Source organism: Cornus florida, unplaced genomic scaffold (assembly GCF_030987335.1).
Source record: "Cornus florida cultivar Cherokee Brave unplaced genomic scaffold, ASM3098733v1 CherokeeBrave_3.0.0_Hap2_Chr08, whole genome shotgun sequence".
In the NCBI taxonomy this organism is placed as follows: Eukaryota; Viridiplantae; Streptophyta; class Magnoliopsida; order Cornales; family Cornaceae; genus Cornus; species Cornus florida.
In genome coordinates this window covers 4,858,568-4,975,440 of record NW_026775578.1, presented here as the reverse complement: position 1 = coordinate 4,975,440, position 116,873 = coordinate 4,858,568, and the positions used below count along the sequence as shown (strand labels likewise).

Below are 116,873 nucleotides of genomic sequence, written 5' to 3'. Positions count from 1 at the left end.
CTACTAATCATTACTATAAAAGAAAAATAAAATAAAATAATAAAAGAAAAGAAAATATTTAATTTATAATTAATCAAAATACCATTTAAGCACATAATCTAATTAAATAATTAACACATAGACAAATACAAATAATACATAGACACCTAATCAAATAATCAAGTAATGCCTAATTTAATTAAACACATAAGCAATTAGTTAAATAATCAATTAAATAATTAAAAATACAATTAAAACAAATAAATAAATACTGAGACTATTCTTTTAAAATTAGGGGTATTACAAAACCCTAACTTGTCTCTCTCTGTTCTCTCTTAAACCACCCTATTCTTTCTCTCAGCCTCCACTGTTCGTAAACAGAGTTCTAAAAACCCTTGCAAACCCTAAACTATTATGTTTATAGGCCTCAATGAAAACCCAATCCTAATTCCCCTCTAGCTATAAGTCGGCTAAACTAAATCCCATGATTTCATAAATAAAATAAAACCCTAAATTATAATTAACGCACTTAACTTATTAAAACAGTTACGTCAATGAAAGCAAATAATAACAATACAATGAATGTAATTACAGCAAAATCAAAATACAATTAAATAATTAATTAATTCAAATAAATACCATTAAATCAATTAATTCAAATAATAACAATTAATTCAAACAATTAAACCCATAAAATGTAATTAAGTAATTAATTAAAATACCAAGACTATCCTTTTAAAATTTGGGGTATTATAGAATCCATGGAAAATTATCTAGAAAATCCATGCTCACAGGAAAATATTTTTATTTTTATTATTTATTTTTTTTTATTGTAGCAAAACCTTCATAATCGTTTTGCAGTGAATTCTCAGCTTCACCTTCATGGGGGGCTGAAGTTTCTTCTTGTCCGACTTATAAGAGTTCGATTGAAATGGTTGATCATCTCCTTTGCACTTGCCCATTTGCTTGCTTAGTTTGGAAACTTAGCCCCCTTTGTGTGGATTTTAATGGTTAACAGCTGTCTTTTTGGCCTAAAAGGTGAGGGGACTTATGTGATGGTTGGGCGAAGTCTGAAGCTCCTAGTAATTGTATTTGCTTGGCAGCATTCATTTGTTGGACCATTTGGAAGTGTCGTAATGAACTTGTGTTCAACTACAAAAAGTGAGATCCTTTTGAAACGGCGCAATTAGCTCTTAATGCTTTCCATGAATTTTTGTAGGTGTCTCGGCAGCACCAGCTACTGTCCATTGCCTCTATCCCGCCTTTGCCATCTGTGAGGGGGCGGTCGGCTCCAAAGTCTGGATGCCTGAAGCTTAATTTTGATAAGGCGTTTAATAATTCCCATAAGACTTGTAATGTTTCCATTATTCATCATTTTTTCATTTTTGGAATTTTTCATTGTCGCAAGGGCATTTTTGTCTTTTCACATCTTACGTACCGGACACCGTGGAGTATGCCGGATATATCAGAGAGTTGTTTGGGGCATTTCATTGAGTTCAGGGCTATTTGAAATGCAAAGGTTACCGTTTTGACATTTTTTTCCATTTTTTCAGGCCAGACGGTCCCGTGTAAGACCTGCTACCGGTATTGTTGCGTACGAGGATTTTAGCTTGGTCTATTTGCTTCTCATGCATCATATTTAATATGTTTATGTGGGTTTTATATGGTTGTGTGCATGTATATAATTTTGTGGTGGAAAAATTAGAAGGAAAAAATTATCGGAAGTGGTGGGACCTACCACTAGCTTATTTGGTGGCCAAGAGACCACAATTTGGTCTTATTCACTCTCTCTCTCCCTCATTTTCTTTTCATTTTTGACCTGTCCTTGCCTTTACAACAAGGGTCGCGATACCAAGTCAAGCTTGAAGAGTTGTGAATTTAGGAGGTGGCCAAGTTTTACATTTATAGAAAGCCACTACTACCTTTCTCTATATAAAATATAGATAGGGCGAGTAGGAATCGTCCCAAGGGATTAGATGGTGTATCGAATTGTGAAACTATGATAATTAGGGTTAGTAGGTTGAGTGATCACACAATTGATTGGTTGGTTGATTAAGCTAAATTGAATTCAACTAAATAAAATAATATGAAGTAAACAAGAGAGAGAGAGGTCTTGGGGTGTAGAGATCACCACCAAGCAATACTTTTCTATACTACTAACAAGTGATCAATTGAGGGTAATGGATGTGTTGTAATATGATAAGGGTGTGTGTGCATTAGGTTGATTCAATTGACAAGGATGACAAATCAAGCAAGTATTGTCTAAACATCATGTGAAGAGCACAATATATCTAAACAATAGAGCATATATTGTCTAGACAACATGGGGATAGCACAATAGATCAAAACAAGTTATTAATCCTTCATTAAGCTCACAATCCACATACAACACAATATTAGAGGAATATACCATTTGGACTCACAAGCATGGAACATCAAACATCAAGAGTAGATTGTCCTCCCATCTAACATTACACTACCAATACACTAAATCTACACTGCTAGCATGAAAATAAAGCTATCTAGACTAAGAGAGAGGCACAAACCATCAAGAATAGGCATAAACCATCAAATGAACCAAAATAGCATATCATCTTGATAATCTCTAGATCTATAGCATCAATACACATAGACATACATCAAAAACACTAAATCTAGAGATAAGCACATGAATATCCTACTCTAGCATACATAGACATATGGATAGAATAGAATAGTCAATTGGAAGCATTAAACCATACAAACCATGAAATAATCAAGATTTATATATACATGAATATCAAGATGTATCATATAACACTAATCCCTCAATAATACACAAGATTAGAGTATAGAAAACATGCTTGGGGCTAACTATAGCCCCAAGAGGATGTCTAGCCACTCATGGTAGTGATGATCCAACCCTCAAGGGCTAACTCCATGGCTGCTCCTTGTTGGTGAAGATCTCCTCCAATGGTGCTCTAGCTTCCTCCCTTCTTCCCAAGAATAGCCTCTAAGATGATTTTCAATGTGTGACAAGAGGCTCTAGAGACTCTTTCAAAAAGTGTATCATATTCCTTATATAGGTAGGTCAAATACACCCCATGATGAGCTGTGGTCGTGCAAGGCATATTCTCCAATGATTGGATGAAGGATGGAATAAATGAGCTGGACTTTAACTTTTTCTCGCTAGAGGAAGTTCGATCGATCGAACCTTAACTTGGATCGATCGAAAATGGGTTCGATCGATCGAACTGCATCTTGGATCGATCGAAGTGGTCTGACTCCTCCGGATAAGGACAAGGCTGAGATATTTCGAAGATATTTATGGGAAAAAGGACAAAAGTGGTTGGTAGGCGTACAGCTGTGGATAAGATCAATCATTTGAATAGGACAAAATAGGGATCGATCGATCGAAGGTGATGTTGGATCGATCGAACTTGGAATTTCAGCAAAGGCCAAGGTTGGATCATCGAGAAGTACTGTGATCGATCATAGATGTTCGATCGATCGAACTCTAAGTTGGATCGATCGAACTTTTCAGCTGCACAACTTGATTCCTTTTTGCTCCTTTCTTTCTCCACTTTGCTCCCTTCTTTGGTTTATCTCAGAATTGCATCAATTAAGCTCTTATTTGGCTGAGTTAGCTCAATTTTGGGATTAGTGCCTGAAAATATAAATAACATGTAATAAGTCTAAAACGGCAAAGTAAGATAGATAAAGGTACTAGAATGCTTAAGCTTAACGGGTTTAAATGCTTACTTTTCAGTGCTCATCAATTTTTTTTTTTCTTTTTGCATCAAAACTTCAAGTTTTGATTCCTCCCTCATTTCTTAGAATTTTTGGATGCCGTTTACGGCAAAACGGAGAGCACGGCAAGATCTACACGTTGGTATAAGTAATTTCAGCTTTAGTGCACTCTAGGGATTTCGATTTTGGGACCCATTTTGGGGGGTTTTGCATCTTATGAGGTAGGGGTCTCTAATCCATGAAATCTTGTACCTTTGTGAGTTAATTCTACTTGATTTGTGACCTAACATGCTAAATTGTGTTAATTATACCTTAAAGTGACTTGATTGTGTACATGAAACATGTAACTATGTATATTAGTTGATTTGTATGAAAAGCATGCCTAAGTGTTAATCTTCAACGCCTATTGTGCTGTTAACTTACTAAAAATGCTATATAAAAGCATATATAATTTTCTTGGAATTTCTTGTAAAGCATGCTTATTTGTGTAGTATAAAAAATCCCTAATTGTAATAGCATTGAAAGCATGAGGCATACATGCATATCATGGGGTATAAATAAAGGGAAATGATTTGAGACAAATGAAAAAGGGATTTTGGGAAAAAAATTTTGTAAAGTGGTTTTGAGAAAACCCGGACGCTAGGGAGGTACCAATGGTCCGTGGAGTTAATGTAACTTAGAGGGAACTAGGGGAATCACCCTAGCGTGGTTGAGCTATCTGGGCCCCAAATGACGTCGCAGAGGTACCAAAGGTCAGGGACAGTGGCCAATCCTTCTCTCATGTCGCCGCGGAATCACTAAGGGACGAGTGATATTAACGGTTTAAAAAGTGATGGATTTGGATTTTGAAAATGGGGAGCGACATACATGACATTGCATTTCATGGCATTAATATGTTTTATTATGACTCGAGCTTGTATTATATTTTTTCTCGGCATAGTATGATCCCATTGCTTTATTTCCATTCATTATTTGGATTCACGGGGTTACAAGAGGTGTGTCTTAGACACCACCTATTGAGCAAAATTTGTTCACCCCTTATATTTAACATTTTTCAGGTCACGGGAAAGAGGTAGCGGATGACAATTGTAATACCCCTAATTTTTAAAGGATAGTCCTGGTATTCATTTATTTGTTTAATTGCATTTTATTTTATTTAATTGATTATTTGCTTGCTGGAATGTTTGAATTAATTGTGATTTTATTTTAATTGGTTTTGGTTTTGTTTGAATTGATTAATTGAGTATTTTCATTTTTATGGTAATGGGTTGTTTTAAATTGACTTAATTTAATTTATTTAACTTAATTGGTTTAATTTAAATGTTTAATTTTTCACGGTGTAATTATTTTATTTATCTAAATTTAGGGTTTTAGGATTTATCGTTGGCCGACTTATAGTAAGAGTTGGAATAGGGTTTGGCAAATTGAAGCCTATATATACATGTACATACTGGGGTTTAGGGTTTTAGAAAACATAAAGCTACGTCTGTATCACCAAGGGCTGCTAAGAAACAGAGCGTGAACTTGGGGAATTGGCAGAGCAGTTCAAGGAAGACTACAGAAACTGTGGAAGTAGAGTTTCAAAATCTGAAACTCAAGGCAAGTCTTGTTCTTCTCTATCTGTCTAATCTGTGTTCTGTGCATGGTTAGGAAGACTCCAGGGATTAAACTAAGGCTTAATTATAAATTTTATGCATATTCATTCAATGTTTAACTTCATGGAATTGAACCTGTTCTTCGTTGTTTCAGAAAGATAATAAATAAACTGTAGTTCTGTAATTTTGCTCCGTTGTGTAGTATTATGTTTTCAATTCAAGTTTGATGATATATCATTGTTTTACAATCAATCTGGAACTAAATTAGGCCTTAAAACATGCACTAAAATTTTCTACAAGAACTGGTACTCACAAAAAACAGAGAAGACGACGAAGCGGACGAAGCTGCTAAGGGGAAAAGGGAGCAGGCTCTTATAACCCCTTAGAGCCGGCTCCTAGAAGGTAGAGCCGGCTCTAGGATGTTGTGGAGCCGACTCTAATGAGCCTAGAGCCGGCTCTGAAGAAAAGAAAAGCAGGCTCTTTTAATTTCTAGAGCCTGCTCTCTTTTAAAAGGATCCAGAAACTGATTTTTTGTGGTTCGTTTGGCTGAAATTGAATTTTCTGGAACTGTTTGAAGCTACTGAATGTTGTAAATATATGTTTGAGACTTATAATAATGTTAAGAAGCAAGTTCACATTCAGTTATTGAGGATAGGAATTAGTTTAAGATCAAATAGAGGGCTCGTAGGTGAATGATTAAATATTTACATTACACTGCTTACTGTTTTAGCAATTGGTTTTATTGCATGATTTTAAATTATGAATCATATTATTAGTTGTGTTAAGAGCATATGACTGTTAAAATATATGTGTTCTTAGCTGGAATTAACTGATGTTTACAAACTGACATACAATGCATCAGTTATGGTATTATATGGAGAAATAAATTGCATAATCTTGATTTGTCAATTTAAAGGATTGTAACTGGGATTCTAAAATTGTTATTGGATGCACAATTTAGTTATACACATGTTAAACTATATTTATGCAAATTTTGGAGTATGGTTGATTAATATCTGATACTGTTTTCGTCAACTACGCTAACTGGAGGAGCTAAGTGTACAGTCTTTTTATTTTTATAAAGAACTGGAATGGGATATCTAAATGTTATATTGGAGGCATAAATTGGTTGTATACATGCTAAACTATATTTATGCTTATTCTGGGATGTGGTTAATAAATAGATATACTGTGTTATTACCTATGTAAACTGTAGGATGGTATGCACCGGTATGGGACGGTGTCATACTAGGTACGGATTAGTTCAGACACTAAGCCTACCTAAATTTGGATTAAGGTATGGATTAATCATAAAGGTTAAGTCCATCACCTACATGTGTCATATCAATTGTGAATTGAATGACCTACTATGATTTCAGGATGGATTGGGTATACATATATCAGAAAACTACACAGATGGATGGTATACTGTATTAGAAGGAGTTCGGACTTTATATATATATTATACGGTGCCGTAGAATGAGCTTGAGTCTCATGACCATGGTTAGGGCGCGTATATCGCCTAGGATGGATAACTGGACATAGGTGTTGTTCCCTGGTAGGTCTAGGTACTTATGCCCACCCTAGGGTGCGTATTTGCATGTCGCCTTCTATTCAGGCTGAGACAAACCTACTGGACTAGCGAGCGTCCTATAGTGTGTACTATATACATATATAGACTACTCTAGATATTGTTGAGTCTTCCTAGGATGTATCTGCGTATCGGATTACTGTTTGGATTGTAGTAGATCAGGACTTGCATGTGGGCCTGACCCACTCCTTTATTTTTTTCAGGTGCTCATCAGTTCCAGGGTTAGAGCTTGGACGTGCAGAGCAGATACAGTTATTCATTCCTTCGATTATGTAGGAATCTTCTCTATGTTGCCCTGGGATTTGATATTTATTATTTCAGTATTGGTTTGAGAATTGTTAATAAGGGGTCCAATGGATGGATTCCCGAGTTGTAAACCTATGGAGTTTGGGATTTAACAGTTTTCAATAATTATATTATTTTAAGGATTTTCAATTAGCATTCTTTCAGCTTACTATTATTATTATTTATTTCATATTGTACTCTGTGTTTAATTACATATTAATTCTTTGATATCCCTCGGGTTTGGGCCTGGGCCTGATCAACCTGTGTTCCGGATCCGAGGGGTATCACAGTTGGTATCAGAGCACTCCAGGTTCAAGTGTCTCTAGGATTCTATCGTATAAGACTTCCGCGTAGCGTTCTCTATTATTTAGAGCTTAAGTTTAGGATTCTTTGTAATCTTTACAGTTCAGTTTAATCGTACTGATGTCTGTCTGTCTGTGTTGACAGAATGGCTAACGCAAGAACCAAACAGAACAATCGGCAACGAAGGGAAGCGGCCCGTAGGCAGTGTCAGGAGGATGAAGGTCAGTTCTATGAGGAGCAGGAAGAAGTTCAACAGACTCGGGATCAGGGAGGAGATCCAGAGTTTCCTCCTCACCTCAATGACCTTATTGCTCGAGCTATAGAAGCAGGGGTAACAGCTGCTTTTCGGAATCAGCCTCAGGTATAGTCGGCACCATTACCAACACCGGTTGTTCAGACTGATACTTGGGAGAAGGCAAGGAGTTCTTTCACAAAGGGGAGCCCACCTGAGTTTACAGGCTCCACCGATGCAAGAGCAGCTCACCAGTGGAAACAGAACATTGTGATACCCCTCGGATCCGAGACACGGATTGATCAGGCCCAGGTCCAAACCCAAGGGAATATCAAACAATTAATATTTTATAATGAACACAGAATACAAAATAAATTAAGAAATGAAATTAAAGCTGGAAGGAACTAAAAATAGAATCCGCAAAATATTATAATTATTAAAATCCATCAAACCAAAACTCCAAAACTGCATCAGTTTACAACTTGGGAATCCATCTCTAGTGGACCCCTATTAAACATCCAAACAGAAGATAGAACAACTGTAATAAACATCCAGAAATAAAACTATAAAGAGAGCCCTACATCGTCGGAAGAATGAATAGAGACCTCTGTTCAGCACGAATACGTCTAAGCCTGGAACTGTCGTGTACCTGAAAAATAGAAGTGGGTCAGGCCTACGCGCAAGTTCTATACTACTACAATCCAAACAGAGGCCCGATACACATGTACATCCTAAACAATTCAATAATAGCTAATAGTCCGTAAATATATATATAGTCACACTAAAGGACTCTCACTGGACTACAGGCCGGTCTCAACCTGAATAGAGGTAACATGCTAAAACGCAAACGAAGTGGGCATATGTACCTATACCTAAACAGGGTACACCTCCAACCATCGTAGCCAGCTACACATCCCGATGCATATACGCTCCCTAGCCATCGGTCCTGAGGCTCAAGCTCATACCGAGGCACCATAACAGTACATATATAAAATCCATCCAAAATCCCTGGTATTGCCGCTCAACAAGTAGTTGCCATGACAATACATATCCACAGGACTTAACTTTTAGTTAATCCCATCCTTATTCCAAGTAGGTGGGTAATGGTATTGTTTTAAAAACCAAACCCATCCTTAGTATGCCACCGTCCCATACCGGTGCCTACTTTCCAATCCTCCAGTAGTCAATAATACCAATAAATCAAGTATATATCAACTAAATTCCAACATCCAACATTCAATGTTAGCATTGATAAACAGGGTCACAACAACAACATATACATGCCCAATTTAAGTTGTTCCCTTTAGTCTGATACAAAGACAGAATTAATTAAAACTTCCATTTAACACCTTACAAATGACATACAGATATGTAGGGTATGTATCACAAAATCCTAACCTCCACAGTTGATACTAACAGTGATAATGTAAGCATCAAAACAATATTCACAGTATGTATGTAGACATGCTCAAATTATAGTGTTCCACAAAACCGATCTAGTGTTAAACTCAAATCCTCCTAGTATTTAAGTTCCAACAGTTGTTATTACAGAAGTTAAGATAGCTATCATCTAGACCCATCCTTCCAATAATTTATACTAGCAGTGGTAAGAAAAAACGTGAACCACAGAACCACAATACATCCACAAACATGCTTAGTCTAGGTTGAACAAGCATACAACACTATTGTAACTACCAGTTTCATAGCAAAACAGATATCATTTTAGTTTGGTTTAATCTTCATTAATCCTGGAATCATTTAAAAGTGCAAAGAGTATGAAGCCTAAGGGAAAGAGTAAGGATAGAATCTTGCCTCAGAAACTTTTGTTCAAAGTTTCAATATCGTCTTCTTAAAAAATCCCGGCGAGTTCCAAAACCCGGTTACTGTTCACGGGTATGAAACACTATTCCCGAACTCAAAATCTGATCTCCACCGTTCAGATTGTGCGACACTGAGTCATGAACCTATCTTCCAAATTTCAGCTCGATCGGACCACGGACAAAGCAGAATCGGCTGTTTGATGAAATCTGGGCAGAATGGAAAAAAAACCTGTGCGACCCAGTTACTGTTCACGAGTACGAATCAGTGTTCCTGAGGTCAAACTCTAATCTCCACCATTCAGATTGTGCGTCACTGAGTAGTGAACCTCTCCTCCAAAATTCAGCTCGATCGAACCACGGACGAAGCAGGATCGGATGTTTGATGAAATCTGGGTAGAATGGAAAAAACCTGTGCGACCCAGTTACTGTTCATGAGTACGAATCACTGTTCCCAAGGTCAAACTCTGATCTCCACCGTTCAGATTGTGCGTCATTGGGTCGTGAACCTCTTTTCCAAAATTCAGCTCGATCGGACCACGGACGAAGCGGGATCGGAGCTTTGATCAAACCTTGGCAGAATGTGAAAAACTGCGTTTTTCCTTCTCAACTTCCACAAAACGTGTGCTTTGTTTTAAAAAAAACCCTACACAGACGTTTACCTTATACTTATAGAGTTTTCCTAAACCCTAGGTTCATTTAAGTCCAACTCACAATCTTAACCGGCCCATCCAATTAACGCAGAAACCTACGACGGCTATAATATAAAACCCTAATTTATACTGTAATTAAAACCCTAGTTAGATGTATTTACCTAATTACCCTATTTACCATTAAATACTTAACAAATAATCTAATTGAACAAAATAATAATTAGTAAACCCAATTAAACCAAATAAGACACACATAAAATAAGACACACATAGAATAATTAAACCAATTACACTTAAACCATTAATGCCAATTAAATAATTAAAACACTAACAAGTAATTCCGATCAAATAACTAAACCAATTACACTTAAACCATTAAAGCCAATTAAATAATTAAAACACTAACAAGTAATTCCAATCAAATAACTAAAAATAAATATCATTTAAATAAATTAAATCACCACAAAAGAAAACAATTAAGCACCTAATAAAAAAAATAATGACACATAATCAAATAAAATGCACTTAAATAATAAATTAAATACCATTAAATACCAAGAATATCCTTTTTAAAATTAGTGGTATTACAGACATCGAGCGACATCTTCGCTCGGCTCAGTGTACGGAGGTTCAAAAGCAGATGCTTGCTACCTTCAAGCTAGTTGGGGATGCACTACAGTGGTGGGAGTCAGTTACCACCATAGAGGAGATGATGGCTTTGACTTAGGATAAGTTCAGTGCACGCTTTGAAGAAAAGTATTTTCCTTATGCAGTTAGGGCAGCCATGAAGATTGATTTTCTCAATCTGCAACAGAGAAACATGACAGTGGCAGAGTATGAGCAGCAGTTCACACGTTTGTCTTTCTTTGCACCGGAGGAGGTGGATACAGAGGAGAAGAAACGCAACAGTTTTGTCAAAGGACTGATGTGGTCTATCAAGAGAGCTATTACAGGTAGTTCAGCCTATAGTACCTATGCTCAGGTGGTAGACGCCGCGCTACAGCAGTACCAGTTGACAGTGGACATTAGACAGGCCAAGGGTGAGAAGCGGGGTGACCGAGACTCTGCTAACCAGTCAGCTGAAAAAGGGAATGGGAATGGACACCGACAGAACGACAAAGGCAGATTCCAGGGACAACAGCCTTGGAAGAAGCACAAGGGTGGTTCAGACGCTTACAAGGATGTGGCACATATTCATCATCAATAGAATGGGGGACCACAGGCAGGACAGGGCCAGCCACAGGCTAATCGACAGAGGAGGCCGTTCGGTACTTTCCAGGGTAGTTGCTATACTTGTGGGGAGTATGGTCACACTTCCAAGCAGTGTCCTACAGTCAGACAGGGACAGAGATAGGGACAACATGTGCAGCAGGGACAGAGGGCGCAATTGCCTCTACCAGCTCCACATGTTCCTCGGATTAAGGGACAGACTTTTCCGGCATTACCAGCTCCGCTGCAGCCTCAGGGACAGGCACCGCAGCAGTTACATTATGCCAGGGTGTAGAACCCTAAGCCATAGGATATGCAGGCACCTCAAACTGTTGAGGGTAAGTTTCCTATTCATGGTTTACATGGATGTGTTTTATTTAATACGGGTGCTACACACTCATTTGTAGCCAACACGTTTGTTGCTTTATCTGGGATGAAGACGAGGGTATGCACTAGACCTCAGGGTATTTCTACACCATTGGGAGATACAGCTATTATACATGAGAGGGATGGGCCTGTGACACTAGATATTGGCAGACTCAGATTTCTAGCCAATCTATTGGTCCTGGACATGCACACTTATGATGTGATACTTGGGATGGATTAGTTGTCTTACTACCATGCCCAAGTTGATTGTTTTGATAGATCTATTATTTTTACCATACCTGGTCAGGATATGTATGTAGTAGCTATGCCACGTTCTAAAGGGGGCGGTAGCACCTATTTGTTCCATGTGGAGGAGGAAAAAGAGGAAGGGATTACTGTGTCATTGGATAACATACCGATTGTACAGGATTTCCCGGATGTATTTCAGGAGATTCCAGGGTTGCCATCTAGTCGCGAGATTGATTTTGTGATAGACTTAGCTTCAGGCACTGCGCCTATTGCTAGAGCACCCTATAGGATGGCACCTGTAGAGATGAGAGAGTTGAGGGATCAGATTCAGCAGTTACTCAACCAGGGTTTTATTCGTAGGAGTACATCACCTTCGGGAGCACCGGTTCTGTTTGTGAAGAAGAAGAATGGTTCGCTTTGTCTGTGTATAGATTATAGGGAGTTGAACAAGGTTACGATTCGTAAAAAGTATCCTTTGCCCAGGATTGATGACTTGTTTGATCAGTTAAGGGGAGCCACATACTTCTCCAAGATTGATCTGCGTTCTGGGTATCATCAGCTGAGGGTTAGGGAGCAGGATGTTCCTAAGACAGCATTTCTCACGAGATATAGTTCTTATGAGTTTCGTGTTATGCCGTTTGGGACGACTAATGCATCTGTAGTGTTCATGGACTTAATGAATAGAGTCTTCCGGCCTTATTTGGATCAGTTTGTTATTGTCTTTATTGATGACATCTTGATCTATTCTCGGTCGGAGGACGATCATGCTAAACATCTTCGCATAGTCTTGCAGATGCTTCGTGAGCACCAGTTATATGCCAAGTTCGAGAAGTATGAATTTTGGCAGCGGGAGGTGAAATTTCTGGGTCACGTGGTGTCAGAAAAAGGGACAGCAGTGGATCCGGCCAAGGTTTTAGCGGTGGTTGAGTGGGGACAGCCTACATCACCTACTGAGATTCAGAGTTTTCTCGATCTGGCAGGATATTATAGGAGATTCATCCAGGGGTTCTCCAAGATAGCAGGACCACTCACTCATCTGACCAAGAAGGGTGTACAATTCGTGTGGGATGAACACTGTCAACGAGCTTTTGATGAGCTGAAAAGAAAGCTGACTTCTGCACTGGTTCTGGTTACTCCGCAGAGCGGGATAGAGTATCTTGTTTACACGGATGCTTCGTTGCAGGGTCTTGGATGTATTTTGATGCAGGAGGAGCGACCGATTTCTTATAGATCTCGGAAGCTTAATCCTCATGAGCTTAATTATCCAACGCATGATTTAGGGTTGAAAGCTGTGGTTTTTGCCTTACGTATTTGGAGGCATTATCTGTTGGGTGAGTCTTTCAGGTTATTTAGTGATCACAAGAGTCTACAGTACTTATTCACTCAGCGGGAGCTGAATATGAGACAGCGCAGGTGGTTGGAGTTTGTGAAAGACTATCATTTTTCTATACAGTACCATCCAGGGAAAGCGAATATGGTGGCGGATGCACTCAGTTGCCGACCTGTTGGTAGTCTTTCTGTCTTATTCACCACTAAGTGGAATGCTTTAAAGAATGTAGATGAGTTATCGGATGCTTTTATGGCTTGCATGGTGGTTACACCTTCCATTATTCGCAAGGTTTTACAAGCACAACTCACCGATCAGCAGTGTATCGACAAAGTTGCAGAGATAGCTTCTGGGGAGGTTCCATTTTATTATGTTGGGACTGACGGAGGTTTGAGGTACAAAGGACGGTTGGTGGTACCTTCTGCTGATGATTTGAGAAATGATGTGATGACTGAGACTCACCACTCTGAGTTTTCTGTTCATCCAGGAGGCAACAAGATGTATCAAGATATGAAGAGGCAGTTTTGGTGGGCAGGTATGAAGAGGGACATTGCTCTATTTGTCTCACGATGTAGTACTTGTCAGATGGTCAAGATTGATCATCAGAGGCCACCAGGAGCTCTACAGCCACTACCGATACCGGAGTGGAAATGGGAGAGTATTTCTACGGATTTTGTGGAAGGATTGCCAAATTCTTTCAAGGGGCATAACTCCATATGGGTCATTGTGGATAGATTGACCAAGTCAGTTCATTTCTTGCCTATTTGCACTGACTACACTTCGGAGCAGTTGGCGAGGCTTTACATTTCAGAGATTATGAAGCTACATGGCATTCCATTGTCTATTATATCAGACAGGGATTCGAGCTTTGTATCTGGATTTTGGAAGAGCTTTCAGCAGGCTTTGGGTACGGAGTTACATCTTAGTACTGCTTATCATCCTCAGACTGACGGACAGACTGAGAGGGTTAATCAGATCATGGAAGACATGCTACGGTCGTGTGTTCTTAACTTCAAGGGACACTGGGAGGATTATTTGCCACTTGTGAAGTTTGCTTATAACAATAGCTTCCAGAAGACTATTGGGATGGCTCTATTTGAGGCGTTATACGGCCGACCGTGTCGATCGCCTGTTTGTTGGATGAAGGTTGGTGAGAGCAGATTTTTGGGTCCTGAGTTCATCAAGGATACTTCCGAGAAGATTGCTCTTATTCGAGATCGCATGCGTACTGCCCAAAGTAGGCAGAAGATCTATGCTGATCGTCGCACTCGTGCTTTGGAGTTTCGAGTTGGAGATCAGGTTCTACTCAAAGTGTCACCTATGAAAGGTGTTATGCGCTTTGGGAAGAAAGGGAAGTTGGCACCGCGGTTTGTCGGTCCATTCATGATTACGGATCGAGTTGGAGCTGTTGCTTATCGGTCGGCACTTTCGAATACTTTGAATCGCGTCCACAACATGTTTCAAGTTTCCATGTTGCAGAAATTTCTGCGCAATGAGGATCGGTATCAGCATATCGATGTTGGGGAGATTGAGTTGCAGCCGAATGCAACTTATTTGGAGCCGCCGTGTTATATTGTCGACCAACGAGATCAGATTCTTCGTAACAAGGTTATCCCTTTAGTTCGTGTTCAGTGGAATCATCATAATGAGGCTGAGTCTACGTGGGAACGGGAGGATGTCATTCGCTCGCAGTTTCCTGAAATATTAGAAGAAGGTAAGAGCGAATTCCGAGGACATAATTCCTTTTTGTTAGGGGGGAAGAATGTAATACCCCTAATTTTTAAATGATAGTCCTGGTATTTATTTATTTGTTTAATTGCATTTTATTTTATTTAATTGATTATTTGCTTACTGGAATATTTGAATTAATTGTGATTTTATTTTAATTGGCTTTGGTTTTGTTTGAATTGATTAATTGAGTATTTTCATTTTTATGTTAATGGGTTGTTTTAAATTGACTTAATTTAATTTATTTAACTTAATTGGTTTAATTTAAATGTTTAATTTTTCACAGCGTAATTATTTTATTTATCTAAATTTAGGGTTTTAGGATTTATCGTTGGCCGACTTATAGTCAGAGTTGGAATAGGGTTTGGTAAATTGAAGCCTATATATACATGTACATACTGGGGTTTAGGGTTTTAGAAAACATAAAGCTACGTCTGTATCACCAAGGGCTGCTAAGAAACAGAGCTTAAACTTGGGGAATTGGCAGAGCAGTTCAAGGAAGACTACAGAAACTGTGGAAGTAGAGTTTCAAAGTCTGAAACTCAAGGCAAGTCTTGTTCTTCTCTATCTCTCTAATCTGTGTTCTGTGCATGGTTAGGAAGACTCCAGGGATTAAACTAAGGCTTAATTATAACTTTTATGCATATTCATTCAATGTTTAACTTCATGGAATTGAACCTTTTCTTCGTTGTTTCAGAAAGATAGTAAATAAACTGTAGTTCTGTAATTTTGCTCCGTTGTGTAGTATTATGTTTTCAATTCAAGTTTGATGATATATCATTGTTTTACAATCAATCTGGAACTAAATTAGGCCTTAAAACATGCACTAAAATTTTCTACAAGAACTGGTACTCACAGAAAACAGAGAAGACGACGAAGCAGACGAAACTGCTAAGGGGAAAAGGGAGCAGGCTCTTATAACCCCTTAGAGCCGGCTCCTAGAAGGTAGAGCCGGCTCTAGGATGTTGTGGAACTGGCTCTAATGAGCCTAAAGCTGGCTCTGAAGAAAAGAAGAGCAGGCTCTTTTAATTTCTAGAGCCTACTCTCTCTTAAAAGGATCCAGAAACTGATTTTTTGTGGTTCGTTTGGCTGAAATTGAATTTTCTGGAACTATTTAAAGCTACTGAATGTTGTAAATATGTGTTTGAGACTTATAATAATGTTAAGAAGCAAGTTCACATTCAGTTATTGAGGATAGGAATTAGTTTAAGATCAAATAGAAGGCTCGTAGGTGAATGGTTAAATATTTACATTACACTGCTTACTGTTTTAGCAATTGGTTTTATTGCATGATCTTAAATTATGAATCATATTGTTAGTTGTGTTAAGAGCATATGACTATTAAAATATATGTGTTCTTAGCTGGAATTAACTGATGTTTACAAACTGACATACAACGCATCAGTTATGGTATTATATGGAGAAATAAATTGTATAATCTTGATTTGTCAATTTAAAGGATTGGAACTGGGATTCTAAAATTGCTATTGGATGCACAATTTAGTTATACACATGTTAAACTATATTTATGCAAATTTTGGAGTATGGTTGATTAGTATCTGATACTGTTTTCGTCAACTACGCTAACTGGAGGAACTAAGTGTACAGTCTTTTTATTTTTATAAAGAACTACAATGGGATATCTAAATGTTATATTGGAGGCATAAATTGGTTGTATACATGCTAAACTATATTTATGCTTATTCTGGGATGTGGTTAATAAATAGATATACTGTGTTATTACCTATGTAAACTGGAGGATGGTATGCACCGGTATGGGACGGTGTCATACTAGGTACGGATTAGTTCAGACACCAAGCCTACCTAAATTTGGATTAAGGTATGGATTAATCATAAAGGTTAAGTCCATCACCTACATGTGTCATATCAATTGTGAATTAAATGACCTACTATGGTTTCAGGATGGATTGGTTATACATATATCAGACCACTACACAGATAGATGGTATACTATATTAGAAGGAGTTCGGACTTTATATATATATTATACGGTGCCGTGGAATGAGCTTGAGTCTCATAACCATGGTTAGGGCGCGTATATTACCTAGGATGGATAACTGGACATAGGTGTTGTTCCCTGGTAGGTCTAGGTACTCATGCCCACCCTAGGGTGCGTATTCGCATGTTGCCTTCTATTCAGGCTGAGACAAACATATTGGACTAGCGAGCGTCCTATAGTGTGTACTATATACATATATGGACTACTCTAGATATTGTTGAGTCTTTCTAGGATGTATCTGCGTATCGGATTACTGTTTGGATTGTAGTAGATCAGGACTTGCATGTGGGCCTGACCCACTCCTTTATTTTTTTCAAGTGCTCGTCAGTTCCAGGGTTAGAGCTTGGACGTGCAGAGTAGATACAGCTATTCATTCCTTCGATTATGTAGGGATCTTCTCTATGTTGCCCTGGGATTTGATATTTATTATTTCAGTATTGGTTTGAGAATTGTTAATAAGGGGTCCAATGGATGGATTCCCGAGTTGTAAACCTATGGAGTTTGGGATTTAACAGTTTTCAATAATTATATTATTTTAAGGATTTTCAATTAGCATTCTTTCAGCTTACTATTATTATTATTTATTTCATCTTGTACTCTGTGTTCAATTACATATTAATTCTTTGATATCCCTCGGGTTTGGGCCTGGACCTGATCAACCTGTGTCTCGGATCCGAGCGGTATCACAACAATCCACCATAAGTTTGACGGAGTACTAGAAGTCCATTTTTTGCTATTTTTGTATTTAGCCATTCTTTTATATATTCACTACTTTTGAAATGTATCTAAGTTAGCAATGTAACGACCTGAATCCGGGGATCCGGACCGTTAGCCGGGTCCTTACTCGAACCCGAGGTCATCTACGTCAAACCTAACATTTCAAATGTCACAACATCACCTTTAGTATCATCTCTAGGTTTTTACAAAGTTCAAAACAAGTTCCAAAAGTTCGAGAGGTGGATACATTGACGAGAGGAGCAAGCTGGACCAAACAGACTCACTTCGGTCGGCTGAAGTGGAGCTTCGGTCGGCCGTAGCAGGCCCCCAAAAACCGGTCGATCGATACTCTGCTTCGGTCGACCGAAGCTGAGATACAGAGAGCATGTGAAAGTTTCGTTCGACCGAACCCTATTTTGGTCGACCGAAATGGAGATCCCAATAGTCAAAAAAGGGGTTCGGTCGACCGATGCACCATTTCGGTCGACCGAAATGGCTTCTTCGAGCCCTGCATCCTGAAGCTAACCTACTATGCTCTGAAATGAACTGTAATAATTGTAGAAAGCTTTAGAATGATTAGAACATGAGCTAAACCATCATAATGAAACATTCCAAAGACATGAACACGACTACTACCACACGATCATCATACAAGATCATTTATTACAATTACCTAACGTTAATTATAATACTTACATTAATTCCATTCACATCAAACAAATACTAAATCTCATACTTGAGTTACAAGGCCATGAGTAATAACGTTAGTTACATTTCCAGAATAACGAATTTACATACAAAAGAATAGCCTAAGTACAAAATAGCAAAATGGTCTTCTAATAACTTTCAAGCCTGTGGTGGATTTTCATCCGCCAATTCTTTGCCGTAACCTGAAAAAAATGTAGAATATAATGGGGTGAGCGAATTGCTCAGTAAGTAGCACTTAAGACAAGTTTCTTGTGTCCCCGTGAATCCATATAAAGAATAGAGCAATAGGAGATGGGGTCATAGCATGTCGAGAATACACAATATAATAACAAAACTCAATATAACCAATACAATGCAACGAAATGCAATGCATGCTAATGTCGCTCCCTATTTTCATTCCAAAACCATCCCTTCTAAACGGTTAATATAACCCGCCCTTTGGTGACCCCGCAGCGACACGAGAGAAGGATTGGCTAATATCCCTGACCCTTGGTACCCCCGCGGCGTCATTTTAGGCCCAGCTAACTCAACCACGCTAGGGCAATCTCCGTAGTTCCCTCTAGGCTATATTAACCCTCCGACCCTTTGGTACCCCTGCGGCGACCCGGTTTTCATAAAAACAATTTGTCAAAAACACTTTCCCCAAAATTCCCATTTTTATTTCCAAACACTTCTCCCCGTTTTCATGCCCAATGCTAATGCATAGATGCCTCAATGACATACATATGTTCATTATCCCACATCTAATACAATTTAACTGCAAGGCATAGTTCACAAGAATATCAAGGAAATCACAACATGTTTTCTATACAACAATAATCTAATATGGCGATCATAAATAATCAATTCTTAAACATGCTCTTCACCTAGAACATTTAACACACATAGGTACACAATCAACATATATGGATAAGAATTAACACTTCAATAGATTTTTAAACAAATTACTCAAGTTAAGCAACAATTAAAGAGAATTAACTCACTAAGGAACAAGATCTCATGGATTAAGAACTCCTACCTCTTAAATAAGCAAAACCCTTGAAATGGGTCTCCAAATTCGAAATCCAAAGAGAGCACCAAATATGAAATTATTGCTACCCACGCGTAGAGCTCGTTGTGCTCTCCGTTTTGCCCCAAACGGCACTCCAAAATTCCAAGAAATGAGGATAGGATCAAAGCTTGAAGGTTGCTTATGAAAATGGAAGAAAAATTTACCAAGAAAAGAGAGGAGAGAGAGACTTACGGGAGAGAGGAAAATTAGAGACCAAGTGTGGTCTCTAGACCACCATGTAAGTGGGTGGTGGGTCCCACCACCACTTTTGACTTTTCCTTTTTCTTTTACTTTTAATTCTACACCATAATTTTTATATAATGCACCACCACACAAATACTATATGAATCACACAAATTAAAATGCACAAAATGCAAATGGACCCGACTAAAATCCCATATGCGAAATGTGAAAAGACATAAATACCCTCGCGGCGAAATTCCAGAAAAAAGAAAAATGCAGAAAATTGAAAACATCACAAGCAAATATGGCCTTGTAATCTAATTATGAGCCTTAGCTCTATTTTGATGCAAATGGGATTAATGTAAAGACTACGCATGAATTTTCATTTGAATGTGTTTGAATGATGATGTATCATATTAAAATGTGGATAATCATGACAATACTATGTAGTTTTGCCATTTTAAGAGTTTTTAGAACATGTTAGAACAGATTGCAAAGTTTCCATGTAAGCCTCTATTCATTTTTATGTTTTCAGCATTCCAGTAGCATTTTTTGAGTTCGTAGAGCCATTTCGGTCGACCAAAATGCCTGTTTCGGTCGACCAGTTTGTTCAGAGACCTTAGCCCCTGTTGAAGCCACAACCGACCGACCGAAATGCCTATTTCGGTCGACCGATATAAGTGAAGTTGCTTCGACTGACCGAAGCTCTACTTCGGTCGACCGAAGTGCATCTATCTAGTTCCTTATGTTCTTTTTACCAATGTAATCTATTCTAAGCCTTGGTGATTCGCATTAAGCAACTGTGAAGTATAACCATGACTTGGAAATGATGTTTTGACATTGGAAATGACAAAAAATGACTTAGGTATCCTCAGGTTCGGGTAAGGACCCGGTTAATGGTTCAGACCTACCGATTCGGGTCGTTACAAGACTTGTGGAAGAGGCATCATTTTAAGGAATTTCTTGGGTAAGTCTATTAAAGTGGCATCGGTGTTCCTTGTTAATGTTTGTGATCCTATGCTTGCTGAATGTTTTATCTTGAGAGAAGCTTTGGTGCTTCTAAAGGCTTAAGGTTATCATCAGGTGGTCGTTGAAGGCAACTGCCAATCGGTTATGCAGCTTAAGGCCTCGTGTGCAGTCCAGCTGAGGGTCCTCAACGATATTGTCTTGCTTTGAAGGACTCCGTTAGTTCCTCTCTTACTTGGGCTTGTACAGGAAATGGTGTAGCTCATTTATTGAGCAAAAAGGCTTTAGAAGTCGAAGTTAGTAATATGGAATGGAGCATTTGGCCCCCATGGTTGTTACATGCTCTATTCCCTGAATGTATTTTCCCCTTGAATGAATTTCTATTGTTGGTGTTAAAAAAAAAAAAAAAACCCATAAGATTTGGGGAGAATGTAATTTTCAAGATCATATTGGTACTAGTTCATGAGGTCTTCTTTATAGCTGAAGGTAGATGATACTTATGCCCTAAGAATAATAATAGGCTTATATAAGTATCATTTTTAATATATGTTTTGACATATATTTTGTAATTGGCTAATTCCGTTATCAAAATAAGTCTAATCCAGTTATAAATTTTCAAGATTGAAGATCGGAAGCGGATTTTAAGAAGTTCAAGTGTTCATGATTTAATACACTCCGGGATGATGAGAATAATGTTTTAGAAAGGTATTTGAGTGTGTAAGAACACTTAGAAAGTTTTAGAAGGTTGAAACGCTAGTTTTTTGGAACTTTACATTTTGCCCAACTTGAACTGGTTTAAGAATCTTGGAACATATTCAACATTTAAGGCTTTATGGAGATTTTCAAAACTGGTCATCTTGAACCGGTTCAAGAATCAAAAGGATTCTTCGAATTTTACACTGGCCATCTGTAATACCCCGATATTTTAAAGGATTTATTAATTGAGGTTAATTACTTTTATTTTATTTTTAAATGATTTGTTTGATTTAATTGGTATTAATTACTTTTATATTATTTTTAAATGATTTATTTTATTTAATTGAGTGTTGTTAATTGTCTTATTTTAATTAGATTATTTCGTGATTATATTTGTTGAATTGTTATAATATTTTGCTTAGTGGAATGTTATGATCGAATTTTTATTTGATTTGTGTGTATTTATACTTGTGTGAATAGTTTGTTAATTATTTGTAATTATTAGATTTAATTTAATTATTTTATTTTAATTGGATTGGGCTTAAGAGGAGTGAGACCAATGGATGTGGTCTTGGGCTTGATGGAAGACTTGTTGGGTTAATTATTAAAGGACCATGGTTATGAATAGATTTAAATAATTGTCTTTGCATGATTGTGTGTATATATATACACACATATGTATATAAATATAATTAATTAATAATCATTATGGAGGGGTATATATGTCAATATATATTGATATATATAGGTATATATGATTTATTTAACTAATGATTATTTATAGAAGGTATTTATTTATATAATACAATATATATGTATATAAATATATATATATATATATATTATTTAAAAATTACTATTTTATTTAATAGTCCTAGTTAGAATAGGATTTGGATATTAATATGTATACATATAAGGCTTTAAGGTTAAAAGTTTTTACGTTAGAAAATAAAAGAGAGAGAGAAGAAAAGAAGGCTGACGAAGAGGAGGCCGGATCAGAGAAATAAAATGTTGGGATTGGAAGAAACAATCAAAACTTGAAGCGTCTGTTTCGTTTCGAAACCTTCAGGTGAATTCTTCTCTAACTTTTCTCTTAGAACCCATAAATATTTCACCTTAAATATCAAGGCTTTAAATTAAATTTATTAATTTAAATCATGGTTAGAACGGATTAATAAAAAAATATTAAGTTAATTTTATTTAATTAAATCAGGATTAAATCGGAATTTAAAAGCATAATTTATTTTTATTATTATTTTATTTTTTAGAATTGTTGGATTTTAATATATATAGGTTATATATATTTAAAATCAATTGTTATGCTTGATCAATGACCCAGGGGCTTATTTTGGGTTTATATAATTTCTGGGAATTTTCTGTAATTTTCTAGAATTTTTCTGATATTTTTTTTATATTTTTAGGAATTTACTAGTTTGATTTTCCTATTTACTGGAAAATTACTAGTTTGAGTAATTATATGATTGGTTAATTTGAGTAATTTGGTATAATTGTAATATATATATATATATATATATATATATATATATATATATATTGTAACGACCCAAACCCGGAGGTCCGAATCGCTAACCGGGTCCTACCCCGACCCGGGGCCACCCAAGGGAAAAATAGCCATTTTGCCTCGTGCTACACGATATGAGTTGTAACGGAGTCAAAGTAGTCTTCCTTAGTCGTTTTGAACCATGAGAGTGACATGTCCCGATGTTCGGGTTCATTTCGGAGCTTTTTAGTTAATAATGGAAAAATGGTCCATTCATGTCAAAATTAAAAGGCAAGACCCACACCATGTGAAAGAGGGTTTAAAAACATTCAACTTAGACTCAAGAACGAGTCTATTCGGGTTTTAAACAAGAAAGATATGGTTTAACGAAGTTTAATTTTGAAACTGGAGAGAAAGAAGCAAAATTTGACTAAGTATGGGAGCGACGACCGGTAGCAAGGCATGCGCAAATTGGCTACCGGTCGTCCAACACCCTAGACAACCCCCTCGTGCGCAAATGAGCACCCAGGCATGCAGCATGACAAGCGACGACGGGTAGCCAAGGCTGGCTACTGGTAGCCATATTCGAAATTCTCTGGTGAACAGTGTTTTTGCCCAAAATTAAAATTTTGAAATTTTAATTTTTTCCTCCCATGACTTGGTACTTAATCCCATGCTATAATATGATCAATTAGACCTTAGAACACTTGTCCCAACTCACGGATATGGATATAAAATGATCTAATGCACAAAATCAGTAACACCTGCATGAATGATTCAAGCTTGCTATAAGGTTAGTAGTTTTACCGAGTCAGAGCCTTATGGACTTTTGGGTATTTAATAGTTGTGACAAACTTTTAAAAGTCAATATTTTGATTTCTTCTCTTCTTCTATGAGATTTCAACCTTTAAACATTATAGAAATGTGTGAATTCGGCTAAAAATGGTGAAACTGACTTGTTTCTTCAGTTATATTAATAGAAAACATTGAAACAAACAATCTTCAGATGTGTATATGTGACAATATGGTGAGTGGCACCCAGATGTTGAAGTGCTTAAACATATGTACAAAGATGTGTATATGTGACAATATATAATATAGTTTATTTTATGCTTTTATTCTTTGAATAAATGTTGTAGGTCTTCTGCTCATCTGAGTAAATTTTGTCTTGAAGTGGAAGCTGAAAGATAAAATCTCACAGTGAGAGAATGATGGGAGCAAAAGTTTCAAACCCAAAAGAGTTATAATATTTCTCGCAATTCTTCATTTCAATGTCTTTGAATGAGTTTTCTTTTGGATGACATCTATATTTCGGACTTCTGCAATAATGTGCTAAATTATATTTTCTTTTGTTCTCCAGTGTCACACTATTTCTTTATTGATTCTACACAATTCGATTTATTCCTCTTTTTTCTTTATTTGTGTTGCACATTTTTCTTGCAGCCATGCCCGCACTGTTTCGAACTATTCATTATCACACCTCCTACACTTTCACTGTTTACACTATTTTCACATTTATGTTGCAGGCTTCGCATGTGACGCCTCAATTATCACATCTATTATGATATATAATGGAAAAGTATCAATACATTAATTAGTTCCACTAATTTATGATATATTGTCACAATTTCACATATACACATTTTTTCTGTTTACTCCGTATCATCAACTGTTATTTAGGCTTCTTGTTCCTGGATATTATTTATTTATTTTGTTTTTATTTCTGTAGTTTCCATTATTATTTCTCTCTGAGTCACAATGGCTGTTTCCTTTTCCTTGATTTTTGGTTGTTGTCATTGCTTGGTGTTTTGGCCAATTATTTTTACTAGTCCAGTGTTGGTCCCAGTTAATGGAGAATTTCTGTCAAGAAGTATGTATAAGATTAGTTGTATCTACTAAAGCTTATGAACATTTTCTTCCCTGCTACACTAATTGCAAAATGAAATCTTAATCCAATCACTGCACTCAATTACATATATATATATATATATATATATATAGATATATATGAATGTGTGAGTGTTTGGATGTAATCTTAAGTTTCAGGAGTTTTTTTTTTTATAATTAAGATCTAATAGGTACGTATGAAAGTGATTTTAAATGTTCAACACACACAAAAGTGGGATTTTTTTATTTCTTTATTTGGGTTCAATATATAACGCCGTGGGAATTATGTGTTGGGCTATAAAATGGTGTCCTATTGGGTGTGTGTGTGTGTGTGTTTTTCCTTGCATTAACAATTGATCAGATCTTGTTTGTGACTCAACAATGTCTGATTCATCCCACAATTGCTATGAAACCAAAAAGTAGCACTCATGGTAGAAGTTATGAAACAATTTCATTGCACATGTAACATTGATAAAAGCTAGTACATAACTAAATGAACAAAATTAATTGCAACAAGCATTGAAGTAATTTGCATACAGATTTATTAAATTAAGCAGCACCAACATTATAAGTTGTTGGGTTTGTGGTTTGATGGATATATCATAGCTTATAGTGAGGAAGAGCAGAGCTAACATTTGTTCCTTTCATCTTGTAATATTGATAATATTCACCGCAGAGGAATTCTCTATATATAGCTGGACTCTCCTCAGTTATAAGCTCCTTTATTGGTCCAAAAGCCTTAGATCCAGCCCTACCGCTTGGAGTGAAGAAACATGCAACTGATACTCTCGGTCCGATGGGTTGAGCCAAAACTCTGTGCTCCACACTTTTGAACTTGTCATTGCTAATAATCTGAACAAATAAATAAATTTTGTAAGAGATATATATTAATTAGTGTATATATGAACAACTCAACAAGTATTGAATATATATATATATATATATATATATATATATATATTGAAAACTATATATATGTGTACCTGCATAAGATCTCCTATGTTTGCTATTAGAGCACCAGGAACAGGAGGGACATCAAACCATTGATTTTGATGAACAATTTGGAGACCACCTGTAGTGTCTTGGAGGAGTAGAGTTAAAAAGGTGGTGTCAGAATGCTTGACTGTGCCCAAGGTCAACTCTGGCTGAGGGCATATTGGGTAGTAAAGGCAAGCCAATGCTTCACTCTTCATGCATTCTAAGCGGGAGAGGTGGTCACTGCTTAGCCCCAATGCCTCTGATAGTAACTCACACATAGTCTCCCTCAGTTGTATCATGCATTTCACATACTCTTGCACTTCTTTTCTGCAAAATATTGTAATTACATACAAAATTAATTAAATTAATTATAGGAGTATATATATAAAAGATATACATTAGACAGAGGAAGTTACGTTTCATGCATCAAGTTTGACCAGATGCACTGGGAAGATATTAGGTTGGTTATTTGAGAATATTGGCTTCTTATGTCAAGCCTAACTAACAAGAAACATCATACAATCATCAATTGAAATTTGCTAGCTGCCTTATTGGATTATGACATATTCTGGGTCCAGCATTGAACTGCTTGGCTATCTGTGAAAGTGATATTTATGCATCACCTTTTCCCTTATATTTTTCAAAACTAAGTTTAGTTGATTTTTTAACATCGTTATATTTGTTTTTATCACATTGACGTCTACGTGTCTACGTATTTAATGTGTTGAAAAACAGAGTATTAAAAATTTTAGATATCAGTGCAGCAGCAGCAGGGGCGAGTTGCAAGTTAAGAAAAAGAAGATTATATAAAAGTACCTGCAAACAAGAGGAATGGCTTCAGGGTCGAGTGTATCATCATGGAAGACACAAGTTAACAAATCCCTCCAACATGCAGCATCAAGTTCACGTTGAGCAACATTGCTGTTGAACCTCACTCTACGCCTACTATCCGCGGAATACAGCTCCAACTTGTCCTCTCTTGGCTGCTCATGGAACCTGCGAACGGCATCCAACATGGCATCCAGTGTGGTCATGGGGACGCCATGATTCACCAGGCGGAAGAAGCCCCATTCTGAGGCCGCCGTACGAATGCCATCCACTATCTCCCTTCTTCGATCACTGTTGCTGTCCATGCCTTGAAGGTCGATGGTGGGGAACACAAGTGCATCGTTGCTAGGGTTTTTAGCCGGTGGCAGACTCTCCAAACTCTCCTTTGGGTGGACAAAGAATTTGGGGATCTTTGTCACGCCTGCATCCACAAGTCCTTTCACTCCGGCTTTGGTTTCGTCGAATTCCTTCACCTCTTTGGCCCAATCATAGTGTCCATTGGAGGAGATAGCTTCCATAGTAGTGACAATGGAGTGTGTTTACAGTACAGATTATAAAGCTCTGCTACAGAGAAAGATAGAAAGAGATATAGAAGCTGTACGTGTATATATATATTTCTACAATGAATGAAGGTGTGGTGTAATGGTCGTGAGTGAATGTAACAATGTCTTAGGAGTATTTATATAGTGTTGGGAACTTGGGAGGAGGAAAAACCTGAACCAAACTCTTCTTGGTATTGAAAAGTTTCAGTGTATTGGACTTTTTTACTCAACAAATCAGAATCTGATGTTAGGACACAAACTCTGAATTCAACACGGGGATAATATTAAAAAAACCTTGTGCTTGACTTTTCAACCATGCATGTTAAAATTTATTGTTTAAAATTTAAAAAGCTAAATTAATGTACGTGTTATTCAAGAAAAGGCTCGTTACAATGCCAGTTCATTGTTCATTTGGCAGGTGGTCCTTGAAATTTAGGACAACCCAGTATAGAAAAGTATTTCAAGGTGTTCTTCTAGAATAACACGTACGTACTACAGTGGTATCTAGTCATAATCTAAATTATGCTACACATCCCAAACAAGTAACTAGTCAGAATGAAATACGATCAATTTTACTTTCGTTTTTTTGTTCTCTCTCTCTCTCAATCTTTTTTCTTTATATTCTTGTTTTTTGTTACTTATTTTTACTCTTTGACACTTGAGGCTAATACTTATATTTTTTACTTCCCGGCTTAAATTCTTGTCCTCTTTTTTTTAAGTATAACTCGCCCCAAATTTGAATTCTTGTCCTCTTATTTTATAAGTTGAAAAAGTAGCATTGGAGTATAACCATGCAATTGGTAGTGATAATTTAAGTGCTGTATAAGTATTTATAAAACTCGGCTTTTCGAAAATTTTCCTCAATTATTTGCGTTAAACATTTTATTATATAAACCATAAATGAGAAGGGAGATTGTTAAAATAAATATCTACTTCTTATATTTGAGATTTTGATAAATCAAATATTTAGATGCATATTCACACACACCATATACACATGCACGAGAGTCCATGCATGCTAATTCTAATATGTATCTTGGATCAGATTCTAAATGTCTCATTCAATCTCTTCTTGTGGAATTAATATTTCTGTGCAGAGACATTGTTAATAGCATCATAAGGATTTCAAACGTGAATTTTGGTTACAGTAATATTTCTTATTCGTTAACTTTTTTGTTTTCAGTAAGTCCTATTGTCGGTTCTTTTTGTTTATTTTTTAAAACTAGTAAAAGAATAATCTTCTAGATCACTATTAAAAATAAAAATAAAAGAAATAGTAATAAATTCATCCGCGAATATTCCTTCCCTTAGTTCCCTAGAATAGTACGTACTTCAAAGTCTTCACCACAAGATTTGGTGAGAATAATAATATGCTTATGTATAAGTATCATTTTTAATATACAGTAATACGTAGTATATAGTAAATTGCACTGTAATTATGCCATTCATCCTGTTGTAGATGGTGTGGAAATGTTAATATAGTATAGGGTAAAGTGCAAAAAATCTTCCTGAACCATGTTTTGTACAAAAAAAAATTTAAACTATCACATTTAGTTGCAAAATGCTATATTGTCTTACATATTTTTTATTAAATGACCATAATACTCTTTCTTATTGAATTACACTTGATATATTTTTCGTGTTAAAATAAATTATGAAATAAATTCATACTAATTTGATGAAATATTCTTCATTAAATTTGCATAAATTTGCCTTTAATTTTTTAATTAATTATTTAAATAAAAATCTTAAATAGAAAATTTTGAAACAATTTAAGTAATTTCTTAATTTTCATGAATATATTACATTAAAAAGAAGATATTTCTTATTTACGTAATTTATTACTTTTTCATGATTATTGTTTGAAAAAGAAGATATTTTTTTATATTAATTTTTTTTAAAGGGAGTATAATAATTTTTATTATATTAAGTTAATCATTTTAGAAAATGATAGCTACAAATTTATTTTTATTTTTTCATTTTTATAATCAGTTGATACTAATTATAAAATTAAGGTAAATGGTATAATTAATATTTAAATAAGAGAAAATATAATAAAAAATAATTTAATAAGAAATGACAAATTTAATAACAAATGGTAAAATAATCTTTTGTAATGGGATTGTCCTTAATTGCAACAAATCAATAATAAAGTGAACAATCTTTAGCTCAGGTGGGTTAGTTACAAAAAAAATCAATAATTCAGGAATTTTTTTTGCACGTCACCCTATAGTATATTGCACTCTAAGTATGCCATTTAGCATCTTTCTTCTTCTTACTAATAACTGTAAAAGAAAGATTTTTTAAACTTTTTTCTTCTGACCAGATTGTAATCGGACTCGACAAATTTAAATGACTTAAGTTATATTTAATTGCATAAAATTAATATTTTGAAATTAAATTATATATGTATATATATTTTTTAATTTTAATTTTAAGATTGTAATTCTAAATTGAATTTAACAGAAGTGGATGGACAGGACACAGTGTGAGCAGGATCCACCAAATTTTCAATTGGAATGGTTTTAGTAGAAGTTTGTATCACTAAGTCTTGAAATATTTGTCTTATTTTTTTTGGGTAAGAACACTTAAAATATATTCTTTATGTTAGGTGGGTGTTATATTCATTGTTTCAATAATTTGGCGGAAAGTATTGGTTGGTCAAATTATCCCAAAAAGAAAAGAAAAGGAGTCAAAATGTGCAGCTATACCGGTGTGAATGGAAAACATGGGTTTTGGTTTTGTCGTTTTGTGTATGTATAGCAGGACAAAAATAATAATAATAATAATAATAATAATAATAATAATAATACATAATTCAACATGGGTTTATTGAAGTAGATATTTTTGTTTGAAATTTTAACACGTACGGATGTTTACTTTTCATGGTTGGTGTGCGCGTCCAAACAGATAACACCAGCACCACCAAAGTTCATCCATCATTCTATGTTGTGCCGACTGCAAAAAGTCCATTTTTAAGTCTATGTAATTTTTTAATTTTATTTACCCACTTCCAACTTTATAGTTTATACAACTACTATTTGTATATATGTTTCCTTCTATACCACCTTTAATTCTTGGAATTATTACCTATAAATTATGCTGATCTTCCATATTTGTCGTTTGATGGAGTCAAAATTTCAAAATTTTAGAAAAAAAATGAAAACATGAAAAAATACTATTTAGTGATACCTGATGTACAAAAAGTAGTACTTATGTGAATAAAAGTAGTACCTCTATATTCAAAAGTCAAAACAAAAGTGATATCTAATGCACAAAAAGTGATATATGCATGCACAAAAAATAATACCTTTGTGTCTAAAAATAGTATTTCTGTGAGAGTGAATAATATTTTTTCCGGTCTATATCAACATTTTAATTAACTTTATTTTTTGAAAATGATAAGACTTTTGACTCCATTAAATAATAAATATAAGTAATTAACATCATTTATACACATAAAAATTCCTTAAGTCTTCCACCTCACCAATACTCACTTTTTCTCTCTTCATTTTTTTTCTTTTTTTTTTTGACACTTTCTCTAGAACATGTAGACGCGTACGGGAAATTCCAGCCTCAAAGCAGGAAAAAAGAGGATGGAGAAAATTTTGGTTATATTAGTTGGGTGTGAGTTTTTTTTTTTTTTTTTTTTTTTCCATATATATTTTGTAGTGTGATCTTCTAGATGACAGAAGGAAGAATATTATGGAATATATATATATATATATATATATATATATATATATATATATAATATATCATAAATTTTTTTTTTTTTTAATAATGGAAAGCATAAACTATGTAAACTGAAAGGAGCCCAAAAATATGTTTTATATAATTTTCAAATATATTGACAAAAGGGTCTCACCTTATGAAATCAAATGAACTTTAATGAAATTATATAGTATATATTTTTTCTTTCTACAATGCAAGAGAACAAGGATAGTATTAAACCAATTAAGAATTACAATCCGAAAATACCTCCAACCTCATATCCCATGTTGTCCTCGTCAATAAAATTATAAATAATTCAACATATATATGAAGTGTCTTATTTGCTTCCCGAAAAGAGAAAATTAAAATAAAGACTATATCATTCACTATATTGGCCACCAACATGAAATCATAATTTAGTGAATCAAATTCAGATTGATATAATAAAACTAAATAACCCATTGCATGTGTTGAGTATTATTGTAATACGTAGTATATGAAACTTTGATGACTGGAAGATAGGCGTAAAAGATATTTTTCAAATTGTGTAAGATATTTTTCACAAATTTTGATGACTGGAAGATAGGAGTATTATTGTAGTATACTAATAAAACACCGTACCCACCTAACTAAAAGTAATCTAAGGGATTAACCAGCACTTTTTCTCTTATTCAATCACTCTTTGAAATAGAAATGCATTTCTAAATAATACGCCTAGCTGTTTGTGCCTACGCATGCAGTGATGAACATATATAATAATTCTCTCTGCGACTACCAATTATATATATATATATATATATAGATATATACATGTTACATATATTGACTCCACTTCCTAGACAATAAGTCTTCCTCATTTATTACCTCTTGCGACTTCCTATGGCAAAGACATATGATGGAATGGATTGAGTGTGATATGGAACAAATTATATGATGAAGACACTTTTCAAAAATTATTATAACTCACATTATAAATATTTGATCTGTTTTCCGACCATCCCAAAAAATGTGCTTGTGGTGAGATGGGATGAAATAATGAAAGTAACAAAAAGTTCAAGAATTTAGATATAATAAGATAAATATAATATATATGAACAATAGAGGATTACCATATTGGACCAATGGTAGCAGTCGTATCAATTAATATGAAAAACAACAACAATACTAATAACGGTAGGAATTACAAAATTCACATAACACAAACAAGCTGTCCAAAACGATCGGATTAATGATGCTGAATGAGGCGAAATGTGTTTGTGCTATTATTATCTATATCTAAGTATAACACTGGCAGGAGTAATTTAAAGGGTCAAATAGTCATTTTAGTTAGATAATGGTAGTATTAAAAAAAAATAAGAATAAAATTATCTTTTCACATAATTTTAAGGTGTCAGTGACTGAAAAATAAAATTAAAGTAATTTCCAAAACATATTCGTTTAATATTTGTTTAAATTTCAAAAGGTGTCACTAAAATTAATCCTTCATTTAAATGAATTAATGGTTGGTGTGCCAAGAAAATAAATGTATGCAAGTCCACGTGCTATATTTTCAGTCACTGTGCAGTCAAAGTGTGCGTGTGTGTGTGTGTGTATATATATTAATATGATAACACGCCGTGTCCAAAATTAATTAAAGAGGTTTCAAAGATGAAGATGGTTGAAATAAAACAATGGGTTGTGTATGGGCGTGCGGGCATGGAGTATGGTACTAAGAAAAACAAGTACTAGAAGTCAAGGACTTGGAAGTTAAAAGGATGCGTGACAAGAAAAAAACACATGGTTTTAAGAGAAAAATCGGCATATTATATATATATATATATATATACACACACACATATATAATCAAGACTATATTCCAAAATGAACGGACTGGAGATAGCACCCCATACCAAACTGGAAATTGGCAGGCCTAAAATCTTGAAATATAGTACAAGAAGACTTGAGAATGTAGACTCCATCATTGAATAGCGCTATTAACCTAATTTTATATTATCACCTCATTATACCATTAAAATTGACCCAGAAAACCAATGCCTTCTCCACCCATAAATATACACAGAACACGTACATCAATATATATATATATCTTTGCATCTTTCCACCCACACTTTTTTTTTTTTTTTTTGGGTTAATATATTTCCACCCACATTTTTGCATTCCAAAATAATCCGGAATAGCAAAAGAAAATGATTTTTATTAGAACCATGTTTAGATATATAAAGAAGCTACATATTTGTACTGGACCGTTCAATAGATCCCTCTGGATTTTTATTTTTATATTTTACCTTTCAAAGCAAATTAGAAAAATACTCCGAATATAAAAAAGTTGATCCAATGTTTCGACATGGATCAAAATGACAACAAAAGTTTTTTCATTGTCGCTCATATTCCATGCCTCTCTCAAAATACAAAATTATTATATGATTACGCACTATTCCCCGATCAATCACAAATTGTCTCCAAATTACAAATTATAAATTATTATATGATTCTAGAATCATTTCCCAACAAAATACAAGCAAAGCAAAAAAATCTGAAGCAAAATAAATACATTTTAGTTTTGATCCAACACCATATAATAATTTCTCTCTCAAAATTTATTAATAAAGTTAGTCACGTAATCCATGTCATATACCACTATGATGGGTCAAACACATTATAGTCAAAAATAAACTGAGGGTTTGAAATTGACAGATTAATTTTTTGCGAATATCTGTTTATGTAGTGGACAATATTTAGGTTTTTACTAATAAGAATATATACCATCTTGACTCCTAATATAAATTTTTTTTTAATTATCAAATCATGTGGGATACATACTAACTCATCAAATCATAAACGAGTATGTATCCCACCATCTCTGATTTGGTAATTTAAATAGATTTATTGATTTATTATTAGTATTATATATATATATATATTTCCTTTCCAAAAACAATGTATAATTACAATTAATAAAAATGTCAAGTGTCACCAACTTTGATAGATATAGTGACCTCTCAACTTACAACGACACCTTTTCCATATTTATTCAACATAGTGAAAACAAAGCCTAAGGATACACAAACACATACATATATGAATAATTGTGTGTACACTGTAACACACATTATATATATGGAGAGATAACCCAAGAGGTTGATTAGATCAAGTGGATATAAGTCACTTGGCTTGGTGTCTCCAGAAGCATAGGATTGGACTCCTCTCAGGAGATTACCTACCGTAGGGCAAAGCTTAGGACGTTTATCTGCTATAAAAAGGTGACAGGTTTTGCCTGCAGGAAGTATTCCCAAGACAAATACAATCATCAACAAAAGGTGGTGCAAAAAAAAAAAAAAAAAATCAACAAAATGTGAATAAACCCAACAATAGCCAAGCATACCACCAAAAAGCCTACTCATCGCCCTGAAAGCCTGGTATCGACAATAAATGAATCCAATGGGCCTCCATTTCAAAGATGATAGGAAATCACTGTGAAAGGCTTCAGAAAAATTGGAACCTTAAATAGTTTTAAAAACGGCATCGTAACCCCTCAAAGTGGGGGAAATGCATTGTACAAGAAAGACTGACACTAAGTAAGTCATGGTCGATAGTATAACAAGTTTTGTACAGAAGAACATCACATAATGAACCCCAAAAACCTCTCCTTTCTGAGACGTCCCAACCAACTGATACCCACCCATTCTTAAAATGTTTTCATTTTGGAAGCCCTCCTCCGTCGCCTATTTGGCATTGAATTCTTCATCCCTATGAAAAACAGCAATGCCCCAAAAAGTGCCATGTTCTGCAATATAACCATATAGACGAGACATACATCATCAAATATTACAACACCAAGTCTAGGCTCCAGAGCAGAAATTAGGAAAGAATTTCAAACATCGCTAACCTGTATAAATTTGATGAAAAGCTGACTAAATTCTCTCTCCTCAATGCCATAGTTGAAGAAGTCATACAAAATAGGAGTAACAATTATCTGATGCATAAGCTGCACAAAGAGAAGATCTCAGCACTTAAGGAACTAAATCAGTACCGAGAACAGAGTTTATAGTCACCAATGCAAGTAAAATTGTAATCAGTTTATTTTCCGGGAAATAAAATAAAATAAATAAATAAATCAATCGTAACCAGTTTGAATACAAACCAGAAGATAGGCCCCAAGAGAGTTGCCAAAGATGAAAAGGATACCTCCAATGCCCTTTATAATTATAGCTGTGCCAACTAAATGTTTGATCTGTGGCATAACATCACTCAAAATTATATAAACACCACAAAATTACTAACACCAGAGTGACTTCAATTAACTGTATCATTATTTATAGCTTCTGTTGTTCAACAGTCATAAATATATTGTGTAGAAATCTAAAGTTTAAATTCCATTGTGAATGCTTATTTTCAAAGTGATATGTCCGTCAAAAAGAAAGCCCTCCAAAACGGTGCAAGAAAGCATACATTAAGACATTCCATATCTCATTTTGGCACTTCAGTTATTCTGACTGTTGCCTCGTCATATCAGACTGTTCACCTTAGCCCTCTTAAGTGCAAGTTAGCAAAAACTTTTTACATGTTAACCTCCACCACCTACCATCCAAAGCCCCATCACAATTTCACTAGACAGTTTTTCCCAAAAGGAACAGGAATTCCAAAACAAACAGATATTGGTCACAAACACACTACATTTTCCCAATAGACAGATTTTTCTGTCACCTTCACTGCATTTAATTTCAACTCTTACTCATGTTTCTACAAGTTGACAAACTTTCAAATGTGTATGTCGGTGGGTGGGTTAGTTGTTGAGAGACTTACTTCAGTATCTGGCACTTGTATACCAGCTTTAGAACTGACAAGGTGAGTGAAGACATTAAATTTTGGTTTAAGAGCCTCTGCAGCTGGACCCCCATTGAATCCAAATTCGTTAAACCTAAGAAAATAGAGACAGCACAACATTTTAACAAAAAAATTAAAATAAAGACATTACAATATCAAAATCAATGCATGTCAAAGGCAAATCATCCTTCTCAATATTATCAGATGGAAAAGAAGGGGATTGTGCAGAGCACAAGAAACAGTGCTGCTTCAAAACCAAGTACCTCATGCTACTTTACAGAGGACAGGATATCACTAACTTGATACTGCTGCTAAAAAATAAGTCTAGGGAAGTTATTTAGATGGACTCATTCATCATATCTCTTTAGGCACTTGCTTATTGCTTGATAACATAGATCCGGATGGGGAAGGTCTTGGGCATATATGGGCAGGTTCGCAGCACTATCCAACAGCATAAGCTTTTGAGTTAGAAAGCAAGCGTCCATCCCTTTACATGTGGTATCAAAGCGGGCCCAGTCCTTGATCCTGAGTCACACCAAGCGCCCACCCGGATGGAGTCTGAAGTCGGGTCGGGTCCTCTGGTCATTAGGGGGGCATGTAGGCAAGGTGGTCCGACCGCATCGAGGACGTTGCAAGTTTGGGTGGGAGAGAATGTTAAAGGGGCCTTGTCTCATATCGGATCAAGATGGGGAAGGTCTTGGACGTATATGGACGAGTATGCAGCACTACCCAACAACTTAAACTTTTGGCAAGGTTAAGAGTAGATGGCATCTATAACCAAACCCAAACAAACAATGAAAATGACGGGTTCAAACATTTTATTAACAATATGAACTGCAGCCAGCTTTACCAGTTCTCCTAATCTATATCATTGGATAAGAAGACATCATCATCATTCCTATGAATACGCTACCGCAATCACACAAAAATTCCTCTCACTTTACTTCTAGCCGTATTTCTCACTCAAATACAATAAAAAAACATGTAAAATACTTTCTATAAGCACCCGAATGAGCCGAAAAAAAAAAAAGAAGTGATTTTGGCATTAATAGAGTCAAACCCATAAAAGGACAAGGAATTTGAACCATAGTGAGTTATATTTCAAAATAGTTTGGAATTAGAGCAAATAGATTTGCAATGTTTCAAAAAAGGATAGGTTGTTACAGAATTTAAAAAAGGATAGGTTGTCACAGAATTCAAAAAAGTAAAATTCCATATTCGCCTAGTAATTAAATACTCATTCCTGCTATAGTTTGAAGTTTGAACTGCTATAATAGAAGATGAACTATTCTACACTTCTGTCACCATCCAACATCCATTTGGTAGCTGAAAAGAAGGGGAAAAGTTGAAGAAAATTTCAAGTTCTTACCAACCAATTTTTTGTTTCCAAAAAATAAAAATCAAAACTCAACCAAACCATACCAAGCTTAATTAAGTAGAGCTTTATTTTGTATTCCCAAGGCCTGGATAATGATGAATTATAACTAATATTCTTAATTTTTTCCAACCTTTCCTACGCAATCAAATAGGTGAAGCACGAAAAAGAGATATTTCACTAATTATATAACATCAGCATTGAACTTAGTATCATGAACAAGAGACAAGTGGCTGAGCCGGAAATTTTTACACGGTAAGCCTACAGATTGAGCTAAGTCATGCCTAATTTTGTAGTTTGAGCATAAGCTAACACTAGCAGAAATTGTACTTGTTGATATCAATGATATTAAGCATTATTGACATATCAAATCATACAAGCTAAGATTATGGATAGAGAACAAGCTATGGAAAGTAGCAGCCAGCTTTATGACAACAGAAACAAGGAATATTATAAACAGGTTTTCCAAGCTTCAACATCCCAAACCAGTTGTCCAAATCAAAAAGCTATATGTCAGGTTCCAACTTCCAATTCAAATTCTCTATAGAATGTCACAGAGTTAGTATGATTTGATAATACAAAAAGTAGGTTCGGGATGTGCCACACCAGTGACCGATAGCTTCAATGCCATTCTAGAATGATAAAGGACACCGTGTGGAAGCATAATGCAAGGAATTTGCAAGGCAATCTTGAAACAACTTTACCCCATAAAATCTTAACAAAGGAAAATTTATGTTTAAATCAGATTATAATATTAAGTAACAATTTTGATGTTTTAGTCTTTAATATGTCCATTCAGTCGATATGAGGAAAATTAGGTCACAAGAAACTTCTAATAATTTATCCATACGTAGCAACCAGAATAGTAGTGATCACCATTTGAAGTATCTCTAACATTGACAATTTATAAACATGGATACACGATTGAAGATGCTCTCATTATTTCATTTCATGCTTAAAAATACAAATAAAAATAGAAATAAAAATAAAAAAATCATTACATTACAACCAACACAAGCGTGAATTTAATAAACTAAGAACCACTGCAATGGTTCAGCATTAACACCTTTTAAAAGCTAAAGTCATATAACTCCAACAATTAAATAATATATATTTTTTTTTTGGAATAACTTTTTCTTTATAAGGTAATATTTATTTGGAATAAGCCTTTATACACCACTGAAATAAATTCAAAATTTATTTTTCAAATAAACCATCCGAGATCCAAAAATAGTAGAGCCTAACCTGAATCAAATAATCGGAAAATGTTGCAGATCCAAGAAAATCTTTAATAACGATGAAATTGTTATATACTAATAAATATGAGATGATAAATTAGTGGAGCACTACTCACTCCTGATAAGCAGAGAGAATGAAGACAGAGGCGAAGAGAACTCTCCCAAGAAACGACGCAAACGCCATACTCCTTTTGTTTTTGATTGCTGGAAACCTCGCCAACACACACACACACTCTCTCTCTCTCTCTCTCCCTCTATATATATATATATATGTCTCTATATATATATTTACCGAAGACGTGAATTGGACTTCCTGGGCCTTTGGGGCAAACGGCGAAGGTTGGTTTTTGATTCTGAAAAAACCGTGTATTTTTGCTGCCGGTCCTCTTTAAAGACATGGGCGCGTAAAAGAGGGCTGCTTCAACTACGTACCGTGTCTAAAATGCCATTTATCTTTAACAAAAATTACTCTAATGCCCTCTTTATTGTCTTCACCTCAGTATGAAGATCCTTCTAGTGAACTCTATAAAGCCCTGTTGGTTTAAAAAAAAAAAAACTCTATAAATCCCTTCACATAATCGATTAATAAAAAAACATAGTATCATATTGTAACATAAAATTTAATCAATTTAATTTTGAAATTTCATTATCGTTATCAATTTTTTACTGGTAAAATTTTACATAGTAAGATTTTAAATGTAGTGTCAATCTTAAAATACAATAATGCTATGTTTCTTAGTTTCGAATTGGTCGTTTTAATTTGAAATTAGAAGAAATTTATGTTTTGTCATGTAGGAAGGAATGAAGAAGGGTGGAAGAAAAATAGGAAGGAACGAACAAACTTTCGTCGTTCGGTAGAGATGAAATGACGAAAGAAAGAATAATAGAATGGATGATCCTTCGCAAATTTTCATCCTGCCAAATATGGGCCTAAGAGAGGAGAGAAAATAAATGAGCTTATTACAAAAGTTTTAAATTACTGTATAATCCTTCATAAATATTTAATAAATCCCATGAATAAAATAGATGATCGGTTTAATGGTAAAATTAACTTAAAATTTTCTCTTTCCTTTTATCATACTGACCAAAGTAAATTGTCAATTTCTTCTCTTCTCTTCCATCCAACCGAGCAAAAAGATAAAAGATACAAACTAATCCTTTGGGATGTCTCGTTAATCTCTTCTTCTCTCTTTTCCATTCAATTTTCTTCCTTCCTACCTAATGAAGCATTAATGAAAAGTTTAAATTGAATTTTTTCAATCTCAAATCAAATACATTGTTTTGGATCTGACCCAAAAGCTCACCTTATCATGGTATAGATTGGATGTTAGTTCCACCTAACTTAAACTTTTGGGTCGGATAGCGAAACACCCACATAAGCCAGATCCATTCCTTGTGATCCGGTGCCACACATTGTTCAAATTTCACTCAATATTTGATATGCAATTTAAAGTGGCCTAAAATAAAAATCCATTCCACAACTAAACCTATGGAATGACCATTCCATTCCTAAGTAATTTTTTTTAAAAAAATCAACTTCCCAAAAAACTCTCATGTTCCAAGTCCAAAACCTACCACTACCTTCCACCATAACCACCTCTGCCTTCAACCATAACCACCACCACCGCCTTCCACCATAACCACCATCACCGCCACTGATTTTCACCATCGCCTACCGATTTCCACCACCATCACCACGTACAACCACCTCCTTTCACTTTCGCTACTGTTACCACCTTCCACCACTACCACTGCCATTGTCTTTCACTACCGCCACCACTTTCCACCACCATTACTACCTCCTTCCACTACTATTGCCGCCACCACCGTTACCGTCACCGCCACCTTCCATAACTACTACATTTCACCATAGCCACCGCCTTCCGCCACCACTACCACCTTCTACCACCGCCTTTCACCACCACTACCACCGCATTTCACCACCGCCAGTGCCCACCACCGCCATTGCCTTTCACCGCCACCACTACCTTTCACCATCACCGCCGCCGCCATCGCCTTCCACTACCGTCATTTCCTTCTACCGCCACCGCTGCCTTTCACCACCGCCGCCGCCGCCATCGCCTTCCACCACCGCCATTGCCTTCCACTACCTTCTACCAACGCCACTACCTTCTACCACCGCCACCACCACCGCCATCGCCTTCCACCACCGCATTCCACCACCACCGCCACCGCTACCGCCTTCCACCCCCTTCCATCAACACCATTATCACCACCACCCCCACCACAATCACTTCCATTAGTTTCCACCTGTCACCTACACCACTATCTCCTTCCACTACCACCACCAACACCACTGCCGCCTTCCACCAACACCACTGCCGCCTTCCAGCATTGCTACCACCGCCACCTTCCAATACCACCACCGCCACTGTCACCATTTATTTTTATAAAATTATTAGAGAATATCATTTTGTTAATTTTATTTATTTGTTACTAAGAAAGATATTTTGGAGAATTCAATTTAAAAAATATTCCAACCAAATAATAGAATAAGAATGACCATTCCATTCCATTCATATTCTCATTCCATTCCCACTTGCATTTCATACCATTTCATTCTCACTTGCATTACACATCAAACACAGCATGATGACATCAATTCACAAGTGCAATTTACACAATGAGCAATCTTTCTCAAAAAGACCATTGAAACACAAACAACACCAAAGACGACGAAGCAGGGGGATGATCCAAACATCTCTTACTTTTTCGTCACTCTTGTCGAGGTTTTCTTTGTAGAGAGATTGTCTCGTTTCATATAGAGTTGCGTGTTTGTGTTCATCGCGATCTTTTTGAAGGTGCTTAATTAATCGATGGTGCGGCTCTCTTTCTGAGTTGAGCGTGTGAGTTGGAGGAGGTTGTGTCTGTTTTGTTTGGGGATATTTTGGGTTTTTGCTTCGTCTTTGTGTTGGGTGTGTTGATTTTACTTAAGAGATATGGCGTTAGTCTGTAGCTACTTTAGATTTCGCCTTACGCTTACTAAGGTTACCATATTTTTGTGGATTTGGTGGAGTTATTTGCCGTTGTTATGTATTATGTTTTATTTTCCTTTTAGTTTGTTATCTGTCAGTGGTTTTTGTAGTGATCTTAATCATTGGCTAAGTCTTGTTTGGATTTGGATATGGCTCTGTCTTCTTTTGGTCGCCTATGATGAGTTGATTGGGTGTTCACTGTCTTTGTTTACAAGCCGATGGAAAGGGGCGTCATGGACGCGATCTTGATGGCGACTACTTCCATCACTGAGTGTGGGTTAGTTGATAATAGGGTTTTATTGGCCGATGATGAGTTGTTCCAGATAGGAATAAGTGTGGCGGTGGTGGTTTCTGGAACGCTCGGGGTGAAGATCAACTCCGTGGATGGACCTCATTGTTTTACAGATCTTGGGTTGTTGGCAGGGAATCTGTAAGGTTGATCCTTTCTGGAGTTTTCTTATTGGCATTGGTGGGTGAATTTCAGGTCGATGTGTATTCCGTTGGCTTCTGCTATCATTACTTCTTCTGTGGGACTAATCGGTGTGTTTTGGTTGGGTCACCTTTGGTGGTCGGCTTCTGGCTTTTTGGAGGCCAACTTTGTAACGTCAGGCATGACGTGTCCTCAAGATTTTTTTATTGATATTACTTGCTTGCTATGGGGCCCTTCCCTTGACTTTTTTCACCCAATATCTAAGGCGGTGTTGCATATATACTCTCGAGGTATGCGTTTTACTGCGTTGTAACTTTATTTTTTACGAATTGCTATGATGTGTGTGGTTCCGCTGGCTTGGCGTAGTGGATACACTTCTGGCTTAGACAATTTGGATCCTATTTATTTTTCTCATGTTATTGCTGCGTGTGGTCCTTTGTGCTTAGTCTCTCGAGTTCTTCTTCTACTTGTGCTTTCACTTTTCTTTGTGTATTTTTCCTTTGAGTATTTTGTTTCTGATTCTAACTGGCTTGGGAGATATTGGTGGGGGGTAGTAGGGTCCATTGTGTTCTTTTGTTGGGTTATTCTTTGCAGGATGGAGATGGAGTCAACTATTCTGGATCAGTTTTAAGGTTTGATATTGATTCAGAAGGAAAATGAGCCCATCCAGCTGTTAATGGAAGATATTACCCATAGTGACCAAATTTGTCGATCTAGTCTCTTTGGAAAGGTGTGGGCCTCTAAAACTACGACTTTGGCGGGGGCAAAGTTTACCTTTGGTAAGCTTTTTAATAAATTGTGGCTAAAAGATAAGCAGCAGGGACCTCTAGCTAAGAGGTTACAAATTTTTAAGGTGGCGCGCAATTTTTTTCAACTACTTATTCCAGATGCTTCTATTCGTCAACGTATTCTGGATGGTTGTCCATGGATTTTTTATGGATATTTAGTGGTGCTTAAGGAGTGGGAGGAGAGTTTATTAGCGTCTGATCTTCCTTTCCAAGTCACTTCGTTTTGGATCCAACTATTTGATGTGAACGCTAATCTTTTGTCAAAGAAAGTTAGGAAAAAATTGCCACTTCTTTTGGTCGATGTTTGAAAGTTGAGTTGCGAGATAAAGGTTTGAATGAAGGGAAGGAATTGGTGATGGCAGTTAGTCGTGTCCTTCGCATTCGGGTGGAGATGGATATTACACAGCCTTTTCGGTGGCATATTCTTCTTACCAGTCCGAAAGGTGAGGAGTCCAGGGCGCTGGTTCTCTATGAGAAGTTGCTGATTTTTTGTTTTGTGTGTGGTATAATTGGCCATCAGTGGAAATCTTGTCTTAATGGGATCTCTGTGGGTCCTAGGGCTCCTATGGAGTATGGGACTTAATTGGTGTTGATGGTTTTTTAGGCAAAGATCTTTGGAGTTTGGAGCGGGATGGGGTGGATTTAGTTGGTGAATGACATGTTAAGAATTGGATGCATGTGGAAGACGGGGATGTTGATGATGTGGAAGGTATTGCTGGGTCTAAATCTTCTTCTACGTTTCGCCGGATTCCTGGTTTGGAGGTTGATCTTTATGCTTCGTTTGGCATGCCTGTTAGTGGTCAGGGGTTTCCTTTGGGTGAGAAATTGGGTAATAAAGTGATTTCTTTTTCGAGTGTTGGTGGTCCGTCATGCAAGGTGGGGGGTATGGGTTTTGGGGACTTGTCGGGTGGTGATGGGTTTTGTTAGACAGGGGTTGTTTTGCGGGCTCAGGACACACGTCAGGGTGCGATTGTTTGTCCTTCTAGTGTGCCTGTTTTGCCAACAGAAGGCGGCTTACTACCAGGTTTTTCATCACAGAGTCATGTGGCGTCGGCACATAATGATGAACTTATGGTTTCGGAACCTGTTATTTCTCCTATTAATGGTCGGATTATTCCTTTGCAACAAAGGGATGAAATGTCAAAAGGCTGGAAGAAAAGTCAGTCAAAATCAGTGTTTGGGTCTACTTCTGATTCCTCTGCTACTTTTCACAGCTAAGGTTCCTCACCAGCTCGGAAAGGTAGGAAGCGTAGGCAGTCTAACTCGGGTGGTTCTTCAGGCGGCCGTTTGAGAGGGGAGAAAAAGTTTAAGGCTTTGGTTGCCAAAGATGTGGTTCAGACGGTTGCTATGGATGTTGTTGGTGGTATGGTTGGTCGGCGATCTGAATCTTCTGAAAAGTCTGGGGCTCATCTTACGGATTCCTATACTTCGGAATCATCTTAGTCATTTACGACTCAGCTAGCTTTGCTTGTGGGTGCTAGCACTCTCACAATTACTGGCATGTTTTAGACTTAGGTTGTTGTCAAGACTGCGATCTTGACTTGGGTGTTAGTTTGGTTTGGCTAGCTTTTTGTTTTTTTTTGGTGATGTTTGTGGTTCACGTCGGATGGTGCTCTTTGCTTTGTAGATGCCGTTTGGCATTGGCGCTTTTCTTGTCATGATAATTAAAAAAAAAACACCAACAAAGCCGATTATTTACCATTTTCTCAATTATTGTCATTAGACAATAAAACTACGATGAAGACGACGCTGATGAATCGTGTTGAAGGAAATGATTATTTTGGATTTGTTTTTCACTCAGATTTTTTTGGATTGCATACAAGATATTTCTCTGTTACTTTATGAAAAGACCTATACAGGGCTTTTCAAAGGCCGACTCATCGAGAGTAGATTTGTCTAATTATAAAATAATGTATTACAAAAAAGGATATTTACATAATCAATTATTAAATGATTACTCTCTTTTAGTATTTAAGTATTGTTGAACAATTTTGTTTGGGTTAATTTTTTACAAGTCAGGTTATTATTATATACTGTATTTTTTTGTCAGATTATTTTTAAGTAACTCAATATACATATATATATTTTTCAATAATAAAATTGTGGAAGACAGCGTAATTTCAAGTTCAACAAACACATGTATTTTCGGCTTAAATACCTTTTTCACTCGTAAGGATGCTCGAAAACATATTTTCGGCTTAAATACCTTTTTCACTCGCAAGGATGCTCGAAAAAGTATTTTCGGCTTAAAATGGGTCTTTGATTCCACCGGATCAACGAGAAACAATCTTGCTTTGAAATCCTCTTTTTGGCTTGCACCATTTTTCGCCACAGTTTCAGTTTCTTACTTTAGCACCGTATCTAATCAGATCTAGTTGGTCTATGTATGTATAATGAGAGAATGAGTGAAATATACAATAATAATAAAAGTATACATGAGTACAAAAAATTAACTGTGGTAAAAATATCCTAACATCCTCCCGCAATCTAATCGGGACTTTGACAGACGTTTAGATTGGACCGAAGAAGTTGAAATCGAGAAGTAGACAAGCCCTTTGTAAAAATATCAGCAATTTGTTGATGTGTCGGAATATATTGAATCAATAAGTCACCTGAAGCCATTTTCTCACTACCAAAATGGACATCAATTTCAATATGTTTTGTGCGAGCATGGATAATCGGGTTTGTTGTTAGATAAAGTAGCACTGATATGATCGCAAAAAACTTGAACAGGAAGAGGCAAATAAATATGAAGATCTTTCAAAATTTGCCGAAGCCAAATGGTTTCAGCAACACTTGCAACCAATTATTTGTATTGGATTCTACACTTGATATGGAAATGGTAGGTTGCTTTTTAGCAGACAGATAAAAAGTTTTTTACCAAGATAAATACAAAACCTCGTCATAGATATTTACAAAAATGATATTAACTGTGGTAAAAAAATATCCTAACACCGCACAAAGCAAACGGGTCAACGTTGTAATGCATACTTAGGGTGTATTTGGATAGGATTAGTTATGAGAAAAAAAAAAAGAAAAGAAAGGATAGTATTAGTGTAAAAAGAAAAGAAAAGAAAATAAAGGATAGTATTGGTGTGAAAAGAAAAGAAAGGATAGTAATAATTTCTATTTGTGTTTGGATAGACAGGGGAGAAAAGAAAAGAAATGATAGTTATTCTTGTTTGAATAAGATAGAGGAGAAAAGAAAAGAGGATAAACGCAAATTACTTTTTTACCCTTTTATAACCATGGGACTTGAATAGAATAATAAATCTGTGTATTAATTTGTGGAGGCTAATTTTAATATTATCAAAATAACACTAAAATCACTATCATTTCTTTCACTATCTCTTCCTATTTCTCAAAATTGAGAAAAAACTAAATAAGAGATAAAGAGGGATAGCTATCCCTCCTTGTCTCTCTTTATCCCTCCCTGTCCCTCCACTTAAGTTACCCAAATACAAACTTACACCAACCTCTCTTTACTTTTCTCTCCCTGTCCCTCCAAATCAACCCTACCAAACACACCCTTAAAGTTCTTCTCTGCTCTCAGTTTAGTTGCGACAATGATTAAAACTCTAACCAATTTCAGTCGTCCTTCAATTCCAAAATTCCTACAACCACCACCCAACCAACTCACTCAGAAACAGACTATCGTTGAGCAGTTGAAGAAATGTTCGAGTTTGAAAGAGCTGGAGTGTTTACTTGCCTCGATGATCAAGAACAACGCAAACCAAGACTGTTTCTTGATGAACCATTTTGTCACCGCCTGTTCGACCTTTCGTCGAACAGATTACGCTGTTCTAGCCTTCACCCAGATGGAAAATCCCAATGTATTCGTATACAATGCGGTTATCAGGGGCTTTGTTCGTTGTCTTGCCCCAATTCAAGCTCTAGATTTTTACTTTCAGATGCTGAAAGATGGAGTTTGTCTGACAAGTTACACATTTTCATCAATAGTGAAATGTTGCACCTTGACAGCAGCTTTAGGATTTGGAGAATCTGTTCATGGTCAGGTTTGGAAATATGGGTTTGGATCACATGTGTATGTTCAGACTGCTTTAGTTGATTTTTACTCCAATTTGGGTAGAATTACTGAATCAAGACAAGTGTTCGATGATATGCTTGAGAGAGATGTTTTTGCATGGACCACCATAGTTTCAGCTCATAGCCGAACTGGGGATATGAGTTCTGCGAGGAAGTTGTTTGACGAGATGCCTGAGAGGAACAGTGCTTCGTGGAATGCAATGATAGATGGATATGCAAGAAATGGGGATGTGGAGTCTGCTGAGTTATTGTTCAATTGCATGCCCACAAGGGATTTAATTTCATGGACAACAATGATCAATTGCTACTCTCAGAACAAGCAATATAGAGAAGCATTAGCAGTTTTCAATGACATGAAGACCAATGGAGTCAGCCCTGATGAAATAACGATTGCTTCTGTTATTTCAGCTTGCGCCCATCTTGGAGCTCTTGACTTGGGAAAGCAAATCCATCTTTACATAATGCAAAATGGTTTTGATATTGATGTTTATATTGGATCTGCACTAATTGATATGTATGCAAAGTGTGGTAGCTTGGAAAGATCCCTAGTGGTATTCTTCAAATTGTGGGAGAGAAACCTTTTCTGTTGGAATTCAATAATTGAAGGCCTTTCAGTTCACGGATATGCTGATGAAGCATTGGTAATGTTTAGCCGGATGGAGAGGGAGAACATTAAGCCAAATAAAGTTACCTTTATTAGCATTTTAAGCGCCTGCACACATGCAGGGCTGGTTGAAGAAGGACGTAGAAGATTTCTAAGTATGGCTCGTGATTATTCTATCCATCCAGAAATTGAACATTACGGGTGCATGGTTGATCTATTGTGCAAGGCTGGTTTGCTCGAAGATGCATTAGAATTGATAAAAAACATGACAGTTGAACCAAATGCTGTTATTTGGGGGGCCTTGCTGGGAGGTTGTAAGCTCTACAAGAACTTAGAGATTGCTCAAGTTGCGGTTAACAAGTTGATGGTTTTGGAGCCAAAAAATTGTGGGTATTACACTCTTCTACTTAACATGTATGCTGAATCAAATCAATGGATTGAGGTTGCAAATATCAGATTAACCATGAAGGAACAAGGACTTGAAAAGAGTTGTCCTGGATCCAGTTGGATTGAAATGGAAAGGAAGATTCATCAGTTTGCAGCTTCTGATGAATCTCATCCGGCTTCAAGCCAAATTTTCTTACTGCTGGATGAATTAGATGGACAGCTAAAGCTTGCTGACTATATGCCAGAACTTGGGATTATGTCATAGTTGTTTGTTCTGGTCTGAGGAAAAATGAAAATCAAAGACCATGCAATTGTGAAGCAGCTATATTTGTGTACCAGGGATCAAATGGATGCCATTAAGTAATGAAGCTTTAGAAGAGATTGGTGGAAGCTCCATATAGAGTGTTAGTCCATCAGCCGGGATACATAGAAGCACTCCAGATAGAGTCCTGCAAAACACACTGTATTTTGCACGATCAACACACTTGTATGATGATTAATTATCTTTTTATTTTCATATACCAATTTTTTTGCTTCTGGTCCTTACAATTTTAAACCTGTAAAATCTATTTTTCATTTTATTTTGACAGGAAAGTGTACAATGGTCCTTGTTATGCTAAAGGAGGAGAAGGATATGTCTTTTATTCTTGCAAGACTTAATATGGATGACAAATGCAATTTTGGTTTGATGAACACTGAGATCAATCATAAAGGTTAGGAATTGCTTTTCTAACATAAGCTCCTGAATCAGCATGCCAACTGCAAAGGTAATTTCTGACAGCTCCTCAACTGATGTGTTTAACAACTGCAAACTGTTAGTAATTGCTTCTCTAACAGTTTAAGCTCTATAACCAGCATGCCAACTGCAAAGGTAAATTCTGACGACTCCTCAACTGATGTGTTGAACAGTTTAAGTTGCCCTGCTGATACACTGGCATACAGAAAATTGCACATAAATTATGACCACCATATAGATTGTTATATTACAAAGTCATGGTTCTCAATGAACTTATCTGAACTTATGGTGACTTTATCCACCAAGGGTTGTAGCCTAGTGGAATATTTTTTACTTAGGTTGATTGTTCAGGTTGCTTTAAGAACAAAGTGGTTGTGTGGGTTATTTGACTGGCCAAGAGTTTTAACAGTTGGCGCACTTTGCATTCTGACCTAGAATTCCAGTACATCAAGAATGATTTTTTATTAATGGAAAAAAGAATAGAAGTAATTGGACATTAACCTTCTAGTTTACAACCCTACTTGTAAATTGGCATTCTACCTTTTAAGCTATATTATCAAATTTACTTGCATGAACTTGTACGTGAATACATGTTCCATGTGTTTATAGTAATATTTTATAATTTTTTGTCTCATTTAAAGTTGTTCTTTATCTATTTAAAGAATTTTTTAATATCATTTTATTATTTCCCCCTCATTTTTTAGGATCTTATCCAAAATCTCTCGCAATCGGATCCCATAGAACCCAAAGACGTTCCAATGTGGGAACCCTATCTTAACAATCTTGATATTACATATAAAACTAAGATGAATGAGAGCGCAAGTGAAATCTTCCCCTCGATTGCTTTCAAAAATTCTCTAAGAAAAGTTCAAGGATACTAGTTATAGGCAAAGCTGACCCACATCTGTAACATATTTTGCACTCAAATGGCTGAAGATGCATTATGCATTCATTCTCAACTCTTTCAATAACAGAGTTCTTTACAGAATCCATATTAATGCCAAAAAGAAAAAAGGTAGAAAAATTGTACTGTTGAAAAATGAAACGAAAATCAGAAGTTAAAAATTAGAGAGAATGATCAGATAGAGCGAATACACAAGGTCGATGCCATCACACTGGAAATCAAACCAAAATCATCACATCATTCTCTAACTAGTAAATAAAAAATAAAAAATAAATAAAAGGTGATATATGGTAATGAAAATTGCATAACTTATCATTTCTGTTTTTAACTTATTTCTGGTGCATTTGCTACGCAACTCTTTGTCTGTACAGAAAGATTTGTTTTGAATGTCATTTGACACACTGTGTTCGAATTATTATATGAAAGTAATATTTGTGTATTAGGAAATTCAAGGAGCTTGTATCACATCCTCATTGCAATACATATTAAGTTGTGGTTTGCCTTTAGGATTTAACAATACTCCTCAAATATTTTTCCTTCTTTTTTAGTGATTCACAATAGTGTGACATCAGCAAGAAAATTTGTGTTTATTTATAACGTTGTAACTGAAATGATCTTCTTTTCACATCAAACATGATTGTTAGTGAGTAATAACAGCAAATCGGTTCAGAAACAAAGTTCCATTAAGGCTTACAAAAGAGCCATAAGCAACTAGCATCGGTATGATTTACTATATAACGGTAAAATGGAGGATTCGATACTTGATTCACCCAATAATATATCGTAGTATAGTAAAATTTCATTACTTGTTTGTTTTGTTAAAAAAGGGATTGGGATTTTGACTCCCAGCCCCTCCTGTTGTATAGATTTTAAAATACACTTGCTGAAGAAGAAGTTGTCATACCAGATAGTTGTTTATAATGTTCTTAATCAATATCACTCGCAATGGTCAAAGGCAGAAAAGGTGGAAACTGATGCGATGAAGGAGGTAAATGATGCATCTCAAATGCGGCCTAGAGTGGAAATGAATTTAGGCTTCAATTCTAGTTTGAACAAATACAATTCTGGTGATGATGATTTGAGCAATAATAAATGGAATTTAGAACATGCTTGGATCATGAAGGCTCTTGAACCAGCATTACAATTGTGTAGATGGGCTTTAACAACAGGTCTGTTCATTATTCTTTCCAAAATATATTTTGTCATGCACAGTATGGTTATAAAATAATTAGGACAAGACATGGTCAAATTGAGTTTGTTCTCTTGAAAGCTGAGAACAAAGATGTCTAATCTTAAGGACATGATTTATCTATGCTATTGATGAGGATTCAGACAAATATTTTTTTAAGGACTAAATATGATTTCTCTATTTTTGCTAAAATCATAGTATAGTTTGTTGGGTTACAGTAAGCATTGTCTTGTGCAGTTTTCCTTTCTATCTAGCGATCATGGACTTGGGATAACTTTTATTCCTGCAGGAACTGGAATTGGAAGCAGATCCCCACCTGGTAGTCGATCACTTAGTGGGATTGTTGGGCCTTACATAGTGGCCTAGTTGGTAGAGCGCCCAGCTCCCTGAGCCGGTTTGCCTGTGTTCGAGTCCCCCCTCCCCCCTATCAATGGAGTAAGCTTGGACTCCAGGATTGGAGCCTAAGGGTATGTTTGGCAGCACCGTTTTGGAGCTTCGGAATTGGAATTGGAATTGGAATTGGAATTGGATGCTCCGATTCCAAATCCTGTGTTTGGCACGTCAACTGCTGGGAAAACTATTTCAAACCCCCCTCCTTGGCCTTGGTTTGGCTCAGGCGATTGAGAATTTCTGGAAGGTCTCCCTTTAACCCATGGTAAAGCCCTACAGAACAAAGAAAAAAATGCCTTATTTTTAGTTGCTTTGATCAAGAACTGTGCTTTCCACAATTGAATTTCATGATGTTTTTCTTTATTTTTTAGTTTATTTTTAAAATGACTAGTAGATTTGAATCCTAAGGAGTACATAACTGCAAATTAGAAATGGAGTAGACCGTTCACAGCATGAATTGATGTTACAACTAGAAATTGTAGTAATTGATAATGTGGATATCTCTAATGTCTCTTTTTTTTTTCCCCTACACTTTTGTGATTGTCTGTGTTAAAAAGGGGGTGATAATGCCTGCTACTTTTCTATTCTATTGGTGTATCTGATTCACTATTTTTTAGACCTGTTGATTAAGGCTTTATTATCACTTTCCAAATCAATTTATTTAGAGGATCCTTGTCCTTCTATCATTGCCGTTGATGCTTTGTTTTGCACTTATGCTAATTAGAGTACAGAAAGATATAGACTTTCAATTTTCACTACAACTCAAACACACCAATGACAGTTATTCAAGTGGAAATCAGAGTTCTGTCATTTATTTTAAACACACACCTTTTACTGCATGTGCATTTTCAATTTGGGCAGTGTTAACTTCTTTTTGGTTGTGTTTATTGGGCAGTGCTACATGGCAGAAACTTGGTCGAAGAATCTCTGCTTGAAGAGTCATTAAGATTGTTGGGTTATCACCAGTGGGTGAAACTACTTGGACAGCATTAATTTGAATTTTGCCTCAGCATGCATTGCTTGAAGGGTCATTGAGATTGTCTAACACCATAGTTGTTTTTTATTCATTTTCTCTCCTGTAATTATTAGAGAGATTGTTGGGACATATTCAGCTGATGTGAGGAAAATAATCATGAGGATTTTGGATCAGGTTTGTGAAGGATTGGGACTAGAACAGGGCTACTGGACTTCAATTTGTAAAGATGGGCTGCCAATTACAGGAAAATCTTCATCCTTAAGTTCAAATTCTAGCATATTTTTTAAGAAAATATTATTTTTATAATATCAGAGGTGCTGAACATTGAGTTTAAATGGAGGTAGTGAAAGCTACATTGGTGCAGAATGTAGAACAGGAACGTAGAAACAGAAACAGAGCCAGGTCATGATGATGCAGATAACATAACTGAAGCAGCAAGAAGCTTGGAAGTGTAGAACTCACATATCTTGGGGGTATGGATGACTTGGCATGCTGGTCAAACTTGAAACCAACAGATTGTATATTTGGGGAGTGAACCATCAAATTGTATGTTTGCTCGATGTAGCAATTTTAGATTAGCTGCTTTTGTTTATACAATTTTGTCCTTAATTTATTAGTGTAGTTCACTGGTGCCTCTTGCCCTTTGTTCTTCTCTTCTTCTTCTTTTTTTCAAGAACTAGATAGATTTATCTTCAATTAAGGTGGTTAATTGCAAGTAAATAAAGCTGTGGCCTTGCCCATTTTCTAGCCAAAATTGCTATTATTGTTCTCAGCAAAATGCCAGTGAGATTGAGGTTTTGCCTCTGACATTGAGAGAGCAGTGTTTTTTAGTTGTAATTCTGTTTTCTTCAATGGAATAAATCTTTGACTTTTGCCTTGAAAAAAAAAAAAAAAAAAAAATGCTCCAACCTCATTGTACTTATATTTTTTCACAGAGCATTTATTTTTAATAATGCTTCACCTTTACTAAAGTCATTGGTGAAATGGTAAAAATCGACATTTTCTTTTATTTTTTTCTTCTGGTATTACTAATCAGATTTATCAACTTGCGGTTCTTTGAAGCTTAAATTGGAATGCAAGAACCACAAGTCGGATTATTTTTTTGCTTAGTCTTATTTGCCCCTCCTTGGCTCATTGCTTCCTTTTTTTTTTTTTTTTTAAGGTTTCTTATTATTGGATTAGGGGAACTAATTATATATTACAGGGACATAGGTTGCGGATACTAATTATATATTTGTGAAGTTAGTATTATTTAAAATTTTATCATATTTAAATGTTTTTTATTTTTAAAATAATATTCAAATTATATTATCAAATAAACTTAATTTGTTAAGCATTTAAACGGTTGAGAATTAAGTATTGCGCACGAATGTAATGCCCATTCCAACCATTCCTTTGTTTGGTATGTAATATAAAGTGAGAATAGACATTTCATTTGAATACCCAAGTAAATTAAAAAAAAAATCAAATTCTCAAAAAACTCTCATATTCCAAGTCCAAAAACCACCACCACCACCACCATCACCACCACTTCCCACCACTTCCGCCACCTCTAGTGCCTTCCACCACTATTGTCATTGACTCACCTCCACCGCCTTCCACTATCACCATCTACACTACTGCCGCCTTTCACCACCACCACACCACTGCTATTGTCACTATTTTCCACCATCATCACCTACACCATGGACACCTGACCCCACTATCACCAGTACTTCCACCATCGCAACTGCCACCGCCTTCCACCAACACCACTATTGCCTTCTACCACTACCACCTACGCCATTACCGCTTTCTACCTCCACCACTATCATCACACCATCTACCACCATCGTTATATATATTTTTTTAAATTATAAAAAAAAATGTTATTATGTTAATTTAATTTATTTGTTAGTAATAGGGTATTTTGAAGAATTTCATTTGAAATTTATTACATTCTAAATTTTAAATTGGTCCAACTAAAAAGTAGAATGTTTATTATCATTACATTTCTAGGTGTTTTATATTTGCAACTAAACAATAGAATGAAAATGGACATTCCATTCCATTTCACTTTCATTCCATTCTCACTTATATCTCATTTCATTAGTGCACACCAGACACAACATAAGTGATGAATTGAATTAAATTATCAATTTCGATAAAACTATGTTCCAATGTAGCATGTGAATAACCCTCATAGCAACTAACTTCGTTGGACCTTCCCAAAAACAAAAAAAAAAAAAACTTTCATTGGATATTGCAGCCCCGGTCCCCTTTCAACACCCTAAATCAGTTTAAGGAGCTGTGCTGTTGAAGGAGCCACTACCTCCATCTCTCTAGAATACTTTTTACCTCCTGTAACAACAATTTTTATAAACAATTATGGTAATACAATTTGATAAATAAATATTAAAAAGAAAAAAAAATAGTTTTATATACTTAGTATTAGATTAAATAAAATATAAAAACTTTTGAACAATCCTTACCGACTCCAGTAACAAATACTCCTATACAATAATTAGAAAATCAGAATAGCAATAACAAAAAAAATAAATAAAAAAATTTTTTTGGAAAAAAAAGTATTGTCCAAAACTTTATTGACCCACTCCTAAACTGAACATTATCAAATCAATGAATTGGAGTCTGCGTGCTCTCTTCGTTTTGGGCTTTCTTGGGCGCATGCAGGTAATGTCCACAATGTTCCGGTGAACCGCCTCCGGCCACGCTCTGTGTGCCTCCCGTCGCCCCCATTTCTCAACAACACAACTCTCACTTGTCAACGTTCGCCATTAATTAATATCACCACTATTACAGAGCCTCTCTCTCTACAACTCCCCTCTCTCTCCACGATAAAATGGCTATTCGGTCCATCAAGCGGCTCTTCCACAACACAGGTAACCTTACCTTTGAGCTTTCTTCATTTTTAATTCTCTTCTTTATTTTATTGTTTAAAATCTCTATGAATTTGTACTTTCTATTCACAGGGTTTCTATTGTTCTTATTAGTATTAGGGTTTTGAGTTTTTTCATTTTTATTTTAATTTGGTATCTGACTGGCATAAAGTTGAATTGTTTTTATTTCTTTTTCCATATTATAATTTATAGTATTGTTGTAGGTTCTGATGGCACTTGCCTTTGCAGAAGATTTTTAGTGAATAAAAGCAATTGAAAGTTTTGAAACTAAATAAAGATTGCTGTTTGGAAGTTGAGAATGCAGAAATATGCATTCACCTGCTAGCAATGCCACAATTTTGCCCTGGTTTAGGCTAGTCCCATTTATATTTTGGAAACTAAAACAATAGAGAACCTAAGGTTCATGATTTCACATTCTCTTTGTTCTCTCTGATTTTCACCAGCTTGAATTATTATGTGAAACTAATATTTGTATATTAAGATATTTACAGGACTTGCATTATATCAATTTATCTTCGTTACTTTTACATATTAAGTTGTTGGTTGCCTTTTGAATTTAACAACACTCCTCTGATATTCTTCTTTCTTTTTTTAGTGAGTCACTGTTGATTTCAAATCAATAGAGTGATATCAGCAAGAAAATTTGGGTTTAGTTATAACGACTAAATGCAGATTATCTTTTCACATCGAACATGATTGTTAGTGAGTAATAACAACTAATTGGTTCAAAACCAAAGTTCCATTAAGGCGTACAAAAGAGCCATAAGCAATAAAATGCAGGATGCGAAAAATTCCATTCACCCAATAATATATTTTAGAATGGTAAAATTTCATTACTCGTTTGTTCTTATTAAAAAAGGGAGTGTAATTTTGACCACCTCCTATTGTTGTGTAGATTTGAAAACAAACTTGCTGAAGAAGCAGAAGTCATACCGAATATTTGTTTATGATGTTCTTAATCAATATCAGTCGCAATGCTCAAAGGCAGAAAAGGTGGAAACTGATGCGTTGAAGGAGGTAAAGGATGCATCTCAAGTGCCCGTACGGCCTAGAGTGGAAATGAATTTAGGCTCCAATTCTGGTATCAGGAAATACAATTCTGGTGATGATGATTCGAGCGATAATAAATGGAAGGTAGAACTTGCTTGGATCACGAAGGCTCTTGAACCAGCATTACAATTGTGTAGATGGGCTTTACCAACAGGTCTGTTCATTATTCTTTCCATAATACTATATTTTATTATGCACTGTATACTTTGAGAACTTATGGGGATGGTAACTTACAACTTAGTTATAAAATAATTAGGAATAGGCATTGTCAAATCGAGTTTGTTTGCTTGAAAGCTAAGAACAAAGATGTCTAATCTTAAGGATGCAATTAATATGTGATATTGATGATGATTCAAACAAATCATTTTTTTTTTTTTTTTTTTTAATAACTAAATCTGATTTGTCTATTTTTGCTAAAATCATCATATATTTTGTCGGGTTACAAACGCATTGCCTTGTGCAGTTTTCCTTTCTATCTAGCTGTCATGGACTTAGGTTAACTTTTATTCTGACAGGAAATGAAATTGGAAGCAGATCCCCACCTGGCAGTAGATCACTTGGTGAGATTGTTGCAGGCATTCAGCGGAGTAAGCTTGGACTCCAGGATTGGAGCCTAAGTGATCTTACATTAGGCTTATATCTTATATACCTGCAACAGGCATCTGCAAATCCATTCGAGGATGTTAGGGGTGTTCAGATTTCCTCAGAATTAATAGTAATCATCATTGACACTGAATTGAATATATTTCTGTTAATTTCAAAATAGTTTACATGTTTTAATCCAAGTCATAGTTTTTTTTTTTTTTCTTGTTTTTATTTTATTTTATTTTTATTTTTTATGTTATTTAGAGTTCTTACCAGATTAGGCCTTTTCTGATATAGGTCCAAGATCTTATCTACCACACAGAATTAGCAAAAGGGGCTTATAAAGATAGTGTTGTGGGCCTTGCAAGAAACAGCATGCTTCGAGAAAGCAATGTTATAAAGTTTGTTAAGAACTCAAGTGTTATGAGGCCAGGATATTATATAGGGATAGACGTTCGCAAGAAACTTGTAATTCTTGGAATCCGTGGAACTCATACTGTATATGACCTTATTACTGACATTGTTTCTTCAAGCAATGAAGAAGTCACATTTGAGGGGTATTCATCCCACTTTGGCACTGCTGAGGCTGCGCGTTGGTTTCTTTGTCATGAGATGGGAACCATAAAGAAGTGCCTGGAAAAGCATGAGGTGGTGAAAATCTCAGATTTCATATTTTGGATGTCCATTTGTATCGTATTTCTCCCCCCCCCCCCCGCCGCTTCCTTTTTCTGAGGTTTCTTATTGTTGCTGTAGTGAAACTAATTCTTCTACAGGGATATAGGTTGAGGTTAGTGGGTCATTCTCTTGGGGGCGCTATAGCTTCTTTGCTGGCAATAATGCTCCGTAAAAAGTCATCCAGGGAGCTTGGCTTTAGCCCTGATATTGTGTCTGCAGTTGGTTATGCCACACCACCTTGTGTCTCCAGAGAGCTTGCTGAAAGCTGCTCAGATTATGTCTCCACTGTTGTGATGCAGGTAGGTAGATGTTTTTAGTAGTTAAGTTGTATCATCTTTATGGGAAAAAAGGCCATCCTTCTAAAATGTTTAATTACTTAAATGGTATTCTATTTTCTTTTGAATTATTTTTTATGCTTCTCATCCGTAACTTCTCTCTCTATCTCTCTTTACAGGATGATATAATTCCAAGGTTAAGTGTAGCTTCTCTAACAAGGTTGAGGAATGAAATACTGCAGACTGATTGGTAAGTAAACATTAGCCAGCCTATTGTAAATAACACTGGAAGATTTTCCTACCAAAAAGGGAAGGGAGGGTATAAAAGAAATCCGGGAAAATGCCATTTGTTGGAATTACGACATGCTACCTTTGAGGTCTCCTTCTTAAGTGTACTCTTCACCCATATACGGTGCACATAATTCTCAGTTTTGTTAACAACATTCTTAATGGGCATTGCGAGATTAAAATTAGAGAAAGAGGGAACATTTATCGGTAAGTAAGTGAAAGTTCAACAACATTCTTAATGGGCATTGCGAGATGAAAATTAGAGAAAGAGGGAACAATTATCGATAAATAAGTGAAAGTTCCTTTATTCATTTCTTTCGAATCATATACTTCTGATCTTGGTACAAATAGTTTGAACACTTTTATCCTAATCATGCACTTCTTGGTATATTGAAGCCTATTCTTTTGGTGATCATGTAATAGGTTTTATGGAACTTCCTCTTTTACTTGTTACACAGGATGAGTGTCTTGGAGAAGGAAGACTGGGGAAGTGTCATAGGTTTGGTAACAAATGCAAAGCAGGTTGTGTCCTCAGTACAAGATGTGGCTCGGAAGCTTGCTGAATATGCCAAATTTAGGAATGGGACAGAATCTTCTGGTAAGCTTTGCCCTTTCCAAATGTTATTGTGCTGACACCCATTTACTGTATCTTAAATTGGCTATAGTGACCAAGTTGTCTTTCTTTGAAGTGCTCTACACCTAGTAATGTTTCATTTCTTGACCTCCACAGACTTGGATTCTATAAAATCAAGATTACCAGAAATCTGAGGTTGTATTTTCTCTGCACTATTCTCCCGCAACTCTCCTCTCTCTAGTTTTACAGGAGGAGAGATTTACAAAGAATGAATAACCAAGAAACCATGCTTCAAGCATACCGTGGAGCTTTATGACTAAATATTCTTGGGTGGCTGGGCCATCTCCAATATACTGGTTGAAAAATAATTAACCCAATTTTTTTTATTGATTTGTTTGGTCATTTAATTGTTAGGACTTGGGACATTAGTTTTTACATGTGTCTGGGTTCTTATAAACTCTGCTGGCTTTAGAATGATTTGCTAAGATTTGGTAGTAAATCTACGCATCTAATTGCTATGTAAATCTTTTCAGTGTCTTGATAGCTGAGCGGTGCTTTAGATTGTTTGGACTTGGCTTGTTTGTTTGTGGGCTCATCTCGAAATCATTACGACCTCAAAGCTGAGCTCGGGCTCGGCTCGTCACAATTTTGAATAGCCTGGACTTGGCTTGGCTCATTTAATAAAAGAAGCTGAGTCCAATCCCATGTTTGTATTTGGGCTCGGTTTAAGATCGTATTCATAAAGTTACCAATGAACATTTTCAATTAGCTCACTTACCAAGCTTGCTTTTAATCTCATCAGTATAGTTGTAACGGGTGGGTGCTTCGCGATCCGACCCAAAAGCTTAAGTTATTAGGTGGGGCTAACACCGAACCCATTTATACCCATTTCACTTCCCATCCGGATCCGATGTGGGACAAGTCTTTCCTTGTAACAATAGTCCCTTTCCATTAAACTTACACTAAATATACAATATAGTATCATGAATTAAGCCTTGAAAAGTCATATGAGAAACCACGAGCATGCTTATACAATTTTATAGAAACGAGTCTAGATGAGCCTATGTTCATGAACAAAAGCGAGATTGCATGAGCTCATGTTCATGAGCATATACGAGTCGAGCCCAATTCTGTTCAAGATTAGCTCATTTATTAAACGTGATTGGCTGGTTTGTTTAACGAAGGAGCTTGAGTTAACTATAAATGGGCCGAGTCCGAGCTGTTCACGAACAACTCAGTTAATTTGCAGCCCTAGTTATAAACCATGAATTTATGTGATTATGATAAATTTCTGACTTATGCCCAGGATAAATGCTCAAGGTTTAAGTTTCTGTTTTCATGACTGCATGGGGCATGCAGTCTCTTACTGTGTAGTTTTTATGCTAATCCTCATATTTAACTTGGATGATAAGTAGATCCGTCGAAATTCATTCAGTTCAAGTCTGCGCTTATTAGGCAGGCCTCACCTGATTTATTTTCCTATTAATTTTCTGAGATATTCATGCCGTACGTTAAATTGATAGGTGTTTAGTTCTGAAGTCATGATCAAAGGAGTCTAGTAAGTGGATCTTGCACGTGTTTTGGTCAGAATGCACAGAATGAAGACAGGATCTTGAATGTTATGGATTCAATGAAAAGATTTTTGGTAGTTAGATTACATATCAAAGAAAAAAATTGATTTTTGGCAGTTCAATTGTCACGTTAAAGAAGTTGAAGTAATTTAACATTTAATATTACACACATATATGTATTCACACATGTTTTGGTATCTGGACAGAGCTCCTCAACAGAAAGGAATCATCTGTTTTTCTCAGCTCCCCTTCAACCTCCAAGCCAGCAGGAGAGAGTGCTGTTCTTGTGAAAAAGGAAGACACTGCAGAAGAATTGTTTGTACCAGGGAGTCTCTATTATCTGAAGAGGAATAACAGCAGCGATGGCACAGGCAGAGAATATTTCACGCTGTGGAATAGACATCCGGGTGAACATTTTCAGAGGATATTGCTGTCAAGCAACTTAATTTCAGACCACAAATGTGACAGCCATTACTATGCTCTCAGGGATGTGCTCAAGGGTTTGCCTGGGTCCAATCATGAAGGTATTTTCCGATAAACATTTTTCAAAATTTGTGGACAATTTTGTTTATTTGTTTCTATGTACTAATAGTTATGTAATGATAGTCTTCACTTAATCTGGTTATTGAAAAATCATATATAGAGTTTTGGTTATTCAAAGAATCAAAGTTATTGCATTTCCACTTGAAAAACAAAGTGCTTCCAATAGCCAAGTGATATTTTTACCCCTTGTTTTACAAGCTCAGTGGAATTCTAATGTCCGTGACTACATGTTCAAAAGTATCCGTGCTTTCTAGGAACGTGTGCAAATGTATGTGCGCGCGCGCGCGAGCAATTGTCACTTCCTGTATCATCGTTTTGACATTGGACAAACGTCTCTTGTTTAGCCTACATCTTATAAGCTTAACGCAAATAAAGTAAATGACATCATATCGAGTGATTTATATATATATATATATATATATATATATATACACGTGGAATTTGTATTAGTTCTTGGGAATGAAACTCTCTGGTCATGAAACATGACATTCTAGTTTTCAACAGCAAACAAACAGGAATGGAGGTGATGGATTTTTAAAAAGTATTTAAGTATTTAGATAGTTTTGTTAGTATGACAGGTGTTTTTGGATAGTATCAGAGAGTTTTACGATTTGAACCTTAATTTAAATATTGAATTTGAAATAGGAATTAGCTATAGGCGATAATCTTAATCTAGTATGAGTGGCCTTTACACTCATTACCATAAATGCATAATTTATGGTCTTATTGGAAGATCCAGTATAAATCATAATCTCTCTTATAATAATGATCTGTCACAAAGTAAAAGTGTAAGCTTTCAAATATGACCATGAAATGCAATGATCCTTATGAATATATAAATAAGGTATATAGATAGGCTAGTCTAAGCCTAGGCAATAATCTCTGCATGAGTACTCCGGTACACATATATATATTTAGACCTAGGGTTTTATAGCATCCAAGGAAAAGTAGGCCTAATATCACGTTTAACACGCACTTAAACCATATTGATGGGGTGGGTAATATTTTCCTGTTAATAACTTGAACCAACTTTTGCTGCTTTAAAGATGAAAGTTGAGCAACTTTTATTGTTGATAGCAAGAAAGTGCTTCCAAGGTCAAATTAAGGTTTTTGTTACTTTACAAACCCAGTACAATACAATTTTAACGTGTGTTACTGTATGTGTTATCGCATCTTTTTTATATGGATGGATTCGACTTTGGGACGCTGTATCGCGACTCTGCTTTATATGGTAGTGGGATGGGCTGAAAATTGAAAGAAGAAGCTGGAGCTTGGTACAGCAGAAAACTAGATTTACAAATGGAGGCCCAACCCACACAGAAATGGATAGACTTGAAGATCAATCTGTAACGATAAGTGGAATCATCTTTCTTTTCAACAATAGTCAAAATGTAGGAACAAGCTCGTGACACGTCTCCGGTTGAATATACTATATATAAGTATGGAATATAACTACATTATCATCAATATTATGAATGCCTCTACAGGAAACCAAAAAGAAACCAAAAAAAAAAAAAAAAAAATCAATATTACTTATGACTCTATATAAAAAGTCAAAGACAGGCTGGGGTTTTTAACGAATTGACAGTCCATTATGGAATAAAGAAAAAGGATGTACACCCTTTTCGAGTCATCAGAACTTGATGTGCTTCATAAAGTGACAATTTCTTTACAAATGTTGGGCAATTCATGCATTGCATCCACACAAACAACACACACATACCACACACACATGGGGATGGGGGTTGTTTAATACACCAAAACAAATTCTGTTTGAATTCAAAACCTAACTTAATTCTCTGAATTTGCAAGACAATACTTTCACATCACCACATGCAATCCACCTGTGATTTAATTTCTTGTCTTTAACGTTTTTCACAGTCCAACTCCTTTCATCACTAAACTTTCTTCATGATCAAGAAAAACAAAAACCACCTCTCTTTTTACTCATCTCTTGAAAACGACAACTTCATTTTGTCATTGTGTTTATGCTAAGAGACGGTATATACATATATATATATAAAATAAATATTACTCCCTGTATCATGGTTTGGACTTTGAATAAATGCCTCCAATTCAAACTACATCTTATAATAAGCTTAACAAAAATGATATAAATTCTTGAAAATGAAGCTTTCTGATCATGTCTTTCAATGAGCAAGCAATAACATTTTCATCGCCATTTGCATTGTCGGGATCAAAGCTCATTATTGTCCTTTTATATATAAATATATATCTTCGACAAGGACCTAACTGCATGTTTTTAATTTTTCTTTATCATGAAAATGGACATAAATTACATTAACTTAACACGTACTCTATTTGTAGAGCTTTGGATACGGTAATTGTAATATTGTATAGGAGATAAGTCACATAATGACAATATGATTTGTGCATAATGTTTTTTTACTAAAGTCAAAAAAAAAAAAAATAAAAAAAAAAAAAAATAGCCTTTAAAGGTGTAATAATTTTTAAATTCTTGTTTTTGAATTGTACTTTTGACTTTAATGATATTTAATGAAATTGTGATACCCTTTCGTATATTCACTGCAAAATGTAGGCTCAATGTTCTCTCTTCTAGATTGAGAGACTAAAACTTAGAATATAGATATGTATCCTAGATATATATAAGACAATCATACATACACGTGCAATGGACCCATGTGCAACTTTGTGTGTCGGCTTGACCAGTCGTGGGGTGAACGCATGTCATCTTCATTAATTCTCTGTAACTATATTTTATCCAAATGCCCTTGCGGTCCCTCCCACACAAGCCCTACTAGCCGATGCCAATATCCTATTGTAGTTTAAGGAAACATGTTTTTTTTTTTTTTTTTTTTTTAAAAGCCCATTAAATAGAAGATTACATTGTTTGTTTGTTATTTTCTATAGTAATTTATTTTGTTACATAAAGGGGAAGAGTGAGAAGAGAAATGAGATAGATGTAAAAAATTTCTTTTTTAAGTAAAATATTTATTAAGAAGAATTATTTACACGTCTGGTTTAATGTACTTTAAAATTCTTAATCTCGACCTAGGTCTTTATGAAACATTGAGAAATATATATAACGCATAAAATTTGACATCATTTCATTCAAAGGGATGCTCTTATATTCACAATTGTTTTTTAATTTGTGTTTTTCTCATTGTAATAATGATAAGCCCTCTTGAGTATGTAAGAATATAATAGTAAAATTTAATTTTCTTTTTCATAATTTGTTCTTCTTTACTTGATGCTTGACAAAAGGGGCAAGAAAAAAGATAAACTTTTCATTTATTTTGTTAATAATATTTTTTTTCTTTCATTTCTGATAAAATAAATATTACATTCCTGTCTCTAAATAGAAAAATAGGTTGAGGAATAGCAATATATATATATATATATATATGTAAACAAAATAGAAGTATAATTTTTTTTTTTTTATTCACAAGAAATTCGCACACTTATTTATTTTTATGAGAACTCAAATTCTCACCTTTTATATTGAGAGAGACAGAGGAGATATTATTAGTATAATCTTTAATAAATAAAAATATTTATTAATTAACCTCTTTTTTCAAAAAAATTAATCTATACTTAATATATATATAGAATATAATTACATAAAATATCATAGTGTAGGTAAGAAATTTAACCTTAATTAGATATATATTGAGGCAATGATTTAACAATGAGAAGGTACATACGGGAGCCCACTCTAATAGATTAGAGTGGAAGTAGTGAAAGATAGTCGACAATAGCATTTGTTGAGCACCACATTTTGAGGATAATTGTTGTAGTCTAAGCCTAACCTTGTGACTATAATTTACATAATATAGTACAATAATTATGTAAGTATTTTAATTATGGTGTGTGAGTTTGTGGGACTATAGTCAATCCGATGGGGTCCAAACAATACCAGAAACTTCAGAATTTCCAAGTAGAGACCCTTAATTTATCGTTTTGTAAGGTTTTGTGTACTAGCGAACGTTTCCTAGCTGATGGTGACGTGGACATCGGGTTAGGTGGGACCCGCTCGTGTAACAGTAGTTCCCCACTCGTGCGGCGTGTCAATGTCAGAATTGTTGAAGAGCACACGTGCACAGCGATCCCGAAGAACAGTAACGACGCGTGTTCCGAGACCCCAAAATCGAGACGTACTTCACGCCTATGTTGACTGCCCACTCTACAATGCTTACATAGGTCACAGCGTGGCCTAATTAATGATTTGTTATACCGTCGAATTTACTTATTAGAATAAGAGCTTCGTTTGCAGTTGATTCGGTTAAATATTAATATAAATTAATAAAATTTGTTAATTTATGAAAATATATAACAATATCGAATGTTTAAAAGAATCCAATAATGTAACAAACCATGGATAAAAGCTGTGACCTCTTCATTTTTAACTAACTTTGTTATTTGTTAATAAAAAATTGTCCTAACATTTATAAATATGCTGTGACGCTGTCAATTTTTGATTGTAACAAATATAAATTTTTATATTTAATTATTAAATTAAATTAAATTAATTTTTTAAAATTTGTAAATAGTAATGTGAAGACTTTGTGACTTTTTTTTGACAAATAAACTTTCTTAATAAAATTATTCCATCAAATATAAGTAAGTCCAAACAAGTTTGTTGAATTTATATTAAAAAGAGTGGGTTAACATGTTTGTTTAAAATTTTGACAGTTAATTTTATGGCATCATTATTAACAATCATCTACTCTTAACGTTTAAGTTAGTGTGGTTTTCTTTTGATCCAACATGTACTTTTTAATTTTTTAATTAGGGTGATGGTGAGGTTTGAATTCGAGGCCCTTGACTCTAATACCATGTTAATAACCATTTACTTTAAAAGTTTAAGGACTCATTTGGCATGTACTTTGTTTTAGGCGTTTTGTTTTTGGCTAAAATAGAAACAGTATTTTTGCTGTAGGAATATTTTTGCAAAAAATCGGAAGTACGTTTGGGAACGATATTTTGTTGTGGAAATGTTGGGCCCGTGTTGCGCTACTGTTATGGTTTTTGTCCATGAACAATTGTCAAACACAAGAAAAGTAACTTTTTGGTATTTTAGTTTTAGGCTACTATTGACAAAGTGTTTTAGAACTGTGTAAAATAAAATAAGATTGCACCAAACATATTTTTGTTGTCAAAATCGACACTGTACCGGCCAAAAACAAAAACAACATAAACAAAGGGCATACCAATGAGACTTGACCTATTAGAGAGGGTGTAACTAAAATTCTACTTATGTTTTGTGCTTTTTTGGACCAATCACAAACAAATTAAGTTAGCTCCTCCTAATTTTTTATTTTAATTGTGCAAGTACTAGTCAATATTCAAACATACCTAGATAAGATAAAAACTGGAAGTAACCAACAGCACAGTTAATTAATCAGTGCCCTAAAAAGTTCTTATCCCTAAACCCAAACAAGAAAAAGAATTAAGTAAGACTTGAGGTGTGAAATCTATAAAGCTGCATGATTTAAGAATAGGTTAATAAAGCTAGGGATCCAAGAATGCTGTGTTAATGAAGAAGTGTTAATTTAGTGAGATAGATATAGAATACTAATTAATAAAAACTCATTTAATTTATAATTAAATTAGAAGTAGCTTTGGAATTAATGCAAGCTTTTTTGGTTTGCTCTTTTTAAAATTAGTTGAACCTTTCCTACATTATTGTCTAAAGTATACTACTTTTAACAGCCCCATTAGTTAACATGTCATCTTGTCTCTAAGATCACTCTTTCATTATAATGCATGTTTAAGTGGCCAACAAGTACACATGATGATCAAGCTAGCTAGCCATTTCCGCTGGTGATGGTGAGATAATGGCTGCCAGGGAGGCCATCCCTATGCCATATATGCATGAACCCCCCTGTTCATACGTCCAACTGTCTTTTCAATAGTCCAATACCGATGCATAGGTTAGCATCATCATCACTTTATTCCAAGACTGTGTTTGATTGTAACGTTCGTATCATTTTGGGAGAGAGAAGTTATTGGCACTTATATGTGTAGATGTTTCTTAAGTGTATAGATATGTTCTGAAAATCAATAACACAAGTATGCGTTTTATTTATTCTTTGCCTATTATAATTAGAGTTAAGGAGTTGAACCAAACACCGCCTAAACAATATCAGAAAGAATGGTGAAGTTGGGGGTCTCATTATTAAGGGGTTAAATGTAGGGCCTAAATGCACATTTGGGCAAGGTCTACATGTTGGTGCCTATATGTGACACAAGAAAGTGATTGAAAGTGATTAATGATTATTTATAAGATTAATTAATAGTATTAATACAGTATTGCTAGACAAGCTGTGACCGGCAAACTTAAACAAATGAAAAGACTAGAAAGGATAAATCAATCTGTGTGTGTATGTGTGTGAGTTGCTTCCTTTAGTCAGGTGTTCCATTAATCCAGTGTCATTATATTCTGTTTCATTCATTTTTTGGAATATGCTCATCTTTTCTGTGTCTTCTTTACACTTTTTGATTATCTGCAAATTGCACTCTATATTTAAATGAGTGTCACAGATCCCATAACCACAATCCAACACTCAATTTTATTAACACCAAACATATAATACTATACTATATATCTGTGCTTTCGTACAAAGACACACACTGTCTACAATAATGGGCATGGCCGATCCCAAGAATTGGATACAATATTGGAGACCTTTTTATTAATTACCAATTTTTTTTTTTCCTCACTTTTTTTTTGGGGGGAGACAATTCAAAATCTTACCTAACTCAAGAAGTTGTCTGTGTTAATTAACTGGGTAACATTTGTATCAGCATAATTACTGAATGATTTTGAGAAAAAGGCTTTGTTCAGTATGATTAATGAATGAATTATAGTTCAATTGTTAACTCATTCATTAATCATACTCAACAATCGAACTATAAATTACCTACTTTCCGAAAAAAAAAAAAAATCAAACTATAAATGGGTAATATACAATATCAATGCCATGGTACAACCGTACAAACTTTATTTAGTTGACGGAAGAATTGCAATGAATTGATATCAATATCTGTTGTGAAGTAGCTAATTGATTAAAAATAATAATATTAGTCTACTGTGAATATATATTAGGAGTACTACAAACCGATTTACGAAAAACAGAAAATGAAATAATTAATATGATTTATAGTCTAATCAATTTGACAGTTTGTGATCAAGGCCATTAATATAGTTGATGAATTTTTCTCTAGAGTTGGTTATAGATTGGTATTCTTCATTATATATAGTAATATTTGTAAGAGTGGAATTATTGTGTTATGCTCCAATTTCTGATGGATATTGCTCTAAAAAAAATCTATGTATAGTTACAACTATTTAATTAATTGTGTTTAATAATGCAATATGAAGGTTTGGCGGTGTTGTTTCTAGGTTTGAATCCCTGTTCCCTATCCCCACTAACTACTTAGTAACTCTTCTTGCCATGTTAAAAATAATAATAAATAAATAAATAAATAAAATAATATCACTTAAAATTGGATAAAAAAAAAGGTATAAAACATATTCTAAATTACTGTAACCACTTAAAAAATTCAGTACATAAAAATTAATAATTTATTTTTATTTTTATTTTTATTTTCTTAGTTGGTACACACACATGTTTCCACTGAGACTCTACCTTTCTTTAAAAAGTAAGGACCATTAATCAAATAGTATATGAATTATTCAGTGTTCCATAAACCACAATTATAAATGGAATATAATAAGAGTTTGTAATCCCATTATCTATACATTTAGCCGAAATTTTGGAAATTTGAATAGCGTATGCCAATTGTTCTTCTGTTGCATGCGCGCAGTAAAGATCAGCTTCAATGGATTGACCAATTGTGTATGTCATGGCAAAAATGTGTTCATAAAACCATGCATATATATTATGGACTTGATGCCTAAAAGTTACGGCTAGATTAGTGACGGAGTGAGAAATTTTTTTTAGGGGGTCACATTATAAGCATGGTATACTGTAACATATATTTACAATATAATGTATATGTATATATATATATATATATATTTAAAGAGATTGTGATATTTTTGGAATTAAATTAATTTACAGATATATAATATAAGTATTAAGGAAATAATTTAGGAGAAAAAAATATGAAACATATATAAAATTTTATGAAGAATGAGAAAATTTAGAAAGACACTTTCTATATTTTCATTAAAAAAATATATATATTATTATAAAATATATATAGAATATAAGAGAAGGAGAAAATTCAAGAGGAGCACGTCCCTGGTCCTTAACTGCCTCAGTCCTTGGGCTAGCTTGAAGTTTTTCTCAAGTGCTAAAGTGTCCCCGAGACACGATGATGATATTAAGAAGAATTATTAGGTGGTTCAGGATTACGTGGTCCAATCGTAAGAATCTCTTCCTAAGTACTAGTTAATATATAAGAAAACGTACATACTTTTTGATTAGATATTTTTTTTGTTGAAAGGACATAACATGTATCCCACATACAACTTAACCAATTTCGTAAGAGCTTATCTTAAATTCTAGTAGTATAAAAATTAAGAACAGCTAGATGTAGTTGCAGTTATCACATATAAAATTCAAGACAATGAAAAAATGAGCTAAGAAAGATCCAATCATGAAGCAAATAGAAATGGGTTTGGTTTATGGTAGCTCTTTGTCCTTTAAGGATGTTGAATGGAATCTCAAGTGATCATGAGAATAAAATTTTATGATTGGAGGGGGTGAAAGGGGTTTTTGTATATATATATAATGAAAAAAGTAATGAAATCTGTAGCCCATTAAAGGAACCAATTGCAATTAACTAATCAATATTATATAATCCACCTTCCTCTTTCTCTAATACTGTTTATAAATATGGTGGTAATGCTTGTACTATACTAGAGCAAATTGTTGAGATCAAAGATGACTGGCTCTGGTTCTCCTTGTGGTGCCTGCAAATTCTTGAGAAGAAAATGTGTGAGGGGTTGTGTTTTTGCACCTTATTTTTGCCATGAACAAGGTGCTACCCATTTTGCTGCCATCCACAAAGTTTTTGGTGCCAGCAATGTCTCAAAGCTCCTTGCTCATCTCCCTGTAAGTGATCGATGTGAAGCTGCCGTTACAATCTCATATGAAGCTCAAGCTAGGCTCCAAGATCCAATTTATGGTTGCGTTTCGCATATTTTTGCTCTTCAACAGCAGGTTTAGTGCTCATTAGCTCTTCTTCGATCACTTGTAATTTTTTTTTTTGAAACCCTAATTTTTATACCCATCTAGAAAGGAAACCCTAATTTTTGTTTGTCTAGAGATTCATGGATACCCTTGTGTTTTAATTATGCAGGTTGTCAATCTACAAGCACAACTAGCTACTCTCAAGCAAGTAGCAGCAGCTCAAAGCTTTTCCAGTGGCTCCTCCAGTGCAAACCCTAATGATAGATTTGAAGGAAAGTTTTCTTCATTCCCACAAGGTCATCATGTCCAAAGCTGGTTTCAGTCCAAAAATTCAGACATGGCACAACAATTGAACCAGAACCTAGCCAGTAATGATGTTGAAACCATGTCTTATTACCAGAATGGGCTCATAGATCCAAACTCCTTAGTAAATTATGCAAATTCAGTCAATATCCCAGAAGAAAATGTTTCCTACACTAGCTTCGAAGAAGCTTCTCTTTCCATGGATTCTCTTGACTTGCAAACAAACAGCAGGCAGTGGACTACTTTTCAAGATGATACTGATGATCTTCAGTCAGTTGCCTTTGGCTATAGTAGGCATTCATGAAGAAAGGACCGGACTGGAGAGGATCGAAGATATCTCCTATGGGTGAAGATTACTCTAGCTGTTACTTTTGTATTGCTACTGCACACTTGTAAGACTAGTACTGCTGCTATAAATAAACTAGGAACCCTAGAAATGTCCATACAATCCAAAACCCTAGATTAATCAACCTTATGATTGTTTCTCAGATATTGTGTAACCTTGGATAAGGGTAGAATAATAGCATATTTTTCCGACCAATTCTAGTTTCTTTGAGCTAATTAGCTTTGTTTATGGACCTACTTAGGACCTAATCTTAGACCTAATCAAGAAAATGGAAACCTATAAACTTCTAAAGAAAAAAAAGAAAGAAGAAGAGGATATTGAAACCTGACGGCTAATTTTATTATACTTTTCCTTTCTAAACCTAAGAAGCTGCATAAGCAAAATATCTCCCAGAGTCATAGTTCATTTGTAGGTTTTGATTTAGGAGGTCGACATAAGTGACAATTAACTGAGTAGCCTCATGAATCTTATCAAGTAAATAATCAAGATTGGCAAGTAATTTATTGTTTAATTTCAAGTATATAGCCAATGGGCCGGAGAGTGAAAAATGAAGATTGATATTTCTTTGCTTAACATTTATTTACTGGTGCAATATCCTTCTCAGACTTACACTGATCAAGTGGAGTAAGTTGCATGATTATCCTCACAAAGAAGCTCATAATTTCTTACCTATATAGCTTTGTTTATGATCGATCTGGGATGATTGCTATGTTTATTGTTCTCCATTTCCCTTTTCCATTCATGAATTAATATATTTTGGTTCATAATTATATACAGCATTAAAGCTAAATGATACAATTAAGCTCAACAACGAAAATCTAATTTCATAAATATCGAACATCTGCAATGGTGTGTTGTAAGTAATTGCAGCATAAACTTAATTGAGAAGGTCGTATCTATATATTTCCTAGGAAATTAATTAAATACTTTAATTATGGTCTATTTGTTTGGTCCTGGAAATTAGTAAACTTCACTCAGCTCACTATAAGCTACTTTTTATTTTATTTTACCCATTAATCCCTGTTGGTTGATCCTCTGAAGAAAATTCAGAAGTAGTTGTGAACATACACTCTTTGCCTGAAATGAAAATTGAAAAGGTATTGTGTACTTTCTCATGTTGATGGGATCTCAAACCGGCCTTAATTTCGTCAGATATCATATCCTTTGCTTCCTAAATTTTGTAAAGGATAAACAAGCTAGCTAGTTCGATCTCCTAATGCGTGCCTACGTACATATAAATCAACAATAGGCCATGAATTAAGATCAGTGTACGTTTTCGATCTCTGTAAGGGCTTGCAAAGCCATGCCTAAAGTTTTTTTTTTTGGGTAATTAAGCCATGCATAAATTAAGTTTCCAACTGCAAATTAAGATGACTTGGTTGGTTGAGTCATTTAGGCTTCTCTCAGGTTCAGCAATAAGTAGTAAAATTAAGTGGCATAAGGACTAGAATGCTAAAAAGATTTTAAGATATATATACGCCATTCATTCATTTAATCAGATTCTTGAGAGTACATATATATGATCTATTGCAGATTGCAAGAATTATTAATATTGAAGCTACTACAATATTATTGTTTTGAATGAAATTCAGAGATGTGTCTGATAGTACAAGGAGAGTGTATATTTTATGTCTTATCTTCAAGCATTTGGAAAACATACATAAATAGATGACAAGACAAGCATCCAGGTTTTATGGTGAACATAAAAATAATTAGCGAATCCTCGTGTTTTGGTTCTATGATTCTTAATCTTGGATACCAAATTTAGTTACACTAAATTTATTCACCATGCTACTTAATTTGGTCTGGAGCGTGAATGATTTTTCAATTAGACCAGATTATATATGTACGCATCGAATATATATATATATATATATATATATATATATACCTTGTTCTAGATGTTAGCTTGCCACAAAAATATTCGATCTTATATATGATCCATCACAATCTTCTTCCCATGTTTATTCTGTAGAAGAGTTTACTCCAAAACAGTGTTCATCAGTTTAAAACTTTAAATTATTGACAGTTTTTTTAAAAAAGAAATCAAAGTTTAACACAGTATTGCAACTTGTCGGTAGCTCTTGTATGAACCGTTAAGTTATTTGGGATGCTAAAAAGCGTGGTTGATATGAAACTATTATTATTATTATTATTATTTTCCCTTTGTTTTTTAGCTCACTTTTAAGGAATTGGTGAATTGCTGAATTAGTAGTATTTTGGAAGTACAATTTTTTTTTTTTTTTTTTTTTTTTTTCCTAAGTACAATTCTTGTTTGAAAAATGCTACAAGTAGTTGCTTGCTTCCAAAAAGCTAGACATACCACTATAACATTTACCACAATTTAAAACTTACCATATGCTTTGAAAGTCTTTTTTGTTTTTCCTTTCCCTCACATAATTGGATATTCGAGATTTTGCCCCTACTAAATCTGAGATACTGTGCATAACGCCCCCTCCACATGACTCATGTTAGATAAAGTTCGGGTATAGCTCCAAAAATTATTTATGCTCAACGAGAGTCAAACATTAAACTTGAGGCTTGATGTGGCACGAAGCCAGCCCCAAACTGACTTAACTCTTCATTTCTACAAACTCCACCCTCGACTCACGGTGACCCAATGAGCTATCATTAGGCCCAATCCACAATCATAGTTGTGCCAAAATATTCTTCATTGATTCAAAGATCGGCCCAATGTAGTTAGACTACAATAAAAATTGGCAAGTGGAACCCAAGTTGGAAAATAAGTCCCATCTTTAACGTTCTCTACCTCTGGTATTGACTCTTTTCATTTTGAAATGAATTATGATTCTTTGATGGGAGTTCTTCATCCAGGTGGAGCCGAAGCGCTCCCCAACCATTACTTCGTGAAAAAAAGAATATACATACTACTCTGTATATATATATATATATTAAAACAAATTCATGTATACATTTAGAGGACACTAGTCGTACATATTTGATTCGTTAATTTTATTTTTTTTTTCAAAATTATTTGTTGATTTTAAATGGGTTTAGATGCTAATTGATGAGATATTTCTAAATTTTTAATTAACTTGGATTTTAACATGCATGACAAAAATGGGAAATCTTTTCAATTTAACAGGTGAATTGTCAAAAAAAAAAAAAAAAAAAAAAAATCAATTTACGTTAATTCTTGATAAACGTAAAGATTATTATTTTTAAACCCTGTGTAAAATATAATTTATAAAAAAAAAAACTCTCCTACTTTAAGAGAAAAAAATTTCACTAGACGTGTGTATAATCTTCTAAAGTAGAGGAAGAAAATACACAAGTTTTTGAGTTACTGTATATAATATACACACACACATATTATAGTCCATTTATATGAGAGTACACACGTCTCCACATGTGTCTTGCGTTTTTTTTAAAGCTGGCGCCTTCTTCATTTTGGGCCCACAATGAATAACATAAAGAAATAGGGGCCGTCACTTGTAAAGACAAAACCCACCCACTTTGATCCCATCTCACATACGGACGGATATGATTACCCGCACGTGCACCTCAACCCATCGGATTTTGTTAGTATCCCTCCAAAGAAAGAGACAGCAGCTTACTAATGTTCACTCCAAAGTCCAAGCACATTTGATTCCTCCAATGTAAATTGAGCATTTGGCATAGCAGACATAATAATTACAATCGTGTGTATAATTTAGTAAATGTTGGGACCAAAATTTAGATAATATATTTTTTTTTTTTTTTTTTTTTTTTTTTTTTTTTTTAATATTCACTACTAAATTTTAGTTTTAGATGAATTAGCTCATTGAGTGCTAAATAGTTGATAACTAGTCATCAAAATAAAAACATCTCATTGTTTAATCACAATTGGATAAAATAAGATGGTTCTATATATTCCTCCAGGATTCATGTTTTAACTTTACACCTAACCTCTACATTCTATACAATACAACAGGTGAAGAACACTCTGTACCCATGTTTTTTTTTTATTTTTTTATTTTTTTATTTTACAAATGAGAGGTGACATTAGTTGTTCTAGAATATATATATATATATATATAGAGAGAGAGAGAGAGAGAGAGATGCCTGTGTTTGTCGTGATTTAAACACAAATAACATGCCTTGCTCACCTCGAAGGACAAGACTAACACAAGACACACAGACATAACTTTCTCTTTTGAACTCTTTTTTCTCACGCTAATCTTTCTTTGTCTATAAAGTTCACCTCTTTATTTGTCTTCTTTCTTTGGTCACTAATGACTGTTTAGCTTTTTGAGAAAACTTTTCCACCCTTCATTTAACAACTAAAGCTCATTCATGCATCACCCATTTAACTTAATAAATGGTTCTAAGAATAATTACTACTTTCTAAAGTGCAATTAATGGAGTCTCATGGAAGTATTCCACACATTAATGGATTCTTTTGAACAAATTAATTTTCATTTTCTCCCACTCTTTTTCGCTTTTTGAGATTGTTAATTTAATGTCGAAATGAAATTTGAATTTTTTTTACATGTTGCTTGATTAGATTGGTGTTTAATTTCTTCTATAACACCATCATGGGCTTAAAGAACTTAAATTTAATTAATCCATTAATAATTAGTAGTCTCTTGCATCTACCTTGGTGTTTTTTGTCTGGATTTGTGGTTGTCCATGACCACAATGGTGGTTTACACCACATCGTGTCATTCATTGACATGGTTGTACAATTATTTTACCCAATTAAGGTTTCTAATTAAGAAGTATCATTGCTTAATATATTTTAGCTCTCTTCTATCTTAACTCACATTATATTGAATCAGAATAATATTGGGTGTGTCACGCATCTTGTGACTCTTAAATTTGTCCTATTCTTAAATTCAAATTCACATTCTCCACCCATTTCTTTGAAAAATAGAACACAAAAACAAAGAAAAAAAAAAAAGAAAAAGAAAGAGGCTACTTAGTAAATTGCTTATGATGGACAAATTAACTATAGTATTAGGTTAATTAGATTGATTAAAAGTAAGTTTCCATAGCTACGAACTGATGGCGTAACCGCGTGCAGTCAATTAAGGGAACATTTTGTCTATGACTTTGAGTACAATAGACATTGGTATTAAAACTATAAAGTGTACTTATGTTAGGCAAACTACTTTATTACTACATAAACCATACACAAGTGGACCCCTTAAATATTCACCCTCTAAGGTGTGTTATGCATAATGATAGCATTAGTTTTACAGGTGTGATTTGTCGAAATGGAAAATATAATGCGTATAAATAGGTTGAGTGTTGACTTCACTTAATAGCTTAAGTTTATGAATTGAATCGCGCAATACTTGATCCATTGCAGTTGGTATTAGAATCAGACTCAATTCTTAATCCGGTATCACGCTAAATACCCGGCCCAAAAGAGTCCAGATGTACCTCGCCTTTGGTAAAAGAAACGAGGAGGGCAAGCTACAATTTATATAAAATGAGGTTTATTTTTGTTTTTTTTATTTTTTTTAAAATGAGGTAAATTTCATTGCTTGAGGGAAGAAAAAAAGTTGAAGGTGAAGTTGCTGATACAATTACAATTACAATAAAAATAAAAAAAATAAAAAAAAATCACTCTAAATATGTTATTCCAAGCACAACTCTTATCCCATCAAAAATTGATCGTACACAAATTTGGTTCTTCAACTAAAGCAATACTGATATACAGAAGAGTCGTGACAAGCAAAACGAAGCTTATAATTGAATGGATGGTCATTCAGCTCCCATTTGGTGGTAAATTTCAGCAACTTTGTCATTTTTCTTATCAAAATTACTCCATATAAACGAAGCTTACAATCGAATGAATGAAGAGTCATTCAGCTCCCATTTGGTGGTAAGTTTCAACAGCTAAGTCATTTTTCTAATCAAAATTACTCCATACAACAGTGTTATTAATAGTTGAGAATCAACAATCTTGACAATAAACTTTCCGAAAAAAAAAAACAATCTTGACAATAAACAAAAAGATAAAGAGTAGTGGTATTTATACCGAACACTTGTAGTGAATTGTCTAACCAAATAATTTTTAATCGACTATTTATACCAAATACAACTAAGTGGAGGTTCCACTTCTTTATTTGTTGCATAATTGACTAATTAAAAAAATGTCTAGCAATTCACTGTAATTATTGAGTGCAAAATCATTTTCCAAAGATAAATTTAAAATTAGAATCCCATTATAACGGTACAAATAATGATAGGAGATTAAATATGATTATATTTTCATTTTACCAAACTTCAATTATTTATTTAGTGTATGGTTATCCTTTTACATATTTTATTGTCACTTGTTATGTAAAAAATAGAAATCAATTCACGTTGATCCAAACTCCCAGGTTTTCCTTTGAAATATCAAACTCAGTGCTTCGAATTATTGTTGTTCATTGAATAGTATACTAAACTATTCTTTCACAAAGTTACAATCAATCCTGTTAACATGAGAGAGAGTGAGCTGAACTTGATATTATGTGAAAAACAGAAAACAATTCAAGATGATCCAAACTCCAATGTTTTCCTTTTGAAATGTCAAACACAGAGTGTGCTTCTAATTATTGTCGCTCATTAAGTACTAAAGTAACTAAACTACTCCTCACACAGAGAGAGAGAGAGTTTCCAAATTTCAACATCCTAGTTGTTGGTTGGCATTCTGCAATTGATTTTTTGATACTTCAAATGAAATGCCTAATTCAGGCTTGTAACATTATAATCCCAAGTTTCTCCAGAGCTTCTATATACACATCATCAAGGTATAGAACACCATGGTCAATTCTTCATCATCCTTAGGGCCAGTTCTTGAAGCTCACCCAACTCACACTGTGAAGGTCTCTTCTTGGTGTAAAGTTCCTCCCTGCTTTCTATTTCTTGCATTCCCATTCCATCAATGCAAACATCAACCGACTCGAGCGAGCTCTGAGGTGATACAGAGTTCATGTAACTTGGATAACCCAGAAACGATTGCATTCCGGCCATATTCCCAGCCCACTGATTTCCTACATTCTGTGAATCAACGGGGCTTTGTGCCAGCTGAGCCTTCAACTGCATCAGTTGCGCTTGCAAGCATGTCACCTATATAAAAATGTCCATCAGTTCACTTATATGAACAGTCATGAACTTGATTGCATGTGATATGTAAAAAGTACAAAATCTATAACATGATTTTACAACAAATGATGATGTTATTTATGTGAGATTCATATAATTTATAAAGGAAGGTCTATAACATGATTACTAGAAATGCAAATTAAAGATCTAAAGTGAAATGACTATTATAATCAATACTACTTAATTTTGAAGATAATTGATCTAACATTAGCTATGGAAAGTGATTTAATGACCTGTTGTTGCAAGGCAAATATATGGGCGACGCAACCATAAACTGGATCTCTAATCCTGGCTTGAGCTTCATAAGCAAGTGTCACAACTGCTTCACAACGATCAGGCATGGGGACATGAAGTAACAATTTCGATACATTACTAGCGCCAAATACCTTGTGAATCGCTGCAAATCTTGCCGGACCATGTTCTGAGCAAAAATATGGCGCAAAAATGCAATCCACGGCACACTTTCGCCGGAGAAATTTGCATGCACCACAAGGGGAGCCAGTGCTAGTTGCCATTAGATATGTATGTGTGTGTGTATAGCGTGCGTGCGTTTGTGTGTGTGTATATATAGAGAGGAGAGAGAGAGTTAAAAATAATAGTGAACACACGGGCACACTGGGAAATGGTGCTAATAAGGGAGTTGCTTGAGGTATGGATGGCTGGGGAGGGGGAGGAGTGGGGCTTGTGGGGGATCTTATAAGGGGTGTGAAAGGGGGACATGGAAGGTCCATGTGTATGGTTTAAAGGGAACATTTGTTAATGGTTGATGCAATGAGGGTATGGTTTTTTATTGATGGCTTAGACTAGTTTACACATTTATTAATGTTTTACGTTTGGGTAGTTCAGTCTGATTTTGATTCTTCATATAAGGAATGCGTGTGAACATATATAATATGTATAAATATAGATGTTAGATGTTTCAATATAAATATTTTTCCGCCGAACGCCGCACCTGGGAACTGCTGCTATTTGTTGCTTTCTGAAATTGTTTTCACTCGCACGTGTCAGTAAGATATACCGACAACCACTCTGGACTTTGGAGCAAGACTTTTGGTTCAGTATCGGTGACCTGGGACGCATCAGAGTAGATATGTATTAATAGAAAATTAAGAAAAGTGGCTTTCAAAGTGATAATACCCCCAATTGAAAGAAATGTGAGCAATGCCCCACTTTAATGCATCTCATGGATCAAAATGTTTAGGGGACTTCCAACTCGGGTGGTTTTGTCAGTCACAACAGCAGCACTCATAAACTAATTGAACACCAGAGGATGAATTAGCACCAAAAGACCAAGAAAACACTGAGACTTAAGCATGTCAATACCCTTAATTGAGTGTACTACAGGTCATTACACACACACACACACACACACACATGTATATACATATCTATTTATCAAAATCCTTGCCCGAAAAAAGGAAGAATGTAATAAAGTCACTTAAATGAGTTTTTGGCTTTGAAGCTTGGTGAAGAAAAATGAAGATGCTTTGATTTTGGTTGGAAGCTTCAGAATTGAGTCACAAAATGGTCATGAAATCAGGATTACCTTCCTATGACATTGCATGCCAAGTAATGCCAATGAAATCACAAAATGGTCATGAACTTGTGGCATTCTCATGTACAATGCTTCATTTATCAATTTAAGACACAGAACAATTAGCTGAAAGTAGATATAAAGCACTTGAAAACAAGTTCATGGTTTTATACTGAGCAAAACCAACTAAAGCAGTCGTTTTTTTGCCCCCATGGTTGTCTGTCAATCAAATATTTATGCAAAATTATTTTTTTATTTATTTTCTGATTCATTGGACAATTCCACAAATAAATTTCATTTCATCTACAAGGGACATCCGTTTTGCACTACCCTCTTCAAACTTGAAATATCTATGCATAGTCTAAAATTACCTCGTCAAAAACTATCTCAAACAATAATAAGCTTAGCTCGTGTTGGCTAATAAACACGTCCAACAGTCTGTGTGTGTGTGTTATTTTTAGAAGTTCCACTCATCAATTTTCCATAACGAGTCTATATCAGGCCCCAAGCATTGTTAAACACAGCTCAAACTTAATTCATTTATGGTCTTAGGGTTCAAATCCTATCTTTTTACGCACTAGTTCAAGTTTAATGTATTCGATCTTATGTGCACTCTCTCTCTTTGTTTTTTTAATCAACTAGACCATGTCTAATACTCAATTGAACTCTATCAGATCTGATCTGCCAACGTTGATTGACTGGTACTAGATTCAGATCCAACTTGCGGATTCATTTGTTTCTAACTTTCTAAAGTTTTGGTAAAAAGGAAAAAGAGAGAAGCAACACGCCGAGCATATTTTATTTTTAAGTAAAATTTTCACTCAACAAACACAAACAGAGAGAACAATGGTGCAACACTGGCAACAGAGGCAGCAAACAGCATGAGAAGCTAGAAGTTATGCACAGCAGAACAAGTGGTTTCGTCAGCTTAACAAGGGAAAATGGCAGTTTGTACCAAAAAGGCCATTTCCTTGTTATTGTTCTTACCTCCATGGTGCCACCACATATAATATCTTCCTACTTCTGGATGCTTCCCGCACCACCATATGCACAAAAAGCTGTGACCCATTATGCGTTACCTTACAATCTTCCCAATCTCCTCAGCCGAATATGACATAGTCAAAATTTAGTTGTATTCACTAGATAACATCACCAATGCACATGGCACACATGCAAGCTGCCTACAGGATTTCTAAAAATCAAAAGCTTAAACTGCACACTTTCAACTTATGTCAGCAGAGATTCAAGCAATTGCAAAGGATTACTTGCACCGTATTTCAGACCAATGTAATGATCTTATGATCAGATCTACATATTGATAGCCAATGATTATTTATTTATTTTTTATCATCATCATTATTTTAAAAAACACATGAGAAGCTATTTTGGACTTTGGAGGTAAATGTCAGGGATGGGCCAATTCAAGTCGGTTCATCCCCCAGTTCAAATTGCAACATCGTATGGTCAAATCATCAAATTCACATGCATCTACACACATAATATATATGGTCTCACTAATACATCCAACTGTTCTTAATGGCTAAGGCTGTTGTAGCAAAGACATAATAAGTGAAAGAAAAGAGCGAAAAAATAGAAAGAAGCATGATATAGTAGAAAATATAATTATCGGAGCCGTTGAAATTGAAAAATTTTCAGTTTGCAATACTCAACTCTGCAAGCAAATTTGTGTTCTCCCAACATAAAAGTAGGAGTATCTACTTTCTTACCAAAAAAAGGAAAAAAAAAAGAAGGCAAAGATGAACTAAAATTTATCATAAAAATAAGTTGGAAATGAAGAAGAGGTTGAAAGTGAAACTCTGTTGGTTTGCATCACTCACCTCTGCAAGAAAATCTGTCTTTTCCCAACAAAAAAGTCAAAGCAATATCTACTCCCCCGCCGCCCCTCCCCCCCAAAAAAAAAAAAAAAAAAAAGGAACTAAATTGTATCATAAAAATAAGTTGAAATTGAAGACGATTATGTGATAATAATTGACAAGTCACTCACACTTGAAATGTCAATCCAAAGACATTTTCACTCTGACAATAAAACCACTTAAGTCCAGGTTTTTAGACGGTGTCTCCAGTTGCAAGACATTCTTCGTATCTCAATGGGGATTTAAATTTGCTTTCCTGACGTGCAATTGAACCATCTACAATTTCCCAAAGTTGTCCAAAGTGAACCCATTCTCTATTCATCTATCTCATCAGCTTAAATGGTCAAAAATATTCCAAATAATCTACTACCAATTACTACCAAACATCTATATTTCCAAAATCGGAAGCTCTCCAGTGAACGCCAAAATGAGATCTCACCAAACTATGAAGAATTATATAGGAATATAAGATATAGTTTTCATTGCATACTAGTTCAACCAATAGACCATCAAGAAGGTTGACAGTAACACTTTAGAGAACCAAAAAATATAGGTATCTATTAACCTGTGTTTCCTTACCTCATGTGAAGAAACCTTATCTTCAATATCAACCACATCTAAACCTGCTCAAATATCAACATCCAAATTCAGTAACAAGTTAACATTCCAAAGTAAAAAAAAAAAAAAAAAAAAAAAAAGAAATCATAAAAATAGAAAAATTTGAAAAACAGGTCAAATTTTCGGCAACCCCAGCCAGTTTCATTCACTTTCTACTGCAAAAATCTCTAACTTCTAAAGCAAATTAGCATAGTGTGAACCCACAACAAACTAAACCAAAACATCAGTATTTTTGAATTTTTAGAAGTAGTTCTTTTCCTTTTTATGATAAACTCACTCTAACTGAAACCAGTTAATAACTGATGCTAAAAATGAAATATGACCTTTTTTTATAAGTGTGAAAATTAAGTTATGACATTTTGCCAAAAGTAGCAAGTATCAATGCCATTAAAAAATTTCAGTTTATAAGTCTCTGGAAGACGGGCAACTTACCATCAGTCATCCCAAGAGTGCAATCGAGGTGCCATCAATTGAAGCACAATGAAACACAAACAAATCAGCTCTACTACATAATTTATATATCTTGGTTATTCCCATTTTCTTTACACTAGAAAACTATTGTTAAGCTAGGTCTGGTTACAATTATGCAATAGGTAAATCATTGGCAAGCTGCTAAACATGAATGATAAATCATAAGCCCAAGTAAACATAGATCACCTGCTGCTTCCTGAGGTATCTTCTTGCCAAGGCCTTTAGTAGAATATATGATCTTACTTCTGCATGTTTTTCCATTTACTAGACAGCAGTTAAAAGTACATGAGCTTACTTCAAAGCAAGTAAAAGACACACACCAAGAGGAAAAAGGCAAGTTTAATGAAGACAACCCAAATTCTTCCCTACAAGGCTTGCGGAAAAGATTGATGGGTGCATAAATGTATGTGTTTTCCTATTGGTATAATATCATCAATCACACTCTAAAGGGATAATTGGATTAAGCAACAATCATAACAAATAAACATCTAGGAGGCTGCTTGAACATAATGATAAAATTCTAACATAACTTTTGTGACTCACTAACTGGTATCTTGAAGAGTACATACATATATTTTTTAATTTCTAGAAGCTAACAATTGCAGCAACACGTGCTCATAAGAAAATGACCACCAAGAAAGTAAATTTTACATCTATGATATAAAAAGTCACTCCATTCAGTATTATGTTGCAGGATATAAGAACTTACAATGTAGACTGGTCTACTTTCATATCTATAACTAGGTCATAGAAAATATAGATTGACCACCAAGAAAGTAAATTTAACAACTACGATATTAAAAGTCATTTCATTCAATATTATGTTGCAGGATATAAGAACTTCCAAGATTAAGACTCGCCTACTTTGATATTCATAACTAGGTCATAGACAATACAGAATGGGACATAAGATTTTTGAAGGCATGCTCCATCATCTAGTCCTCTCGTGCCTAGTATGCATAGGACATTCTGAAAACAATATCAATGAAAAACAACACAAACATACTTTCCAAATAAAATTATAGCATCAAAAGTATCCTCTTCTCCATCAGCTTTCAGCATGTCCCTGTGTATCGATCTAGTTACTCATGCCAAAATGCAGGGAAATTTAAATATCAATAGTTAAAAAGAAAATCATAACTGGAGATAAAAAACAGATTGAACATAGTAATGCACCCTCCGATTTCATTATATTTTGGTCACAGCATCAACTTCAACCATAGATTCCATAACTGCAGAGTGCATTTACTTATGTCCTGCTGATCTTCCATTTAAGCAATTCTATGCATTCAACATCAAGGATAAAACATAGAAAAAGTATAGAAGCCACTCACACGGAAAGCAATAAATTGGTATTGTCCTTATTATTTTAGTGGATATATGATATTATTTAGGAATACACATTGAATGCTATGACAAACATGAAAATACACACGAGTTTGCTTTTTTATGTATGTATTCAGGAAGTTTTTTTTATGTATGTATAGTCAGCAAACTTCCGCATATCATTCGAGAATCAAACACTGATCTTATTTTAGTTTAATAAATATAAATTTGTGCATTGGGTGGAGAAAAAACAAAAGAAATAAGAAATTTAAAAGTTCAATTTAGACAAGAAAGACTACATCTAAATGGATCACAACATCAAGTAATCTCTAAGCCATCAACAAAGAAATTTGATAATATACTTTCCACACGGGTTGAAGGAAATTATGACACCAAATAAGGACTCCATTTGATTGACAGATTTAATAAGGGAAACAAAAAGACAATGCAATGTAAATCACTTTCTCTTGTTTGGTAAACATGGAAAACAAAAAGATAACAAGAAGGAAAGTAAGGGGAAAATGTTAACTTTATATGCTTCTTTCCTTTTCTTTATTCCTAGTCCCAACCCTGTTTAAGAATTTTAAATTTTGAACTCGTATTTAATCAAGAAAACATGAAGGGGGAAACAGATCCAAATAGACAGCTAAGGGCCTATTTGACAACTGCTTTTGTTTGGTGTTTTCCGTTGTGGGTAGTGTATTGTAGCAAAGCAAAACACCTGTTTTGTAACTTTTGTTGCAATTTGAATAGTACCACATTTGTTGCCGAAAGGGACTTCCTAGCGATTTCATAACCTAACAAAACACTGTAGCAACAGTACCGATAAAAAATAATAATAAATAAAAATGCTGCAACACTTTTTTTTTCTACAATACTATTATCTTTATGTAAAATAGCATCGAAACTCCAGAGACAGTCCATCTCAACAAATTAAGGACAATAACAATGACGGGATACATTTGCTAAACAAAAAGACAGAGATAGGTGATTGGCCCAGAACTAAAAGATGCATTGTAAACTAGAATGACAAAAACCAAACCCTCTCTTTAGATTTATTGTACGACTGAAGAAAGAGCAAAGATTCACCAAACCACCAATCAAAACCTTAGAGATTGGCTAATCAAACCAATAAAACCCCAAATTACAAACCACATTCCCCAAAATCAGCAACTTATTAGTACCACACCAATCAAATCAATTCATAAGCATAAACCAAAAAAGAACAGGACACATTAAACCTCAAGATTACCATGTTATTGCCTAAAAAAAAAAACCTCGTTTGTCCACGGAACATGAAAGAATAGTAGAATAGAGCCTAGAGATATCTGTAGAGTACGAAGAGGGAGACGAAAGGGGTGAACGGGGAACAACCTTTGAGTTGAGTTTGGTATTGTTGCATTACATGACCATATCGCTGACTTTGGCTTTGGAGAAGAGTTTATCACTCTCTCTAAAACCTTCTCTCCACTCTCTAACGGATACTTCTCCTTCTGTCGCCTCAGCTCCGACTGGTGTTCAGTCTTCTGCCACCAACAACATACATTATTTTCAGAACCCAAATTCCAATATGACCACGGCCCAAATTCGGTCAAAATTTCATAAAATACTTTTTGGGGTTGGGCCAAACTGAATTTGAGTTCAAGCCAATATAAGCCCATACCAGCCCAGTTATTATGAAGAAGCTATTATTGTTTTTTTTTGGGCTTGTTTGTTTGTGGGTAATCTGCTTAGTTGCCTCTTTTGTTGCCTTTAGGCCGAACTCAATGTTTGGGAAGCCTTCATCTTACAAGTTTACGACCCCATTCTATCAATCAAGTCAAAAATAATTTTTAATAAACTTTTAAAACTCAAATTAATTAAGGATCCTATATAGTTGTCTTAATTAACAGTCTCAAAATTTGAAACAATTATAGTATATAACTTTCTTGGTCCCTTTCAGCTTAACTTTACAAGCCAAAGAATCCGTGTCTTAATTAAACTTACTCTATAGAATTTGAAGTAATTATAACTTTAGGCTAAGTTTGTTTCCACGTGTGTGTGTGTATATATATATATATAGATAATTTTTTATTTTTTTATTTTTCGGTGTTTGTTAAAGATCTAAATTCAAGTTAAGATCGAGTTGATTGGGTGGGACATGTAAAATAACTTGTCGAAAATTAATGTATAAATATTCTTTTTTAAGTTTTAATATTTTTTTTCGTAAATATTTTACGACAACCAAACATCAAAAATAATTAAAAAAAATTCTAATTTTTTTTTTTTTTTTAGATCCAAACAAACAGTAGCATTCAATTAATGAATATCCCTCCCTATTTATTTACCCTAAATTTTTATTTGCATTTACCCAAAAATAAAAATAAAAATTGAATATCCGTCCATTGATATAAAATTGCATGATCACCCGCCCACCTTTAAATTCCATCCAACTGCATTTTGCATGTGTTGACCAGATCATATATATTAAAAAAATTATAGAATTTCCAATCAGAATGATGTAACAATTAATGAGATATAAACACTTTAATAGCATTAGTAAAATCCACAACCAACTCACATACCTTCCGTTTCGAATTATTGAACACCATTTTAGGGGAGAATGTCCTTCTTGAACACTTTTATTGGAGTCATCATAAGACAATATTATAAGTAATTGTCATTCTTATATATATTAAAAAAATGGTGCTTAGGCCAACAAATCTGACCGGCAGATTTGTGGGGCAGATGGCTTTAAAGCCCATTGATTACATGCAATGGGTGATCATGGTTATTTTATTGGGAGTAGTATTTCTTAGATACCTCCTGTCTATATTTAAGTCCTCCTACGCATTCCAACGAATTATTTCTGTACTGCATTGAAGGTATAACACACTGCAATAAATTTAGTAGATGGTCCATGATCAATTATTAGATCATTTATTTGTCCATAATCAATTATTAGATCATTTATTTATTTTTTCTTGAATTAATTCATTTTTAATTGGTGCATGCAAATGGAGTTATCACTTTCATCATCTATATATAACATGTTTTGGGACCAGAGGAGTGTATATACTTGAATTCCGGAAAGTACGTACAGTTAGTAGTATCACTATGTCTGAAGTAGACGTGAGTGTGAAGAAAGGAGAGCCAACCCTGGTTCCTCCTGCAGAGGAGACAGAGAAGGGTGTGTACTTCCTATCGAACCTGGATCAAAACTACCAGATGACGGTTCGAACCATTTACTGCTTCAAATCATCAGAAGAGGGTAAAGGGATCGAGAAAGCCGCGGAAGTGATCAAGGAGGCCTTGTCAAAACTTCTTGTTCACTACTACCCGGTTGCCGGCCGACTGACACTCAGCTCCGAGGGAAAGCTGGTGGTGGAATGCAATGGGGAAGGTGCTGTTTTTGTGGAGGCAGAAGCCAACTGTACCATACAAGATATCATAAATATAGTTGACAATACAGAGCTAGGACTCGTGGATCTTGGGAACAAGCTGGTTTATGATATTCCGGGTGCCAAAAATATACTAGACTTTCCTCCTCTAGTAGCTCAGGTACGTGCGTACCATGCATGCAAATTATTGTTTCATAATTAATGTCATTCGCAAATATACACTTGAAAAATACATAATCCCTACATAAAGTTTTAAACTTAATTATATATGTATATAGATCATAGATGTATATAGACAAAATTATATATATATATATATAAAAATTAATAATCCATACACTACAAAAGGACAATGTTTATCTACTCACTGATGAGTAGCCACATCTTACTCACCCCTTATGTGTTCCACCAATAATAAAATAACACATCAACTTTAATAATAAAATCAGCAAAATAATAAAAAAACCATGTGTGATTATTCAAGAAAGAGGACAACGTAGGCTATTTTGTTATTAAAACTAATGTGTTATTTTGTTATTAGAATGCATAATGGGTGAGCAGGATGAAGTTACTCACCGGTAAATAGTTAAGCATTATCTTATACAAACTTAACCAACTTTTATACACTTGTTTTGTTTATATAATTCTTGCACGTCTAGCTTGTCTCTAGAAGTATATATATATATATATATATATATTAATGTAGTTATCTTGCAGGTGACAAAATTCAAATGTGGAGGATTTGTTCTAGGGATACGCGCGAGCCATTGTATATTTGATGGAAATGGTAGCATGGAATTCATAAACTCATGGGGTGAAATTGCGAGAGGCTTGCCCATGAAGGTTTCACCATTCCTGGATAGAACCATACTCAAAGCTAGAAATCCACCCAAGATTGAGTTTCCTCATCACGAATTCACTGAAATCAAAGATATGTCAAACATTGCGGATCTATACAAAGAAGAAGAATTGGTATACAAATCATTCTGCTTTGACCCTGACAAGCTTGAAAAGCTCAAAATGAAAGCCATGGAATTAGACGACGCCAAGTGCACTACATTTGAAGCACTCTCAGCTTTTGTATGGAGAGCTCGAAGTCAGGCTCTAAAACTGAAGCCTGAACAACAGACAAGGCTCCTCTTGGCTGTTGATGGACGGTCTAGATTCAACCCACCAATGCCAGATAAGTTCGTTGGGAATGTGGTTGTGCTAACAAATTGTGTTTGTAGTGCAGGTGAGCTAATTGAGGAGCCACTGTCATTTACAGTGAGACGAGTTCAGGAGGCAATTAAGGCAGTGACAGACAGTTACCTCAAGTCTTGCATAGATTATTTGGAAGTAACAAGAGCTAAACCTTCTCTTACTGCAACACTTCTCATCACTTCATGGACTAGGCTGTCTTTTCACACCACCGACTTTGGATGGGGAGAGCCAGCACGAGCAGGGTGGACCGATCTCCCAGGGAATGAAGTAGCTTTGTTCCTTTCTCAGGTGAAAGATAGGAAAAACATTTATGTCATTCTGGGTTTGCCACCCTCTGCCTTGAACATCTTCCAACAACTCATTACAATCATTTGAAGATCGAGACAAAACGTACTTCCAGCTACGTACGTACGGTCCAATTTTATTACAAATTATAGTATAAGTTTTCCTTGATTTTCGTCACACACACACAACACACACACACATATATATATGTACTTGTGAGTTATGATTGATTGTGTTATTCTGTACGTACGTGTAAAAGTATTTATTTGTGACGCCTTAATGCACTTGGATCAGTTCTATATTTTAAAAAATAATATCAATAAATGCGATCCCCTGAGGGCAAATTTGAGATTCTATTCATGCCGATGCAATAAAAAAACATATCTATCATGTATAACAAAAACAATGCTTAGTTACTTACTGAGTAAAGTGAAACTAGTTACGTGATCCAATAACAAAATAACACATTACCTTTAATAATAAAATAATCTATACATTTCTCTTCTTTTTCGAATCAATCATTGAATAAATGTATATAATGTTTCTAGGTGTGAATTATTTTATTATTAAATGTGATGTGCTATTTTATTATTGAACAACATAAGAATGAGTAACTTCACCCTACTCACCAATAAATAGCTAAACATTATCCACAACGGACAATTGCACAACACTGCCTTTAACTAAGAAAAATTGCACCAACATGTGCTCATAAGAAAATGACCACCGATCAAGTAAATTTTACATCTACCACAGAAAAACTCACTTCATTCAATATTAACAACTTGCACGATTAAGACTGACCTACTTTCATATCCATATATGACTAGGTCATATAAAATATAGAAAGGGGCATAATTAAGATTATTAATGAAGGCATGCTCCATCATCTAACCCTCACATGCCTAGTATGCATACAACATGCATATATATATATATATATATATCAATGAAAAACAACACAAACATACTTCCCTAATATAAAAAATCATAACTGAAGACAGAAACAGATTGGACCACCCTCCACTTTCATAATATATATATATATATATATATATATATATTGGTTGCAGCATCAAGTAATTCAACCCCAGATTTCACAACTGCATGTACATGTCCTTCGCGCTGATCTTCCAATTAAGCAATCCTATGCATCCAACCATCAAGGATAAATTAAACGTAGAAAGAAGTATAGAAGCCACTGACATGCCAAGCTAACAATAAATTGGTATTGTCCTTTTTTTTTCTTTTTTTTTTTTAGTGGAGATATGAGATTTTTCAGGAACACACATTCAATTAATGCTGTGACAAACATTAAAATATAAACAAGCTAGTTTGCTTTCTTATGCATAAAGTCAGCAAGATTCCACATATCATTCGAGAATTATAAATGTATTAATTTGAAATATTTTTAGTCAATACAAAGTTGTTATTAATTTCTATATATTATTTTGTTCAGAAACTTTTATCTTATTATTATTTCAAGTTGTCAGCTAAAATAAATTCCTAGCTACAACTGGGTTTCAAAAACTTGATGACCGAGTCATTTATAAAATCTGCTGGAACGTGGAGGTCTATTTATTTTTAATAATTAGTAGGTGAACAATACAAGCTAGCTAATTTATCATAGTATATTAATATTGTCATTAATCTAACCACAAGAAAAAAAAAAAAAAAAAAAGAAAAAAAAAAGAAGGTTTCTTCCACACAAGTTGAAAGATTTTACTTACCTAACAACAATTAAAAATTAAAATAAAAAAATAGAATGATATTTTATACCCACAAAAGCTTATTATAGCTAGTCTTATTTTATTTATATATTTTGGTAGCAGATGGCGGTTTAGTTTCCACATTTTAACAATTAGTTTTTAGCACAGGCTTCCAAGTCTGCAACAAAATCTCCAACAAACACAGAAATTAAATTGAAATGAAGACGTTCACGTTATTACATATCATCTCTGACCAAATTATTCAATGAATTGCTGTTGTATTGTCACTTAAGTTTTAAAATTCAAAGAAGGAAACCTTAACCCTCACGGTGGCGCTCTAGTGGTTAAGAAATTTTAAGCGTGTCAAAAAAACATACTTGAGTATGTTTAAATGATATGTCTGATTTATAAGTAATTATATATATCCTAGATTTACCTTGCAGTGGTTGAAAGGGTTCCTCATTTTCAAACAAAAATAATAATAAAAAATAAAGGCAACCAGACTTTTCATAATTTCTGTCGTCAAAAAAAAAAAAAAAAAAAAAAAAAAAACGTTTTTTTATATTTGTGAAGAAAAAAAGAAAACATAAAAATAGTGTTTGTATCACTGTTTTCGCAAATAATGTTTGGGAAACCTGCATCTTAGAACCCCATTCTGTGATTCTATCAATCAAATTAAATTATAACCAACTTAACTTTACAAGTCCAATTAATTAATAATCCTAATTCACTGTCTTAATTAAAATCTCTCTAAAAACTAAAATAATTATATTTGAGTCTTTAATTGTCGCTTTCAACTTAACTTTACAAGCCAAAGATTATCGTTGTCTTAATTAATCTCTATTCTATGGAATCTGAAGCAATTATAACTTAGTCGAATTGTATTAATGAATATCCCCCATTGATATAAATTTGCGTGTTAACCCTGCTCACCTGCCCACTTTCCATCCAACTGCATTTTTTTTTTCATATGTTGACCAAACCACATAATAATAATAATAATAATAATAATAAATGCAATTTTTATATAGTTAGATCCTTCCTATATAAGTCCTGTTAAGCATGTATAATTGTCCTCCTCAGCTTCTGTACTGCTTTACAGGTATATCATGTTTCTATAAGTTGAATTCTGTGAGTTCCATTTAGTACGTTCGACCCTCTCTCTATATTCACATACGTGTCAGCTATGCATAAGTAATGTAATGTAATATAGATGCTAACTACTTTATTTATAGGTCATCGGCCAGTAAATTAGTTGGTAGAGTGCACAGCTCCCAGAATTGACATACCATGTTAGAGTCTCCCCTTCTACTAATTTGACATGATAAAAATAATAATAATAAAAAAAAAAAAAATCGATTTGCACTGGGATTTAAAGTCTGTTTTTCTAGCTTTTACAAGAACCAAACTAACACATAACAATCAATATATAACTTTAAATTATTTTTTTGTGAATTAGGTTTTGAATTTCTTGTAATGGCGTATGGTAGTAGTAACTCTATGAAGAACTGATTGTGAAGAAAGGAGAGCCAATCCTAGTTCCTCCTGCAGAGGACACGGAAGAGAAGGGTCGACTATTCTTTCTCTCCAACCTGGACCAAAACTACCAGGTCTCAGTGCCAACCATTTACGTACTGCTTTAAATCATCAGAAGAGGGTAAAGGCAACGAGAAAGCTGCGGAAGTAATCAAGGAGGCCTTGTCAAAACTTCTCGTTCACTACTACCCAGTTGCCGGCCGACTCACATTCGGCTTCGACGGAAAGCTGATGGTGGACTGCACTGGGGAAGGTGCTGTTTTTGTTGAGGCAGAAGCCAACTGTACCATACAATATATAGTTGACAATACAGAACTAGGACTTGTCCATCTTGGAAAGAAGTTGGCTTATGATATTCCTGGTGCCAAAAATTCCCTAGACATAACTCCTCTAGTGGTTCAGGTATATATTAATTAATTCTACCATGCAAATTAATCAATTATCTTTATTTAAAAAAAGAAAAAAGAAAAAAAACATCTTGCAGGTGACAAAAATTAATGTGAAACGATTATCCCAGTTTGGTTAATTTAATGGAAGAGGATGGAAAAAATTTCAGAAAAATTCAATTCAACTTTGAGAATGCATGGAGTTAGGGGCAGCTAGCTAGCTTTGCCTAATTGTCCTTAGCGTTGAGCCACGTCACTAGTTAGTGTTGGGAGTCAATGCCCACACATTCGCACAGTAGCAAAACAGAAAAACGAACCTCATTAACGGGTCAATGGCCTAGTGGTACTAGATTCTTATTTTTCAAAGAGAGGTAAAGGGTTCGAACCTCGGAAAAAGAAAAAAGAACTTCTTGTCTACGCACACATGATCAGTTTTATTATTTCCTAGCTTGAAATGAAGGAAATTTATTTTTTCCAAGTGTACAGTATCTATCTTATAGTTTTAGATATCTTCTTTATGTTTCAAAGTAGAAGCAGAAGTATAAGGTGAGAATTTAACTTTTGAGACAAATTTGCTGTTTGATAAAATCAAAAATTAAGAATTGAAAATTTTTAAAGCTGAAATTTTTATATGGTAAATAATTTTTAATATCATTTTTAATTTTCATCCCTCAGTTTTAAATTATATTTCTATCACTCAAAATGATAAAGGTCAGTTAAAATAAAATAAGATATCATTTTTCATTAGATTCCGACATACCCCAATAAACTGGAACTAATAGACTAAGGAGTTTGTTGATGGTTTTATGAGTGGGGGCAAAGACAATGGATTTTGGTGAATTGAAAAATAAAAAAGGGGTGTACGTGATTAGAGAGTGCGGCGCTTGTCCTTATTTACACTAGGAAAAATGCTAAGTATGTAATATGTTGTACAGATACAAAACTTAAAATCCATGTCCACACTGTATATATATTTTGAATAATCCTAACCAACAAATTGATTTCAAACCCAATACATCCTTTATGCTATGAATATTTACTAAGCAATATCACTATAAACTTCATATATAGCTTCAAAACTCAACAACAAAAAATTAAGTAATAATTTACCCAGGTGGATCGAATCCTGGGTTAAATGCTGATGATTTATTTTATGAGCGAGCCTATCAGAAAGAAACTAAAGGTGGATGGTATAGGAATGTAATGCCTATATCAGCATAAATAAAAATTTCATATAATTGAATAATTTTTATGAAAATATTCACAACACTTTTTAATTCATAATTCGAATTATGATAAAAGTAAAAATAAATAAATAAATAAAGAACAACTACCAAAAACAAAAACGTGAATGCAACTACGTTTGATGAAGGATAAGTGAAGCAGTATGATCAGCTGCAACGGGTTTCAAATGGAACTTGCTGATGTTGTGGGCCTGTTTGTTGATAAACCCCCATTGCGCCTTGTAATCTTCAGCCCAATGTAACTAGTTATTATATTTATATAATTTGCTTAACCTTTTAAAAATAAAATAAAAATATCCTTCTCGTAATCCTTACTTTTTTTAACACTAGTCTTTGAGATAATTTCAAATACGTTAGTGTAATATAATACAATGTCTTGGTGGGTTGATGAGTTTCAAAATAGATGCGGTGTATGTCTGTGTCGCTTTTGAAGATTAATGTCGCTTTGATATTGGTGTTAGTTTGTGCAAGTATATAGTTTTTCAATTCCTTTATCGCTTTCTTTAGATAATTTATTCTCCCAACATTTTTACAATTCTGAAGTCCTTCAAAAGGAGGAAAAAAGAACCTACGAATTGAAGGGTGGTCATCTGATAGTTTTCAAAGTCAAAGTAATATCTGGAATATTGTTCAGCCTTCATTACGAGTCCTTCAAAATATTTTACAGCCTCAAACATCTGTCAATTACCCATTATGGATGATAAAACAATTTCATACTTCTTTTGTAAATAAAATCATAACTAATAAATATATCATTTTATATATAGCAGTGAGTAACAAAATCAGTAACCAAATTACATCAATAGGTGACTATCACATTATTCACATATATATATTATTTGTTAATGGTTCATCAAAATCAATTAACTATAGTATATTATTGCACGAAATAATAAAACATTAACTAGTAACATAGTAGAAGATAATATATAATTCTTTCCCCACAAAGACCCCATTACTAAAATAAATTTCCAAATTCAAAATATCATGCAATTTAATACGACCACAAATTTTTTGTTATTTCAATTTAAAGAAATTAATTCACTATAAATACAATAGTGACTTTTACTTTTGTAAAATTATAATTTTGCCACTAGTTAGCCTAATGAAATTTAAAGTAACTAATTCACTATAAAAATAAGGAGTACTCCACTTTTTTTCCAATTGCACTACAATTTTAAATGAAATTACAATTATAACCCTAACTTTACAAGTAATTGATTATTATTTTTCAAATGACACAATTGTCCTTTCAGATTTCATCTCCTTATAACTAAATTTTTAATATTTTAAGTCTCTTTTCACAAGTTGTTTTTCTTTTACAAGACAAATATATATATATATATATATATATATATATATATATATATATGTTGAATAAATTGCCTCTTTTTACCATACCGGGAAAAAAAAGTAACCGTTAAAAAAATTATTTCAGTTGATAGGGAAAAAAAACCCTCAAAAACAGAAATTTATTGAAGAAAATATCTCTTTTGTCAAGATAAAAAAAAAAAAAAAAAGTACAAAACAATGAGGATTAAAAAATATATATATCTCTATTAAATAAGTTATCTTTTTTGATGAAACGCCAAAAAAAAAAGTTTTTTTATTGAATAAATTATTTCTTTTGACGGGACTCATAAAAAAATTATATTTAAAAAAATGTTACTTATTTTGATAGGATTGAACAAATGTTAACTTTATTGAATTAATTGTTTTTTCGCCTCTTTATTGAATAAATTATCTATTTCAATTTTAACTGGAAAAAAAGTCACTATAGAATAAATTCTCTCTCTTCTTACTGTCAAAAATAAAATTATTAGTATAGAATAAATTCTCTTCTTTAGTAGGACCTCAAAAAAAATATATATATAGTAAAGGAAGTAAAGAGGGTAAAAAAAAGTTAAAGTTGTATAAAGAGTAGTTCTCATGACATTATAAAATAAGGGAATGTACATTAATGAATTCAAGGACATTCTTGTCATTTTTTTGAAAAAAAAAAAAAGTAAATGTAGTGCAATTTGAGAAAAGTGAAGTGTGAATATGTCTCCCTATTAAAATAATAATAATAATAATAATAATAATAATAATACTTAGGTACTCACCAGTCACCATAAGCACTATTGATGTAAATTAATAATAAATGAACATGTCATCTTTAATTGCCAAATTAAATATGGTGGGGAGATACCCACTTGATTTAATTACCATCTATGATTTGGTAATTAAAATAGAAGGTGTTCATTTATTATTAATCCCCATAATCACGGTTGATGTAGACTAATAATAAATGAATATGTAATTTTTAATTATAAAATCAAATGTGGTAGGTAGATACCATTTGATTTGATTTCCATCTATTATTTGGTAATTAAAATTGAATGTGTATATTTATTCTTGATCCAAATTAGCGGTGAGTACGATATAAATTCTCACTAATAAGGACCTAAATATTGTTAATAAAAAAAATAGTGACTTTAACTTTTGCAAAATTATAATTTTGTCACTAATTAGCCCGTAACATACTGCACATGTATAATCATGTATCTTCAATACATGTATCATTGTGTTAAAAAAATAAAAATAAATACATGTATCATTCATATATCATACGAACCACCACTTTATAAATATCACATGTACATAGTCAGACTCAAATACTATATAAAAATATGTCATGTATCATCAATATACGCCATTAAATTAATATATAAAGACATTATTTTAGTAATTGATAATTGCCTGATGCACGCATATGGGAGGGAGAGGACTCCCACATGTATTTTGTGAGGTTTGTAAATACTTTCTCGTCTTTTACAAAGTAAAAGTCTAACTTAACATTTACTTGCATTTTATTATTTACTTAAAAGAAAAATTCTAACTTAGCATGCAAAAGGTTTTTCAACTGAAGATACAAGATTTCGTTTCTTCTCTTTCTTTCTCTCTCTTTAGCATTCTCCCCCCACTTTTCACCTGTAATGGTTTATTTATAGGCCATCATCCTTATTGCTGTTAACCAATTGCATTGAGCCTATATTCGAAAGCTCTCTTCCTTCTGGGCTCGATCTTCCAATGGGCTTGACCTTCCTCGGTGGATCCCCCAGGTTCGGCCCATTCCAGGGTGCTTTGGTATGGATCCTACTTCAATCATTCGACCCGATCTTGTTCCCGCGAACCATATCTGGCCCATGCCACTAGCCGCATCCTTAACTACCCCCATAATTACCCCTTATTGATTAGGGGGTAATTATTAGAGGTTGCTAATGATGGCCTGACGGCTCGAGGAGATCGTGTGGGAGAATGGACGGTTAGATCTAGGGGTCGGCGTTTCGAGATTCAAAAAGACAACCCATCGCTTTCCTGACTCCTCGGCACTTGGGCTCACCTCGTCTTTATAAGCTCCATTGATTCTCCATCGATCCTCTTTACCGTCTCCATCTCACCTTTTGCTGTTTGAATCCTCTCCGGCGATCTCCTGCGACAGATCCTCCTTCCAGTGGCTTTGTAATACTTTCTGCCGTTTTCACCCTCTAAGGTTAGTTTCATTTGTATTTTTCTTTTGGAAGACTTCTTTCTCCTCCCCGGAATCCTCATTCACTCCCACCATGACAGTAGATCTAGACGTTCTTCGCATGAAACTTCACCTTCCTGACGATGTAGAAATTAGAAATTGCCCCCGAGAAGTGAATATTAGAACCGGTGCTGGCCTTCTTCTCGACGAGGTCCTGTTTTCACTCCTCCATCTCAATCTCCTTAGATTTCCTTTACATCCTTTCTTTTACTATGTTTTTAACAAGCTAAATCTTTCCCCTTTACAAGTAAACCCCAATTTCCTTAGGATTTTATCTGTTATGCTACTCCTGATTCGTGACAGAGGTCTGAATCTGGACCTTGTAGATCTTCTCCTCTGTTATAAGGTCAGCAAGATCAGAACTGATGAACCGTTTTACCACTTTTTCCCCATTGAGAAGAGGTCCATCTGCACGGATAAAATCAAATCCGAGAAGGATTGGAGGAAAAACATTATTGGGGTTAGGGGAGCCTGGTTCTCTCCAGCCGGGGAGGATTTCCCTATCCCGAGCGCCTTCGGAGAGTGCTCTGTCTCTTTTTACAAGAAATATAAAAACCATAAGAGTGACTGTCCTTGCGAGATTTGCATTCCTCGTTTTTGTACTTTCTTGTGCCATTCCTTAGGCATTCCTTATGATGACTTGAGCTACAGTGTGTGCAGGGATAGGGATAACTATCTGAAGCGGTACGTTCTGACCAACGTTCCCTCTTGCTCGGATCTTCTCACCTCAGACAATCTCCTCGATATCTCAGTCCTCGGCAAGACAATGAGCCAACTCCAGATCCCTTCCTTCGGCAGGAAGAAAACTGCCCCCAGGCCTGCAATCACCCCTACATCAAATTCCTCACCGGCTTCAACATCTTCCTTCGCTACCTTTCTGATACCACTCCTTCCACCGATCCATCCGTGACGGCTGCTGACCCGGTCACTAACACGGCGACTGCCAGTCCGAACGTTACCCCCTCTGTCAACAATCCTCCTGGTTCTACCATTGCTTCCGTACAGGAAAAGGCTAGTGGAAAAAGGCATCAACCTGACAGTGCCCTCAGCATAGATAACGTTCCCTTGTCTCAAAGGGTTAGGCCCTCTGGGCCGAATGTGATATCTCTGACGAGACCTCCTCAAGCTAGGCCCCCCACCCCTTCTGGGCATGCCTCCGCTTCAGGAACGGCGCCATGGAGCCCTCGCTTCATTCGAACAGACAGATCGTCTGTAAAACCGACCGAGACCATGTTCAAAGATGGTCAGACCACAATAGCTTACTACAGGAGTATGTGGACTCCCAAGGACATCGAGGTAGCCAAAGGTCTGTCTCAAAGGGAGGTGTTGTGATACCCCAGATTTCCGGATGCGGGTTGGCCAGGCCTACATCCGATTACCTGAGGATATCAAACAAATTAGCAATAATCGAACACAGAACATAATTAAGATAAACATAAGTAAATAAAATTCGCTGGAAAGAAACTAAATGAAAATTCTTTATTAAAAACTTCAGAATAAATCTTATGAATAAGAACTAGTCTGTTACATCCAACTTCTCCAATTATAATACAATTCGGGAAGCGAACAACTAAAAAGAAGTCCACTGCTAAACCATGAAGAACCCCCCTACATCGTTGGTAGAATAAGTAGTCGTCTCTGCTCAGCACGAACAAGCTCTAAGACCTGGAATCGTCCGTTACCTGAAAAATAATAGTGGGTCAGGCCCACGAACAAGTTCTATCCTAACTACAATCCAAACAGAGACCCGATACGCAGATACATCCTAGATGTCTCAAACATATCTATATAGTTCGTAATAGATAAATATATATCCACACTACAGGACTCTCACTAACTATGCTGAGGGTCTCAACCTGAATAGAAGGTAACATGCAATACGCACCTGAGTGGGCATGACTACCTAAGCCTAACAGGGTATACCTCAACCAACATAGCTAGCTACGCATCCTACTGCATATACGCACCCTAACCGTCGACTATGAGACTCAAGCTCAAATCGCGGTACCATAATTTATATATATAAATTCCCATCCAAACCAATGTAGTGTCGCTCAACTGATTCGTTGCCATGACACGACATAAAATTAGGATTTAAATGTTTTAATTAAATCCCTACTCCAATTATATATATAAGTTCCTTCCAAATACAATATTGTGCCGGTCAATAGTTCATTGGTCAAGGCACAACATATAATCAGGATTTAAACGTTTTAGTTAAAACCCTATCCATCCTAACGCAGAAATATAAACAACCATCCAGTATGTCGTTCAACTATTTTAGTTGACAGGACATGAAACCATATAGGATTTAACTGTTTTAGTTAATCCATTCCGTATGTATGAATGGGTAGGAATTAGAGTTGTGACCTAATCCATCCCTCCGTATGTCACCGTCCCATACCGGTACATACCTTGCATATGATCCGTAAATGATGCAACAATATAAGCAGTACATCAAATAAAGTCCACATTATCCATATAGTCGATAAACACATAATTTAAACAAGTAATCAACTACAAATCTAGAATCCATCCATGAAATCAAACAAGACAAAGTTTACTAATTCGTCAAGTTAAATTCCAGCATTCATCCATGTAATTGACAGAAAATATATATTTAATTCTTTAATTAATTCCAGGCCAACATCCAATTAGATTGACAGAACCTAAGTACTAGTTCAGCAATTTAAGTCCAAACCCTAATCCAAGTAATTGCAGTGAAATGCTTAATGTTACCGCAATTAAGATTACAAGCTTAAGTCCATGCATTCCAGAAAAGTATTTAGTATTTCAACAATTAACATCCAGGATATGCGTAGATCAAACTTGTTAATTAAATGATCCTAGCATGGCACTCCAACAAGATTTATAAATATATACATATTCCGTTAAATTGCTAAAACTAATTTAGGCAATTAAACCCCCTTCACCCGTTAGTAGCCTACACCGTTATATACTTCTCTACGGTTAAATCCATGAGCACAAGGACACTAATTATGCATATTAGGCTCTAAAACAACCCATTATAATTTTTGGAGTCTACACTACAATCCGTTAAATTTTTAAAACAAGATTTAGCAAATTAGTCCTTTCTATTCGTTTGCAGTGTGCAAAGTTGCTTATTTTTACACTGTTTAATCTAATTGCTCTATAAACCAAATTTCCCAATTAGAGAGTTTAAAACCCCTTGAAATTACTCTTAAAAATTTTATTTCAGTCCTTGCGACAATTTAAAGTTCCAAACAGTGCCCAAACCATCAGATTTCACGCATAAAAGGGGAGCCTGCTCTTAAACTAGTTGAGCAGGCTCCAAAAAATGATGGAGCAGGCTCCAATATTCATTGGAGCCGGCTCTAGAAGGATGGAGCCTGCTCCACTTTCCCTAGAGGCGGCTCCACTCTTGGGGGGAGCCGGCTCCCTCTTCTATGGAGCCGGCTCTCTCCCTCTCTGAGAACCGTCTGCGTTCCTGCCACTTCTACGGCCTTCTGCACCGTCTCCGGCCGCTTCCACCTCCTCTGTTCTTTATTAAAACTGAACCTAAGGGTCTAAATTTCATCTTACATCATTCCAGTTATTTATTTAAAACAGTCTGCATTCAAAAGAAACATATAAACTATTACCGATTCAAACATGCTTACAAATCAACCACTGTCCCAAACTTTCCAGAACAATTTCAGTTTAATTTCAACACATATATCTACATAATTTAACCTATATAAAGCATGTAAGATCCATTTAATATCTAATTAAAATCCTAGAGATATCTAGGATGCACAGAACACAGGCCAACGGGAGAGAAAAATGAGAGAACTTGCCTTTACAGTTTTGGATTCAAAACTCTGTTACTGTCGTTCTAAGTTTTTTCGGCGATCCCATTCACTGTTAAATCTCCTATTGCTCTATCTTCCCTTCTCCTACGTCCGTCCTGTAAGCCACGGCCAAACCCTCACCAAAGTAGCTCTGTTTGTTTCTCACGACCCCTCTCAGTTCCTCTTTGTTGTTCTCTCAATACTCTGAACGTAAATAAGGTCTGTGATTGCTAAAACCCTAAGGCGACATACTGCTCTATATATATATAGACTTAATTGAAACCCTATTCCCTGTAGGATTAAAAACAGAGCCCTAATCTAAATACTAGTCGGCCCTTAAATAGAGCCTACGTTTAAAATCTATGTCGGCTACACTTAGGTGACGTCTAAAAACTCACTTAACTTAATTACAATAATTTAAACCCAATAATGAAATTAACGCAACTAATACCAATAATCACCAATAAATCCATTCAGTCAAATAATAATATCATTAACGCAAATAATTCAAATAATTACAAATAGGTCCAATAATTCAAATAATAAAATAAAAAATCCAATTAATTTAAATATCACAATTACCAATTAAACCAAGGAAAAATAAAACAACTAACAAATCAATTTAATGTATAACTATTTAAATTCACCCAACACTTAATTTAATTCAGAAAAGCCTAACCATATAAATACCAAAAACAAATAAAATAAATAATGAAAACAATAAAAGGAATATTAAAATTTCAATTATAACCTTTTTTAAAACTAGGGGTCTTACATTCTTCCCCCCTAACAAAAGGAATTCCGTCCTCGAAATTCACAAAACTCTGAATTATTTTTATTAAAATTCATTTCCATTCTCGTGTAGACTTCGCTCTATCAGTACGAATAGATTGAGTCATAACTTGGGAAATCGGGTGCACAGTCCCACATCGCCTGGGTAGAGGAAAGGTGAAGTACTTATATGTAAGTGTGTCATCTCCAATTGGTATGAGGCCTTTTGGGGTGAAGCTTAAGAGCAAAACCGTGCGGGCTCGGACCCAAATCGAACAATATCATATCATGTGGTAGAGTGGGTCGTTATAGGTGTTCAACCGATTTCCCTTGTCCACCATGGAGGTAACTTCTGCCCTTTAGTCAATAAATCTTTACACACTCTTGACATTTATTTTCTTCTAACCATCTGCTCGACTTAACCAGTTGTCCTGTATATCTCTACAGGCCTTGTACGGGATAATGGCTATGCAGAAACAAGTTGAGCATGTGAATGCCAAAGTCTGAGCGCTTTCTGACAGCCTTAATGCAGCGAACAAGGAGAACGATGATTTGGCTGCTCAGAAGACCGGGTTGATGGTTCAACTTGGCAAAATTGAAAAAGAGAGGGATTCGCTGAGGAAGGAGACTGACTCTCTTCAGGATGAGAGGAATGCTCTGCAACTTGAAAAGAGCGTCTGGCAGACCGAGCGGGAATCCCTTAAGGCCGAGAAGGAAGAAATGCTACGCCTTCTGAGTGAAGAACAATCCGCTCGAATGGCCTTTGAGAAAAGGGCCTTGGACGAGCGCAACGCTTTACTTGATACCATCAGCAGGGTAAATAGTGGTATGCTAGCTCTGCATGCTCGGTTCTCTAGAGTTGGAGCCCTCAGATATGCTCAGGGGTTCCGAGAGGGTTACGCCGATCGCGTTCCGGACAAGGGTCAGACTGGTTCTACCCCTAATAGTGTTGATAAAGAACTGGATATTGACCCTCCTGGTGTTTATACCGATCCAGACTCCACCGCTGCCGAGGGCATATTTGATGAATGTCAGGAGATTGCGTCCTCTCGGATCACCCCTACTCCTCCTGCTGTTCTGACTTTGGACATTCTTCCCCTGTCCACTTTGACTCCATCTGCTGCTACTGCTGAAGATAACCCTCAGCAGAATGATTTTTCCGACATTGTTGAGGGTAGGACTCAACAGAACGATTCTGTCATTCACCTCGACTCTCCACCTCGTGAGGACGGTGACGCCACCAATGATGAGGAGGCAGCCCAACATCATCAAGAGGCCGATGAGGCAAACGCCTCTTAGTTAGAACTCTTTTTTTAAAAAAATGTTCTGGCTTTAGTATATTTGCCATCTTTACACCTCATATTCCTTTGTAACTCTCTAAACTTCATTAATGAGATGACCGACTTTTTTATCAAACTTTTTATGTAAACTGTTTTTTTTTTTTTTTTTAGCAAGTGTTTGGCGTTCGGCTCATAGTGCCAGCTGCCACTTACTTTGCTTAGGCGCCTGGCGTTCGGCTAGAATGCCACTTGCCACTTGGCCCTCTATTTTTCTTAGCAAGTGTTTGGCGTTCAGCTCATAGTGCCAGCTGCCACTTACTTTGCTTAGGCACCTGGCGTTCGGCTAGAATGCCACTTGCCACTTGGCCCTCTATTTTTCTTAGCAAGTGTTTGGCGTTCGGCTCATAGTGCCAGCTGCCACTTACTTTGCTTGGGCACCTGGCGTTCGGCTAGAATGCCACTTGCCACTTAGCCCTCTATTTTTCTTAGCAAGTGTTTGGCATTCGGCTCATAGTGCCAGCTGCCACTTACTTTGCTTAGGTGCCTGGCGCTCGGCTGGAATGCCACTTGCCACTTGGCCTTTTATTTTTCTTAGCAAGTGTTTGGCGTTCGGCTTATAGTGCCAGCTGCCACTTACTTTGCTTAGGTGCCTAGCGCTCGGCTGGAATGCCACTTGCCACTTGGCCTTTTATTTTTCTTAGCAAGTGTTTGGCGTTCGGCTCATAGTGCCAGCTGGCACTAACTTTGCTTAGGTTTTTAAAGAGGAGTGCAATCTTTATAAATCTCAGAAACTTATACATTCGACTGTTTTCAATTTAAAATAAACAAAATTCAGTATTGAATCTCAACTTTTTATTGATAATACCTCTTCAGAGAAGTAGCATTCCAAGGTTTGTTAATCAACCTACCGGCCATGGTTTCTAAGGTATATGACCCTTTTCCTATGGCCTCTGCAATTCTGTATGGGCCTTCCCATGGTGGCATCATCTTTTTGACTATCCCCACTTTCTTTTTCAGAACCAGGTCACCTGGCCTAAAGTCTCTGTGCTTTACTTTCCTGTTATGACTGTTCGCAAGCATTTGCTGGTAAGATACGAGCCTTATCGCTGCTGCGTCTCTTTTTTCTTCCAGTAAATCGAGGTTAAACCTTAGCATACTGTCATTATGCTCACGGTTCCATGCCAAGCTTCGAACAATCGGAACTAAGTGCTCAACTGGTATAACTGCCTCGGTTCCATACGCCATGGTGAATGGGCTTTCTTCGGTCGGTCGTCTAGGGGTCGTTCTGTAGGTCCATAGGACGTTCGGCAGTTCATCTAACCACCTTCCTTTCCTTTCCTCTAGTTTCTTCTTGATACAAGTAAAGATTGTTCTGTTTGTAATTTCCGCTTGTCCATTGGCCTGTGGGTGACTCACTGCTGCCAGCTTTTGATTGATTCCATACTCCTCCAACAGCTCTCTTACTTGCTTACTGTCAAGGTTGGTACCATTATCCATGACGATTGACCTCGGGACACCAAACCGGCAAATAATATTACTCCAAATGAATCGTCTCACATGAGTTTGAGTAACGCTCGGATATGGCTCTGCTTCCACCCACTTAGTAAAGTAGTCTGTAGCCAGTAACACATACTTGTTCTGAGCTCTGGCTGTTGGTAGAGGACCAACTACATCCATCCCCCATTGTGCGAAAGGCCATGGTATGGCCATTACATGCAAGTCTTCAGGCGGTTGGTGAATCAGTGGTCCGAACCTTTGGCACTTATCGCACCTTCTGGACAATTCTTCCGAATCTCGCGACATGTTTGGCCAGAAGTACCCTTGAGCCATTGCTTTGTGTGCTAATGATCTCCCCCCTGAGTGGTTTCCACATACGCCTTCATGAATAGCTCGTAATATTTGCCGAGCCTCTGCGAGGGTAACACACTTTAAGTACGGTCCGGAAAAAGATCTTCTGTATAACTGGTTATGCACTACGGCGTACTTTGCAGCATTCGCTTTGATTTTCCTAGCCTCATCTCTTTGTTCAGGCAGAGTACCATCTCGGATGTAAGTTATGATCGAATCAATCCAACTTCGCTCATATGGAATAACATTCACTTGCCAAGGATCCGAGCCTGAAGGTTCTTCGAAAATGGATGGCTGGTTTAATATTCCCACTGGAACTACCCTTGCCAATGTTTCTCCAGAACCCGAGGTGCTACATGCTAGCATGTCGACATCTTCGTTATACTCCCTCGGAATTTGAATGAATTCAATTTTCTCTAAGTTCTTCGCCTCCCGCATAACAGCAGAACGATATGCTTCCATCGTTTCATCCTTGGTTTCATACTCACCCCTCACCTGCCGAACGACTAACTGTGAGTCACTAAAAACATTCAAATTCCTAACCTTAAGTTCTTTGGCAAGCTTTATTCCTGCCAGCAACGCTTCATACTCTGCCTCATTGTTCGTGGCTGTGCATTCAAGCCGAAGCGCTTGGCTTAAGGCTGTACCTTCTGACGTCTGCAGTTTGATCCCAATGCCTGCAACCATCTGATTTGAGGATCCATCAGCGAAGAGTTTCCATAAGCACTTACAAAGATCCTCCTCCACGTCCTCTGAATCGCATTCTAATAAAAAATCTGCCACCGCCTGCCCTTTGACTGCTGTTCTAAGTTCGTATGTGATATCAAATAAGCTTAACTTTATGGCCCACTTTGTCATTCTTCCGGAGAGATCTGGTTTGTGCAGGATTATTCTGATAGGGAAAGTGGTTAGAACGATAATAGGATGGGATTCAAAATAATGCCTGAGCTTTCTTTTCGCATGCACTAGCGAGAGTATCACCCGCTCTGTCTTCGAATAACGTCTTTCGGCCTCAGTCATTGTCTTGCTAACATAGAACACTGGATATTGCTTTCCCTCTGCGTAGCGGATCAGAACGCCACTTGTCGCGATGCTGGATACTCCGAGATACAAAAACAGCTTTTCGCCTGATTCTGGAGCTGACAGTACCTGAAGGTTCTGCATATATTTTTTCAGAGCAGTTAACGCTAGGCATTGTTCATCTCCCCAAACCTGCCTGCCGTGGTTCCGTATTGTGTCAAAAAATGGTTTGCATCGATCTGACAATTTAGAAATGAAACGGCTCAGTGCAGCAATCCGTCCCGTAAGTGTCTGCACTTCTTTGATTGTCGTCGGCTCGGCATTCTTAGTCAGAGCATCTGTTTGGGCAGGGCTTGCCTCTATGCCTCTGAGATTAACCACGTGCCCTAGGAATTGGCCTGAACTTACACCGAACAAGCACTTGGTCGGATTGAGCTTCATTCCATATTGCCGCAACATATCAAATACGTCTCGAAGATGCTGCACATGATCAGCTTTCTTTTTACTTTTGACCACCATATCATCAATATAAGCCTCCACTGTCTTCCCTATTTGTTCTTTAAAAATCTTGCTAATAAGTCTTTGGTAAGTTGCCCCGGCGTTCTTCAGTCCGAACGGCATAACTTTGTAGCAATACGTCCCGCGTTCAGTAACGAAAGAAGTTTTTTATTCATCAGCGGGGTCCATGGGGATCTGATTATAACCCAAATAAGCATCTAAAAAGGTCAAATGTTCATATCCAGTAGTTGCATCCACCATCTGATCAATCTTTGGCAGCGGGAAGCTATCATTCGGACAAGCTTTGTTTAAATTGGTAAAATCAATGCATACGCGCCATTTCCCATTTTTCTTTTGCACAACGACCACATTCGATAGCCAGTCGGGGTAGTACACTTCTCTTACAAACCCTGCATCAAGCAGCTTGTCAACCTCCTCGGCAATAATTCGGTTGCGCTCGGGGGCAAACCGTCGCTGCTTCTGCTTTACAGGTTTTGCATTGGGGTTAACGTTCAAGGAGTGACAAGATACCGAAGGATCGATCCCTGGCATGTCTAGGTGGTTCCAAGCAAACACATCTGTGTTTTGAGACAAAAAATCAACTAATTCCTGCTTTTCCTCCTCAACGAGTCGCTCCCCTACTCTGGTTGTCCGTTCCGGTCGGAACTGATCGATCTGCACATCAAACAGGGGTTCTTTAGTCAAGCCTACTGGCTCCTCCTCCCCATTCTGCTTGGAGGGAGGCTCCTGTAATTGCTATCTCGAACTTATTGAACGAATGAGAGCTTTCCCCTTTCCGGCATGTTTCAGCGTTACAGAGTAACATTCTTTAGCTGCAACTTGGTCTCCATGAATGTCAATCACTTTGGTTTCGTCTGGCCCGAGGCATCTTATTACCTGATGCAGAGTGGAAGGAACACCTTGAACTCTGTGGATCCACCCTCTGCCCATCAGAAGATTGTAAGAGGGATGAATTTCAACAACCACAAAGGTCTACGTCAAAATCCTCTTGGCAGCATGTACCTCTACCTCCATCGTGCCGACGGGCTCCACTCGTTTTCCATCAAACCCTAATAGTGGATTCCCGGTGGATTTCAGTCGATCCTGTTTGATCTCGAGTCGATCGAATGTATCTCTTGGCATGATATTCGCACTACTTCCAGGGTCAATTAGAACTCTGCGCACCAAGCATTTGGCCACTGTCAAACTTACGACCAGCGGGTCCTCATGAGGGATCTGAACACGCAACAAGTCTGTCACGTCAAACTTTATCTGCGTTGATGCGCTCTGTTGGTGCAGAGTGTTTACACTGCCTATCCTTCTCTTCATCCGTGCTTGGCGAAGGCGTGTTCGAAACAGTTCATCTGATTCTTCGGCAGGTTCTAGCCGACCGTGAATTACATTAATTACGAGAACTGGTTGCGTGTTGTGAGAATTTGACTTCTGATTCTTCTTCGCGTGCTCCATTGGTCGGTTCTGCTCCACTGCTGGCCCTTGAATGTAACTTGCAAACTCCCTTCTGGCTATCAGCATCTCTACCTGTCTCCTTAGGTTCCTGCATTCGTTAGTCTGGTGGCCAAAATCAGAATGAAATGCACAGTGCTTAGACTGATCTCTCTGTTCGAGAGGTTGTCTGATTGGTAAAGGAGATCGAAACTTATCTTTATTTTCTTGGTACAGTCTCGCTAGGGTAACTTTCAATGGAGTAATCAGCTCTTCCTCTCTGGGCCTCTTCTCAGATTTCCACGAAGAGCTTTGCGGCTGAACCTATTTTTGCCTGATCTTTGCTTTGGTCTTTTCTTCTGTGGATATAACGGATGTCTTCCGAGCGTTTGCCGCCTCTTCTTCTTCCAAGCACATAAATCCATCGGCTCTTTCATTAAGTTCATCTATAGTCTTCGGCGTGTTGACCATCATGCTTATGTGGAACGGGGTGCCACGGTTCATAGCCAGTATGAATGCTTGAACTGCCGTTGAAGGGTGACATTCAATAACCATGCTCTTGGTAAGGTTAAACCTGGTTAGGAAAGCCTGGAGACGCTCTTCAGCGTGTTGCTTCATTGTGAATAAGCTCAAAATATCTTTCGCTGGGCGCTTGTTTCCATAGTATTGGCTTATGAACTGATCACACAAGCTTCGGAAACTATCCACTGAATCCCTCGGCAGGTTCTTGAACCAATTCAGAGCTGGTCCGGCCAGACTCGTAGGAAAGCACTTGCATATCAGAGGGTCATTCTCAGAGTTTAGAGCCATTTTCAGCTGGATGTGATACACATGATCGATCGGATCAGTCGTTCCGTCGAACAGAATGAAAACGGGCATGGAAAATTTCCTCGGACTCGGAGCATTTAGAATCTCATCGGTGAACGGTGAATCAACCGTTCAAGCTGCTGAACGGAGTGCTTCATTTTCCCTCTGGAACCCCGTGACTGCTCTCTGGTCTACTGATCTCCTCTCTGAGCTGTGATAGTCGAATGTCGTCATGGAAGGCCGATAGGTCGGATCGAATGATCTGTCCTCAACAAAGTCTTTGCGCCATGAAGGCATAGCTTTCTGACGAATCAGCTCTGTTGTTTCACCTCGGCTGAGCGTTTCTTGATATGGATCAAAAGTCATTGCTTCGTTTCGCCTGATCTGCTCACGTCGTGGATCTATATGAGTCGATCCTTCACGATCATCCATACGACGATGATTTGGCGGCAAACCGTCTCACCGGATTTCCTCGTGGTGAGGATCTACTAGATTGTTTCCAACCTCTTCACCGTGATGTGCTGCATCGATACGTGCACTTTCTTCTCCTACCGGGAGTGGTCGTGGAATTACTAGAGCTTCTTGACGCTGCATTTTAGTCCTTAGATCCGCATTTTCTTTCCGGAGAGCTTCGATCATGTTCATCAACTCATCAAGTTTCACTTGCTGGACGTTCTCAACCGCATTAGAGTTGTCACCCCCTATCATGATTCCGAATCGAAGCAAAGGCATGAATTACGAACTGCAAATCAGATCTAAGCGTTACCGATGCAAACTACGCTAGATCTGGGCTTAACTTCACCAAATCGTGATCACTGTTTGCTAGATCTGAACTTTTCTAGCTTCAAACTCATCGGATCTGACTGCAACTGAGCAAATCACAATTGCGTCATTCCAAAGCAAATGCCTCAGAATCCACAATAAGCAAGAATTCTCTCAGAACAAACTACAATTTCACTGATCTGGATTCAACTTCCAGAAATCACACTGTGTATTCACAAACTCGATTGAACTAATATGGTACTGATCGGGCTCGAATTGATCTTCGTCCTCGATTTTTCACAGACGGCGCTAATTGAAGATACAAGATTTCGTTTCTTCTCTTTTTTTCTCTCTCTCTAGCATTCTCCCCCCACTTTTCACCTGTAATGGTCTATTTATAGGCCATCATCCTTATTGATGTTAACCAATTGCATTGGGCCTATATTCGAAAGCTCTCTTCCTTCTGGGCTCGATCTTCCAATGGGCTTGACCTTCCTCGGTGGATCCCCCAGGTTCGGCCCATTCCAGGGTGCTTTGGTATGGATCCTACTTCAATCATTCGACCCGATCTTGTTCCCGCGAACCATATCCGGCCCATGCCACTTGCCGCATCCTCACAAACTTTTGTGCCTCTCCACTGATCAACAAAATACATAATGAAGTGGTTCATATGGGTATTTTAGACCAAATACTATGCCTTGTGATATGATGATGAGAGCCATTGGAGAGGTTATGGCCCTATTCTAATTACATGACTTGACAATTAATATCTCTCATGGGTTGACCTTTTAACTGTTATCGTTATAGTTATATTTGAATATTACAAATTGATACATCCACCATGTCACAAAAATAAGATTGATATATCTTGTGCACCTGCATAGGCTTTGTTTTTACCCCTTATTCAATTATGTTTACAGTAATCAATCCTATTTCAATTGACGTAATAATTTACTCCGGTATAACTATTTGTTGATTTTATATGTTCGCATTATATATTGTCTCTGTGACTCTTTTGCTAACTTGGCAAATAGAAGAGAAAATACGCAGTTTAGCGTTCCTTGCGAGTGGCAAGCAAGCTTGGAAATGGGGGCATTTGTTATAGGATTTTAAATCCAGTAAAGCCTATAGAGAGTTTGAGCGACATGAGCTTAGAAAAATTAATCTCTCTTATTAAAGAGATGATCTCACGAAGCTCAAGAAAATTAACCTCTAAAAAGATGATCTCACGAAGTTCAAGAAAATCAACTTCCCTTATCAAAGGGATCACGAAACTCGGGACATTCAACTTCCCTTATTAAAGGGGCAAGCTAATGAAGCTCGACAAACACTACTCCCTTTTTAAAGGGTCCAATTGAGGAAAGCTCATATTAATTTACTTACCTTATTAAAAGGTGAGCTAAGTGAAGCTCATAATAATCTACTTCCTTTGTTAAAGGGTGAAAGGGTGAGCTGAGTGAAGCTCGTACTAATCTACTTCCCTTATTAAAGGGACGAGAAACCGACTACACCTTATTCAAGGTTTCCTTATTAAATGGACGAGAGGCCGACTACACCTTATTCAAGGTTTCCTTATTAAAGGGATTAGGGGCCAACAACACATTCTTCCCTCATTAAAGGGACAAGAATCTGACTATTCCCTCCACACGGAAGGGTGAGATAATTAAAGCTTCATTCATTTACTAGAGAGACGAGACGACTACCTTACTATACCTCTTTCCTCCATAAAGGAACAAAGGGTCAACTTCATCTTCTTCCCTCGGTAAAGAGACCAGGGGTTCACTATTCCCTTATTAAGGGGTAAGCTCATAAAGCTCGAGCCAATCCACTCCCTTATTAAAAAGGGCAAGAAAGTAATCATCAAGCATGCTTAGCTTGGAAGGACTTGGCATTCCCGACGCTTGACAAACAAGATTATGGGAATGGGAGGCTATTGATACGGAATGTTTGACTAGATAAGAATTTCACGTGACTCAATGGGTATGGATAAACTTAAGGAGATAGAAATAACAACTACTACCCTATCCAATGACTTTTACAATCCTTAATGGACAAGAAAAATAAATCCTTCTATAAAAGAAGTCATCGGTTAACCTAAAAAGGTACGCCATAAATTTCATATTGGATCTTTGATCGGATATTGATCTGTCAGGTACCAACTTAACCGTCGGAGTGCACCTACCGGTACAACGCTGGTCGTCACTTCTATCTTATCTTGCAAGAAATATCTTCGACTCCGGCCTGTGCAGATTTTTTCATCAACAATAAGTAATTAAAATCTCTAATTATACCCAATTTCGTTTTCATAATATATTTTTTTCATTAATTTATAAAATTTACATCCTATATATGACGGCTAAATTTGATGGAAAATATAACTATTTCAAAAAGTCTCTAAAAGAAATTTATCTTCAAAATGTTTTAGTATATCAATTATTGTGTGTGTATATTATACACTAATTGATAAGGAAAATCACTTTGGGCTCTTAATTAATATTTTTACATTTGATTTTGCTTAATTGTTTAATAAATATGAGACTAATAGACTTAGCATTTTTTTTTTCAATGACACCTATATAAGTTTGATTTACTATATTTTTAAAAACTTATATTAAAAGGAAAAATTACTATTAAGTCTTACGTTATTCATTGAGAGACAAATAAATCCTAAAAAAAAAAAAAAAAAAAAAATTCTTCATGAGCAATAAGTCCTTTTTTGAATTTTTTTTTCCATTTAAGTCCCAAATCACTAATCTTCCATTTATACTAAATAAAAGGTGTGCCCCATCCCATTGATATCCCTAATTTATGCCCTTACTAAATAGAAGTAATATCTTGTACGTAGTTATAAATTATTCAAGAATTATCATATAATTTTTTTCCTTTTAAGTTTCAATGACTTAATAATATTGCATTATGAGTTTAAATAATAATTTATTTTATTTTATTTTATTTCAATTAAAAAACTCTCAAGTAGAATACACAATTTTAGTACAAAAATTTAATTATTCTATAAAACAATAAAAAAAAATGTATTTTATTTTCGTTCTTTTTATTTTAGAGCTAAAATCATAAAATTATAAATAAAAAAAAAAAAAAAAAACCCCTCTTGTTTCAAGACACGTCATATAAACCCCCCAATTATCAAACAATTCCTTGAACTAGTAAAACCTATCACTTTGCACCATTTCCGTGACAGAACCATTAAGTTGTTGCGAAATGATAATAATTTCCTTAATAGTATATTAATATTTTATTAAACTAAAATTTTAGTGTGAGAATTACAAGGTTATTTTGGTCAGCAAAATGATGCAATTGTTGCGTGTGATTTTCACGTAATACGATTCCGTTAGTTTTAGACGGGAAACTAATAGGGAAGGGATGATATGATAGACTTTTTAAAACATCAAGGGGTAATATGATAGTTTCTTTCGTACATACTTTGAGGGGTTAGTTGATAGTTTTTGAAAACAATAGGGGGATTTTATGATTTTAGCCCTTTATTTTAATTTTATGTCTAAGAGTATGCATGAGACTTAAGATCAAATTTTGAAAAGATATTAGCATTATTAAATCTATTAAGAAGATTTTGCCACACAGTTTCTATAAAACTCTCCCCCTTTTTTATGGTGACAAATCATTTATGTCCTAATTTTTGGCCTAATTCTTCTTCTGATGTCCAAAGGCAAGAATTACACCTTTCAAAACAATTTGACAAAACTTGTATATTTGGTTCTCATATCTCTCTTTCATCTTGTGTTAAAGGAGGTTGTCTTAAAAGAGGTAATCAAGCTATTAGATGCGGGGATCATCTGCCCCTGGCTTCATCCTCGGCATTCTCAAGATAGAGTCCAGTGCAATTTTTTTTATTTTTTTCGTATTTTCTTTTTGACTCCAAAAAGGAGCAAATAGGTTAGCACAATCCATCAAGAAATAAGCATATGGAAGCAACCAAATCAGTTTTGGTGATAGCTTTTCCAAAAGTGCTCGCCGGTAAGAGTTTCAGTCTGGAGTATATCTAATTTTGTAAGGGTATAAATGGAAGATTTAGTCATTTTGGCCTTCAATGAATTTTTTTTTCCCTCAAAAGTAGGATTTACTTGTCCTAAATATAATTTTTAAGACACACTTGTTTTTCAGTGTGAAAAGTTGGATTTGTGGTAATTTTCATTTTGTTAATGAAATTCACCAAGTCCATTTTGAATTTATAATTAATGTTGAGTATTAATTATACAATAAATTGTTTTTCAATGTTGAGTGGTAATTTCATTTTGGAGTTTTATCAACAAGTACTTTGTTAGTTTAGTGGGGATGTTATATTTTGGATATCTTTATGTAAAAAGTTAAACAAAGATCTGAATTAGGGAAGATTAGTCAACAAAATATAAATCGGAGACTGAACCTTGGTCAGAACAATAAATTTTTATTACCTTGAGACATATAAGCAGCTACGGGTCATTTGATTGGAATGATCAATTAAACTAGATGATATGAATTTCCCACCTTTCAAAAAAAAAAAATGGACGATATGAATTTATCTAATAAGAAAAAAATTTAAATTAAAACTATTGCCTCTAAATAAATTTATCTTTTACTAACTATAAGATATTACATTATATTATATCAAAACAATTAGTAGGAAAGCTAATAAAGAAGTGTAGGGAAATTTTTTTAAGATTGGCCATCCATAATTTATATAAAATTGCTATCAATCTTCATCTCTAATAAGAAATTTTTTATAAAAGAAAAAATATTATACTAAAGCAAGTTTATTGTTCACTAGCTATGAGCTATAATATTTTTTATATATTAAAACAATTATGACTATAGATTTGCCACGAATAGTTACGTGGCAAAAGTGCATATAAGCCACGACTGGAATATCGTGGAAAAATAAATCGTTTAGCCACAAGACAAAAAATTCATGGTAAAATAACATTTTTCGCCACATGAATTATATTGTTGCACATTACTAATACATTTGCTACAAAAATAGTTACGTGGCAAAAGAGCATACAATAGCCACGATTGAAAATTCGTGACAGAATAACTATTTTAGCCACGAAACAAAAAAAATCGTCGTAAAATAACATTTTTCGCCACAAGAATGACATCGTTGCGAATTGCTAACTTTCAACCACAACTTTGAATGTCGTACCTAATTTGTCGTGGCAAAATTGACATTTTGTCACAAATTTTTTGGTCGTCCCTAATATTCGTGGCAAAAAACTAATATTTGCCACGAAAAAGTTGCTCCGTGGCAACTACCAATTTTTAGCCACAAGAATTTAATTTTGTGGCAAAACACTACTTTTTACCATGAAATTGTACACGTGGCAAAAAAATTTGTGGTAACAAGCCAAATTTATTGTAGTGAGATTTATTGATTGATGATGAATGGTTGGGTGATGGAAGGCTATCATAGAGACACATTTCATAAATCCGTGTGTATACCAAACCAAAGCGATTGAAAGGTTGTATACCAGTTACCAAATCACAAATATACAAATCTATACATATATATAAATTGTTTGAAACCCTAACCCAGTGTTTTCTACCTTTAATCGACCCTTTATTCCATCACAAATCAAAGTCAAACTATGGGGTTTTCATTCCAATCTTTTCAAAAAAATTCTCGAGGTCGTCAATTCAGTGTTTGAATTGCATTAAATGTTGGCCCCGAAGCGGTGCGATAGAGAATGTGTTGTTCGCGGTGAAAGAGATGAAGCCAAAAACAGTGATGAAACTTCAGCACAGAAATTGCAGAAAACTTCATGATCACTATTGGAATTCAAAATTGCAGGCTCTTCAAGAAACTTTTCAACTAGTTTAGCACACTGCTTCACTTTAAGCTCAAAGTTATTACCATGAATTTCGTAGCCCTCTTGATTGATTGTGTTCTCAGTAGAACAGCCTTCTACATCATATGCAATATAACCCATTTAAATACTAAAAGCTTAAAACCAAAAGCCTCTTTATCTCCTCCGTCTTGGCCGCCGCAATCTGCCATTTCTGACAGACAATATATATTGTGTGCGTGTGTATGCATTTAAATTTAGATGGGTTTTACTGAATAACCAGTTTAAATTTGGGTTTATCAGATGAGTTTTACCCAATAACCCATTTAAATTTATTTGATTGAAGGGTATTCAAGTCAATTGTATTTATTAATTTTATATCAAAGGGTAATAAAGTCAATTCACAATTGTCAAGGTGTCTTTGTCCATTTTATCAAACTTGAGGGTGTGTGATTGTCCAAAAATCAGACAACTTTTATCTACCTGTCCTTATACCAAACCTCAAAGGGTGTTAGTCTACTTTACACTATATATATATATTACTCTCTTTCTAGGCTAGAATATAGACATTATATAATATATTACTCTCCTTCTAGGCTAGAGTATGTACCTTATATAATATATTACTCTCTTTCCAGCCAAAGCATAGACCTTATATAATATATATATATATATATATATATATATATATATATATATATAAGTATTTCCACATCAAACAAACATCTTCGATACTTCAATATACACATTCAAGTATAAACTTTCAGCAAGTACACTCACCTTGGCTACTTCCCGAATTATTTACTTAGCCCTTGGTAATGTCGAAGTTGTTAATTCATTTTCCTTACCTGTACAACATTATAGCCATGTTATATTCATTTCTAAAAATAATTAACAATTATTCATCAATTCAAATATAAATCCCAACCTTGGTACGTAGTTGTAGTTGTAATTGTAATTAAAATTCTAATTACAACCATGTAGATTAAATTTCAGCGCAGTAATTACACTCAAGTAAGAATTGTATTGTTTCATCTAATTTAACAACTTAATTAAGAAAGAAATAATGAAAGGAATGGATTTTGTTCAAGAGCACCTCTATAATAATTTATTGAACAATTCAATAAGATAAACTTCCAATATAAAATTAAAACTACAAAATTTTCTACCTTTAGGACTGCATACACAAATTTCCCTAGTTTTCCTTATTTGTCTCTCTTCCTTCCACTATTTCTACTTTCCTTCTCTGCAGAACACCCACTTTCTGGTGCTCTCTCTCTTCTTTTCTCACTCTCTGTCACTTTCCCTATTCTCTTCTCTGGTCCGGCTTCTCTAGTCCCACAGTTTCTTTCTTTTTTCTTTTTCTTTTTTCTTTTCCTTTTCTACACAACTTTGGTTTTAACATACTCGTCCAGAGAACTCCCAAATCGCAAGAGGTAAAATAATGTATAAATGGAACTTTTATTAGGTGTGTGACAAGTGTCCAAGCCTACACATACCATCTTTCTTATTTTATTACTTAAATAAGTCATCCAAAGCTTACTAGGAAGCTTCTATATAAATACATATCAATATAAGTCCCATGATATATATATACACACACACATGGTGCTGGCGACTATTAGCTTCAATAGTGTTGATGCGTAAATCCTCACGACTCGGAACAACGGCGTTTATCTGCAAAACAAAGGGACGTCACCTCGAATGGCATCGTTAGGGTGCCGGCCGAGGACCCTCCGACGATCAAGTTAGTACTTATAATCGTATCACATAATAATTATATATGTTCTGCTTAGGGGTTTTTTTTCGTCCCTTCTTTAACGGCTTGGTGCCCTTGATCCCGCGAGAGATCTGCTTGTGCGAGATCAGAGGAGATCGTCTGTTGCCAGATTTGTCGGGGATATGATTTGCTCCTTTGACTTTCTCAAATTATGCCAAGGTTATCCTCACTCTGTTGAACCACGTCATCATTCATTATCCTAGATAAGAAATGTCATCATTCTTATCCGATGGAAATCTTTATCTCTGATAACGAAATATGTCGAAGAGGTCTGGCGGCCGGTCAAGGTAGGTTATTTTTCCTTATCAAATAGTTATCCACCTACCTTAAAATTCATCACAGCCAACCCACCAATTTTATACTTAATAGTATTATATTAAGTATATATAAAAGGCATCAGCATATATTTCTAGCACAAACATACCCACAGCATCACACATGTATTGAAATATACTTACCCTCTTCATTTATTATACTTATATATATATATTTTTCTCTTCCCATTTTCTGCCACCACCTCAATAACCTTTAATTGATACCATACACATGATTATATAACAAACATGTACAAATCCTTCTAGTTACCACGTACCATGCATGTGTGAACAATTCTCATACTTGAAATTAATTGTTTATAAGAATGAAATTTCTTATTTTTGTTTTCCCATCTCAATTAAATATAAATATTTAAGCTTAAATAAATATTAATAAGCTCATAATAATAAATAAAGAACTAAATTAAACCAGGTAAGAAAAAAATGGGATTCCAATGTGTAGAGCCTACCTCTTACTGCTAACCAAGCTATGCAGTTGTGCTTTGGTAGA

At 35.4% G+C, this 116,873-nt stretch overlaps 7 protein-coding genes and 1 non-coding gene across 14 annotated transcripts; 4 read left to right on the top strand and 4 right to left on the bottom strand.

Annotated features, from left to right (window-relative positions):
- Positions 1-25,221: 25,221 nt before the first annotated feature.
- On the bottom strand, positions 25,222-27,243 carry LOC132269028 (1-aminocyclopropane-1-carboxylate oxidase homolog 1-like). Its single transcript, XM_059770018.1, has 3 exons — positions 26,587-27,243; positions 25,776-26,097; positions 25,222-25,644 (listed from the first exon to the last, which is right to left on the bottom strand). Exons 1-3 carry the CDS (start codon positions 27,114-27,116, stop codon positions 25,393-25,395), a joined length of 1,104 nt encoding a protein of 367 aa, XP_059626001.1. The 5' UTR covers positions 27,117-27,243; the 3' UTR covers positions 25,222-25,392.
- Positions 27,244-34,336: 7,093 nt separating this feature from the next.
- LOC132268350 (uncharacterized) lies at positions 34,337-38,835 on the bottom strand. Its single transcript, XM_059769207.1, has 5 exons — positions 38,408-38,835; positions 35,658-35,772; positions 34,996-35,085; positions 34,741-34,839; positions 34,337-34,638 (listed from the first exon to the last, which is right to left on the bottom strand). Exons 1-5 carry the CDS (start codon positions 38,473-38,475, stop codon positions 34,540-34,542), a joined length of 471 nt encoding a protein of 156 aa, XP_059625190.1. The 5' UTR covers positions 38,476-38,835; the 3' UTR covers positions 34,337-34,539.
- A 7,197-nt stretch (positions 38,836-46,032) lies between these two features.
- Positions 46,033-52,610, top strand: LOC132269027 (pentatricopeptide repeat-containing protein At1g06143). 2 transcript variants are annotated; one of them, XM_059770016.1, is made up of 4 exons: positions 46,033-48,030; positions 48,134-48,310; positions 50,662-51,027; positions 51,658-52,610. In XM_059770016.1, exon 1 carries the CDS (start codon positions 46,072-46,074, stop codon positions 47,806-47,808), a length of 1,737 nt encoding a protein of 578 aa, XP_059625999.1. In that variant the 5' UTR covers positions 46,033-46,071; the 3' UTR covers positions 47,809-48,030; positions 48,134-48,310; positions 50,662-51,027; positions 51,658-52,610. The 2 variants fall into 2 exon arrangements, with proteins under 2 accessions (XP_059625999.1, XP_059625998.1); XM_059770015.1 differs by having other exon boundaries at positions 48,134-51,027.
- Positions 49,352-49,426, bottom strand: LOC132272281 (small nucleolar RNA Z102/R77). The gene has a single exon (XR_009470024.1). It is a non-coding gene; the product is annotated as a small nucleolar RNA Z102/R77 (small nucleolar RNA).
- A 1,512-nt stretch (positions 52,611-54,122) lies between the features above and the next one.
- LOC132269026 (uncharacterized) lies at positions 54,123-60,436 on the top strand. Of its 2 annotated transcripts, XM_059770014.1 has the most exons (9): positions 54,123-54,617; positions 55,531-55,839; positions 56,201-56,400; positions 56,568-56,918; positions 57,044-57,244; positions 57,400-57,470; positions 57,967-58,106; positions 58,239-58,277; positions 59,860-59,971. In XM_059770014.1, the coding sequence occupies exons 1-8, from the start codon at positions 54,578-54,580 to the stop codon at positions 58,274-58,276; spliced, it is 1,350 nt and encodes a 449-aa protein (XP_059625997.1). In that variant the 5' UTR covers positions 54,123-54,577; the 3' UTR covers position 58,277; positions 59,860-59,971. The 2 variants fall into 2 exon arrangements, with proteins under 2 accessions (XP_059625997.1, XP_059625996.1); XM_059770013.1 differs by lacking the exon at positions 58,239-58,277 and having other exon boundaries at positions 54,142-54,617; positions 59,860-60,436.
- Positions 60,437-69,093: 8,657 nt separating this feature from the next.
- On the top strand, positions 69,094-69,949 carry LOC132268349 (LOB domain-containing protein 29-like). The gene is made up of 2 exons (XM_059769206.1): positions 69,094-69,372; positions 69,512-69,949. Exons 1-2 carry the CDS (start codon positions 69,094-69,096, stop codon positions 69,947-69,949), a joined length of 717 nt encoding a protein of 238 aa, XP_059625189.1.
- A 6,479-nt stretch (positions 69,950-76,428) lies between these two features.
- LOC132269024 (LOB domain-containing protein 16-like) lies at positions 76,429-84,436 on the bottom strand. Of its 5 annotated transcripts, none has more exons than XM_059770011.1 (4): positions 81,080-84,436; positions 78,045-78,161; positions 77,326-77,553; positions 76,429-77,056 (listed from the first exon to the last, which is right to left on the bottom strand). In XM_059770011.1, exons 3-4 carry the CDS (start codon positions 77,431-77,433, stop codon positions 76,754-76,756), a joined length of 411 nt encoding a protein of 136 aa, XP_059625994.1. In that variant the 5' UTR covers positions 77,434-77,553; positions 78,045-78,161; positions 81,080-84,436; the 3' UTR covers positions 76,429-76,753. The 5 variants fall into 5 exon arrangements, with proteins under 5 accessions (XP_059625994.1, XP_059625992.1, XP_059625993.1 ...); XM_059770009.1 differs by having other exon boundaries at positions 77,326-78,161; positions 81,080-81,123; positions 81,776-84,436; XM_059770010.1 differs by having other exon boundaries at positions 77,326-78,161; positions 81,080-81,853; positions 84,290-84,436.
- LOC132269613 (omega-hydroxypalmitate O-feruloyl transferase-like) lies at positions 84,321-87,873 on the top strand. The gene is made up of 3 exons (XM_059770869.1): positions 84,321-84,505; positions 85,960-86,455; positions 87,013-87,873. The coding sequence occupies exons 1-3, from the start codon at positions 84,321-84,323 to the stop codon at positions 87,871-87,873; spliced, it is 1,542 nt and encodes a 513-aa protein (XP_059626852.1).
- Positions 87,874-116,873: the final 29,000 nt, after the last annotated feature.

Coding starts and splice junctions, on each gene's coding strand:
- LOC132269613 (XM_059770869.1), top strand. CDS start 84,321: ATGACCATATCGCTGACTTTGGCTTTGGAGAAGAGTTTATCACTCTCT. Junction 84,506..85,959: donor ATGACCACGGCCCAAATTCG/GTCAAAATTTCA, acceptor TTTTGGGACCAG/AGGAGTGTATATACTTGAAT. Junction 86,456..87,012: donor TTCCTCCTCTAGTAGCTCAG/GTACGTGCGTAC, acceptor GTTATCTTGCAG/GTGACAAAATTCAAATGTGG.
- LOC132269027 (XM_059770016.1), top strand. CDS start 46,072: ATGATTAAAACTCTAACCAATTTCAGTCGTCCTTCAATTCCAAAATTC.
- LOC132269024 (XM_059770008.1), bottom strand. CDS start 77,823: ATGGACCTTCCATGTCCCCCTTTCACACCCCTTATAAGATCCCCCACA. Junction 77,057..77,325: donor TATTTGCCTTGCAACAACAG/GTCATTAAATCA, acceptor ATTTTTATATAG/GTGACATGCTTGCAAGCGCA.
- LOC132269028 (XM_059770018.1), bottom strand. CDS start 27,116: ATGGAAGCTATCTCCTCCAATGGACACTATGATTGGGCCAAAGAGGTG. Junction 26,098..26,586: donor GCCATTCCTCTTGTTTGCAG/GTACTTTTATAT, acceptor AATATTTTGCAG/AAAAGAAGTGCAAGAGTATG. Junction 25,645..25,775: donor ACATAGGAGATCTTATGCAG/GTACACATATAT, acceptor TTATTTGTTCAG/ATTATTAGCAATGACAAGTT.
- LOC132268350 (XM_059769207.1), bottom strand. CDS start 38,475: ATGGCGTTTGCGTCGTTTCTTGGGAGAGTTCTCTTCGCCTCTGTCTTC. Junction 35,773..38,407: donor ATTCTCTCTGCTTATCAGGA/GTGAGTAGTGCT, acceptor CTATTTTCTTAG/GTTTAACGAATTTGGATTCA. Junction 34,639..34,740: donor TTTTCATCAAATTTATACAG/GTTAGCGATGTT, acceptor GTTATATTGCAG/AACATGGCACTTTTTGGGGC.
- LOC132269026 (XM_059770013.1), top strand. CDS start 54,578: ATGGCTATTCGGTCCATCAAGCGGCTCTTCCACAACACAG. Junction 54,618..55,530: donor GCGGCTCTTCCACAACACAG/GTAACCTTACCT, acceptor ATTGTTGTGTAG/ATTTGAAAACAAACTTGCTG. Junction 57,471..57,966: donor GAAATACTGCAGACTGATTG/GTAAGTAAACAT, acceptor CTTGTTACACAG/GATGAGTGTCTTGGAGAAGG.
- LOC132268349 (XM_059769206.1), top strand. CDS start 69,094: ATGACTGGCTCTGGTTCTCCTTGTGGTGCCTGCAAATTCTTGAGAAGA. Junction 69,373..69,511: donor TTTTTGCTCTTCAACAGCAG/GTTTAGTGCTCA, acceptor TTAATTATGCAG/GTTGTCAATCTACAAGCACA.